Below are 140,754 nucleotides of genomic sequence, written 5' to 3'. Positions count from 1 at the left end.
GTGCCCCGCGTTCCCACTGCTCCCACTGAGACAACAGGGCTGCTTCCTCCCGCTCCAAAGCCTCATAACCGCCCGAGCCGGTGTGATCTCTTGCCACTGCCCCACATCTCTGAACACGGTTCAGTCTCTCTCTTCCTCGCTGCTTAGAGTCAAGCAGCTCCTGGAAAACAAATAAGCAATGAAACTTTTTTAAAAAGAGGAAACTTCCCCCATCCTTTCATCAGCAATATTACCACATTCAGAGACTACAGCTGAAATGGGAGAGGCCCATGGTTTACCATGAAGTCACAAACAACATTTTACTGAAGAAGTGCATTTAGATTTTTCTTACCTGTACTTTGGAGAGTTTCCTTTTAATGTTGACTGAATCTCCTGACAAGTCAGACCAGCGCTGGAGTTCCTCTTTTGCAGAAATGAGCCAGTCGTTGAAGTCTCTCACAGCATCAAGGTACTGTTCATGTTCTGATACAATGTTTTGCATGGACTGCACTTTACCCTTTAGAAAAGAAAGACAGTGCCTTTATGACATAACATCATTAACATACTGCATCAGTTTCATAATCCAAATAGTCTGTATTGATTTGCAGAAGAATTTGTCTTTTCAAACCACTGTATAGGAAAACTATCCCATTCTGCTAACAGTGCTGTGGAAGATCTATTTGATCTACTCATGTAATGTATTTACATCTGTCCTAATTTCCCCATATGAATCATATATAATTTAGACTCTGCAAGTACAACACCTTGTATGTCTGAATTCAAATTACCTTGACAACAGCTGAGATATCAGCAAAGTGTGCATTGAGTTCTCCCCTTGACTCCGGTCCAAATGTTTGATCACCGGTTTTTTCATGCATTTCCACTGCTTTGTCCATTAGGCGTGACAGAGCTGTTGCATGAGCGTCCACATCTGCCTGGATGGCCCTTAGTCGCTCAAGCAAAGCAGATTTTTCTTTAAGCCCTGGTTGCTGAGGCAGAGTCATCCCCATCTCTTGTTCCACTGAGTCCATCCACTGCTGGAGATGGTTCTTATTTTCCTGAAAGCTGGTCCACTGAGCCACTGTCCATTCCAGACGGCTGTAAATTATAGCAAAATATGAATATGTTCTATTGAATTAGGCATGATTTAACAAGTACAGTTTATTCCAACAAGTTCCTACCTGTGACAACTCATAGCAGCCATTAGCATATTAGCCCATGCATCCTTCAGGCTCTGGAGTTGTGAACAAATTGCCTCCTGTCCCTCCATTCTGTTGTGCTTTAGTACCTGCTCTCCTTTTCCCACCGCCATGTTGAGCTTTACCTCACCCTCTCCCTTCATCAGCAGAATATCCTTTAGGATAACATAGAAAAAGAACTATGAACCACTAGACATTCCTCAATGTTATTCAATATGTCTACAGGAAACAAAACAACCCCCACAAACACGGGCATTATTAACTGACCTGTACAAGACCTAGTCTTTTCTCCAGAGTTTCTTTATTGCCAACCGTGCTGTTGAGTGAGGCCAGGCGCTCCTGCACACCATTAAGCCAGCCCCAGGTAGTCTGCAGTGTCTCTTCAAAGGCTTGCTGCTCTTGTAAAGTGAGCTGGCAGCTGCGTAGCCTTTCCCTCACACGCCTTAGCAAGGCTTGGTGCTGTGACTGCAGCTGAGCTGAAACTCTTGTCTCACTTCCATCTCCTCGCCCACCCTCATTTAGGGCCTGGCCCTCCTGGCAGAGACGCTCAAAAGAATCCCTGCAAGCCAAGATGAACGACAAGTAAGTTTGGTAATTGTTGAAACTCCCTAGGAGTCTTTGAAACCGATCTATAAACATTTAAAAGGAATAAAAAATATCTGAGCACCAGTTTCCTTTTTAATTAAAACACAGATTAAGTACCTTTCTTTGAGAACTTCCTGCTGGTATTCCTCCACTTGCTCAAGTGCAGCTTTTTCAGGGCCGCGCTGCTTGGCTTCAAGCAGATCTGCAGTCAGTCTATTTTCCATATGTTCCAACCACCATCTGAGCTTCTTAAGGCGACCCTCAAACCTACAGGTGATTTATAAAGCCTTTCTTACAAATGGTGAGTCTACAAAAAGTGTTATACAGCTAGTTCATGCGAGTCTCTTACCCCTTCATGAGGGAAGCGCTATCCTCCAGAATCTGTTGGTTCTGCCTGCAATGCTCCACAAAGCTGTCCCAGTCTTGCTGGATGGAGGAAAGGTGCTGCTGGACCTGCCCTGCACTGGCTTTTGGAAGATGAAGCAGGAGTTTTCCTCCTTCCTCACAGACCTGAGTAAGACGAACTTCACCCTCTTCCACACGATCCATGGCACCCTGATAAATAATTCACATCACTTTTACTTTTGCAAAAGTGCAAACTCCTGCAAATTACAGAATATACTTCTCCTCCCATCAAAGTCTAAGTTATGTTTAAAACCAGAATTGTCTATATGCAGACATCATCACCTTCAGTTTCTGTAGTTTACGTTCCACAATTTGAGTGTCTCCTGATCGGTCAGAGCATTCTTTCACTATCTCCCTTTGTTCTGAAAGCCAGCGATGAAACTCCTGGACTAGATCTAAAGATCCAGATAAAACAGAAATAATCAATATCAACACTTAATTTAGACATAGTCAAACTTAACAGAACACTTTTTCTTTTTCAACATTATGACATATATTCTCATTTAAAAAGTGATTTCATTACATTCTTATTTATTTATTCATTTACTATTTATTTTATTACATTCTTTTAATAAAACTTTTTACCATTGAACTGCTGCTGAAGGCAGTTCTGCAGTGAGATCAGTGTCCTTGCAGAAAGCTGGTTCACAGACTCGTAAGTCTTGATGAGGTCAGTAAGAGATGAGCCCAAACCAGACAGCTCTTCAGAGGGATATTTTCTACACAGGTTGTTGAGGCTTTCTCTGGTTGAATCAATACTTCCCTGTTGATTTTGAAGCTCTTTTTGAAGGTCCTACCAAACAGGTTCAGAAACACAGTTTAGTTTATCAGCATATGAAGTCATCTGTTTCTAAGAAAAGGAGTCCCCGTCTTCCTGACTGCAGGAGCAAAAAACTTATCGACCACTGACAGCATCATTTCTGTTCTCCCACAGACTTTCTGCAGCAAACTAATTTTTAATCTGATTTCATGCACATGCTTCAACTTATTTCTGGTCATTTTATGGGCTGCACCTTCACTCTGCAGATGTCCTCAGGATCTGATCCCGTTGGAGAAGACACCAAAGAATCTTCCATACTTTTTAGCCATGCAGACATCTGTGAGATGTAGTCCTCCAGCTGTTTTCTTTGGGAACTGAAGTCTATGAGGCTTCCTCTGGCTTGCCCGTGTAGCTTCTGAACACTACTGATTTTCTTCTGTAAATCGTTCTCCAACACCTGATATGAGTAAAACATGTTGTTGAACACTTTGTGCGTATGTGTTTTTGTAAATTGTTTTTGTAAAACAATGAGACTATAATCATTAAAAGTACCTGTAATTTAGCAGGAATCTCTTGACTTTGACTGCACTTCTTCAGCTCTGACACTTTGCTTTGCAGGGTTTGAAGTGTCTGTTCCTTCTCGCTCATCTCAGCCTGTAGTAGTATCAAATAAGAAAAGCATGTATTACATCCTCTCTGGAACTTCCTTCTGATCAGTTTTAGGATTCTGTCAGACACAAAACTATAAGTAGGGTTTTGTTTAAGCTGTAGGAATAAGCATCTTTGTTAAGTGATTGATAAGGTATGTTTGCTTACGCACATATCTAGTTTTGCTCTAAGTGAGAGCAAAACAAACCACAACCAACACTGTCCATAACATCAGAAGTCTTACTGTACCTGTAACACTGAAAGCCTTGCTGACACCTTCTGACTGTTGTTGAAATTGCTCAAGCTTTCATTCAGTTCAGTCACACAGCTGTTTGTCCAGCTTTCAATGTCCTCATTTATTTTCCGCACATCATCCCACAGTCCCAAACTCTGGTTCAGGCGCTCCATGTTGTCATCTATCCTCTCGGACAACTGAGGATGGATTATATGAGTCACTACACATCACCTTCAAGTGTACATTTCATGATTAACATTGGGCTGTAATACTGGTGCCAATAATACAGACTTATATTTGTTGTACAGAAGTGAACCAAAAACCATATTTGTTCTAATTTTCACTGTTGCTGCTTAAGGAAAACATTGAATCTTTTTTCTCTCTTTTAATTTACAAACCCAAACTAAATCTCTTGCTCTAAATGCCTGTGAGATATTTCATCATTATTCAAAACATTAGCAAAACATCACATTGATAATAATTATATAATAAACTCTTCAAATGAAACTTACATCAAGCCACTGATCGACAACTGTGTCCATTTCCTTCTTTATCATTTCACTGTCACACTCAGGGATCTTCTTCAGTTCAATCATCAGCTGTTTCCCTTTGTCAGAAAACTGATCCAATTCATGTTGTTTTCCATCCATCTCTGCCTTCACTGATTCATGCTACAAAAAGGTCACAGAAAGCAAAACCTTTTCAGAATTTGGGTATTAAGAAACAAACAGGTAACAAACAGTTTACTGACAAGAAAGTGAGACAGGGCACAACCCCAAAAAGAGCAACACAATAACTCTTTTCAGACCTTGGTTAGTGACCTCTTAGTTTCCTCGTGATCCTTCAAAACAGAGTTTATCTCAGCCAAAGGTTCAGCGCTCTCAATGATGCTGCTGATGGAGGTTTTCAGGATTTGGTATTCTCTCATAAGCTCAGCGAGGACATTACAATGTTCCTGTCTGATAGAGAAAGCAAGAAGTAAATTATCCAAACATGTCTAAGTTTAGTATTTTTATGCTAAATGAATTTCATGAGAGAAAAATTTATTGAAAAACAATTCAACATGGCCTGCAGTACCTCTCTGTAATGAGCCTCTTAGTGTCCTCCCACGTTGTCTCTAACAAGCTAATTTCCCTCAACACCTCCCCAGCTAGCTCTGCATCTCTCTGGGCCAGCTGGTTGCCCTTATCCCTCAGCCACTGCTCTTCATGCTGGTGTGACTGCAGCTCATCCTCCAGCTGATTAAAGAACCGAAGTCTGGCAAACAGAGGGATAAAAGTTGCAGCAGGCGTTAGAACATACAGATAACAACTTAGATAACGCTCATTTTAGATTCTAACCGATTGTTTCTCTAAGTAAATTCAAATAAAAGTTTTGGTGCACGCTACCGGAGCTGGAGAGTATGAAGACTGGCCTCTTTAAAAGTCTGGTGGTCAGCTTTTTCCTCAATGTCCTCCACTGCTTTGAGCAGCTGTTCTTTTCGCTGTCGAAATGAAGTCCAAAGAGCCCCCAGAGCCTCTGCTTCGCTTTGCTTGGAACCAAGTAGGTTCCTCACTGTGTCCAACTCACCACTGAGAGAATCGGCAAGCATGCGGCAGGACTTTCGAGAGCCCTCATCGGCGCCAATGTGGAGGTGACTTTTGCAGAGACTGCTGTCCAGATTGATGGCGAGAGTTTCGAGCTGGCTTATGTCTGGAACGATGGTGGCTAGCTCTTGCTGAAGCTCTTCAACCCTTCCACGGTCCCAACTCCCAGCGCTCTCCACCGTCTGTCTCAGACCTCGTAACACTCCTGCTGCCACATTGTGGGTCTGTAGAAAAGCTTCAAACCTTTCTAGGCACTCGAGCTGAAGCTCAGCTAAATGCTGGGCCTCCAGGTAAGGCTGAAGGCAGCTGTCTGCTCTGTTGCGGAGGAGCTGAGCATCAGCAGGCTCACAGAACTGACAGAGCTTCTCAGTCTGCTCCTCCAAGTTCTGTTTAACACTGGACTGCTTCTGAAGGGAAACCTGGGCCTCCTGTTAAAGACAAGTTAGGAAGGATTTATAATTTAAAGCTGCTGAGTCTGAGTGGTCATATAGAAAAAGAGGTAATATAGATAGACAAGTTAAAAGTCTGCCTGGCTCTTACCTTTACATGTGTTGTAGAAGACTGAACGTTGTTAATGTTGATTTGAGAAACCGAGTGCAAATTCGAGAGCATGTTCTCACTCCACTGGGAGAATTTAAGGAGTGCCTGGTCAAACTGGTCCACCAGTGTAAGGTGGCTCTGGAGCTCCATGATTCTGGGGGAGAAGGTGGCTCCTTTACAATTCAGTCAATGCAAAAGCATTTTATTTTATACCTGAAGAATCTTCAAATCTGTATTTCATTAAGGCAATCTGGTGTGTGTATCAGACTCAACAAATAAATAAATAATAAATAATTTAATGAAAACTAATTATAGTTCTTATCCAGTTTTTGTCTTTTGTTTATTTCTCCCTCTTTGCTGGAGTTTGACAAATGTGTGCAATACTGTAGCTCTGCCAAATGTTTTACATAAACAGTTTAATAATGCAATTAAAAAAGACTAAACACTTTTATACTATGTTTATGCAATTTCTATGCATATATGCATAATTTTTCTAGCATTGATTTTTGTTGCTTCAGGATTCGTGCTGTAGTTTGAAGTTAAACCCGACTGCGTTCCCTAAAGCATTTAACTATGATTCTAAATAATTCAACAATAAATAATTCAACAAAACAACGGTCATTTAAATGTTGGAGGACAAAACAAATCTAGAACTTCAAAACAACTAAAGGTTTTACTGAATTATAATTTAACTCTTTTTTTTACCTCAGTGTCGAGGGAGCTCTCCATTCTTTTACAATTCAGGTATTTTATATTTATAAGTGTAGTTATATTTGAAAAGCACACTGACTTCATTTAGACAGATGGTCAGACAGACTAATGTTGTTTGACTGGTTCAAAGAATGGATTTTTTTGCTAATACTATACCTTTGAGGAAGAACCTCATGTTGGACAAGAAGTCTTTCTTGCAGAGTCTGCAGCTCATCTTTTAGCTGAACGACTCTCTCCTCAGGTGCTGTGGGATACAACAATGTTCCCAGAGACACTAACTCAGCATAAGACCTCTCAAGTGACTGGACATCAGGTTGCAGGGCCTGAAAGAAAAAACCAAGAGTCATGTGTATTCATTTATAATATAAATCAACATACTGTTTATTTTAGGGTTTATAACTGCTTCATAATGTTGTACCTGCAGATCGTGAATCTCAGTTCGTAGCTTGGCTTTATCAGCTGACAGGCACTGACTCTCAGGTCTGGATGCAGATTCACATCTTTCCAGGCAGGAGGCAAAGTTTGATATCTGTTTCTCATACCTGAGAAACATAAAAAAAATGGTGTCTCAAGCTGAAATTCTACTGCCTGTTCAGGTTAAATGTAATGTCAAGATGAACAAGAAGCTTTTTTTCACTTTACACAGTATCAAAATCCAAACAATTCATATTAAATTTAGCATAAAAAAAATCTTACTTTTGCCAGAGAGAAAGCAGTTTTTCTAAAGTGCTCTGCTTTTCCTTTGCTCCATGAATGGTCTGTTCATAGCTGACATTTAGCGCCGTCACAGTCCGCACTGCTTGCTCCTTATCACTGAGTCGTCTGGCGCTGGCTGACAGCGACAGCAAGGTTCCCTTCAGTTGCTCCAGACACTGACAGGCATCCTGGGCAAGAATAATACATGACGGTGATGTGACCCACAAGCACCACCTGAACAACCGCCACTCCATTATAATTTTTTTTCCTTTGCAGTTTTCTCATAAGATCAACAATAAAAATTCAGAAAATATGTTAACTGAATACCATGTGGCTTTGAAGGGCTTTGTAGGTCTCTGATGATGAAGTGCATGACTTAATAGGATGCTCCAGCTTTGTATGAAATTCATTGAGAGTTGCTTGTACCTGAAAGACAATGAGAATCAAAACAATCTATATGTCCACGTACACCTTAAATGTTACATTGTAGCAGTACCAGTTGCTGGATTTACCTCCTCCAAGCTCATTTTAAACTTCTGCTGGTGAGAGCAGCGTTCCTCAAGCTGCCCATCAAGCTGCTGAACACTTTCCTTCAGTTCCTCCCAGTACCTGCCGATTTGGGTCAGACGAGCCTTGATGCGAGCCGCCTCACCTGAAGACACAAACTGAGCCAGCGCCTGCGAGTCTGTCTCTAGCTGAGACAAGACCTCAGCTTGATTTTGAAGTTCTGACCCAACAGCCTGGAAATGCAAAAACCATAAACAAGCAAGCCAATCATTATTGCTGAGCCTTCAGTAACCATTAAGACAAACTCTAAATTTGTTGAACAAATATGGTGATGTACAATAAATAGTTCCTTTAACAATATAGCTTCATACTTCATTGACATAACATTAGCAAGCTATCTTGCACTGTAACATACAACAACGCCTGCAAAACATCAGACTGTACAGAACAATAATAACTGCTATAAGCCCATTAATCATGCATGAGTTATAAGTGTAGAATCTTGCATATGGCCAGTCATCCTTACAACACTTCTGCTTTCTCCTGAGCTACTGCCACCGATAAATGATTAAAGACTTTTCAAGCCTTTTTCACACATGCAGCAGAAACCCACCAGACTTGCATGTGTTGCAATTATTGTCAAACATGCCTGAGTTCTTTGCTTTTAAGTTTCACTTCCTACTTTTAATAAACTGCGACTGCTTAAGTGTGTAAATGATAAAACTGTTCAACAAAACCACAGATTTTTATAAAAACTTCCTCCTCCACACTTGTGTTGAAGACAGATGATGATGTCCAAACAGAGATAGCTTGTGAGTGCTCGGGGGAAGCACATTTAAAGCCTTATTGATTTTATGTGTGGCGATCTGGTTTTGTGGTTGATACCTACTGGTATCAAGCGGACTGTAGTTTCATTATGAAACAAACTGTACCTTCACTTTTTGGATCTGTTCTTCAAGAGGCAAGGTGCAAGATTTAATTTCATCCAACTCCTTTTCCTTTTCAGATATCCACAAAGAGAAGGCTTCAAATCCAGCACCAAACAGGTCCCACTGATCCTTCATGTTTTCCAGAATCTTGACACTTGAGTAAAGCAGGAAAATAATAAATGATCAAAGGAATCATTACTACATTACATGTGGGTGTTTGAGACTTTGTGAGGTAATTTTACCAACCAAAAACTACTCCTGAATATGAAATCTGCCTGTGTTATGATGTCAATGTTCAATCTGTAGTCAGTTTATTTTAAAATGCTGGATGAGTTTTCCTCTGTGGTATTTTGTAGAGTAAATTAAATGTAATCCATGATCTTACTCTTTTTTCAGTCCAGTTTCCACTTTATCCACTTGTTCACTGAGAGAACGAGCTTGTTTAGTGAGAAGAGTTCTGTTTTTTGGACCAAGCTGGATTTCTGTTGCTCTCTTCAGTAAGGTATTCATATGTATTGCTTCTGCTTCACACTGTTTCAACAGCACCTGTTTGCACAAAGGTACAAGTTTTATTTATTTATTTATTACATATTTATCTAATATGCATTAATAGTGTAAGTGTAAAGCACAAGTCACAGAATATTCCTGTAACATTTTTTTCCACTATTAAAAAGTTCACTTACTCTTGCCTGGTCCAGTTCAACAGCCAGGCTCTCTGGGCTGCTGAAGTTCAGGTCTCTCTCTAATGTGGTGCTGGCTTTGTTGACAAACTCGTGCACCGCCTCCTGCTGGCTGTCAAATTCCTGCCAGGCTGCCAGCGTGACCTGCAGGTAACCACAATCCAAAATCAACTCCATTTCATAAACCATTTACTAGTTCATAAAACCAACTTGACGGTGAGGCACCAGCAGTCTTGTGTGCTCTTCATCAAACAGCCAAACTATTTATTGCTGCTATTAAAACTTTTCATTAGTAGTACTTTAATTTGGCGTAAATATAAAATAATTATAAAACACCAGAAATGCCAAATAATGCCAGCTTTTTAAAAATAAAATGACATAAGCCAGTACTGCCAACTCGCTGATATCACCCCACCATGGATGAAGAACAGATCACAGTCATTGTTGGCGCTTCAGCAGGGAACATGAGTCAGCATTTTAGAGGAGGTGGCACGGGTACTATATCCTGTAAGCACTTCAACCCACTAGGCCCAAGAATCTGAGTGTGTCATAGACCATAAATGAAATTATATACAGTCTATGGAGTGTGTGTCTGTACACTTCATTAGGATCTTTAACCTGGAGTGCAACTAAAATCAGTTCCATAACGTTTCCATTTGAGGACCACTACATCTGTCTAGTTAACCTCTTAAAGCACTTCTGAAGTAGGATGAATCATTTGTTGCATGTTAAATTCTTTTAGTACTGTCATGCCAAAGAAACCAAGTCCATGGATATGGAAACCCTACTAATCATATATCATCTATTCAGAACATTTATGCAAATCCAGCTTTTACAAAACAACAGTTTTACTTCCTCCTCTTAACTTTATTTAAAGTGGAACTATTATGTGCATTATGAGACCAGAAGGGCTGGGATTGATCGAGTTATTGTCACAAATCGCTTTATTTACTTCAGACCGACCCTGTCCGTAGGCTGTCAGATCAGCCTGTGGGCAAAACGAGTGGATTGAGACTCCCCATAAGCCCCGCCTTCCGCCACTGCACATCGATAGCGCGCACCGCAACTGCTTTCCCCGTCATTGTAACATCTCATAAACAGAAGGATTAGGCTAATATGAACTCAATAAAAAAAACAAAATACAATGTCAACACGTAGCATACAGCCCTACATGTTGGAACCTGAATCAGAGCCTGAAAACGAAGTGGAAAACAGCAACCCACAGCAACGAATGCAGCAGGATGTCTCTCTTTGGTAAACTCACCAGCCATCGTTGGAAATAACTTTATCCCACGTTTTCCACCCGCCTGATGTATTTGTACACGCCCTTGTTAACCAGTAGAAGGTAACCAATCACCGAACCGTATCCCCCGGGATGTCTCAAGGATTTCGAAGTAGAAAAAACTCTCTAAAACGACGCGTTTTTCGTCGCCATGGAAACCGAACGGAGAGCATGCTGGAACTCAAACTCAAGCTCAAACATGCGTTTAGGTGATAAAAAAAAACACTGTAGAAAGCTCAGAAAACTCCAAATACCATAATAGCAGCCCTTTAAATATTTTTATGGACCAACGCACCAACATGTTCTAAAATTGCTAAAGATTTCTGAGGGACATCTGCAGACAGATCTGTGTCAAAGATATAAACTATACAGACAAAGAAATCTCAAATCAAGTAGGATGAGATTCAGCGTACATGTCAGGAATAAACACAAAAATTTGATGACAGTTTTTTTTACAAAGGTCACAACACCAATACAAACCAAGGATAGCATATTTAAGAGAAATTAAATAAAAATGTCTCAGATAATGTCAGAACTCATCTGAATCTATTACTGAAATGTTTGCTGTTCACTGTTTGCCCCATAATTTAATCACTAAACTGGTCATGAGAAGAAGTGTCTCGGGATTAAACCCGGATCCTGAAAGCAATTTTGACATCATATGCTCATTCAAGAGGATTTAATCATGAAACTATGTCACAAAAAGTAACAACAGGAAAACTGAAGACCAAAAATGTGCAATTTGGTCTTGGCTAATCTTTCAGAGAGCTGATTCTTTGTGAAATTTCCTTGGCTCCCAGTGTATTGTATGTTTCTACAATCGTATTTGTAACATTTCTCACCTCCAGACTTTGTTCCTGCGAATCCATATTCTGTTCCATCTTGCTGACTGTGTTCTCTAAACTCTGCAGATCCTGCTGCAGAGTCTCTCCCAGTCCCTCCTCTGTCTGGAGTTGTTGGCCTCTGGTGATAAGCTGCTGGACATCCTTTCTCTTCAACTTAAGGCGTTTTAAGTGTTGCTTCGAGGAAGAAAGACAATTTTACTTAAATCGTTTGAACTTTACCTAAACAGGATGGAAATCAGTACCTTCATCATTCATTTTGTGCTGTTCAATACCTGGTGAACAAGTAGCAGTTGTTGGGCCTCTCTGGCTGTTGAACAGTCCAGTATCTTGGAAACCTCAGCCTGTGCTTCTTTCTGCCCCTGAACCAGGTCATCTAAAGTAGTTTGTACCTCTTCTCTGAATTGTACACAGTCTCCCACAGCTAGTACCATCTTTTCAGCCTTATGTCAGGTAATACAAGAAAAGAAAAACAAATAAACAATAAATATACAATATCACAGAATTGGAAATATATATATACATATATACATATACATATATACATATACATATATATATATATATATATATATATATATATATATATATATATATATATATATATATATATATATATATATATATATATATTTATTATGTTTATTTAAATGTTTTGTGTTTCAAAGTTGATGATAGATGTTCATGCTCATGTCCTTTTTAAATGGGACCAAAGTCCATTAGCAGCCTGCACATCGTTGTCTGACATCTTACTCAAACGTCATAACATCACCTACCTCTAAGAGAGAAGCAAGAAGACCTTTAAAGTCAGAAGAGAGCTTGCTCAATGCACTTCCCTGCCTCTGGGCATCACTGTCAGCAGAGATTTCAATCAGTACGGCCATACGAGCTTTCAGCCAACCAAGATTGCCCTCCTGCAGCTCGGCATCGTTTCTCAGTTCCTGGAGACAACAACAAAAAGTGATTCACCTCATCTGGACAAAACCGTCATCTAACATAGTATTTCCAGCAGTCTCCTCTCATCAGAAGAAGCAGGAAGGAGAATAATACTGGGAAGTTCACTTATGCGTGTTAAGTCAGAAACAAACTTACTGTGATGGTAGTCTTCACCTGACTGTACTTTCTGGGGTCATTGGCTCGGTTTCTCAGCAGCCTTAGTTGGCTTTCTTTAGAGATAAGCCAACAGGAGAGTTCAGCGTACCTGTTTAAAAACCATGAAATTTAAATTAAAAAAAAGGATATCAGGAATAATATCATTAACAGCTACACATGTTTTAACATAATAAAAAAATGACATGACTTTATGATAATATTTTAAGCCATCAAGATTCAAAAACAACAGGAGGACTTGAAATTATTGCACCTTGTGTTGTACTCCTTCCATTTATCAGGGTGCTGCATTAGCTTCTGATGGGTGTTCTCGATTTCCTCCAGAACTTCAGCAAAGTCCTTTCTTGAAGTTTCCAAGATCCTTTGAGCTGGGTCACCCTCAGGGAGTTTTTGACAAAGTTCCTCGATTAGCTGCAGCCTTTTCTCACAGATGGACTGGGGTCCTTTTTCCCTAAAAAATGCCTGATGGGCAAAGAAAATTTATAGAAAACTATGTTATATTAAAAATATATGCATTTTTTGTTTATTTTTTATATTTTGATAGATGATCAAAGTCTCTGACATTGTTCCAAAAGGTAATGAAATGTGTCTGAATTATTCAACAGTTAGTTAAGTGATGGATGAAACTTTAACTGCAACACTATGCTTACTCTATGCTCCTTAATGAGCCTCTCGCTTCCCATGCCAGCCAGGTGGCGGTTTTCCCTGGTCAGCTCTGACTGGCAGTCCTGCAGCGACACCATCAGCTTGCTCCTCTCCACCTCCACCTTCAGATGCAGCAGGTGAAAGGGAGCATCGGTCTGTATATCCTGATGAGGGAAAAAAAGCAGTAGCTATAAGCTCAAATTCAAGGCAACACACTTTTTTCCCATCGGCTTTTAGAAAATGTTATTGATAGAGTTAAAATGACTTAACATTAATAGACTGATTTTTGGTCCATTTAATCTAATAATCACACCAACCTTCCAGTGTTTATGCAACTTCCTGACTGTTTCCTGCAACGAGTGCTGCTCCTGCTCTGGCAAAATATCAGTCAACTCATCGCAAGCTTTGAGGAATGCATTCAAGACTCGCTGGTCGAGTTGTCCAAAGAATTCCTGTAACAACACATGAACTGCTCATCATGTTTCACACTTGGTGCAGGAGAGGCCGTGTTACATTAACATGCTATCCTACTGCACTTAATATCTGGTTTGGTATTATACCCACTTTTGATTAGTACTTTGTTCCAAAAGACAATAAGAAATCCATACAATTTGGACCTCAACAGCGCCTCTTTGAGCATACATGTAATTAAAAAAAACAAAAAAAAAACACCCTTACTGTGTGTTTCTTAAGCAGCTCTTCTGGGTTGCCTCTTTCTGTCAGACAGCTCTGTGCCATTTTAAGGACCTTCTCCAGCTCTACCCGTGACTCATCAAACCTCTTCATAAGGCTGCTGTTTGCCTCTACATGCTTTCGCCACTCTGTCGAGTCTTTAATCATGTTCTAAAAATACAAAACAATTCTCAAAATGCTAAAAATCCTTTTTTGGTTTATGCATAGAACAGCAGTAGACCATGACGATTACCTGTGAGGCGGTCTGCAGGTCTGATACTCGCTTCTGCAGAAGACTCATATCCATGTGCTGCAGGGTTTTACCCGTGTTCATTATTTTTTGGATGGTCTGGTGATTTCGCTCTATTACTGTTAGGCACTTCTTACAGCTATGAGTGAAGGTTGCCAGCTCCTGTAGGATTGATTGTTATACACATGTTGGTCATTTATTGATTCCTTCAGATTTAAAGTGAAAATGTTGTGTAGTTCATCTACATTTATCTCAGTGATGTATTAAATGTATATATACAGTAGCTTAAACTGGTTACCTGGCATTTCTGTTTAAAGTCTACTGATCCTTCAGAGTCAGAGGTGCTGGTGATATTACTGGCCTTTTCCAAAGCTTGATAAAAGCCAGTGATGTTTTTCTCCATTTCCTCCAAGGGTGGTAAGAGGGACTGAGACTCCCTAAGCAGAGGCAAACATCTCTCCCTCACCTGCTTAGACAATGACAGGTTGACAAAAGTGAACAGGGAACATGTTATTTTGATTTAATAATATTTCCTGGTAGGTCAATCCTTTATATCCAGGAAATTTCAATGTTTTACTACTGTAAAGTACTGCATTTTTGGACATAGTAAATGTTTACATTTTCATATCAAATAATGACAGTTTATTTTTTAAATAAGCTAAAATTGAAATTATTCATACACTCCCATAAAGATGAAAAAACAGCTGTTATCATAATAGGTTCAAACTGACAGAAGAATTAATAAATCAAAATTTTATGAAAATCGCGACTTTGCTTTTGAATTGCTGTTTGATAAGAAATATAACTAATACTTCTTTAAACAATTCTTTGAGGCAGTCACTGCAATCAAACTTTTTTTTTGACAGGTATTGTGGCCCACTGCTCATGATCCAAGTGCTTATGTATATATAAATAAATATCTATCTATCTATCTATCTATCTATCTATCTATCTATCTATCTATCTATCTATCTATCTATCTATATCTATATCTATATATATATATATATATATATATATATATACATATATATATCTATATATATATATATATATATATTTATATATATATATATATATATATATATATATATACACATATATATACATATATATATATATATATATATATATGTGTGTGTGTGTGTGTGTATGTACTGTATGTACTGTATGTACTGTATAACAGACATAAGTGAAAGGTAGCCTCTAAGTAAAGAGCAGGAGAGTACTAAAGTACAAAAGTTAGTTCAAAATCCCACTTGGTCTGTATAGTTAAGACAATAGAAAACAATCTTTACTTCCAAAGACCATAGTAAAAGCTTAAACCCTAATTTTAGTATCTTTAATTATCTTTTTTCTCTTTTAACAACTTTTTTTTTTTTTTTTTAAGAAAGGAACAAAACATTAACTTTTTGGACCTTTTAAAGGTTGTTTAAGCTTGTTGGGGCAATAATTTGTTCAGTCTCACTGAACAAATTTTTAAGGCTAAATCTTGAAAATGTCAGCACCTCACCAATACTTTCTAGAAATATTCACTAGAAATTCAAACGACTACTCCAAAATGGAAGAAGGCAGAAAGAGAGAGAAACTTTATTAGTTTTATGTAGTTTGTAGCTATCATAGGAAATGTAAAGACAAACAATCTAAAAGATTTACTACATCATTGTAATTTCCTTCTGGGATTAATAAAATATTTTTTATGATTGTGACCAGACTACAAAAGACATATGCAGAGAAGTCATTCAAAGAAGAAATGCTATGTTCCCGGTAAAAAAATTCAGTGTCAGAAATTTGCAAATGAACATCTAGAACCCTGGGCCTCTGTCCAGCAAGTTTTCCATGTTTCCATATGCCCCAACACGCCTGATTCAGACTGAAACCTGTAAGGGCCAGGGTTTCCAACCACTCATCTAAACATTGATCATGTATTTTATAAATAACCCCAGTGATCTAAAGACGTTAATGTAAAAAAAATACAAATCCTACATAATCAATTTTTCCATTAAACCACAGAAAATTCTGAAGGCATAATTCAAGGCTTCTGCCAAATACCTAAAGATGAGCGTGGCTTGTCCAACAAGATCCGAGACAAACCTCTTAATCCACAATTTAGTGTCTAAAGAAATAAAAAAAACTGAGCCAAAGAGTAATTATGGACTAAACAGATTTTAAAATTTAACTTCAGACACTTTCGGTTTTTTCAAAACTATGATAGACAAAAACACAAAAAGTAATCTTGATTAAAATACAAAGCTGACAGTGTAGACATCATGCTTTTTGGAAATAGGTCACCTTTTTATTCCACTTAGTCAGTCACAGTCACATAAATTTTGCGTGCACTCTGTATACATACACACCTTACTCAGCTGCTCTTTGATTGAAGCCATCACAGTCATCATCTGGGAAATCTCCTCTTGTGGAGTGTCTTTGGTCAACAGCTGGGCTGTACGGCTTGCTGCCTTGCAAGCTGCTTCCATTGCTGGCACTTTGTGCTTGATTTCCTAAAGAAAGTTAAAAATATAAAATAAGATGATACAGAAGAGAGAAAGACAAGCAGATGAGCAGTCAAAGCTGAGTAAGAGGATAGGCTGGTTACCTCAACATCTTGAACAAAAGCTCTGACGTTCAGGAAAGATACTTGAACAGGAGCATCCATCTTCTTATTAGTTGCATCCATGAACATTTTCAAGGTATTAATCCCATCTTGGTAGTCTTGCCTCAACTTGTCCACCTCATCTGCTCTTGCATACTGCCAATGAAATGGAATAAAAGTATGGCTCATTTTTTCAGAAACTGAAACTGTTGACTGAGGTTATAATCAAACATGTTTTGGTGCAACCTATACTGTTCAACAGCTTACATATTTGACTTTGACAAACAATTCTCTCCATCGCCCATTCAGCAAAAGAAGCTGCTGCTTCAGATCTCGTGACACAGTTTCATCACATGTCTCGATAAGGAAATTCCCAGCATCATTCATGTCCATGTGCTGCTGGATCCAGTAAGAAAGGTTTCTGAAAAAATCCTAAAACAAAAGAGAAAACAACAACAACAGGGGCTTAACTTCATATGCTGTGATCAGTCTGGAAATGACTGAAACATCCACCCCCACACTTTACCTTCACAAATAAAGATTATGCATTATTGATATCATTAGTGTTTCCCATCACATGTATTTTTGATGTACTTACACGTTTGGCATTCTCTGACTGGTTGAGCATCTGCTCAGCATCCTCCAGCCAGGCCTGCAGAGCTGCCACTGTGCTACTATACTTCTCCCAGTTACAGATCACCTCTTCCAGCATACTGCGAACACTTCGAACCTCCAAAGCCAGGTTCTTCCATTGAACCGTTGTGTCATTGAGGAACTTGCTTACTCCCTCTGCTTCATCGACTGAAAAGATATTATGAAAGCACTTCAGTTTGGCAGTGTGGGTACATACAGTATGAAAAGAGCAGATGACTCTGTCTGTTCAGCCATTGGTCCAGTGGTAGTGTGTTAGATCAGTATACTCATGCTAAAATAGCATTCCCATCTATTATTACTCCTTCATGCAGAATGCAGAATAAATGTTTAGTTCAAGGGTGTCCAAAGTCAGTCCTCAAGGGCTGCTGTTCTACAGGTTTGCGACGTGTCCCTGGCTTTCATTAAATCAATCAGTCAAAGTTTATTTATAAAGCGCTTTTCCTGTCGAAGGCAACACAAAGTGCTTTACATGATAAAAACAATTCATACTACAAAACAGGTTTCCACACAACAAAGTAAACAACAATAGGAAAAAAGAAACTCTCATTCCTCACTCATTATCATTGTCTCTCACATATGTCCACATACATGCCAATACAGAGCACCCCCCCCCCCCCCCCCCATGCCCACCCATTCCACAAATGATCTAAGCCATGTATATTTTGTATCCTTTTATAAACGAAAAAAAATTATAGACATAATACAAATGATAAAAATGAATAAGCCTCTGGCTTGACACTGCTGGGTAAGATCCTGGGGATCCAAGCACATCAGAATTTAAACCACCCATGTCCTTGTCCCTCAACTACCCCGAATCTAGCCCATACCCCAACCACAATGCTTCAGTGCAGGACCACAGCCGCCCCAACAAGGGAAATTACCCAGGCAGCAGCCCCCAGACTGAGCAGGCACAGATCCATCCATATATCCATACTTATGAAAAACTGTCAGTCTGTGAGGTTAGAATAAAACCACTGTAAAACAGTACCTGAGAGAGACCAACCAGACTCCCCAGTCTGCAATAAAATCCGGTAATCTATTGCATCAAAATGGCTATGGATCCAATAGTCTATTAAATTCTGTATAATGACTGATTCATATTGAGTCAGGAACAGGGATACATGACAAATCTGCAGGACCGTGGCCCTACAGGACCAGAGTTGGACACTGCTGGTTTAGTTCAAGGAATTCAAAGAATATTAAGGAGGAAAAAAGCAACCCCAAGATTTATAGAAAGGAACATGTCAAGAAATATGCAAATTTAGGGTTTGAAAGATTATCAGGCTGTTTTTAGACTTACCTTTGTTACAGGTCTTAGACCCTGTAACATGAAATCAATAGTAAAACTGTTTACTAAGAGCCCAAACAAAGATTTTATGCATAAATAGACTGGAAGAAGAAAGAAGCCTTACTTGAACTGTCAGACTTAACATAAACCTCTGCAGCTTGCTTAAGGCCTGTGAATATGATCTCATACTGCTCAAAGAACCTGTGGCCTTCGATGAAAGTCTGGAATAGAGAAACAATCATGAGATGGTTTCAGAGTCTCTATGTCTTTTAGGTACTTTAATTACAAAGTAAGGATATTAACTCACAAGGTAGCTTTGCAACAGAAGTTCAACTGAATCCCGTCTGCCATATTTTATGATCCAGGACTTGAGTTTTGACTCAGCCAAAACAAGAAAGGCCATTAGTCGATACTTCATTTCCCAGAATTCCAGTTTTATCAAATGAGCATATGATGATGTAGACACAAAGTTGAACCTGAAAATTAAGTGAGTGTTCAAATATTATTCCGTTTGGTTGTGATTTTTATGAAAAACTACAAAAGACCCAATGCATATACCTTTCTGCCATGTCTTGGAGCTGTTCAGATGGCACAGGTACACCATTGACTGATCTGTCCCTGTGGATCTGATGGAAGGTCTGCCTGTGTGATTCCAGATTTTTTAACACTTCCTGCAACATAACATCAAAGACAAACTCATACTCACATTGGCTGTTACGTACATTGCACTTATATAAACAATATGACAGACAGCCAAATAAACTAGAATCCTCACCTTATGCTGGTCTAATTTTCTGTGAAGAATGTTAGCTGTCTCTTCATGAGCATGTTGGAAGGGAATGTCCTCTCTCAGAGCTATCTCTGCTCTGTGAAGCCAGGCTCCAATCACTCCCAGAGGTCCAGGCAAAGACTTGTCCAGATGGATGTGCCAGTCCAACAGCTGCAATTGACACAATTAAAAATGCTGCTCAACCAAAAGAAGTACCAACCATACTGGAGTCTATGTAGATCCACTCAGCTCTATATGCTCACCAGCAATCAGCCAACAAAAGAGTTTTATGCCAGTCTAGACAGGCCATGGATGTTTGGAGGAGTGCACTGCCTGTTCAACAAAACCGTCTCTGTTCCCCATCCCCTCCCCCCTCTGAACAAGTTGATTCAACTGCTTGCACCCTACTGACCCTTCACTGCCATGAGCAAACAGTTTCCATAGATTTCATTGTGCTCAGCTTTTAGATCAAAATGGTATTTTTTTAATCAAAGAAATGCACAGTTTAAAAAAAAGATTGAACGTAATGTGGTATGATTAATCATCATAACTGATATTGAACATGTTGTGAAAATAATAATGATATCCAGAAAAAGCAGTGTAATTACCCTGGCGGATACACGATCCCAGGCCTGTTTAACCAGAGCTTGATCCACTGACAGCTTGCCATCTTTGTGGACTGGCTGTAATAAAGGGTCTGTCTGCTTTTTCTTCATTTCATACTGTACATGGAAGCTTTTGAATGCCTGCAAAACAAAATGAGACATATTTGTGCTCTGCATCCCTTTTCAAAGGAGAATATTTTGTCTTTGCAAGCCTCACTCACCTGGTATTTGTCTGTGAGATTTCCCTCTGCTCCCTGGGCTCGCAGCACATCTCTCTCCAGCTGATCTAAAAACACCTTCAGCTCTCTCAGCATCTTTCGCTCCTCTCTCTGTCACAATCAGGGGACATGAAGTTTATATAGGGAAGGAGCAAACCCAATCATAAACCTGGGTTTTTGCTCCAATAAGCATGCCATTGGGAAGATTACAGTAAAACGTTGGTTAAAAGACAACCTGCCAAGATATTAAAAGATTCACACAGAAAAACAATCTCAACATCATCAATCAAATTAGTTTAAGAAATTGAGGCAGGAGAAAAACAAGGCATGAGGGGTATTTGGTTATAAGTTTTGCTTTGTGTCTTTGTGTGTGTTTTTGTTATCTGTTTTTTTTATTTTTTTTATTTAGTCCTTGGATTTAATTTAGTTAAGCTGAACATACCTCAAGCATTTGCTCTATATCTTGGGGACCAAACTATCCAGGAAAGCAACAAGGCACACAGAGAAATGAAAGCATGTCATAAAGGCATTAGAATAACAGGAGAAGAACAAGCAGAGTTTAGGTGGGAAATGAGATGAAAAAGAGGTAGTGATCGGATCCAAACAGAAAGCATGCAGCACTTTATCCTGAACTCTCACCTGATACACTGGTGCTGACAAAGCAAAGGTTGGAATAGAGCCAACAAGCAGCTTAATGTGCATAAAACAAAAAAGTAGATGGGGAAAGTAAATGAGTCTGTGATGATATAAAATAAAACAATGATTATAATGTTGATCATTCTGTTCATGCAAGTGCATTTATACTTCTGGGGCTAATTTCATAAAAACTTCTGCTGCTAAGAGTTGCTTTAACATCTTAAGAACTGAATTTTCACCCTAAATGTTTAAGAGTACACATCCTGGTTCGAATAAATTTTATTTAAACAGTATCTTAACCTTTTAAAACCCTTTTCAGATAAAGAAAACTGTTTTTTATTAGGCATGTGGGAAAATGCCTAAAAGACAACTAGGGAGAAGAGATATGCAACGCACTAAAGATTAAGTAATGTAGGGTTCATGTTTGTGACTTATTAGAGACATTCTAAAAATATGTCTGTGGAACGATAATGATAGAAGTGCCATGACTTTCTAAGGTTAGCAGAGTGCTCACATAGACAATTACATCTATTTCAGAACACTTTCCATCCTCTCTAAAGTAGGAGTTTTATTTCTTTTCCTTGCACAGTGATGCTCTGAGATCAGTCTTGAATCCCTTGAAAGTTGACACTTCTAGCAAGAAGCTGGAAAACTATGATTGAAGCTCTCTGAGAGGATTCCTTTAAGCTTTATGAAAACAGCCCCATCACTAAATGCGGTAAACTGACAGGTATACAGATTTGCTGTCAAAAACCTACTAAGCAAACAGCGGGTAAAGCAGTTTTATTTAGCATATAATCTTGGTATAACCTATGCATAAGATCAGCATCTCTAATTGATGATAAACTAGGTTATTTTTGGAAAATATGGATGACACAAACTTATAACATTAAATATAAAAACACATAAGCAAAAGCATTAATTGTAATCCAATATTTAATAGCAATTTAAAAAATTTCACCGTCTTCAACTTTTAAAGTATCATAAATCCAAACAAAATACCTCATCCTGCTGTCCATCAGCCTCAGAGTGGTGGGGGTTTGGATAATGCTTGAGAAACTGAGCCACATATGTCATGATGGATTTCTCATCTGGCTTGTCAACATCCACATCTACAGAGCAACACAAACATTGCCCAGATCAGTATTAAACTTTAAACAAGTCCAATTTCTGCTGAAACAAGAGTAATATGCTGTATGTAAAATGCAGTCAAGTATTAAGTGATATAAAAATATTTTGTCCTCCAGAGGGTAAATCTGTCAAGGCTGAGAGCTAATTATACATGCCTTTTTTTCAGCTACACCATTGGCCTTATGTTTCTAGAAATCAGGGTCAAGCTTCTGTAAGAGCAGACTTTTCTGTGCAGCTCTTTCAGTAATAAAGCATCACGACTCTGCCAGTGAGGATAGGACTGCATAGTCACTGCAGACTGCCTCGTTTCCACAAACTGAAAGTCTCATCTGCAATGTTTAGAAGAATAGGAACTTTCTAAAAGGTTATGTTGGTATTCAAAGAACAGATTTTCTCAAACAAAAAAAACCTCATAAAAACGTTAAATTTACCAGTCAGATTAACTCTGATTAACACTGCTGGTCCTATGCTACAACACTGGCAAACATTTAATCATGTCAAAATAGTATATTTAGTGCAAAAAGCGGAGAAGAAGCAAGAAAAACCTTCTGGATCCAAGAGACGTGGAATGCCCAACTCATTTTCTGCAAGTGCAAAAGCATCTTCTAAATTCTCCCTGTTGCTTCTCTGTCGCACCACATCCATGTCCACCAGGTCTGGCCTAATGGCATGCACCACCGTCTGGAATGCAACACCATCCCGCCAGCTGGGACCAAAGTCCTTCACCTCAATTCCATGATACCTGAAAAACATACCAAAATGACTTTCTGCTTTACAGAAGCAGCATAATGATATAAGTATTTTTGTACATTAAACTATGCTGAACGCAAGTAATCAGTTGAAATATGAAGGCCGAAATCGTTTCATCATTCAGATATCCATATTTGTATCTATGACGTTATCCATGATGGTAATTTGAAATGGTTATCTTAAAGTGACATACTTGGCAGCTGTGCACTGCACCCATCTGAGCAGGGCCTTCTTGGCATTGCCCTGAAATTTGTTAACCACCTTCCTCTTCATTGGAGGGCTTCCTGTTTCAGAGCTGGCTATACTCTCCACAGAAGAGTTGCTGTTTGATAGAGCCTGGAGGGCTGGCAGGTTACTGGTTAACTCCTCAATCTAGTAAACACACAAAGAAAACATTAAAACAAGAATGCTTCCTGTCATCCACCTACTTGCTGATATAAGCTTTAAATAAAAAGTGGAATTTTGTAAACTTTTGAAAGAAAAAAAAAGTCAGGATAGTCTATTCTTGGGGTAGTAAGTCACCCCAGGATGATGAAACTGTCAGGATTTTGAGATATCAAATAAATCATTACCTGGAAGTAGAGGATAATGGTCCATATCAACCCAAGGACAATTGATGGTCGTCCATCTGCGATATCCGTGGCATGAATGTTAACAAGTTTAATCTGAAAAAGCCAAAGAAACAAACAAACTCACATATAGATAGCTATAAAGTCCCATAGACATATCAATCCATACTGTGTCATACAGTCCAAAATAACTCTGCAAGCTTTTGTCTTCTCAAAGTCATCAAAGTTCGGTCTTTGATGCAGTTACTACAAGTATTATTAGTAAAACACACAAGCAGCCACAGTGAAAAGTCAATCAGAAATAAAAAATAATAAAGAGTGCTACATTAAGCAATGAAGGAGCAGCAGATGCACTAAAACATTTGCAAACATTGCAGGGCTGCTACATTTTTGCCATGTTCACATCTTTGCTTCTAAGCAGCTCAGCTTTTGCAAGCCAGACTCATCAGTACCCAGTGTTCTCAAAATGCATAAAAATGCAGCTCAGTAGGAAAGTGTCATGACTAAATGTATAAACAGAATAGCTGTGCCCAAGCATTGCATAGTATCGTGCATCAAATAAAAGAATTTATACAGCATGACCACACAGGCGACTGACCGGAGATCCTCGATACACAGACTGAAGCCACACATGATGGAAGAGAGATCACAACAATGTAAGTCTTAGTCCTTGGGGAACCCAGAAGAAAGTAGGGCACAGGCTTCATAGAGCCAAGGGATTTAGAGATGGGTTATGTAATCAAGAAGTCCTGTCCTCTGCCTCTCTGAACAAAGTGCATGTTTTACACAGAGAGACACTTTAGGCTCACTAACAAATATCCAATCAACAGTGTTTTCTCATGAGCTTCTAAGCATACTTCTTCAACAATGTCACTATAGGAGCAACTTAAAAAATAAATAATAAACAATAAGAAGAAGAAAAATCCCATATGTTTGAAAGTTTGGCCAATATTTGCACCTTTTTAAAAACATGTGATCCACAACATAAGAATTAAGTGAAACGCAGGGTTGACACAGTAAGCAAAGGAAAGAGAAGCAATCTCAGGCAACATTGGAGAAAACTGTCAGACCACCGTTACAGCTGTCAGAACCCAGATTCAGTCAGACCACACATAGAATTACATCATGAACAAAGATGTGACAATAACGCTGCTGAACCTCATCATGTATAAATTAGCCTATTATGTCAATATTGAACCTTTTAATATGAAATCATTGTGAACGTGAGACCTGTTTGATCAAATATTCTAGCTGACTCTGGGGAAGATGTAAGAGCAAAGTTTATCTCAAATCTAATCACCCATATCATCCCATTTCAACAACACATACTTCGTGCAATCAGGATAATATTGAGACATTGGAAACACGTAAATCTGCAGACTCAGATATGATAATAAGATCTTATGACTTTATGCTGAGGTGATTGAACAGAAACATAGTGGGGTGCCAGGTAGCTCAATTGGTTTAGCAGGTGACCCATATACAAAGACTGAAGCTCCAGCCTGTGTTCCCAAAATGTCATAAAAAAACATATGAAAAGGAAAAAATTTTGTACAAAAGCTTGAACTATTTTCTTTTTAATATTTTTTATGGCTATTAAACTTTTTTTTAATAAGAACAGGTGCAATGTTCTGTATGTATCATCACATCCAATAATAACAGTATATACATATATGTGGATGTGTGTGCGTGTGCGTGTATGTATAAAAATCCCAATAGGTTATGTTTAATATTTCAGTATTAACTTCTTCCATGCCTACCTTTCTGCCTTCGAGGAATTTAAGTGCAGTGCCAATGTTGGAAACCCAATGGATCCTCTTCAGCTGACGGCCTTGCTCACACGGCTTAGAAAAAGAGGACAAAATTAAAATGTGGGTAGCCCATTAAGTCTTATTGTCCAAAAACAAAATAAGGACATCTTCATTCAGCCATTACCTTAACATGGTACTTTAATTGTTTTGTTTTTTTGTTTGTTTGTTTTTAACTGCCTATTGTGCCAACTATGCAGGTAAAATAAATTTAAAAAATATTGTTTGTGAAAAGTTTCTGGTTTTATTAGCATGGCCATTTTCACTTGAATTAAGGGGAAAGAATATATTATAGATTGGTTTCTGTACAGTGTTATTACAGAAACCAGTTCTAAATCCAGTTTCTTTGGCAAACCCAATCGATTAACCAGATATGACAAAATACTTAATTTTTCCAAATACATTAAATTATTAAAGGAAATTGTTCAAAATTCCATAGCAAGCACAGTCCACAGATTACTGTTGCTCCAATGCGATAAGAGAAAGCAGACTGAAGTACTGCATGCCACAAACATGTTTACTTCATGACTCAAATTGTAAAACTTTGATAACATGTCATCAAACTTACCTCTTAACATTGGAAAAGAAAGTAATATTTATCAAGCTGCTCGAATATTAATTTGTAAAAACTCTCATGAAGTCACACATTTTAACTTAGGACAGCAGCTGGAACTGCAGTGTTAACTTGGACCGCTATGTTTATATCAAGATATATATTACTATAAAGTCTTCTAAATTAAATTTTGTCTGAAGGGGAACTGTGAGATTCTGACAGTATTCCGACCAATCAACAGTTTTAGATGACTTGAACAGTTGGCGTTACTTGTGTTAATTGTTAGATCATCAAGTAGAACTTGTGAACATGATCTCATGACTCCAGGAAGAATATCTGTATTGCAATAGCTAATGGAGATCAAAATAAACACAAATACAAATACAAAACTTCATTTAAAGAACACTTTCAAAATTTCATTCGGAAATTTTGTCTCTTTACATTTCCCACATGTCCATTTTAATACTTCAAATCATGAAGCATTTTCTCATTGATCTCTTTACAGAGTTAGCAAGAATTTATAAACAATGAAAATTCTCATGTATGAAGGTAGTTTATGATAATTCTATGATTTTCATCGCTTATGGTGCCTGTAACCTGCAATGTTTGAAATATAAAACAAGACCTGAACCCAATTATGATGTTTATTGATCAGATTTTTTAATCTTAACATTTTAGCTGATTTAAACCATAAAATCAACAAATGAAAGGATCAGGACATGTTATTCATAAAATGCATTTGTCTTATTTACCAACAGCTTTACAGATGGCAGTTTGTACTAAATTATGTTAAATTAACAAAAACTTTTCTGAATCTTGGTCACTGTGTGCATTTGTGCATGTCCATTAGTGTGTGTAAGTGTCCAGGAGGAAGACTGAGACACAGACATTGATGTGGTTACAGCTTCTCACAGTGGCAACACTCCCATATAAACTGTAAACCAACACTTGTATCATATCTGGATATTTCTAAACAACAGAAAATTTTTTTAGTGATGTTTCAAAGCATCCTGATTTAATACTATTCTCACAATCAGTCTTATTGTGGGAAATCTTACCCATCTTTATCGTTACACTAATAGTATTTAAATAAACAAGATGGGCATTTGCCTTAATTATTATGTGAATTAACTCGCTCAAGTTTGTCCAAATGAAAAAATCAGATTTGCAAATATTTAAGTCAAAAACCTTGTTACAAATAAACTTCAACTTAAATTTCATGTTACACCATGGAATATTGACTTCCTGTAATATGAGGTCTAATATTCTTGGAGTTACATATTCATTATTATTCAAGTGGATATTTGTATTTCCTTGAATGGACACGTAAACTACAGTACCAATCCAGAAAGCAAATCCTGATCATAGTATCCTGAATATCAAAAAATCAGTCCAACACTGATTCAATTTATGCTTATATTCTTTGGCTAAAAACAAGCACTACTTACAAGTCTTTGGCCAGACAGGACCTCCAACAGAGCCAACAGCTTCACCCCATCTTTGATGTCCTCGAAAAGGTCATTAACCTCCAGCGGTGGTTTATGCTGGAGCAGACAAGATAAAATTTGAAATGCAGAGACCAAATGTAATGAAATGGATTTGTCTTAAGAAATAAATCATTATCATATCATAAAACTAATGAGAAATAAGGTATATGCTGTTAGGTCTACATTGTAAGAGAATAGTGGTATCCTTGCACATTAGAGGGGATGAGGAGAAACCAAATGTTGTTTGTTAGATACAGGCTTGTTAGCAACAACCACAGAGCCTCCCTGCAGCTTAAAAGATGGTGCTTTTTCTCTCAGAAGTGGCTTGTTGCCCAGTCCTGAAGCGATGCTACTCATTTAACCCTAACAGGGTTAGGCCTCCTGTTGTCTTATACACACATTTAAAGAACTGGACTCAATCAAAGATTAATGACAACATGATAATGTACAGTCTTAAATAAAATAGATATTGTTTATTGAGCACAGAAAGAAAAGCACCCTTTGGGGGTTCTTTCTTTTGTGCACCATGTGCGGGCCATTTCACAACTCACCATATTCCATGATAGGATTATAGATGGCTGACTGTTTGGGTAAAAGCAGCAGGAAGTGGCAAATACCTGTCCTGTGTTTTCTTGCAGTGACACAATAATTTTCTAAAGATATCCAACCTTTAATTCTGCTGTCTCTGTGCAAACAATTAATAGGATCTGATTCCGGAGGTGCAATCAAAACAAAGGAATCGTTTCCAACAAATGCACAGAAAACCTTTGTTCGTTACAAGTTATGCCCATCCTGTTATGGAAATTTAATTTTCTCAGTCACATGAAGTACTATCATCAGTGGAAAAACTGTGAAATTCAGTGGAAACAGACACGGCTGACAGGAAGGCGTTACAGCTGCAGGAAGTTTTAGCTAAGATAATATTCACTTTAACTCTTAAAAAAAGGTTAAAACAATATTTAATACTTGAATAAACAAACACATGACAAACAAGAATACATAAGAATAGTTACTTAGGTAACTATATTGGAAAATAATAAGAAATAGTAACTAGCTTGCTAAATTATATGGTTATTTAAAAGCTGTCTGCAGTATGAATGTGACTATATAAAACTGCTTTCATGATGTGGCTTATGCTACATTAGCCCAATTGGTATGCACAGTGAGTGAGCTTGTGCACATGCATGAATAATGAAGAATAGACCAACAGAGCGTCCCAACATGGGCCCACCACATAACTTAGATTCTTCCAAAGTTTCAGAGGCCGAGCTTTGAACTGCAGTGGGCAGATCAAGCTCAACAAAAGACTCCTCTAAACCAAATCTTGTTGACAGTGCTGAGACTTAAGCACTGTTGTGGTATCAGAGTTGCACACTCTGCTGTGTCAGCTGTGATTACTGTTCTGTAATCACAGAAAACTGCTAATTATTCTGACAATTTTCACAATTCTATCAGTATTTCTGATTATTTGTTTCTTAGAACTTCACTGCAGTGCATTTTTGCAAACAATGTAATGCAGTTTCTATTGTCTCAACGTTATGGAACTGACATGTAAAACAACATGTGATCGTGTGTTATTGTTGTGCACTCAGTGCCTTGTAATTTAGAAATTTAGAAGCAGACGACAGCCTGCAGGAAACTGTCCTCACCCTGTTGCTCTCCATCTGCACACTGCACCTCTTTCCCTGCCAATCCTCTCCATGAATAGACATATTTCAACACACAAATATGGTGCATGAATACCCAAACAGCAATGCACATGTTTACCAACTTATACACATCACAGACACACAAATATTAAAGAAACAACAAATATATATAGATATATACAACAACCAACTCTATGCATAATTTTTTTAAACACCCCATATGGCTTCACAACCACAGCCCACTCTTGGTATATAAGCATATCCAAGTTTAAATTCCCCAAGTGAGACAAGTGAGAAAACCAAACAATTAAGCTTTCTTATGTCATTTCGGCAGTGTCTGCCTACATCCATGAATTTATCTTTTTAACACAAAAGATAAGCCAAACGCACTGCAGGAGAATTGTACAGGAAGACTGCTCCTTCAACACCAATAGATGCAGCAAACTTTGATGACAAACAAGCTGTGTTCCATTAAACATGATTTGATTTTCAAGGCTGAAGAGTCAGGGGTAAATTATGTCATTATTTACAGTTAACTGGATAAATCCAGTTATTTTGCTCAGTGTTATAAGAAGCCATTACTGGTGCAGGCAAATCCCTTGTTGCCAGTTCCTTCTACAGGCGTGACAGGTCAGTAGCCTGAAGTATCACTGGCCAAAGAGTAGTTTCCTGAATGTGATGAGGAGTTAAACATCACGAGGCTCTTGGATAACACAGTACACTGTGAACAAAGCACAGCTTCCAACTTACAAAATGAAATCATTTGAGAATTTTCCCGGTAGTCCTGCTGAACTTATAAATTCTGCAATTTACAAGCCCTGGGAAGTAATTACTAAAGAAGCATAGACAACAATTCTCACTTACCTTGGCTAGATGAGAATTAATCCATTTTGTGAATGTTCTCTTCTGTACTGCTTCTTGTTCATCTGAAAATAAAAACCAAAAAGTGTTTATAAGTAAATAACAGCATGCTCTAATGTTGACTATGAATCATGAGATCTAAAGAACCTGGAGATTTTCATAGTAAACATCCAACAAAATGCAAACTATAGCTTCATTCAGGTATAACCTCTGTAAAACTTCCCTATCTAGAGAATTGCTTGATATAAAATCACTAAATATGTTCTTATTGTATGCTTACAGTTGTCAAGAAGCATTGCAGCAGCCCTGCACCATCCTTGTTTCAATATATGACTTCAAAAATGGATACATTTGTTTAGAATGACCAACATGGGCTTTGCACTTCTAGTATATTAGGCATTCCTGATAAGTTCTCTCTAAAAGAGGTCATACAAGGAGATTAGCGAATGAGTTGAGAGAAGATTTCTGCCAACACATCTCTCAAACCCCCTCTGTGCTTAATAATGATATGCGTTATTGTTTAGATCACCCCCAACCTCTCTGTGGTCTATTAATACATTCGTCCACAATGCCTCATGCATTATGCAGGATGTATAACAAAGCGACGGATTTCTTTGCTTTACTAGCGTTGTTGTGATGTTGAGGAGGGATTTCTAACACCTTGTCATGCGTGCCGGTTGGCTACTGCTGCACACGAGCGAGAGAGTAGCCATTTTTAAACATCTGTCCTCAGAAATATAGACAGAAGTCACGTGTGTAAGCCAGCAATGCTAACATATACAAGGAGCAAGAAATCATTAACCCACAGGCAACTGCTTCATCACCAATGTACAGGCTAAGCCCACTGAAGCACAGTACGTACATGCAGATGCACACATATACATGCAAACACACACGCACACACACACACAATCGCGTCTGTGCAGCATCATAACTACTCACAGAGCAGGGATTCACCTACTAACCATTAACATATGTTAAATCCCACATTATCAACACAAATGAGTGATCAAGGGTGCTGCTGCCCTACTTACCACGCAGATACTGAAAAAATCCAGTTACTAGGTTTAAAGAAGTCTTCCTGACAGATACATCCTTATAGTGAGCCATTCTACTCCCCACTCTCCAGCTCTTGTCCTTTGCGTTTCATGAGTTCCACGGTACATATATGTGTTTCTTTGAAAATTAGATCCACAGTGGAAAAACTGACACAGAAGAACACAGCTGTCCTTTTTCCAGCAGGAAACAAAACAGATCTGGCTGCCTGGTTTCCCTGGTGAAAGCAAAAAGAGCGGCTGGAGGCTGTGATGAAAATGTCCCCTCCTCCCTGACCCTCTCACAGTGACAGACACACACACACACACGCACACTCTCCCACACACACGCACACACACACACACACACACACACACACACACACACAGATGACAATGCAGAAAACTCTAACAGGGAGAGTAATTTACTATCCTATCCTTCCTTCTTCCTGTGTTTTTCCAATCCAGAGGAGCCATGCCTGTGAGGATGAGTACAGCCCTCACTGCACTGCCTCGCTGTATCATCGTACCATCTGAGGCTAAAGAGAGCTCAGCTAGGAGCGTGGCTCAACCAATCAGCATGCGGGAGATGGTGATGTCACTGCCTCGGCTGCATTATCCTGATTTAAGCTTGGTTTGTGTGTGCATGTGTGTGTGCTTTTGTGTGTGTGTGTGTGTGTGTGTGTGTGTGTGTGTGTGTGTGTGTGTGTGTGTGTGTGTGTTGGCCTGTGTTTCCAATAAGATTTGTCTAATCCTCTATGAGACAGACACATTTAATGACATGATAATATCCAAGATAAAACAGAAAAATATAAACTCTGAAACAAACAAGTTGATATTTGGGGTGGGGGGGGGTCTTTACAGATCAAGTCTCAACAGTTACATTGATTAAACTGACCAGAACAAAAATTCAAAGACTGCAGCACAAATGGTCCCCTGCTGCAAGTCATTTTAATAATTAATTCTGAGGCTGGTGAAAGACATCTACCACCTGCTCCCTTAGTGTCAATGCAACCGTGACGACAAAGGAGACACACCCACACTGGGATTCCCTTGTAAACAGATGATCATGTAAAAGCTCTAGGACAGATCCACATTTGTCATTTAACACCCAGCAATACCACCTCACTTTGGACAAGCATGCTTTTCTGTTTTATTATTATTATCCTCATGTTCGATGGCAAGTTTAGTACTTGATGCCTTATCATCTATTACAGAAATATCCTTTTATTCTTTCAAGACCACCAGCACATTGAAAGCCTCTCAGAAAAGCTAAAAATAGGCCTGAGGTTGTCATTCTATTATTACTGCTCTATAGACTGCTGGTGTAACTGGCCCAGAAAAGCTATCTGGTTGGAAATGTGTTCTCTTTTAAATAAAAAAGGCAGAAAAGAAAACCATCAGTAGTCCCATTAAAATCATCCTAAGCAACCTTCAGAAATGTAGCAATTAATATTTAGTTATCTAGCTAAGCCTGAAGAAAATTGGTAAATGGTCAGTCAATTCAGAAAAATAATCATGGTTTTAATCTTTTAATTAACAGTAATTCAATCGTTTTTCATTTGTTTAATCTCAAGCCTTGTTTTTATCCTTAACAACCATGTAAATAATACATCTATATTGGCCAACTACAACATTAAGGGAAATGATGGGGGGGGTTGTGACATGACCACATTGTTACAATGCAATGCACTGCAGAAAAAGCCTAGGATTCATGGTGCTTACATATTGCATCTATGTTGCTAGCACCCTACTGTGACAAAGTGGGTGAGACTGTAATTGTTCACCACCTGTCCTTTACATGTGTCATATTTGTCCCTTTAATGTTATTCTGTTGCCATGTAACCATGCTGCACTTACTATACCGGGTTTTACCGTTTGTAATGTGTGGCATATTTCATTGTTTTAATATTATTATTGTATAATATTATTCTTTGTTTAAATTCACCTTGCAGGATAAGGCCAACCCAGAACATCATCACTGCAGGTGTGAGTGACTTCACAGATTAGTTCATTGGGAGAAACCAAGTGGAGATTTCCTCTTTTTGCAGTTTCTTTATTTAAGTGTGGGCTTATTTTGAAATAGGGTATTAGAACTGGTATTCTTTTTGTCTAATTTGTTTGTTTGGGAATTTGGTTTATCTATTAATGTTGGTGTAGAATAAGGTTGCTGGGGATAGTGATATGGGGAAATGGTTTAGGCTAAATCAAATCAGGTGTGTTTCTAATGGGGTATATCTGTAGCCAGTTTTGGGAGCGAGAGAGAGAGAGAGAGAGCGAGAGAGAGGGGGAAAAAAGATGTGAAACTGGTGACGGATTTCCAGCTGAACTTTGAGATTGTATCATGTACAACTGATGGAGAATTAAATGTTCATCTTTCAGGAAATTCCAGGATTGCTGATTTGTCTGCTTCTGATCTTCTTTGATCCTTGGACCCACTACTTCACACCTACACAGAATGAAAGATGATAAGTTTTCAACCAGTGTATTTAAGCTTGCTTGCGGTCCTTCAATAAGCCTAATTGAGGATGCAAATCATCAACCCGTTTAAAGCGGATGAGTTTGAAGTTCACTAAAAGTGTATAAGGGCACTATCACAACAGCTTTTATCACAAAAGGGAACAAGAACAAGTGAGAAGCACAACAAAGCCTGCATTGGACAATCCTAATTATATATTATATATATATACATATGTATGTATATTCCTCCCACCATCCAAACACATGCGTGATAGGTTAACTGGTCACTCTAAATTGCCCCTAGGAATGAGTGTGAGCGTGCGTGGTTGTTCGTCTCTCTGTGTTCGTCTCTGTGGCCCTGCGATGGACTGGCGAGCTGTCCAGGGTGTACCCTGCCTGTCGCCCAAAGCCAGCTGGGATAGGCTCCAGCTTCCCCGCGACCCTGAATTGGAATAAGCAGTTTGGAAAATGAATGAATGAATGAATATATATATATATATATATATATATATATATATATATATATATATATATATATATATATATATATATATATATATATATATATATATATATATATATATATTCAAAAGTAAATTACTTCAAAAGTAAAGAGAACTTGGTTTCCACTACACTAATAATTTTGACATATTGCATGGCAATAACTGACAAACATCCCCAAAATATTGTTAACTTTTTCATTCGTTCATTTATTTTCTACACAGCTTAGTCCAATTCAAAGTCATGGGGAAGCTGTTTGCAGACAAGAAGGAGGGCACACTGAATAGGTCACCAGTTCATCACACAATTTTTCATTTTTTGTGTTATAATTTTTTTAAAGGGACATATAAAGACCTCATATTGAAAAAAAAATGGACTTTTCGTACAATTTTTTGATGGGTCTTGCCTTAAAGGGTTAAACAAGGGTCCATATTGTTCTTCTTCTCATTTTCTTTGCCTGGTATGTTGTTTTCCAGGTTCTTGCATAGTGTGATGCACTAACGTTAGACTACATAACTGAGTAAAAAAAAAGAAAAAAGTCAATATGGAAAACTGAGCTCATCTTTTGATAAACTCAAAAGACCATTAAAAAAAAATCCCACAAATATTTCTTGGAAATGGGCAACAGAGTTAGATAATAAATCTAGATTTTAATAATATAAAATACTTACTAAATAATATTAATATATACTAAATAAATAAATCCAAATTTCTACATTTTTAATTTCCCTGAGGGAGTCATCCCAAAGGGATCAATAAAGTCTAGTCTAAGTCTAAATGGCCAATAGAACATTTACATTTATCTAAAAGGCTGAATTGTCTAAACACAATAATTACTTAATTACTATTTCATTTTTGCTTAGGATGAGGAAATCTATGTCCATCTATTATTGTAAACATGGCTGTAAATGTGTACAGGCAAACACAACAATAACAAATACAACAATAAGAGCCCTTGAGGAACCCCATAACTAAGTAGGAAGATAGTTGAAAAATATCGGTCTACATGAGCAGAGAAGCTCTTATGTAACAGATAATCATGGAACCAATTAAGGGTTGTAACTTTAATGCATAAAGTGACTCCATTTTGCACATTTCAGTCTAATTTATCTTAATATGCAAGTCCAGAAGGGCAAGAAATAATCAAGCATTTTTCACAAACCCCTTCATTAATTTTGTATTGATCCTCTCAAATCAGTCTCAGCCAGAAACAAGCAAACAGAGAAAGCTCCGCCCTATGTCCAGCTTGTGGACTGCGTCTGATTGGTCAACTGCTAGAAGTAGTTATACTAAGAAGTGAAGGTGGGTGCGGGTTTCTTCTCATGAATATGTACAACCTAGAGAAGATGACAAATCACTGAGTCCCTCCCTTGGGATGTCACTAAAATTTCAAAGTAGAAAAAAACTCTCTGAAGCCAATCATTTCCATTGCCATAGAAACCAAACTTATGGACATGTTTAATTTTACACAGCACATTTCTGGACCTACACATCAAAAAGGCCATTCGTTAGATTTGGTTTTTTCTTATGGATTAAAGATTGATGAACTAAGTATTGAGGATTTTCAAATAAGTGACCACTGCTGTATCCTTTTTAACCTGTATTTTTCATTGGTGCCAAATGACTCTAATGTAAACATCCAGAGACGCGTTCTTAATGAAGCAGCCATTAGTCATTTCTCTGCTTCTTTTGATTTTTCTTCATTTGCAATGTGTGACGATGTGGAAACTTATGTGACAAATTTCAATAGTCACTGCTTAACTGTTTTGGACACTGTTGCCCCCTCTAAAAGCACTCTTGCGCATAAAAAGCCCTGTCCATGGATGAGTGAGGCTATTTGTAACTTTAAAAGAAGCTGTCGGAAAGTGGAGCGTTTGTGGAAAGCCACAAAATTAGAGGTGCATAGACTCAATCTTAAAGAAATGATGTCGGAGCTAAATGAAATGATAAAAGTAGCTCGGTCAACTTACTTCTCAAATCTAGTGTCATGTAATAAGAAAAACCCTAAAGTCCTGTTTGATACTATTGAAAACCTTCTTGTGCCTTCATCTCCACATGTTCCAGTGTATACACAGGAGGATTGCAATAATTTTTTAAACTTCTTTGTGTCCAAAGTGAAAGACATTAGGGCCAGCATCAGTCCTTCTTTAAATAACTTATGCCCTGTGTCAAATAGTGTTCGGATATGGTCCTCGTTCACTCCTGTCAGCCTGCAGAATGTGAAGGCTTTAGTGGACAAGATGAAACCTTCCTCAAGTCTGGCAGACATTCTACCGACATCTTTGTTTGTGAAGGTTCTTGATGTAGTTGGTCCTTGGGTTGTTAAATTGATCAATCTCTCATTGGAATCTGGCTCAGTCCCCAACTACTTCAAACATGCAGTGGTAAATCCCATCCTTAAAAAAACAAATCTAGATCCTGCGGAACCAAGAAATTATAGGCCCATATCAAAACTTCCTTTCCTTTCTAAGATCTTAGAGAAAGTAGTGGCTGAACAGCTAACTACATTTTTGGAAGAAAATGATTTTTACGACAAATTTCAGTCAGGTTTCCGCAAAAAGCACTCTACTGAAACTGCCTTATTGAGAGTTTCAAATGATGTGATGATGGCCGCTGACTCTGGTCGCTACACAGTTTTGGTTTTACTAGATTTAACGTCTGCCTTTGACACAGTAGACCATGACTTATTGATTGATCGACTTAAATCAGAGATGGGTTTTTCTGGGACTGTTCTTCAGTGGTTCTCCTCATACATAAAAGGTAGAACCTTTAATGTTGCGGTAAACAATATAATATCTCATGTGTCTAAACTGTCGTGTGGAGTGGCCCAAGGTTCTGTCCTGGGACCTGTTTTGTTTCTTTTGTACTTATTGCCTCTTGGCCGACTTATTTGTGGTTTTGAAAATGTATCTTATCACTTTTACGCTGATGATATTCAGTTGTACTGTTCCTTCAATGATTCAGAGTTTTATTTTTTATATATGTTGTTAGAATGTGTGTCCTGCATTAAAAACTGGCTCTCCTCAAATTACCTTCAGATAAATTCTAACAAAACAGAAACTCTGATCATTGCCCCTGATAAAAAGATACCTATGATCAAAAACTATCTTGGTGCTCTGGGACCGTCTGTGAAAACCAGTCTCAGAAACCTTGGGGTTGTGTTTGATCAGGCCATGTCTTTGGAGAGTCACACCCGACAACTGACCAAAAACAGTTTCTATCATCTAAGAAACATCTCTAAAGTAAGGAGGTTGTTGTCAAAATCAGATCTTGAAATGATCATCCATGCTTTCATCTCGAGTCGCATTGATTACTGTAACTCTGTTTTCACTTACATAAATAAGACGACTCTAAATAAGCTTCAAATTGTGCAGAACTCTGCTGCCAGACTTTTGACAGGTGCAGCCAGAACAGCCCACATCACCCCTGTTTTGACACGTCTTCATTGGCTTCCTGTTAAATTTCGCATAGATTTTAAAATTTTAGTATTGACCTTTCAGGCGTTACATGGTCAGGCCCCTCAGTATATCACCGACTTACTATGTCCATACTCTTCTGGACACTCTCTTCGGTCTTCTGGCCAGAACCTCCTGAAGGTTCCAAAAACTCGTTTTAAAACTCGTGGTGACCTGTCTTTCCAGTCTGTTGCTCCCAGACTCTGGAATGAGCTGCCTCTGTCCCTTCGTGTGCTTGACTCTGTGGACTCTTTTAAAATGCAGCTAAAGACTCTACTGTTTAGAAGAGCTTTTGGTTGATTCTTGGATGATTTTAATTTTTGCTGATTGTTGCTGATTGTGTTATTGTACCCATTTTTATGTACAGCACTTTGTGATTTTTATCTGTGAAAAGCGCTTTATAAATAAACTTTACTTACTTACTTACTTACTTACAAACTTAGAGTGTGGTAAACTCAAACATGTGTTTATGTGATTAAAAAAACAGCACTGCTCATATGTCTTATGAGTATTCAACACTATACCACTGTGGAAAGCTCAGAAAACTAGAAATAGCATAATAGAGCCGCTTTAAACACAAGTCAGGACAAAGAAAACCAGAAATAACACAGGAAGCTACCAAAGTTCAAACCAGGAGCCTCCTTGTTGTTAAGTGACAGTACTAACCCCTGCACCATCATACTGCTTGAGACCGATCAATCAATACACTCATTTCATATTCATAAAAGGTGTCAGAGTCTTTAGAAAGTCCTATAGGAATAACAAGACTATCAAACGTTTGCTTTGCTCCTCCGTTCAGAATTTTAAAATGAAAAACTTTATTATCTTTTCTTTAAACTTCCAATTCCAGTTAACCTCAACCCAGGAAAAGTCCTCTACTGGAAAGGAAATTATGTGTTTTGGTTTCCATCAGAGGAAACTGGAGTAGTGATGTACTGGCAACCTATCCTATCCATAACATATCCAAACACTGGCGACCTATTCTGTCGTTCACCTGCTAATTGCTGGGATAGGCTCCAGCTTCCCTGCGACCCAGCACAGAGAATAAAATTACATAAATAAAGTAAATATGATTGCAATATAATTTTTAATGATAAGCAAGCAAGGAGCTGTCCAAAGTCCTGAACTTACTCCAGTGTTTTTTTTTCTCTGTAATAACATTTACATGACAGTCAGAATATTCTAACTGGCTGTACTTACTTTGACATGAGAGGAATCCTTATGAAAAGCACTTCACCATTACCGAATCATTACGTTTCAGTCAACTAATTTAATTAAGCCTAATGTGGTACTAGTAGCTAAGTGGCAATTAGAAGTAGGAAACCCCAGCAACAAACAACATACAGCACATCAAACCACTAAAGCATCTGCAATTCACATAAGTGAAGAAGTACTTATGGTGATCTTAGGGCAGATGATACTTTAGGCAGTACTGTACAGTAGATGCATGGCTTCATTGGCTTGGGATGGACACCTGGGAGCACTGTAAAAGCCCACTCACTCATTTTTTTCCATTCAGTAAAAGCAGCCATAGTTTAGCTCTTACAGGCCGGCAACAACAGACTAAAGTAGGAAAAGATTTTATTGTAGGACCCAAGCCAGCTAATTCAGAGGTGTTTGACACTGTGGATTTATTGCATGCTAAATGAACAACACTGCCTCTAATATTCGAGAGCAGCAACAACAGAATGAAGATGGGATAACATAAAGCGAAGGGTTCTATTAATCAACTGCAATAATCAATAATATAATAACAATATTAATAACAATCTAACTGTAAAGTTATACCATTCATGTTTCCAGCAGCAGTTTGTAATATGTAAAACCATAATGTTGACAAAACACATGATTTTTTTTTACCCTTAACTCATTGTAACACCCTTAACCTCTATGTAACAATCCCACCCCCGTGACAAATGAAATGTGTGTAATGCTCCTGTGATTTTCAGTTTTTTACTGAAGGACCCGTTAACAAAAAAATTCTTGCTCCAAGAAGTGTTTACCAAAAGTATATTTTTTTAAAAGCTAAAGCAAATCTATCTGAAGATTTAAAGAAAATTAAAGCCACATTTTTAGAATAGATAGACTGAAAACAATATCAGAACTTTTACATGTTCCAATTATTTAAGTGTGAGAATTTTATTAGGTAATAGATGCACTTCTAATTGATTTATTTGGTTAACTTAGTTAATAGGGGTGGGAAAATCGAATAAAAAAATCAAAGATCAGGATTTTTTTTGTTTCACAATTTTAAAATAAATTTTTTTGTTAAAAATCGATTATGTCTTTTAATTAAATAAAATGAATCCACTATAAAAAAATTTGTCATTTTTATTGTTTTTTCTTGACCTTTTCACTTGGCTTCTTGCGCATTATAGAAGCAGAATGATGGCCTGGCTGCTGTGTTGTCTTTTTCCTCATTGAAATCAAGAAAAATTACAAACACAAAAAAGTTTTATAATGTTTTTGTTTTTAAACTACAAAACTTAGCAATATCGAACAATTTTGAGAATTGCAATTCAAATCGAATCGGCACCCAAAAAACCGGACTCGAATCGAATCAGGAGAAAAGCATGTCGTCACAGCCCTATTAGTTAAACAATCCTTTTTTTTCAGCCCCACGTAATTTCCCTTTTGTTCAATTATTCAATGACCTTACGTTAAACAAAAAGTAAAACTTTGCCAAATAAGCTGTGCTATTTCTGCTCAAGATTGGGTCATTAATAGGAGAAAACAAAAGGTGAAATGAAATGACCTTTCAGCTTCAGTGACACCATTTATTCTATTCAGGATTCAAAATGAGGCATTTCTTATACATAACTATTGGAAATAAGAGGGAAAAAAAACTCAAAACGATCTTATGTTAGGAGTACAAAACATCACAAACCCTTCGGCAGTTATGTTTCACCATATCCTGTTTCATAAAGTACCAAAAGTAAGTGAAACTTACAAAAACAGTAAGCTTATAAAAGGGAAATGCCTGTATCAAGCACTTCGACCTCGACAGACAGACATTGCAGGTACCCTGAGGGAGTTGATGCTCCAAAGTGTTGCTACGCTGAAATACAACAAATAGATCTGGCAGAAACAAGTGAGAACAAATTTCAAATGAGGAAGAATGTTTATAGGTTTTAGATGCCTATGCACAAATCTACATAAACCCACTTATGAATATTGTGTAATAGCAACATTAGACATGTTGCTGTTAGTCTGCTGGTGTTCAGCACCCAATATGGACTGTTGCTTAAGTCAAAGTAAATTCACAGTAACCCTCTCTACAGGATGCCTTTAATGACAGGAAGCTGCATTTCATTACCAGAGAAAAAGCCCAGAAAACCTTGCAGCTTATCATCTGCAGACTACCTAAATCCACTGTAACAATAATGATCTCCAGATGTGACCTAAAAGCAAATTCAACTTCCTGACATTAAACACAACAGTGACACTTTCCAAAGTGATCAGGTCATTCGTGCACTATTCAAGTTTTTTTTAAGACTTTTTTTTTTTTTTTTTATCTCTGTTCATTAGTGAGATAACAATCAGTATTAATTTAATTGTGGGGGAGCTTTTTCTGACTTCATTACAGAGAATTTCTGAGCCAACATGTAGATTTTAAAATAATTGCACATCTTTTCAACTTTATCATGCAAGCATGCACACAATAAAATAATCTGTACTTGTACAGGAAAAACCTCTACAGCAGGATATGGGTAGAGCTGGCACAACCACAGACAAATGTTTCACAACAGTAGCTATGGTTACATGCCACCAAGTGTTAACTGCCCATGTAATCTGAAAATCTAAAAATATATTTAATTGATCAGAGGATGTCTGAATGAACAAGCATTGTGTGGGGATGGTGTGGCCTAATGCCCTTGTAATAAAAGGGGGACACCAACAAAAAGGGACTCCTGCTATCGATCGTTTCCCTTGCCAAGGGCACAAATGGTGTCAGGTTTTGGTCTCGTTCAGTGAATTGTCTGTGCATTCATAATGCCACAGTTTAAGTGACTCTTGTGTCAAGACTCAGTGCAGATTAAATGTTCCTCATGATCAGTGGTCAACTCACAGAGTAAATTAGTTTAAAGTTCTAAAGATAAAGGCCTTATTATGTGAAAGTCCATGCCTTTTTGCTTAAAAATCTACTTTTGAATCATGTGCTGAAATCAGGAGTTTCACAATAGTCACTGAATAAATCAACTGTTTTTCTGAATTACATCTCAGTAAGCCAGTCTAGCCACCAAACAATTGAGTATGTCTTTTTGTACTTTGGTCACAAGATATTTAAGGACAGCAAAAATTTTCTTGTTATGGGAAAATTAGATTATGTGCTATCTTGGAAGAAAATGCACCTGGTGACAAACGGGACATTGGGTGTTCACATGAAATCTAATTACCCAAATATGTGATTCTATCACGCCTCTTATTGCTAAAATAGTTTTAAGAACAGCCCTTTTACAGTGTAAAACAGCTTTTTATTACAAGTTAAGCATTCATCAGCTGAAAGAGAGTGTGGCATTAGAGTCTGCAAGTCAGCTTGTGTCTTTGGGTGCATGTATGCGAAAGCATCCTGTCTCCTAAATGTTGGCAAAGTTTAAGTGGGCTTGCAGCCAAACATTGAATCAGCAGAATGTTACTATGCAGCAGCCCAGGAGGAGAGGATGGTTTTCTTGTAGGCCAACAGAGGAAAAGAGGGACACTCACCCTGCAGTTTTTGCATCACATTAGCTATGTCCACAGATGTTCGACCAAAGAGTCTTGGAGAAGCCATGTTGCCTCGTTGCAGCTGTATGACAAGGTGGGTTCACTGATGCCGGCAGCTAGAGATTCTTCACAACTGTCCCGAATGGGACATCCCCTCTGCCACTCCCTCTCTCTGTCTCTTTCTAGTTTCACTGCAAGAACAGGTCCAATTGAATCTCAGGTTTCATGCAGGTACAAGCAGGTTTACTATCCAATAGAGGCACTTCTTCCATTCATATACTGCCATAGAAAAAGGATGTCAGTGCATGTCCTTGTTGTTATTTTAAATCACAGTTTAGTTTTACAGTTCATTCATTTAATTAAGTTAATTCATTTAAAGCTAACATTTCAGGTTAAATTCTTTTAGAAAACTTGTCCAAGCAAAGTCGGAGACATTAGAGACATATAAAACGTTGTAATTACTCAAAATACCTGAAATTATTAAACAAGTTTTAAAAAATGTTATTATTCAAGCCATAAATCATTTGTTTGTAGATGGATATTCTTGCTAAATTTGGCTATATTTTGTGCTGTTTTATATAATTTTCTACCTATAAATCCAAGGCTATCACAGCAAAGAAAATGCAGGTGGAAATCATGTATATGACAGTCAGACTATAATGACTCAGAACAAAAAACAGTATAAATAAATGTCATTACTGACACCTGTGATGTCATAACTGTCAACCAAATACTATATAAGGATAAGAAAATAATAGCCAATTTAAACTTGCTTATTAATTAGTTTTAGTTATGAAATAAGTCAACTTGCCCGCCCAGTGTTGTCATCTATGGTTTTTGACTGAATTTGCTGCAGGATAGAAACTGACTAACAGGAAGTCTCACATATAAATATAGGCATACAGCGACACTAAGATAATCAAACTGATATATAAACACCATATTGCCTGGGTAACAAACACACTGTTTAAACAAACAGTTTAGGCAGTAAATAAATACATCCAACATAGTAAACTACAAGTACATTTCTTACTTGAAGGAAAATCATGTAGGAAGTAACATTTTAGACTTATATGCACGATTATCTGCATTAATGTGGACGTAAATGTTATCTTTGTGCCAATTTGTTATTAGCTGTTGTCTTTCTGCTTATTATAACATTAGTATATTATTTTATAGTCCAGTATAATTCAGCAAACAAAGCTGGACACCTGCAGAGTTATTTCTAGGGCAGTGTGGTGTCACTAAAACCGAGAGTGAGTTACAACTCCCCCCAAAAAACTAGCATAAACGCATCCACTCCCACACACTTATATCTCCTCTAAATCTTAACATGAAGCATGCAAACAAATACATTTAAATCTATAGTTGTACGTTGTAATTTCACCTTACCTCTTTGCGATATGAAGAGCATGATAACTTCACAGAGGAAGTGTGTAAGTGTGTGTTTCCTTGTTGCCAATGGTAACACTAAAAACGAAACATGGCGTGCAGCAGCGGCCGAGAGGTTTCTTTTTTTTTTTAACCACAAGAGGCAGAGCAGTGGCATGCTTCTGGCAGGAGGAGCGGTCGGAAATGTGTGCTCTAGTTCCTGTTCTCTTCATTTATTTGGACAAAAAAAAGAATTCTTTTTTCGAACAGATGAATCTCTGTATCTCCCCCACAACTACATGGTAATGATCAGGGCCGGATTTAAAGTGCACAGGTCCCTGGATCAAGAGTGTTCCACGGGCCCCATTTCACAGCATAACATTGTAAAAATTGTGAATGATACACTGTGAAACGACATTTCTAATATCTCTCAGCCAGTGGTGCCAGTAGTAATACACTAGACACTGTGGTGTAACTATCTGGCTTTTACGTTCGTCTTCTTTTAACTGTTATAGGGGCTAATAGGGCACGGGTGAGGGTGGTTGTGGGTGGGTGTAAGGGGACTGTGGATGTATGTGTGTGTGTGTGTGTGTTTTATCTATTTCTTGTAAATTGTTTTATTATGTGAAGCACTTTGTATTGTTTTAAGCACAAAAAGTGCTATAGAAATAAAGTTTAATTTGATTTGATTTGATATACATTTAGTTTAATTTCCAAACTGCTGGTGTATACCCTATGTGGGCCCCACATGGGCCCTCAATGGGTGTAGGCCCCTGGGCCCCGTGTCCATAATGCCCATTGGATTATCCGGCCTTGATAATGACGGATGCACCCAGGGAGTTCATTTGTTTTCATGCATTTTATGTTTTCTTGTTTTGTTGTTTCATATTTTACAAATATGTAAAATTCATTTTGAGGGATTAACTTTAATTCACACATTTATTTTGGCTGTTGAAATTCTTTGCCCATTTTATCAAAATGGCAAAGCGAAACTGGACTTTTGGAATGTGATACCATTTGGATACAAAGACTATTTAAATATTTCAATATTACTCTAATTTCAGCCCCGGGTCATCTGACCTCTAACTATGGTTCTTGAGTTTAGCTATTTGACTGGAGTGCTTTGTTCCTAATTGAATTTTCAAGACTTAATAAAGAAGGCATGCATGTCTGGAAAATGTCAAACTATTAATGGTATATGCACCAAAGTACACTGGCCTCAATCATTCCCAGCTAGTTAAAAGTTTGAAAGTTTTAAGGTTAGAACAGAAGCCCTGTGCTAGCCAAACTGAATAGCCAGGAATGAATGACATTGGTCTCTCAGACAACCTGAATGAACTGTCTGAACTGTTACACTGAATGAGACCCAGACCCCTTTTGTGGAGATGGAAACCCTTAAAGGAGAGCCATTCATACCACTGCACTAACAAGAAGAGACTAAATGAATGAGAGGGATTCTTATGATAGATCAGAAACTATTTCCAATTAACACAACTGGTTAGACAAAGTAGTTTAAGATGGAGAGTAGTCAGAATTGCAGGAGAATATTTGCTGTCTTGTATTTTCAATAAATGTATGAAACACTGGAAAACACATGTCTAAAACAAACCAGTAATGCCACATCAACTGCACCAGTTGCTCTACATTATGCACATGAAATGCAACGCATCTGCACAGAAAAAATGTTTTGTCTCTTTTTTTTTTTTTTTTATCTTAACTATTTCTGTGATGACACTGCATAAATTACAGATAAACATCTTCTCATTTTCCTAATGTGGCTTCTCTTAATCTACATTTAAATCTTGCATGAAAATCGGATTACATTTCAGGCCAAACTGATTGCATCATACTATTTGTCTTTCTTTCACACAGACTTGAACTGAGCCTAACTATCGCCACTTTTCTGCTCAATAAATAACTTATTATCATTGTTGTTTTAAGTTTTTGAAATTATCATTTCAAAGTGCGAGATAGGAGATTTAAACAGCTTAAACAGAGGTGAATTCACATTATACAACGAGTCTTGCATAATTTTTCAGGGGGCCCTAAAGATTATTTTGAGAAGCTTAAGAAGGCTGGGAGGGCTTCCGAATCTCTGTTTTATTATAGGTACTTCATCACCACCTGCTGGAATAATCTGTTACAAGACCGCTTTGACATTAAAGTTATTTTTTAAGTCTCTTGAATCTGAAAAAGTGTGTATGCTTTGATTGAGGCCCTGCTTTGTTAGAAAATATAAAACGTGTAAATAAGCACAGTAAATGAAAGGTAATAGCTTTGTGTTATAGCAGTTGTTGAGCAATGGAGAGTTGATATGTGGTGTTGCCAGCCTGAGAGCAGAACAGAAGTAGGAACACTGCAACAATTGAAGGAAATCCCCACAGAGACTCAGAGCTTGATACCCTGCAGACTCTTGAGTGGATAGTCAGAGTTTTATGGCTTTGCTTATTCAGATTGTTTACACTTGAAAACTTTCCAAGACTTTTATATCAGAACGAAAGCCTTTCTGTTAACATGTTTATAACAAGTTTAGCAAATATTCCACTAAGAACTTGTGCATTCAGTCTTGAACTCATAATTTTGTTGTATGAAAACCCATATAACATGTCCTGGTTTATGAAAATATTGCCTTTGTTAAAATGGTATTGATCCTACGGAAATGATGTAAAAGGGAAACAGCCCCTATTTCCCAGTGTTATGTCCCACGCAGATAAGCAGTCCATTTGCTAATTTTAAAGCCAGAGAGGGAAGGAAGCATGACAGCAAGTTTTCCGCAATAGCAAACATTGTAGGGACAGAAAAGCAGAAAGCCTGTCTTGGAAAAAGCTCAGTGTTTGTAGGTCTGTGTGAGCCAGTGTGGTGGTACCCGACACCAGCTTGTGGTGGGAAAATGGCACAAAATGAGACACATCCCATTCTGGAAATCTTAAATTCATTCAATCTTGGTAAGTGTATTTTCATTTGTTTAATGATCATGGTGAAGTGTTTTTTAGGAGGTACTAGAGTGAAGTATTGTAAAAGATTTGCCAGTTTTTATTATGGTTTACCAAGCACAGTTTTACATAAAGATATACGTTCAGCAAACATACGTTCTGAAATTAAACTACTTAAGACAACAGAAATGCACATATTCAGACTTCAATTAAGGAAACAACTTATCAAATGCAGTTTCCTGGATTTACACATTTCATGCACATCACAAACTATATTAGAAACAATTCCAAGAAAAATCTTAAGTTAAATCAAAACCTGACATTTTTATATTTGGAAGTGGCTTTAATTACATTCAGGTTGGTGCTTTTCCACTGTCAAATATAAAAATGTCCACTATCACATTTCCATTACCAGCTTTGCAGTATTCTTGCAGCTGCAACTTCCTCTGAGCCACTCTTCTTGAGAAGCAATGAAACTTGTTTTATGTTGTGTGTCTCACATTGACACTGAAGTCAGTTTGTTCTTCAACACAGCGGCTCAACCCACACACCAGGTGTGATGTAACATTTTATGTAACATTGTATACAGTGAAGCAGTTTGCCGCAAATAATAAATCAATACAGCAGAGCCGTGTGCTTTCCATAAATACATCTGGCATCACTTGTGTTTATCTGTGTTGTCTATCCCACTGAAAATTTGCTTCTGTCCTAAAATGCAGATTAAACCAAATTTTGAGAACAAGTTGTCCATTTTCAGAGCAACACAAACCTCCACCCTCCCACTCTACAAAACATTTCCATTTGTTCCATTTGCACTTCCTTCTCTCAGACTCCACATTTATTTCCTTTTTCCAGATGACATGATCCTAGCCTTCTGTTTATCTGTGCTTGTGGGTCTGCTGTTGGGTGCTTTGGTCTACATTGTGTTAACCTGGGCATCCAGACGTCGGGCTACAGCGAGGATCACCAGGCGTTCCAAAAAGAAACGTGGTCTTTCACAAACACGCGACCCCATGAACAGTCAGCTGGGCCTTTACAGAAGCACTTTTCTGAGTGTATACAGACAACCTTCCTTGGAGCCAGTGGGTCCACTGGGGAGTAAACCCTGCCCAGAGACATCAACCTTTCGCCCATTGCCCAAGAAGAGCCGACCTGAGCTGGATATGGGAGATGACACTCAGATAACCATGTCAGAGGACACTGTGGGTTCTAGCACGTCTGATTCAGCATCTCTTGTACCAAGTAAGAGACATTCCTTCTGGTTGGGCAGCAACGGCCTTAAAGGATTTCTCCCTTCACAGACTCCACCTCCTGCATACGACAGTGTCATCCATGCCTTTGAGGAGACTTGCACATGAAACATTCGACGCGAGTACAAGGACTGAAACAAACTTGTGGGATTACAGAGGACTTTCTGGCTTCATACCAGCCAAGATTAGCCTCTGAGTCATGGCGAGCAGATGCTTTTTGACATGTTCCAGCTTGAAGCACAAACATGAAGCAGCACCTCAGATTTATCCAATGAGATACGAAAGATGGCTGCAATTATCATAATCAATACAATTTTATATAACTTTCTTGATTAATCTCTGAGTTACTTTATTGTGGAAAAAATGTCTGAAAATAACAGTAACACAGTCTTTCAGAGCCCTTTCTGTTAATACCTTGACTTTTTGGAAAATACTGGACTGGTGTGTGAAAGGATTTAATTCTGATGTGTGCATGGAAACTTTCTAAACTTCTCCACTGACTGAAAATAGCTTAAAGACTAGTACAACTAAAATATATTTTTTGAAAATATAAATAGCCATTTTTAATTTGCTGCTATTAGATATTTAAGGTGACACAGGCCATTAAAAGTTTGGAAAAGTTGTCGGGATGCTTCATATAGCTACCTACTAGAAGACCTGCTATGGTTTCAGTTTGTAGACCAAAGAAACCATTTACTGTGGACTTTATCTTCCTTGATATATAGTAACTACTCAGCTGTTTGCTGATGCCTTTATTACAGTTTTTGCTTTATAATGCATAAAACATCTTTAGATTGGGAAAAAGGTCCGAGCTGATGGTGTCCCAGTGCAGAATCTTTTACTGTTGAGGCATGTTGGGTGAGCATGTAGTTTGGGAAAATCTTGCTGAAATAAGAAAATGCTTCTCTGAAAAAGACATCAACTTAATACTAATAGGCTAAATCACTCCTGTCTAGCTCATTCAGAAATACACAGAATGTATCATTTAGCCCCATTGTTAATTTCTTCTCAGTTCAGGTTAAATTGAGGCCCATAGACATCAGCATCATCTTTTCCTTGCATGTCATCATTTGCAAACAGTTTAGGATCCCAACTTTTGTTTTGCAGTCACATACAGATAGGTTGTATGAGGCTCCATTTATGCCTAAATTATTTTCACATGAACTGTTTATGTCCACAAACCACAGAAAGGTTTTCTTGTGATTGTGACTTACTTGCATGGTATGTCTGTGAATTCTCTGCAACATTTGGACAAATTTATGGTGTGAAATGTAATTTCTTCATAGTTTAACTGCTCATCTTTACTTTGAAAGACTGATTTTTTTCTGGGAATAGGACACTGTTTTGTTTGATCATGTCCCTGACCCACTGCAAATTAAAAACACCAGGTGTTTGTTTTCACATTTCACAACGCTGTTGTTATTTATATGTTTCATATAATAATTTAATCTTGAACAAACCTTAAAAAGACATCTTGTGACAATGTTGTTTAAAATTAGGAAATCTATTCTGCAAACTAAATCAGCTAATAAAATATTTCATTTTTAGCTTTTGAGAAACTTTTCATCAGACCATTTTCAATCAAATGTCAGATATAAAAAATTCTCAGTTCATTGCACTCTGCTTTAATTAATATTTTATTATGTGTTTGAACTTTTTTGGGAACAGGGTTGTAATTAAAAACGTACAGACACAAACTATCACACTGAAGTGGAAAAGAAAAATCGATCAAGCTAATTTTACTTTAGCTTGCAGATGCTTAACCTATTAGTCTGCTCTACAAATAATCTCCAAATAAGCATTTGTTTGTCCATTTTGTTCTATTTCTAATGTAAAATTTGTATCAACAACAGAGCTTCTCATAACTTATGTCCCCATGGTCACCAAGGACCACGATACTAAAAGAGATTCTGTTAGCAACACATTACATTAACTAATAACACTAGATAGGAAATGAAAATAAACTGAAAGTGCTTATGATTTGTTTGCAGACTATATAAGTAAATTCCATTTTATTAATTTACAATGAGAAAATCTGTAGTTGTGTCAAAATGTACCCGGAAATTAAGCAGAGATACAAACAAATGAATAATAATGCTGCACGATGTTGCAGGAAAAGTAGCCTAAGTTACAGGACCCTGGGTGACCAGTTTCATTACATCAAGGTCTTTTGTCAAGAATGTCAATTCAACTTAACATTACAAAGATGAGGCGCGTCGTCCAGGGTTGCCATTCTGGTGAAAAACACCCGTTTGAGATTCAGCAGTAAATCTGCTATTGAGAGGCTCCAACGAGACTAAATTGTATAATTATCTTAAAAAAGACTAAATCACCCACGCTAACATCTAATTAGCTCTTGATATGGCTTATCGCGCATTTTTTCTGTGCTCGGTCTATTTTGCGTGCTATCATCCTCATGGCAACCCGCTTTAAAGCCACAACCCCAAAGTGCGCCAAAGGAGAAGCGCCTGGCAACACTACGGCACTGACAGAGCGCCGACCGACACCTCTGGATTGATACGTGATACGGTGTCAGGTACGTACAGCCGTTCATTGTTTGACAATTTCTTTTCTTTTCTTTTTTTTAAATTAATATTGTCTACACTTCTTTGTTTTCCTGGCATGTCTGTGCATCTCGTGATCACTGTCTTATTCAGGCTGCTGGATGCGGTCACATAGAAGACGCCTGAATAAGAAAGCATTTGATGTGGGAGACCTTTCTGAAGGAGAAGGTTTGTCTTTTACTTAGACTTAAATCTTAGACCCTGCAGGCGTCAAACAGATAGACAAATGATCGTTTCCAAGAGCCATTTTACAGTCTGATACTGACATCTGTTCAAAGGTTGATGTTTTTTTTTTTTTTTTGTTTTTTTGTTTTTTTGTTTTTTTTTTAAAGAAATTGAATATCTGAGTTCACATCACTGTGTGGTTTCTGCGGTGGTGGTGAAGAGCGGACAGCATCAGTACCCATGGAGACTGCAAGTGCCCTGCTCTCCAATGCAGTGTTGCTGTTGCATAGAGACTGAGAAACACTGTGAATATCAACGCCGATGCACTGAATGACACAGCTGCTATTTCAAGGAAGAAAGGGGGGAAAAAAATTCTCCTTCCTAACTCAAGATTGTCTGACTTGTTGAATGGATGTAATTCATTCATTCATACGCCCTTTTCTCCACTGCAACAGGACTGCACAACTCCCATCAGGAAGGCATGGGATGGGTCAGTGTCATCAAAGGAGCTTCACATCATCTCAAGGCAAAACGCTGAAGTGCAGAACTGCTCCATTTGGATGAATGAAAACCTGGACACCATCTGTGGCTGTACGATGCATTTTACCTCCCCGTAGATTATATTGGAAACGCAAAGAGCAGAGCAACCATCACCCTTCAGTGTATCATCTGCATGGAAATATGGACACCTTCAAAGGAGGCATTTTGACTCAACATGTCCAGGAACTATGAGGTATTTTATATTTGCTGTCAAACTATCAATGCTGCAGGCTATTTAGCTATTTTATTTTTTTATATAAAATATTACATAATATAATTTCAGTGAGCAAATGAGTCAGTCGGTATAAAGACTATGCAGCCATATTTAGTTGTGGAGAATGTCATCCAGTTTCTTAAAAAAGGCTATCATGTTTCTTTTATCAAAAGATGAAGGATTATTTAAAAAACTTTACAATTTAAACAATCATATTTTCTTTAAACCAAGTGGGAAAAGAAAGTCTAATATAACCTGAAACACACATTTAAATCCAGCACCCATCCTGAGATCTGCCTTTACGTAAAGATGAATGTTTCTCACTCCACATATTTAGTTTGTGAATGTGGCAAAACAAGACAGACTGTAGTGATTATGTAAACCAGAGAAAATCCTGGAGTTGCTCCATGGACAGTGAATAATACCAAAACAGCCAGTACATGGTGATTGTGCTGGTGTCATATTTAGTGATTCATTGTACTTGTTAAAGTCTGTTCTTTCAGATAAATCTCTTGGGATGGAATTTTCTCAAACAAAGCGCAGGCTTTCAGTCATAAATCCATCACCTGTGTGTTAGCACAGAGGTTGTAAAGATTAAATAATCCCTAAAACAAAATCATTTTAACAATGCAGCTGCTCACTTTTAGACATCAGAGTTCATTTTAAGCCCTTTTGACATTTTATAACAGAAAAATCTCAACACAAGGTCCAAGTTGCTGCTGTTCCTTTTTTATTTTGCCCAGTTTTCATTGAAGTGGTTTTATCTCTCTGTTGGTTCATTAGTTTATTCTTGATGGCTGTTCTGAGGTATCTGATTGGCTCACATGAACAGGTCACAGGTCATCTCAATGTTCAGAAGTTCAGAAGGAAATTTGAGCCATTTGCTCATGAAGATTGTGCCAATTGACTAAAAAGCATCAGTTTTACTGGCCATTTGTGCTGAGATGGTTCTGTCAGCACTGGTTTTGCTGCAACCATGACAATAGCAACATCACAGACCAAAATATCCAGAGCTTCACTGAGAAGGCTCCTTTAAGTAAACGTGAAGTCACACACCATCATTAGCTGAAAATGTGCATTATCCAGCTTTATAATAAGGTCAACAGCAGAGTTGTTCCAGATTCAGCTTCTTTGTTTCCCTCAGCAGCCTGGTCAGTCAGTAGGGATGTTGGCTGCCGTGGAACATGGTCCCATCCTCTGCAGCGATTCCAACATCCTCTGCCTCTCGTGGAAAGGCCGGGTGCCGAAGAGCGAGAAGGACAAGCCGGTGTGCCGGAGACGGTACTACGAGGAGGGCTGGCTCGCCACGGGGAACGGGAGGGGAGTCGTTGGAGTGACGTTTACATCGAGTCACTGCAAGAGGGATAGAAGCACACCTCAGAGAATCAATTTTAACTTGCGAGGACACAACAGCGAGGTGCGGCCTTTGCTTCAACAGCATCAACTGCCCTCATTATCCAAACAACTTTCATACAAAGATCCATAAGAACAACTCACACATATTTACTCGAAAAAATCCGATGTTACAAGCTTCTTGTTTGCCTTACTTATCTTTTAAGTGCCTCACTGTGTCCATATTGTTGTCTGCGGCTGTTATTATTAGAACATATTTATTGCTGTTGTCACTTTTTTGTGCTTGCATACTGACTTTCCTTCCAACTGCACTGGCTCTTGAAAGCACTTTCTGCCTGAAAGGCTTTTTTAAGCTTTGTGTTCATGCAGGGTATTATTCACGAATGTTCCCTTTTTGCAGACAGCCACCTGTGCTTGTGAAAAATGATGGCACTGTTTTGGGCTTTTGCAGGTTGTCTTGGTGCGCTGGAATGAACCCTTTCAGAAGCTCGCCACCTGCGATATGGAAGGAGGTATTTTTGTATGGATCCAGTATGAAGGAAGATGGTCTGTGGAGTTGGTGAATGACAGAGGAGCCCAGGTAGGTACTTTTTTTGTGTGTTTATCTTTAAAATGACCAAAAATGTGCACCATATATTAACTTGAAAGAAGATTTAGTAGGGCTCAGACGATATGCTTTTCTCTCGATTTGATTCGATTCCAATTTTTTTGGGTGCCGATTTGATTTAAATTGCGATTCTCACAATTCTTCGATATTGCTGATTTTCGTAGATTAAAAACAAAATAAATGTAAAAAACTTTTGTTTTTGCTCATCATTTTTCTTGATTTCATTGAGGAAAAAAACAACACAGTAGCCAGACCATCATTCTGCTGCTATAATGTCCAAGAAGAAAAGTAAAAAAATTAATAAAAACAATCAAAATTTAAAAAAAAAAAAAAAAAGATAAAAAGATAATGGATTAATTTTATCTAGTTGAAAAAATAAATTGTTTCTTTGCTAAAAAAAAAAAAAAAAAAAAAAAAAATCGATTTTAAAATTGTGAAGCAAAAAAAATCCCGATTTTTGATTTTTCGATTAGATTTTCCCACCCCTAATATTAAGCTTTATGATATTAACAAAAAGTATTGAGGCTTCCTTTTATGTCTTTCCTCCAGGTGAGTGACTTCACTTGGTCACATGACGGCACTCAGGCTCTAATCGCATACAGGGATGGCTTTGTGTTGGTTGGCTCAGTCAGCGGTCAAAGACACTGGTCCTCTGAGATCAACTTAGAGAGTCAAATCACTTGTGGGATCTGGACTCCGGATGATCAGCAGGTAAACTACAATTGGCTCAGTTTGTGCAGCTTAAACCAATTATTTATGATGAATAAAAAGTGGAATTATACACTCACCGAGTATTTTCACTAAGCTTTCAAGCCGAGTTATTGAAGAGGCATTTTAATTTAGAAAACAATTAAAATTGAACACACTCCACCCCTTCAGGTCTTGTTTGGCACAGCAGATGGACAGGTGATAGTGATGGACTGCCACGGACGGATGCTGGCTCATGTCTTGTTGCATGAGTCTGATGGGATCGTGAGCATGTCTTGGAACTGTCCTGATTTCCTTGTGGAGGACAGCACAGAAAGTGACACAGACTCTGATGACAATATTCTGCCTTTAGGTGCAAACCTGCTATTCCTCTCTAATGTTGGCCATACAAATATGCTGCCAGGGGAAAACTAACATATCTGTACTTTCCTTTGTTCATGCAAGTGCGGAGAGTCAAGCCTCTGTTGACGGTCACCTTCTTATCAGGCGATATCAGCCTGATGAACAACTATGACGACCTCTCTCCTGCTATAATTCGCTCGGGGCTGAAAGGTATGAACTTGGAGTAAAAGTATGACAAAAAGTTACCATGACAGGTTTGCGGATAAGTGCTGTTAGACATATTAACCATTCATGTATTTTAGATGTGGAGGCCCAGTGGTGCTCCCAGGGGGATCTCCTGGCTGTGGCTGGCATGGAGAGACACGGGCTCCCTGGTGATTCTGCCTGCGCATCCATCGTGAGGAACGCCCTTGTTAAATTCTATAATGTGCAAGGCGAACACATTTACACTCTGGAAACACCTGCTCAGGTTAGTCCCCTTTAAATATACAGTTATAAGTCTTTATATTAACATTTTTTATGTTTTGGTTTTTTTTCATAGAGAAGCAGTCTTTTATGATATGATCATTGCTAAACTTAACATATTTTGCACCTTTGAAAACAAAAATGCCTCAACACATTGACAAATATTGACAATCATAGAAATTCTTTGTTGTTTTTCAGAGGCCCATCACCACCATCTGTTGGGGTCACAGAGACTCTCGCCTGTTCCTTGCATGTGGACCGGCGCTCTATGTGGTGCGTGTGGAGCACAGAGTGGCCAGCCTCCAACTTTTGTGCCAGCAAGGCATCGCCAGCGCCTTGCGCGAGGAGAAAGACGTGGGGAAACTGAACATGCCCTCACTGCTCTGCTCTTACGTTACCTCTGCTTTCATACCCACCATCAAGGTATTAAAGTTTAATGTGCAGTAACCTCTCAGATCTTTTTTTGGATGTCAGATGGTCAGGTGATACTGATGGGGGTGCTTTCACTGCTTTCATATCTACCAGAGCCGTGTTGCATTTATTCCTATTTAACAAACAAGCAAAGACAATCACAGCGTAGCAAATCCACTGACTATGGCATGTTGTTCTACGGTTCTTTCCTTTCTTTGTTCTAGCCCCCAATTCCTGACCCCAACAACATCCGGGACTTTGTCAGCTACCCAACAGCTGGTAATGAGCGTCTCCACTGCACCATGAAGCGAGCAGAGGACAGTCCAGAGGCAGGCGGACCCTGCTACACTCTGTATCTTGAATATTTAGGAGGACTGGTGCCTATTCTCAAAGGAAGGCGCATCAGTAAACTTAGGCCCGAGTTTGTTATTATGGATCCAAAAAATGATGGGAAAGCAGGTGGGTTTTAGTAACAATCCACTTTAGCTGAATGTTTCCATGTCTGGAGGAATCACCATAACAACTAGACACCATTAGAACATTTTTCTGTGCATGTTTGTCATATATCCACTGTTCACCTTGAAAAATAAAACACAAAGTCTGTCACGAGGAGTCCTCTATGATGTAACATGGTCTGAGGCATATTCTGATTCAAGAACAGCTTGTGTCACGACCTCACTGCACGGTTTAGCCTGTTAAATAATGTTCTCCACACAAGGTTTGTTTGTACTGCAGGTATTCTGCTCATTCCCATCTGTATTATTTATTTGTCTTTCAGAGGAGGTGTGTGTGAATCCCATGATCTCTTATGCTGACAGCTGTAACTGCTCTGACTCCAGTGACATTGATTTAAGTGATGAGTGGGTTGGGAAGAAGTCACCAAAGTTATCCCGGGGAAACAGGTTACCTAACGCTGCACCACACATGTTTTCTGACTGACATGTTTTTCTTTTCTTTCTTTCTTTCTTTTCTGTTTAATAAACATTGAATGGAGTTTTTGCAAAGATCTTTATATTAAGCTTATAAGTCTGTCAAGTGTTATATAAAGGCAATTGAAAAAAAAAAACAACTTTTTTTTTTTTTTTTGTTTAAAGGCTGAACATGGAAACAAGAAAATCTCCCAAACTTTCACGTGCCAATCAGGAAGGCCAACGGTCACCACGGCTACCATCAAAGAAGCCTCCAGTTCGATCACCTAGTCTTACACGGCGAGAGTTCACTATGGATGGAATAACAGAGGTAATGATGAAAATTGCTCAAAGTTTTATTCCCAAAGGGCTGGAGCCTACACGAGCAGCATGTGCTACCTGGACAGGTCATCAGTCCATCGCAGGGGAAGCACAGAAATATAAACAATCACTCGTGCTTGCACCAACCCAAAAGGAAGAATTTAGAGACACCTATTACACTAACAGATGTGTTTTATGGCTGCTGGAAGAAAAATCCTAAACATTTACACAGAAATCAGGGGCTGAAAAAGCAAGGTGTTAAGGTTCCAGTTCAGTTGAACGTGAACCTGGTTTTCTCCCAACAGAGGAGTTCCATGAGCTCCAGATACCTGTGTCCAGGCGGCTCAGCCGAGAGACTGAGAAACTTTTGTTGCCTTCAGGCTGTATAATGCAGCCACTTCAGAGAGGAGCAGGGGAGGAGGAACGTTTTAGATCTTCTAAGAGTGGAGTCTTAACTCATTTTAACTCTTGCACTTTTTTCAAATGAATTTTAATGCCCATACTTTTAATTGTATCTTTTTTCTTTTTTTTTTTTTACAACAAAATGTCAAAATGAAAACAAATTACAAAAATATATTTAATGTGTTTTGCAGGAATATTTTTTTCTTTCCTTAAATCCTTGTTTCTTTGTGTCTGCTCTCCACTAACAGCACAACTACCTTGCACAAGTCACGTCTAACATTTGGGGAACAAAATTTAAAATAGTTGGACTTGCCTCTTTCCTCCCAACCAATCTGGGTGCAGGTAACTTTCCCAAAAAATGACATGTCTATAATTTTTTTTTTTTTAACCTAAACAGCTAAAAAAAAAATTTCTTTTCTTTTTTTTTATTTCTCTGCTTCAGTCATCTATAAGACCAGTTTGCTTCATTTGCAACCAAGACAGATGACAATCTACCTTCCAGAAGTGCGAAAGATTTCTCATGACTTCATGAGCCTGCCTGTGTTCAACCCTAATGTGTTCAGTGAGGATGAGGATGACTTACCGGGTAAAAAGTCAAATGGTTATTAGTGTTTCTGAGTGTTTCGGGCAACTTGTGACTGAAGGCTACTTTTTGTTTTTCTAAAGTGATGGGCCCATCTGGAGTGACGGGAGACAACCCACCCTGCACAGTCAACATTCCCATTGCTCCCATCCACAGCCCAGCTCAAGCCATGTCTCCAACTCAGAGCATCGGCCTTGTTCAGTCTCTTCTGGCCAATCAAAATATTCAGCTTGATGTCCTGACCAATCCGACGGCCACCGCTGCTGCAGCAGCCGCAGCAGCAGCTGCCTCTGTCCCTGTCCCTGTCACTGATCACAGCCAGGATGCTGTTGCAACACCGTACCCCGTTCCAGCTCGATATTCAAACCCTGGTCAGGCAATCTTCAATGGGTTAGACATTGGTCCTCTTCTCCCTGGTACTTTACCTCCCCCACCACCACCTCATCATCTCCCACCACAGCCTCACTCACAGAGGTCTCATTCACAGCCGCCTTGCCAGCCGCCACCCAAACAATCCCAACAAATTCAAGCACAACAGCAGCAGCAGCAGCAGAAGATGCACCATCCTCAACAGCAGCAACAGCAACAACACCACCATCAGTCCCAGTCCCAACAGCAGCAACAACAACAGCTGCAGCACCTGCACCACCAGCACACGCTACATCATCAGCAGCAATCAAGCCAACAACATCAGGTCCAGCCACACCAACAAATTCAACAAACCCAGCATCAAGCGGCAAACCAACAACTTCAGCAACAGCATCAAATCCAACAGCAGCAGCAGCAGATGCAGCTGCAGCATGAGCAGATGCAGCAACAGCAGCAGCAGATGCAACAGCAGCAGCAGCAAATCCGGCAACAGATCCAGGAGATGAGGCAGCAGCAACAGCAACTCCAACAGCAGCATCAACAGATTCAGCAGCAACATCAGCAGATGCAGAGGCAGCACCAACAAATGCAGCAGCAACTGAAGATGCAGATGTCACTGCCTCCCCCTCCATCTGGTTATCCAACAATTTCCTTGCAGCAGCTTCATCTTCTGCCTCAAATTGCTCCTCCTGCAACTGAGCCGGGGCTCGACAGAGGGGACCATGGGCATACGCTGAAGCCAAGTCTTCCAAGGACTTTACCGCCCTCCTTCAGTGACGCAGACGTGTCTGTGGAGATCCAGATGAGAAAGGTGAATCCTCCTCCTCCATACCCGGGGACCGTAGTGTCTGCTGCAGCAGCTACAGCGGCTGCTCCTCCTCAAACACTTGTCACAAACTGCGACAGCCCAAGCGTCCTGGCTCCTGACCCCTGTCTGAAGAAGGATGAATTTTTGCTTCATCCTATCACTTTACAATACCCAACACCACTGGGGTATGAAAGGATCACAACCTTTGACAGCAGTGGCAATGTGGAGGAGGTTTGTCGACCTCGCAGGCGCCTCATTCGCAATCAGAATGCATATTCCGTCCATGGCATCGGGGGCTCCGCCACACTCAAAGTTACTTCCTCAGACAGTAAGAAGATTCAGCTTCCGTACAGCTCGGCAACTTTAAGTCGTTTATCTGTCCCTCGATATTCTATACCAAGCGGGGACCCTCCTCCTTACCCTGATCCAGCCAATCAAGTAACTGCTACACTTCCTCTTCCTCCTCCTCAGAGAGTGGACAGCAGCCTGATTCACGCCACTCTTCGGCGTGATCGCAGAGACGTGGGACTCAAAGTGCCACAGATGATGGAAAGTTCAAGAACCCTTCCCACTAAAGCTAAAATGAACAGCGCATTATCACTTTCCTACCAGCAGAGGATGCCCACTGCATTGTACACATGCACACAGTGCAGCAGTAACAGCAGCAGCACCAGCGTCAGCGTCAGTGGCGGTGGAACAACAAGCAGCGGTATTGCAGGTGGCACAGTGGTGAGGCAGGACTTCCCGCCTGGGAAAGCGGCGCACCACAGCACCATTATAGTGCACTCCAAAAGTGCCTCACCCATGGCTTCTCAGTCGTCTTACAGTCTGCTGGGTGCTGGGGATAACAGCCGGGACAGAACAGTGTACATTAACTCTGCCTTCACTGAAGATGAGACCTTAAATCAGCAGCAGTGTCACCTTGAAAAATCCGTACGTCAGCTGACTTTAGGGGATGTCAGCTTAACAGTTAAACGGCCTCCCCCTTACCAGTGGGATACCTCCACCACAGAGGACTTCTGGCTTACTCCAGAGCAAACAATGTTAGCTCCCCCACCAGGACCTCATAAACCACCTCCGCTTATCATCAGTCAAGCTCAGCACCTGGACATGGCTCGACTTCCTTTTGTCCTCACAACAAAACCTCCAACTAGTCCAAGCACGAGCACTCTTACCTTTCCATCGGGCTACCAGATATCCCTGTCACCTTTTCCCCCTAATGTTGGTCATAGTGGAGCTCCACTTCCAACTTTACAGAACCCTCCGCCGCAGTGTTCCCCAAATGAAGTGGTTGCTCCGGCACCTTTTGCTCAGCAGGACCCCAGTTTGGTTTTGCCGCCTGGCTACCCTCCAAATTTGGCCAACTTAGCCTGTTGCCCTCTCCCTCCCCTGTATCCAGGAGCTAGCTCATGTGCTGGACTCCAGCTGCATCCTGTCAGCCTACATCCTTGGAACCCGTACCCTTGCCCACCACCCATGCAAGATCCCCCAGCACCGCCCTTGCCTGCCAAAACACATCAAATTCTAGAGAAACCAATTCTCTCTCCACCTCCTCCCACAGCTCCACCTCCACCACCTCCTCTGCCACCTCCTCCACCACCTACTGAGTTGCCACCATCCAAAAGTGCCGCCGAAGATCTTGCAGAATCTTCCAATAATTTTCCAGAGCCATCGTCCCTGAATGATAGTCCTGTTCCACAGGAGTCAGAGCGTTTCAATAAGAAAAGCCGCAAAAGACTAGACAGCAGGGCAGAGGAGGTCAACATGCCCACCGTCTCCGAGGGTAGATCAAGAAAGGACGGGCGAGCGCTCTCAGACTTCAACACCCTCATTTCCAGCCCAAGGTTAGGCAGCAGAGAGAAGAAGAAGCCCAAGGGGCAGAGGGAACAACTCAATAAAACCAAGAAAATGAGCCGGACCACAAATGAGTTCCAGGATAGCTCAGAAAGTGAACCGGAGCTCTTTATTAGTGGCGATGAGCTCATGAACCAGAATCAGAGTAGTAAGAAGAGCTGGAAGAACAAGCGAAGCCTGCGTATGGCGAGCGAGCTTGAGGAGATAAAATGTCGCAAAGCAAATGAAAGAGAGGATCGCAGTTTAGGCAGCCAAGGATTTGTCTACGTCATGGCCAACAAGCAGCCGTTGTGGAACGAGGCTACCCAGGTCTACCAGCTTGACTTTGGAGGACGAGTCACACAGGAGTCGGCAAAGAATTTTCAAATAGAGCTGGATGGTCGACAGGTAACACCATGACATGAGTTTTTTCATTAGTTTATAAAGAAAACTGGTTCTTCCTTCTCTGTTGTGTTTACCTGCTGTGCATCTCAATCCTTTATCATAGTATTCTACATATCTGTGGTGCTCAGACAAAAAGAGCCACTGAAAAGTCTTAACTTGTATATTTTTATTAACATTTTTCACATCCTCATTAGAAATAAGCCACTTAATTGGATATGTATGAAACAGTAAGACATGTTTCTCATTTCATGCCTCCTAAAATGTCTTCTATTTTCCTTTAGGTGATGCAGTTTGGACGAATAGATGGGAATGCGTACATCTTGGATTTCCAGTATCCTTTCTCAGCAGTGCAGGCGTTTGCTGTTGCCCTGGCCAATGTGACTCAAAGGCTGAAGTAGAAAAGGTTGCTTTACAATCTGCTTACCTGAGTGATTTTCTTTGTTTATTTACAAAAAAAATTAAAGGCAAGTTTATTGTTGACATAAAAGTAATCTACAATTAGTCTGCTGAGGGCAAAATCAGCCAGTCCATATTTGCAGTTTATTTCAGTGCTCCATTATTCTTATTTTTCATGGTGTATTGTATTTTAAAAGTGACCTGGAGGTTATTTTATATGTCTAGTGCCAAAGACATATTCCAGTTGTATTAGAAATAAATAGCTATTTGCATTTAATATATTTATCTATAAAAATATCATTACAACTATATTAAAATAAAGTAACATCCAAAACTGACAGCATAGTGTCAATAAGCCATATCGTATATCAGAGACAAACGCTACACTTTATAAAATAAGTTTTAAATTACTAAGTGAATAGATTAGTTTCATGATGAGTAATTATTTTACTACCTTTGTTCATTTGATCTCAGTTTATTTGGTACAATCATTCAAATTTTAAAAAAAATATTCGGTCCACTGTTGCTTCAATCAATTCCATAATTGCAGGATTAAGATTTGAGGCATAAATGTTTAGTCTATTTTTTATCCATGCTACTTCTATGAAGTGGTAGAACGAGTATAGCGCATTCAATTCTTCGTGCCAAAACATTGCAAATTAACACAGTGAGCCATTAATATCCCACAGTGTGTTTATTTTCCATTTTTAACTTCACTTGTTTCTCTGTTTCAAAAAAACTCTCTCTGCTACTGGAACTTGTCATTTATGGTATACAGTAAGTCTATGAGTGCCAAATGTAGGCTGATGTTGTTGGCTGAAAGTGAGTAATGGAGTCCTTTTTTTTATAAAGTCAAAACTGCAATCGGTCTCATTTATTCGGCTCTGTTTTGTTTTTCTTGGGTGTTTATTATGCTACTTGAATTCTGCATTTGAATGTGAAGTACTGTAGTTTGCCAATTTGGTAATTGGTGCTGCTTTAGATAGATAGAGCTTTGTGCAATAATGCTACCTACTGATGTTGTACCTGCAAAACAATAAAAATAAAGCTGCTTGCACTGTGTATTTAGCAAGTGACCTAACATCATGTGTTGTTTTTGTTTTTTTTTGCTTTGTTTTTGCTGATTACAGTCTTTTTTTTATTCTAACCCTTTTGCTTTGCCATAGTAGTAAAGGGTTTGTGACATTGCACATGCAGAGAAAAGAGTAACAAAGATATATCACATTCACAAAATATGGAGATGAACTGTTTTTAAGGAATGAAATATATGTTTGGTGCTACTGTATAAAGATAAACGTGATATAATGTCCAAACATTTATCATCTGTTGTCAGAAGATTGTTTTTTTTTGGGAAATATTTGAAGAGAAGTGACAGGAAGTGACAAAAATTAAATTTACTTTGAAGTCATATTTCATTCAGTGCAACTCCAGTGACATAATGTAAGATATCAGCATTACTGCCTAATGAATCATTTGCTGCCAGATTTTATTTCTCTGATTTTGTGATGGAAACTAAAATGATATGACCATAGATTTGCAAAGATCTATGGGTTGACAGAAGTATAATAAAAAAAATCTAAAGTTCTGTGTGGTTTGTGCTTATTTGTCCATTTTTAAGGAGAGCTCTTTTATAAAGATTTTGTAAAAGTAATTCTGTGTGCAGAAATGGGGATCAGATCCTTCACTGCAACTAAACACTTTCTAAACTATATATTTATAAATTTGAGAAATTTTATCTAAAAATCAAAACAAGTTATGCCAATATTCAGCCTAATTGTAATTGCACTGCAAGTTTAGTTTAACTATATTTGGTGTAAATTTGTGAAAGTTGCCCATTTTTTGCTTTTAAAAAGAGATTATCACTTTTAAAATTTTAGATCAAACTGGGAATTATGATACAATATGTGTGTCTACTCTGCACTGACAAATGTTTACTCTGCATGACTGCCTGTTTCTTTTTCCCCCATTGACAAACTACTTTTACCTTGAGTCTTGAGAACTATCAGACACCATTAAATAAATTTTCCTGATTTTATTTAAATAAAATGAGAACAAGTCAAGTTGTAAGGTGTGTGACAAGCAATAACAAACACAGAATGGCTTCCTAATAATCCCCCTGCAATAGAAACCATATCTAATGCAGATAAGTTTGCTGAATACCCACATGCATCTACCAGGTCTTTTTTAGATTTTTTCTGTTTGATGTCAGTCACATGGCAGCAAATGAATGCATTTATGCATGTAGACACGGTCAAGCTGACTTACTGCAGTTCAATCTGAGCATCAGATTGGAAAAAAAAAAGCATTTAAGTAATACTGGAAAAAGCTCGTCTATTGGTATCAGATGGCCTGAGTATTTCAGAAAATGTTGATATTCTGGGATTTTCATGCACAACAATAAAAATAAATAAATAAATAAATAAATGGAGATGACAGAAAATGGTGGTATAATGATTTATGAGATATTTTCTTGGCAGATTTCGGGCATTTCAGCAACTTCTGAGTAACATTTAAACACACAATGCATCATGACAAAAAACTCAAATCAACTCAAACTGGTTTCTTAAACATGACAATAAGTTCACTGTACTCCAATGGTCTCCTCAGTCAGCAGATATCAGCCCAATACATCACTTCTGGGATGTGGTGAAATGGGAGATTCTCATCATGGATGTGCAGCCAACAAATCTGCAGCAACTATGTGATGCTGTAATGTCACTAGGGAACCAAATCTCAGAGGAATGTTTCAAAACACCTTGTTGCATCTATACTACAAAGAAAGATACAAATATACTCACAAAAGGTGATGGATATTCAACTATCAGATAATATTTAAACAAAATGTAATTAGTTTTATTTATCCATTATTTATTTTAATATTTGAGAAGACTCATCCAAAGGTAATGTCTTCATCTCAAACTATTTAATAAAGATGGCTGGTCAGTATTTTGAGTTTTTGAAGATTATTTCTAGATTAAAGACAAGAATATATTGCTAAGTGGCATGGACCAGGCCTAATGCTGTAAAAACATATTTCGCAGAGGAAAAGTGTAATAGTAATACACTGTTAAATTAGTCTGGTAATAAGCTAAATAAGTCTAAATGTAGAACTTTTTTATTATAGTGGCCCTGTAGTGGGCACCTATTAATAAGCTTTTTTTCTTGCATATTCATGAATGAGGAAGGTATTTTTGTAAATAAACCACTTCTGTGATTTTTATTTTATTTTTTTTTATTTTTTTTACAAAAATGTGAAAAATGTTACATTGTTTTTATTATTAATTCATGCATGAAAGGGTTAATAAACTTTAAGTTTATGTATTTACTTTTCAGTGTTATTTTTAATGTCCATGCAATGAGGCTTGAAGTTCATGAAAGTGTCTCCATGGCACTTTGAATTTGGCAAATGTGGATTTGATTTAGAACTTGCTGTTTATTTTTTGTCATTTCTGTGCTATAAAACTATTAATCTACATATCAATTTATAGATCTATATGTAAGAATCAGCCATCTTTGTGTCCCATATTTGCATGACAAACTGACAGCAAGTGGTGGGAATACCACCACTTATTTTGTTCCACTTAAAGCACTGACTAAAATGGGTTTTTTTGTTTGTTTTTTTTACATTTTTCTTAGAATGATACAAATGCGTTATATTCCACAGATGGATTCAGACAGATCCACTAACTGGTGGGTCTACATTTAACCTTCCCTGAACAAACAAACAAACAAACAAACAGCGCCTGGGTTCAGCTTTGCTTACCGGAAGTTGCCTGACTGGACTTTTATCTTGAAGGCGATGAACTTTGTCCCCTCCTCTCTCTCTCTTTCTCTCTCTCTCGCTTTCTGTCTGTCTTGATCCTGTGGTTGATCCTCATTTTCATGTAGGAAATACTCACAGTCCACTTGGTTTTCTGTGGTGGGCCTGGCGCCCCTATTCTCTCAGCCTCCACACCAGCTGTTTGACGCGCGTGCTGTCGGTGTTTCCACTGTGCAGCCGTGTCCTTACGTCACCGATCGGAATATCAATTTAGATATTAAAAATGGACGCGCCCATTAATAACGAAGCAGCAGGTTAGTAACTTTTGTGACGACGCATTAATACACCTGAGTAGCAGGGACTGACTTACTAAATCAGTTTATGGGGAAACAAGGAAATTACAATGTTCGTTAGAGTGAACATAGGCAAATCTAATCTGTTTCTGTTCCCTTTTCCTTCAGAAAACAGAAATTCAGATGAATCAACAGACTCTCCATCAAGAATGACTAAAAGACAGATTCTCACATTAATATCAATGGCATCTGTCAACTTCAGTTCAATGATGTGCTATTCAATATTAGGCCCATTTTTCCCTAATGAGGTAAGTAATGCAGTAGTAAGGACTATATAAAAGACCAATGGTGAAATAAAAGTTGTTTGTGAGAGTTGAACTGTATTTTAGTTGAATACAGAAAAAGTTTTTCCTGTCTTAGTCAGAAATTTGTCCACCTTACACCCGACTCTTTTCCACTTGAGTTTGGTCTGAGCACACAAAGTTGAAATTTATAATTTTTATGTGGCAGACATTGTTTTATTTGCTGTTACATTGGCTTGCTATTATAGTTAATTAGTAATGGTTAATGAGAAAATAATAATTCAGTCTTCAGTTCCAGGCAGTTTTTATCTTTTTGGTGCACAAAGTTTGAATGAGCAAATTTTCAATGTTTTTTCCTGTTTTCCATGTTTAACTCTGTGTGTGCATTTTTTTATTTTTATATATCATCTGTATATATAGAAGGGATTGTGGATGGTAGTTGCAAAAATAAATCCAAATATGTTATGCACTCTGTATTTTCTGTAATGTTGCCAAACAGTCAAACTGAGAATCTAGTGTGTGCATGTCTCCTGTCCACCTTCTGCCTGTCAAAATCACACACATATTTATTTACATAAAAAAACATTCGTGTTTCAGATAGGTTAAAGCATTTGTTGCAACTCTACATAAAAAGGATTCTTAGTATGTTAGAAGGAGGTAACTAAGTGCTTCCTCCATATTATGTGATTATCATTTGTGTACTACAGTCATTGTGCAACTCAGATGAAACAACCATCATGTGTTCCAATTAAAAAAACTCAGTAGTAGTGTCATCTTCTGTCAGGGAAAGAGTAATCATGTGCCAGTTTGGAAAATCCTACCTGAAGGCCAGTGACTGGTATCATCCAGTCTGTATCAAAGCTTTTCCGTAACGCATGCTAATGAATAAAATTATAAATGCAGAGCAGATTTTGGGGGGGGGGGGGGGGGGGGGGGGTATTGATGGTGGTGTAACAAGTATAAAAGATTATTTATAATTTGAAACTGTTGTGGAAAAAAAGTTATGAAAGGAGAGCTTTGATCATTCTCTTGACATGGTGTGTGTATAACGGTGATGTAGCTGTGACATGCATGATTCTCAGCCCTTTAAACACATTGTATGGACATTCATACACAGGCCGTCAAGAAAGGAGCCAGTCAGACTGTCGTTGGTCTCATATTTGGATGTTATGCTGTCTGCAATTTAATTGGTTCTTTGATTATGGGAAGATATGTAAGTATATGGCATTATTTCTTCAGTATACACAGTGTGATTTGCTGATCAGTTCTGCCTGACTCTCACTCTTTTTTGTGCCAGATTGTTCAAATTGGTGCAAAGTTCATGCTAATAGCGGGACTGTTTGTCTCATCAGGTTGCACCATACTGTTTGGGTAAGTGATAATCCTGTGTGATATTTTCAATAATAACACGAGAAAGAACCTGGAAGGCCGTTTGTTGCCAAATACAGCAAGAATAGCTAATGTAAAAGTTTGCTTGTCATAAAAATGTAATGAATTAAGTGTTATGTAATGATTATGCACACCATTTTATTTTCTAAAATTTCCTATATGACTGATCCTGCTGCTAAAATATTCACCAAAAAAAGTTTGTAGTACTTTGTGGCTTAAAATACTCCATAATTATAGTTTTAATGATGTTTGGTGAAGTTTAGCAGCAGTTTTAGGAAATGAAATTATGCTGTTGTGGCCTATTTGCAACATTAGCAGGGAAAAATGAACTTAGAACAACTTTTGACAGAAGGAGGTTGGTAATTGTCAAGATTAAGAATGATGGAGTTTAGGTTATAATGTAGAGAAGTAAGAATTTAAAATTTGATCAGACATACACGCTATGTTTCTGATTCTTAAGATGTTAAGTTACTTTTCTGTGCCAGTGCTTTAGATTTCTTTGTTTCTCGTCATTTTCAGGTTACTCGATCGGGCTCCTGAAGGAACCATCTTCATTTCACTCTGCTTTGTAGTGAGGTCTGTGGACGCTGTGGGCTTTGCTGCTGCTATGACCTCCACCTTTGCTATGACAGCAAAAATATTCCCAAACAATGTGGCAACTGTTTTGGTGAGAGCAGACAAGCCTTGTCTGACTGGCATGCTGTTTAGACATTAGAATCACGAGAAAACGTAGAAAAAAAAACACTATAGTGCGAGCTGTTACACATATCCTGATCCCATGGAAAAATAATCTGCGCATTGTTTACAGTCAGTTGTACTCAGGTTTAAAGTTTTTTATTACATCATGCATGGTAATCCACATCTTTCTATGCAATCCTTAGGGTAGTTTGGAAATTTTCACCGGACTCGGGCTCATAATGGGGCCACCGTTGGGAGGGTGGTTCTACCACTCCTTTGGATATGAAGTCCCTTTCTTGCTTCTTGGAGGTCTTCTGTTGGTTATGGTTCCTTTCAACATTTTTGTTTTGCCATCCATTGGTAAGATTTCCAGCACATTATTCGCTGAATCCCAATTTGTTTTTTTTGTGTTTTGTTTGTCCCTCTCTAAGTTGTATTTTGTGCTTTCCCCCATTAGAGGCAAATCCATCCAAATATTCATTCTTTGGACTTCTCTCTCATATGAAAATCGTCCTGATTTGCTTCGTAATATTCACGCTCAGTTCAGGTCTAGGCTTCTTTGATGCCACCTTGTCGCTGTTTGCAATGAAAACGGTAACGTTACATTTCATAATAAAATCTGTTTATTCTTGCCGTAATATTTTTGTGGATAATGTGAATAACTTGCTTTTACTTTCTGCATTGTATCTAGTTTAATCTTTCTTCCGGCTATGTGGGACTCATCATGCTCGGCCTGTCTTTACCATATTGTCTGGCATCACCACTAATAGGTTATTTCACAGATAAATATCCTGTAAGTATTAATATTAAAAACAATTAAAAGTGGATTATAAGTCTGTTCTTATAACTTGAAGTAAATCTTGATGCTCACCAGAATTCGAGGATGGGATTCATAGTGATGGGAGGCGTCGTCACAGCTTTTGGGTTCTGTCTGCTTGGTCCTGCCCCTTTCCTTCCCATCCCCAGGTGGGTACTTTCTTCAGAGACAAATCATTTCAGATTTATATGTATTTATAAATATGGTGTTGATGTCTTCAGAATGTGCTCATTGACTTCGTTGCCAAGTTAAGAGTTGAAGAGTGATGGTGCTCACATCTATTCAGATGCTGGTTGTCCAAGTATCAAGCCAGAATTCCAGTATTTCAATCCTGTCTTTGTTTTTAGGGTTTCAGGGTTACTGTATTTGTGAGTTTGTCCGTTATGAAACTTGAACGCTAGAATAGTAGGATGGGACATCAAAGGGTAATTATTCACCCCAAACGTGCACAGTTATATCAAATTCTGTGTGAACTGTGGTGCATCATTTTGTTGCTACAAATCTGAAATCTACAAGCACAAAATCATTTGAAAAGATCTTTTTAACAAAGTGTATTTTATGCAGGGCTGTAGCTGCTCTGCACTTAGCCACACTGTTGCTGTGGTGACATATTCGCATATTTATTCAGCTTTGCCTGACTCCATGATCAAGGTTAGACTGACTTTATTTACAGTTCATAAAGTCTTTATTTACATAAAAAATGGTTTGCAGCCTCATCTGGAGGATTGTGCAATTGCTGTCTCAGCGTCTTGACTGTGAGCCAATAATTGAATTATTCCTGCATAAATGAATTACAGCTTGACATTTATGGCTCTTATCATTATTATTTAGCATAATGTTTGAAGTTATATGATTGTACAACCCCAGTTCCCAAATAAAGTGCTGTGTGAAATGTAAATTAAAACATAAGGCACTAATTTGCTAATCTCATAAGCTCATATTTTGTTGCTTGTAAAACATAAACAAGAAATAAGAAGTTATAAGAGTTATAAGTGCAGAGCAGATGGTGGGGGCGGGGGGTATAACAAGTATGAAAGGTTATCATTTAAGACCAAATCATGAAAGGAGAGCTTTCTTCATTTCAACTAACCACCTTTTATGTTCTTTACTTAACATGATGTGTCTATAATTGTGATATAGCTGTGACATGCATGTTTCCCGGGCTCTTTAGTTCAACTAGCAACAGGTCAGTATCATGAGTCTGAAGCTTTCAGATGTGAAGGTGAGCAGAGGTTCACAAATCTGCAACGAAATGCATCTAAAAATTGTGAAACAATTTCAGAAGAAATGCTCCTCAATGCAAAAACTCAAAGACTTTAAAGATGCCACCAATAGTGGTGTAGAATATCAAAAGTTTCGAAGAATCAGGAGGAATCTCTGTGCACGTGCAATAAAATAAATGCAAAAGTCGAAACTGGATGTGCATCATCTTGGGGCCCTTATGTAGCACTGGAAATCACTGCATGAGTCTGGCAGCCCACACAGAAATGAAGGCTCCGTCAGTGCTGAAAGGTACATGGAGTTTTTAGAGCAATATTTGCTGAACATCTCCTTCACGGAAGGCGTTGCAGATTTCAGCAAAATAATGCTAATCCCAGTCCATGCCTTTCACCAGTAGAAAAAGTCTGGTGCATCATGAAACAAAAAGTCTGCCAACAAAGATCCAGGACTGATGTTCTGTGCGAATCCTGCGTCAGACATGAATGAGAAAGCATTCCTCTCTTAACTGATCTCCTGACGACCCAGACATTTACAGACAGTCAGTAAAAGATGGGTAGATGCTACACAATGATAAACATTGCCCTGTTCCAGTTTATTAAGATACATTGCTTCCCATCAAACAGTTAAACGTCTTGTTTTCAACATCTGATATATTAAATGTGTTTTAATGGGAATAAAATAAAAGTTCATAAGATGTGCTAATCATTGTAATCTGGTTTTTACAGGTTCTATGCAGCATCCCATCTTTCTGGTATTTGAGTGGTTATTTTTGCAACTGAGTAATGATGGTAAAAGTAGTACACTCATACTGTTCCAGCACTGTAGTTGGTTAATGTATGCCATTAAAACATATCTGAAAATATTCAAATAGAGAAAATGAAGAAAAAAAAAAAACTTTTGAAGTTGTGAAATCACGCCACATCAATCACATGTGTACACCCTAATTCAGCTTAGTAGTCAGCTTTAAGTGCTCACTGATTCATAAACTCATTTTAAAAAAGCATGTGCTGGGGATAGAAAAATTAAGGGACATTTTTCTACAGGTTCATATTAGCTAAAAAAAAGTGCAAACAGATTTAATTCACTGTGCTAAGGGAAGTTTTTGTCACATGCTCCTGAGTTCATGACTTACACAAGTCCAACCTACAAGTCAGTGTTACCCTTATGGCCTTTAAGTTAGGTCTCATTGATGCTCTTCTTTTATTGTTTGGCTTTTGAGGGACTTGAAACAAAATCACAAGTTGCAAATCTGTGTACTTACTCTAAAAATAGTGGCTGGCAAGCAACCAGCTATTTCAACGTTTAGAGATTGCCAACAAGTGGGGATGTTTAACACTCAAAAGTGTTAAACTTGCACATTGAACCTAGTTAAGCCTTGAATTGTTGTGTATGATCACAAATACGTGTCTTGCAGAACATATTTTATTAGCTTTGCTAAACTTAGATCTTTTTTTTTTTTTCATTGTAATTTTATTTCCATAACAGTACCAAAAATAAATCCTATTTTTGTAGTGCTTGTTTGAGAGAACTGAAGGGGACAGTGTGTTGTAATGCTAATACTAACAGGATTTATCCATCTAATTGATTACTCATCCACTTAAATACCTTTGTTTCCATAACACGCGCTACTTCTGAACCGTTTCCAGCATTAAATCCTGTGGGTAATATTCTGCATTTTGTCTTCTTTGTGGTGGTTTTGTACGGGAAGTCGTCTGTGGTTGCTGATCCTCATGCTCGGTCTAATTGGGTTTTCTCTGGGTATGACTGCCATCCCCACATTCCCTGAGATCATCACATGTGCATAGTGAGTGCTTTCACATGTTTCTCTACATCGATGACATAAAGCTTTTAATAAATGTTAACTGAAACAAATACTTAATATTCTTTTCTAATTTGCAGTGAAGAAGGATTTGAAGAGGGATTAAGCACTTTAGGAATGGTGTCTGGATTGTTTGGTGCATTTTGGTCTACGGGGTGAGAACAAAAGTACATTAATTCCCAGTTTGCCCCGAGGTTTTACTCCTTTGATGTAACCTGTAGTGATGGAAAATTTGTTTTTTTTAAGGATGTTTTATGGTCCAACAATTGGTGGTCTTATCACGCAACATCTCAACTTTGAATGGGCAGCTACAGTCCAGGGCGCCATAGGATTTCTGGCTGTAAGTAAAATTTATCACACTGTCTAAATGGAAAGATTAAAGTTCAAATGATTAGGAGTAAACGAAAGCATTGTGTTACAGTGTAGTCGTGGCTGATTTTCAAGCTTAAAAAAAGAAGTGAAAAAAAAAAATCTAAACGTGTTTCTTGAGTAGCATGCAATTCCGTTTGAAATGCATGATTTCATGGAGTGAACACATGAAGACTAAAAGAACAGCATGTGATTTATCTGGCTCAGATCTAACACATACAAACTGTCCACAGGCTTTTCTCCTTGGGGTGCACTCGCTCTGTCAACAAAGACACCAGAGGTAATCATGACATTACATATAACATAAGCCATATAGTATATAATGTATACCATGCAGGCTTTATTTTAACACTACCTTTGGTTTGAATTTAAGAGTGCGAGAAGATAGTCCTCAAACAGATGAAAACACTCCTCTCCTGAACGGATCAGGACCTCGGCTACACGTGGAAGAGGATTGTAGTGATCTGACTTGACTCAACAGAAACATTTTATTGCTCATTTTCCTGTAACTCTAATGATTTAATCAGGAAAAAAAAAATCATATCCGGTGCCGTTTACCAGCATAAAAATGAAATAGTACATTTGTGTACTACATGGTGGTGAAAGTTTAAATTGTAAACGGTGGCGATTTTTGCACATACACAAAGAAAATGTGCCTTTTGTTCTGAGATCTTACTTTTCTACAGCACATGACTTGGATTTCATGCTGAAGTGACCCGGTCGGACACATTCCTGGAAGTGTGAAAGAAAGAAGTTATGTCATGTAAACTTAATGAACAATGTATTATACAGGTCGTACCCATAATGAAGCCAACATCTATAATATGTTGTAACAACAAGAATAATGCAGATTTTACTGCACTGTTGTGAATAATGTGCCTTGCTGTCTGGCTGTGGGAATTTACATGTTTAAATAAAACAAAATGAATAAATAAAACATGCTGCCAAGCCTGTTTGAGCAACGTTTGTTGCATTGCTTCCTCTTTTACATATTAGTTGTATGACACTTCCATGTGCTGCACTAAAACAACATGGACTTCACATGCCAATGCTAATCAGTCACTTTACAGCATGTTTGAATTTGTTTTGATCTAAGTAGCATTTCCTGCAAATGTTGTAAAGGAATAAATGACACAGTTAAAAGGAATATTTTATTGCATTGTTGCTTTGAAAAACTCCTTTACAAACTTGTACAAAAGTTGAGCTACAATATCTTAGAGACCTTGTGTTTCATACATTATTTAAACATACAGTTACTATTCTGCAGCTCTCTGATTAATAAAAAAATTATAATAACTACATTATAATAACTACAAGTATTCTGTATTTGATGCAGTGCAGAATATAAGCATACTTACTGTTAAAAAATAAAAATACATAAACTAAAAAAATTGAGATCCAAAATATATACTGTACAAAAAAAGAAAAAATGAGCCTGAAGAACAGATAGTAATGCAGCAACATCTGTATTTGTCCATGGTTTTAGGCATCATGTTTCGGGCTCAAAGGCACTGTTAGACTGACCCGTCGGCCTCTTTGGGAGAGGTCTGTCTGCTGATCTGCCTCTCCTCCTGCTTCTGGTTGACCCCGAAGCATCTGCATCTGAATATATGGCCTGGGATGAGGCTGAGGGGACCCCTGGCTTTCTCACCTTCTTTTTCCTTCGACTTCTGTGGGAAGATCATATTTCTAAATCAGCTGTCAAGATCTCTTAACCAAAATATGTCTGCCTTAATTTTGTGCTGTTTTACTTTGTTTCTTTAAAAAGAGCAAAACTTTATGTCAGGCATGGTGTGAAACATCCACGCCCCATCTTGTGAGGAGTATTTTCATAAAATAAGCCTTACTTGGTGTCAGTCAGCTCTGGTTCTGTGTCTGTCAGAGTCGGCTCAGAGAGAAACCGAAGTTCTCCAGAAGAACTAACAGCAGCAGATACCTTCAAAAGATGAGTGTAAAAAAATTAATATTCAGGAGGATAAGAAAAGATATGACAACTCCATACAGACCCCTAAACTACCAGGCAAATCCACTCTATGCATTTTTGAGAGAAATTCTTCGAACCAACTCTTTCAAATCCAAAATGCAAAGAAACAAAACATCAGACGTGATTACATTCTTATCATTTTGAGTTATTCTGATCTTTGTGAGCAAGAAATCTTTGGTTTCTCTGCTTCCACAATGAATGACTCGGTTGACGACAGACAGGTAAAACATTTTGCTGAGCAAAAATAGCATGTTCAAATAGTTTAATAATGTTAAAAACCAAATAACAACTATACACATCCTTAAAATATCAAAAAAAGATGTTAATCTGGTGTGGGAGATATATCTACTTAAGAAATGTAAAAACACCATTTCTCAATTTAACCCTAAATTAATTCAAATAAAACATCATGCTAATTTCAGGACAGTTTTGTTACAAAGTGTTCTTACCCTGGTCGGTGTTGACCTCTCAATAGTCCCCTCAGAGAAAGCTGCATGTGTCTCTGCCGACTCCTCAGTGAAGTTGTCTATTACAAAACAAACCAAAAGCACAGATTTAGAGTTCACATGCAAGTAATTCAAACAGAATTAATTTACCACAAGGAAATAAAGTTCACTTACTTTGATCTACTACATAAGAAGCAAGAAAATACCCCTGCAACCCGCTGGGCAGGCGCCCATACCACCAAGTGTCATTGTCTTTGTACAGCACTTGGATGACATCACCCCGACGAATGGTCAGTTCATCTGACCGCATTGCTCTGTAGTCACAGAGGGACATGACCTAGGACAGGAAGACAAAAGTAGGACACTTAGAAAGGACACATAGAGAGCTGGGACAAAACTTTGTTTTACAATGGATCCTTACTACTTGCTGAACAGGTATGGAATCAGTTTCCACATGAAAGCCCGAAGAGATGTGGTCAGAAGGCGTCTGATGCAGAAAACATTACTTCAATCTTTCAGATAATATATGGTGTTTGGCAGACAGGAGTTGACTGAGGTCAGCAAAGAAAGCAGAATGAAGCATTACCGTTTGTAGCCTAAAAGAAGAAGCTCCTTTCAGTCGTTGTCCAACTGGACTGAAGGCCCCTATCATTAAAAGATAAAAACAAGACAGCAAAGTTACACAATTAAATTACTTTAATCGCTTGCAGACAAAGTAAGAAGCTGTGCTGTGTCTCTGTGTACATCCTTTAGAAGTCTACAAACCACAATGCTGGAAGCATTCCCTCTACATTAACTTGTGCAGTTCATTCTCCAAATATAGTTTTTCAAAACATATGATCTTAAATGTCACAAAGCCACAGTAAAGCCAATCAATGATTCAACACAAATTTTTAAAAATTTAATTGACTCACGGTTTTGTGTGTTGAGAGCAGCTTGGGGGATAAGTTGTTCCGCCAAAGAACCAGAGAGCTGCAGCTTGGAGTGTGGCGACAGAAGAGATGGAGGTGGGAGTGAGGCATCTAATCCCATCTGGAAAAAAAATGTTGGACTCATGTTGCATTTAAGAAAACACAGCTCTATACTGATGCCTGAATCCAACTCAAATGAAAACTTTTCATTTTAATAATTTTTTTTTTCCTTTCACTAAAATGAGATAAGTGTAAGCAAGCTTCACAGAAATATAAACCTTGGACGGTAAAGATTTGAACTGATCATTAAAACTAAACATTCAGTCACTTTATACATCAGTGTGAAGTTTTCTTTCTCAAAACAACAAAAATGATTAAAGCCGTTTTTAAAGGAAGAGCTGCTCAAGGTAATGAAACACTCACTGAGCCTGAATCTGATGTGAAGCTCTTTCCTGTGTGACTGACACCCATTTTGTCTGCAAATGATAACCACAGGAAGTTATTCTCCATGGAAACGAAAACAGAACACAAACTTAAGAGAAACTAAAAGTTAAATTAAGGTGATATTCTAAAACACTTATTTTGCCAACATACCTTGATAAGTGAATCCAGATGCTGTAGCCATTTGGTGTTGCTCCTGAAAATGTCATGAAAATACAGTATGCGTTTTTATTTACCTAATTGTTGTATTTAACAACAACATTTTAAATGGACTGGAAATTATTTCAAGTTATATTCATAATTTCTAGAGAATGAGCATTTACCGGTACAAGAACTGAATCCAGACGTTCTTTAACAACCTGCATCCTCATGGCAAGTCTTGCTGTTTGGGCGAACTGATCCAAAGCTGAAGAAGCAGATGGCTCCTGCAGCGCCATGGCGTCGGGAGTGTTTCTGACTGTTCTGGGATCTAAGGAGGCTGATCTGCTTGCTGCTTTGATACTGAGCATCTCCAGCTGGGACACTGTTTAGAACAGAAAGAAAGACGTAGTTATCAGGGTTTTTTTTTTTTTTAATTTCACCAACTGATTAAAATGATTTACAGGTTAATGAGTGATGCTGAAGCTATAGGCAGAGAAAACAAAGATGGCACTTGCTATTTCTTTTAAAATTTTTGTTAAGAATAACAAACCTTTGCGATCATACAAATACACATGCACAGGCTGGCTCTGACCGAAGGCACAGAACGCTACCATGTTCTCGTGAGTGTGGAAAGAGACACCGCTGAGAGCTGTGGGGTAACAGAGCTCAGAGTAGACTGCAACTTGATCACCTGAAAGGAAATTTTTTTTTTTTTAAAAATAAACCAAAAACCTACTGGTTTCATTATTACAACAGAAAAGATTATAAAAGATTATTACAACAGAAAAGATCCTCACCTGTGTCAGTATTCCAGACATATGCCATGCCATCTTCACTGCCGGAAAAAATGAAAGTCCCACATGGGGTGAAAGTGCTATAAATCCTCTCTCTGTAGTTCGTGGCTCCAGTGTATTTCTTCACAGCCAGACTGAAAAAGGGGAATATTTTACACCAAAACATGATATAGCTATTATATGCAACATGGAATGACTCTTTGAAAAAAATAGTTTTTGCCATACTTATTATTTTAGATGCCATTTCTTTACTTACATCCTGAGATCCATCATCCTCAGGACACTGTCTTTGGCATGTATGAGCAGGCATCGCCCATTTGGATGGAGCTGCAGCATGTTGATGGGAACACCACTGAGGTCTTTCTCGTCAATTTTCTGCCACGAGTCAAAAAGAGCATTCTGATTTACAATATATCACTACTCCCCTATATAAATTTCATTTGACAAATCTAAACCATATCATGCTGTCTCATATAATAAAGTGATCTCTTGAACCTTCTCGATACACCAGTGATGACATGGGTGTCGTCGCTGCCTGCTGCCAATTACTGAAGTTTTCCACACAATGATGAGGCCCATGTTGTCTGCAGAGAACATCCTTGTTCCTTTTAACAACAAATATAACAAAAAACCAGTTATAAACACAATATAATTCACTAAACCTTATATGAGAGCCATTATTCTGCATTCATTCTTGTCTCGTGAGTAGCTGTATCTGTGGGTATTCTTCAGGCACTTATGGGGCTAGTCTAAAGGTTTATATTGACATTCTGAACCAGATTAAAACAATGTACTGTACCTTCAGAGTCAAAACAAATTGTGTTGACAAAGCTTTGGTGGCCCTCAAACTCCTGCAGCAACTGGCCATTCAAATCCTCCACATCAAGTCTCCACACTCTTATCAGAGAGTCAAAGCTCCCAGTAACCACCAGGTTTTGGGAGCTGGGATGGTACCGTGTACAGTACACAAAGGACGGATGAGTGAGCACCTTCTGGGCTGTTCCAAGAAGCCTTTCCACATTCCACTCTCTGAGGGATCAGATGGAGCAAATGTTAAAATGGTTTTATAAAGCAGAAAGATATGCTCTAATTTGCGAGTCCAAAGCAAAATCAGAGCAACTAAAAACAGCAACTTGGTGACTGGAATACTTTAAGAGTGATACTTCACACCCCTTGAGGTGCTACAAAAAGCACAAATAAATTCAGTCACCAATAGCTGGAGTCCCCCCTTAGTCACTTGTATGTTATTATAGTTTTCCTTTTATTTTAAATGCAGAAATTTACCTCACAGTTCCATCTGAGGAGGCAGACAACAAGCTACGATCATCTCTGGACCAGCAGAGATCATACACTATTTTTAGATGGCCACTGAAAGCTGCTAACACCTTGCCAGAGGGAATCTCATAAACTGTAAAAAAAAAAAAAAAAATTAACAGGTTAGGATTGTTCTTTATAAATAATGTATTCTTGCATTTCTCCGACATGCAAAGAAGTTGCAGAATGCAGATGCTGTCACAGAACTGTGAATCATTCTGATATACTACACAATGAGTACATTAATTGGCCTGAGATTTCTGCTGAGCATTCAAAGCAGCGTCAGGAGTTTTGCACAGATGAGGCATTGCTTACCTACAACAGGGAAAGCATCCCTGTCAGCACAAGCAGCAGCCAGAATGGTTCCAGCATGAGAAAACAGCACAGTGAAACAGCCCATCTGACCACCACGGAACGCCAAAATGTGCTTGTTAGGTATTCGACAAACCTGCAACAGAGAAGGAAACACAAGCTATTTATTTGGGTAGTACATCTTTAATCAGGACATCCTACACACAAAAATATTTCAAGTTCATTTTTGCTTGCTGCCACGTACAGTTACCCAGATTATACAAAAGTACATGAAAGAAAAAAGATAATTTCAGGGAAATCCATAAAATAAATTCACTTTTATTTTCCACTTCAAAACAAATCATTCCATTCTGACAGTTATGTGCAACTACATTGTTTTATGAGGTATTTTAAATCTTATGCAGGCTTACAGAGGCTAAAATCAAAAAGTTAAAAAAACTGAGGTTTAAACCAGCTTCTTACACTCATAAAATAACCTACAACATGGGTGACATCTACTGACCTGACCAGGCAATCTGCTCCATCTCAACATTGGCTGCTTATTGTCAGGAGGTTGCGTGAGGCTTCTCCTGGTGACCTCGTTCTGCAGCTCACTGTAGGAGGTGCTGCCTCTTTCCTCCTGTAATGCCATCATAGAGCGGATACTGGGGTCCACCTGAGGGGCAAAAAAAAAAGGTTTTACTTCACCACAGAAGCACAAATAAGAGATTTATAAAAAGAGATAAATTCCACTTTTAAGTTGCAATAGAACAGCAACAAACTTACATGTTCAGGAAGTTTAATCCCTTTTACTGTAACAAAAAGGGTAGAGGCGTATTTGGCTCTCGGGTACTTCCGCCACCATTCAAACACTTCCACTGTTTTAGGTTGTCGCTTTGCCCGATGCGGAGGGAAAAATAGCTGGAGACGAAGTTTGCTATCAATATTCAGAACATCATTTGTACCAACAAGCTGAAAAAGAGAGGAAAATGTGAAGTAAGTATTACTGTTGGTGAATGATACAAATACAGACTGCGGTTTTATTTCTAAATGACAACAAAGAAAACTTTACCTTAAGAAACGCCCATGCAATCTTTCTAAACCCCCGTTCATGCTCGTCAACATCTATGTTTGCTCTGGCCTCTTCCATAGACACAAAATCCAGGATCTTTATGAAAACACACAGAAACATTTATTGGAAGGTAAGTTCAATTATGATTAAAGACTTGTTTATGAAAAATGTCTTACTTCAAAGAAGAGTATGACTTTGGGGCTTTCATCCTTTTGTTGAACAAAATAACCAAAACGCTCATTGAAGATGATCTGCTCCTGCCACTCAGGTACGATGGATTTGTTCTTCTTAAAGTCAAAAGGCTGGGTCATGATGGGAAGAATGTGGTCAACTTTCTCTTCTTCATAAAATGAAGAGACATGTCGATGGCTTTAAAACAAAGAAAAGGCATTTCAGTGTCTGATAAAATGAAATATAAACACCAGAAGCATCCACTTAAATCTTAAAATCTTCAGAGACAGCATCTTAATTATTGAGCATTTTAATTTATAAAAGGTTTTAATAGTTTAATTATTTTAGGATACAGGTATCCGAAGAAAAAACTGTCAGGCGCTTAGGGAAGTTATTCTCACCAATCCTCTTTCTTCACATATTGTCCTGTGTTTTCATCAACAACATGGATCTTCACCATGGGATGTGATATCATTAGATGTGTCTTCAGAGGATCTGTTCTATGGATGAAGACTCCCAACACAAGGTTGTCATCAAATGCTGGTTTCTCTGGTGTTTCTGGCTCTGTCTTACTTTCCTCTTTGACCACTAAATTAAAGAATAAAAAATATAAATGTCATCAATACACACTTTTTAAAATCTTTGAATTAATACTCTATAATAAACAAGACTTTAAAACTCAATCACCGTGCTTCTTCTTTTTCTTTTTCTTTTTCCCCCTGGACTCTGTTTCATTTTCTACATCAGCCTCCAGGGCTACGTCTTCATCGTGATCCCTGACATCATTGAGAAAAGAAAAAGAAATTATTTCAAGATACTGTGAACTTATATTGAAACATTGTTTAAAACAAATTTAATATTATAGAAACAACAATACGCACCCTGCATCTGACTCTGTGGTTACAGATTTGAGCTTCTTCTTTTTCTTCTTCCCTATGTCATTATTTAAGGTAACATTTTGTGAAATTACACTTTCATCTTCCTCCTTGGCCCTTGTTTTCTTTAGAGTCCTCTCTTCTTCCTGCGCTATCTGCTGTTGGTATTCATGCAGGAGCTTATCTTCTGAATCTTCAATCTGGCTCTCAGCTGTAGCCTCTGTGTTTCCTTTGCTTTTTCCTTTCTTGCTTCTCCGTTTTGGCTCCTTTACACTACCAGAATCATCTTGATACAAAACAATTTCAGATTTAGAAGAATCTGCATTGTCTTGGCAGTACCCTGAAATACCCTCAGGTACAGAGAGCGAGGGAAGATCTCTTTTGCTTTTCCTCTTAGATTTTGATGATTTGATTTCCTCTTCATTTTTGCTGTTGTTGTTATTAACCTTTTCTGCTACCTCCCTCTCTCTCCTTTGATTCTTGGTGTAACGGGGGCTGCCTTGCTCAGGGTCATATGTGTTCTGCAGGATGGTCTCATCATCTTCTGTGTCCTTCTCAAGGTTGAAATTCTTCTTCAGATTTTGAAGCTAAAAAGAAAGAAAGAGAGCACAGAGATGACAACAGACACTGTATCTTGTCCACTAAAAAAGATTTAACATACTTGGTTTGGTTTCAATCTACTATAAGTATATTTTACAGAAGGGGAATGAAAGACTAATATGCTGTTCTGACTAGCTACAGAATGCAAGTTTAACATCTGAAAAACACATTTAAGACATTTTCTGTGTGTTTTTGCCAGCATCGTCCAGCATTTTTCATTTCATTTTCATTTCATTACATGTACAACTTTTAGATCTCATACCCACCCATTAATTATGAACAGTACATAAACACATACCACAATAGTTTCCTTTGTTTCTTTATTTTTCTTCTTGGACTTTTTCTTATCCGATTCAGTGTATTTCTTGAAAACCTCATTAAATCTTTCCCGAGTGCTTGCCCGCTCTTCACTCTGACCTGGAAAAGATCACATCAATGCTATTTGTTGAGATGGTGGTGACATCAGCTGATGACAGTCGTGACCCTGGGGCCACCAACTCTGGCCTTTGAGAGCTACCATCCTGCAAGTTTTAGTGTTTCCTTAGTACAATAAATTTGATCCAAACTGAGATGTTTCCCAACAACTTGTCATCTTCTGCACCTGTCTGTTAATGAGCCATTGATTTTGACGAGATTTTAACATTTGACATTGACAAGACGTCCTCTAGTTAATTATTATTGTTTACTTCAATGTTGAATTTCCCTTTGAGGATTAATAAAGTATTTCTCATTTAATTTCATTTAATTTTTCATTTCATTTCATTCATGTCATTTGGGTCAGGTGTGTTGCAGCAGGGAAACACAATAAAACCTGCAGGATGGTAGCTCTTGGGGATTGGAGTTGGTGACCCCTGGTGTGACCACTTTTGCAAACAAAGTAAATGCTCCACCATTAATGAAGTGAAAGACGGCTGGGAACTCACCTGTTGGCATTTTCAGGCACCGTAATGTTTCCCATCCTTAGTAGAAAAGAAGAATAATCCACAGAGAAGGACTCTCATTCTAAAAGTACATAACAAAAGTTATGTTTCTCTTTGACATTGTATTTTCTACCGAACACTAAAACACCGAAAGAAAGACGCTTCATGTTTCATATTAAAGCTACTCCAATAATTCATAAATGGTGGATGAAAACGTAATATTGTAAAGCTAACACATAACCACAGTCGTAAGCTGCTTCAACAGCTAGTTTGCTAAGTGCTAAGAGTAGCTAACTGGCTTTGGTAACTTAATGTCCTTATGCAGAAATATTTGGGTTATTCAGCAAATACTCTGAGCTTTAAAATAAACTCAACTTCAGAAACAACTATTTTTTAAAAAACAATTTAGCTCTGGGTAACTGATTTATTTACCCGGCAGAGTCCGTATTGTCCTCCAATAACACTCACGACGCTTTCGATGGTTTCCAAGTCAACAAGGGTGAAAAATGAGGGCGGAGCGTGACGACCTATTAGTGACGTAGATAAACAAACAGCACATTACCAATGAAATACTAGGAGAAGAATACGTAATTACGCAATGTACGTGTTTACGCAAAGTGCGTAACTATCTAAAATGGCGCTGCGTTTAAAAACAAACGAGTAATCGGATTTTTTGTGTCCCATTAAAATGAAAAATAAAATCAAAGATAACACGAGAAAAGAAATAATGCACTCGAAATAGCAAGCAAGGGGACGAAATATCAGTTTGCCAGTCAGCTCATGTATGAATTTAGACAAAATGAAGTAAAAGTTCTGCTGTCAAATGTGCAATATTTGAGTATTAAAACGATGTTAAAACGAATAAAAAAATAATAATTTTCACAAAATTGGCAACCAGGCAGGTTAACCTTTTTTGCTTAGTCTTCCCTTCTTTTATTAATATCGTTCATCTGTAACTGTCTTATGTGGATATTTCATCAAGCTGCAAAGATGATTATTTTCCATTACTGTAGAGAAGACCAATTCATACATCAATTTCCATAAACAGGGGAATCGCCTTTGTGAACTAAGAAATATGGACCAAATGCACAGTGGATACTCAGCAGTGTATCAATCTAACTCTCTATCTATAGCCTATCTATATATCTATCTTTTAAGCTGAATATCTAATAACTTGTTACAACTTCCAGTATGAATAATTTACATATTATATCCAAGACCGGATTATCTAATGGGCATTATGGGCAAAGGCCCAGGGGCCCACACCCACTTGGGGCCCATGTTTAGCCCATGTAGGGCAAACACCAGCAGTTTGGACATGAAACCAAATGTACATAAATAGTTACACCACAATGTCTAGTGCATTATTATTGGTACCATCGGCTGAGAGATGTTAGAAATGTCATTTCATAGAGAATCATTCACAATTTTCATAATGTTGTAGTGGGGAAGGGACCCACAGGAACACTGTGGACACAAGGGCCTGTGCACTTTTAATCCGGCTCTGATTATATCTATATTATGAATTTGTGCTGCGGAGCTGTTGGTGCGGAGCAGTACGTCCTGTACGTCACGTGACTTACCTTCAGGCGTGTCCTTTGCAGGTTGCGTGAAACAAGCAAGTGTCATAAACTCTTGTGTAAGATGCAGTTATGGCTTCGGGTTTTTGCGACAATTGCTCTCGATTGCTCAGAGAGTTTGCCGCTCGTTTGAGGAGATTTTGGGGAGAGTTAGAGCTTAAAGTAAGAGAAATTTTTAGAGAAATTATAGGGTGCAACTGTTTTACACCTGAGAGGATGACGGCTCGCGATTTGTCGTCATTATATCGCGTATATGGTAGGAATTTAGATGTTATAAATTTCCCCCTTTTTACAGCATCAATAGTTGAAAAACTATTTGTGTTGATTGAAAAACAGAATATGTAGTATTTCATAAATAAATTTTGCTCCTTTTACAGACGATGAAACTCAGCTTCTCAGTCAAGGAGGCCTCCAAGCACTCCGCAGACTCTCAGCTTCACAAAACACTGATATGCAGATGGCTGCAGCCATGTATTATTTACACATCAGTCATCACCGTGAGTAAAGGACTATGTGTGTTTAATAATCTTTATATGAACAACAACATTTAAGAGGAGCGGCACATAAAATGGGAATGTTTGCGCTTTACTCACTGAGGAGCGATAAGTGACCTAACGGGTAAAACCAGTAGACAATCATGCAAATTCCCAACCGTTTTTTTCTGCTTTCACAGCTAAAACACTAATAAAAATATTCATATGTCAATAGAAGTATACCTTTATATTATTTAAGTATAGACAGAGGTCGATTTTGATTTGCCTAGTTGCTAAACTTGATGGGGAAAAACAAGCAGTCTCATGTGTAGTTCAATATTTCCACATTATTCAAATCAATATAATGATCAGCTCAGTGCAGATCATGCAGTGGTATCTAAAATACTTCATAGGAACAGATGAAAGCTTGCTTGCTTAGCTGTTGTTAGGGCACAGGACATATATTTCTTTTCCTCATAACTCAATACATTATGTAGATCTATTGCATATTATCTTTGGCCTCATTGGTACTTTTTTTAAAAACCACGTTCAGTCATTAATTTACCCACCTCCCCCCTTTTTTCCTATTTTGATTGTATGTTACAGTGAAATCTTCCTTACCATGTGCCTTTATGGAACCAGTGATGGCCTTGCTTTTATCCGGTGACCTGGATGTACAAAAGACTATTTCTCTTGCCCTGGTCAATATGCTAGTAAAGAATAATGGTAAGATGCAAGTATGTTGTGGTATCTAGAATACAAAAACCTGTTTATTCTCATATCAGGAACCTTTTCAGGCTTTCACTTGTTTTACTTTGAGTAATAAAGGACCATAATTACTGTCTTTGAAATATAATTTTCAGTCTGTAAAGAGCTGATGATTGAAATGGGGATGCTGGTGCCCATTCTGGAGATGTTCAAGTCTGGAGATTCTACAGCTCAGTGTCATTCTTGTGCCTGTGTTGCCATGTTGGCATCCTCAGGTTAGGAGAGCTTTAATGTTTTCAAGTGCTCAAAATAAATGTATTCTTTACAGAACTATGTGCACACAGAAAATCAAACAATGTTATGTTATCATGCATACTGTCACTCAAACATGATGGTGTTAAAAAAAAAAAGGGAAGGTCTGCATGCAGTTCAGTCCAGTTGATAATGTCTTTATTTGTTTATTTGTTTTTGGGGGTTTTTTTCAGAATCAAATACAGATGCTCTCTTGATGGATGGAATCATACCACTTTTGGCTTTGGCAAAAAACTACGATCCAAAAGTACAACAGAATGCAACGTGGGCTCTGTTGCATCTCACACAGTCAGGTAAGGACACATTTTAAAAAAGCTGCTTTCTCAGATTTCCTTTCATTGCTCCCTGAATAAAGTTTCTGTTCTTCTCTTAGACTGGTCAGCGAGGATTCTTTGTCAAGCAGGAGCCATTCCTGTTTTTGTTCTGCTGCTGCAGTCTGCAGATTCAGAGGTTCAGTTTTACAGCTGCACTGCATTGTGCAAGATTGCTGCTCTCCAGGAGCATCACCAGAAGTTGCTCAGCATTGGGGCTCAGTACTTATCAAAGTCTCTTTTGACCCTCATGTCTTCTCCAGTGCAGAAGGTGAATGTGAATTTAAATGCGTAATAACTGAGTTTGAATGTAACTTTGCGGCTCTTCTGTGATTATTATTCTTTTTTCAGAATTCAGCCCAAGCCTGCAGATGCCTGCAAACTCTTTTAAAGAATGGTAATTTAAACAACAATAATTAAATAAAACAAGAAGATCTTCATACAACACATGTTGTGGATGCTATTTTTTCATTTGTACATGTAGTTCTCATCCATGAACAGCTGATGGAGCTCAACTGTGTGTTGCCTCTTAAGGCACTGCTGAAAACTGCCACTCCTGTGTGGATAGAGTCCGCCCTAACCCTGTTGTCATCGCTGACGACACAACCTTCCAACAAGGTATGAGTCCCTACTCACAAGAATCGTTATGATGACAAAGCTGAGAACTATCTCTGATGCGTTATCACTACAAAATGGTTTAATCAAATTTCTGGTTTTTCTTATAGCAGTAATTATTAAACATGATCATGCTGACTGTGTAGACTCCACTGATTTGATTCTAGGATATTCTAGTGAGTGAAGGATTTCTGGAAGAAATCAGTCAGCTGCTTCATCGTCCAAGATCCAGCTCTGTTACTATCAAACACAGCTGCATGATAATCACAGACCTCTGTGGTTCCCGCGTGGGTGAGCAGGTACACAGATTCTGCAATCAGATCCGTTGGGGTCAAATATCTGATTTATGTGTGCATCATGTCTGTTATTGATACAATCCATCGACGTTATCTGTAGGCCATGGTGGACAGTCTGTGCTTATTGGGACTTCTCGGGGCGTTTCTGTCTCCATCCCTGTCAGATGAGACATTGTTGTGTCTGACATCATGCTTGCATCACCTGATGAGCTATGGTAGGTGACCTGGACTTTTTTACTTTTTTATTGGTTTTTTTTTTTGTTTAAAGTTTCTTTTTTCTCTTTGCTATTTCAGATCTTCTTAGGACAAAGATCTCCACATCAGTAACCCCAGAACATGTCTATAAACTGGTGGAGCTGTCTGAACAGACTAGAAGTTCCCAGTTGTCGTACAACTGTGCATCTATCATTGGCAAACTTGAAATGAGCGGTAAATTTCTTTGATGTTAAAATAAGGAACAGCTTTTTTGTTTTTGTTTTATTCAGTGTTTTTTGGTTTTATCGGGCTATTTAACTATGATGGTTTGTTCTTACTCTGCACAGAGACGCTCACCCAGTTGCTGAAGCCTCACTTTAAAACTATGTCGAGGTATTTGTTGCTATTCCTCAAAAACAGGGATGTTAAATTCCAGCAGCTTGGCGTGGCTACCATCGCCGTGCTAAAGAAGGGTTTGTATTTGATATTGATTCATATATGTGGAAACTTAAGTACTATAAGCACTGTATGAATTGTATTATACATTAGCAACCCCTAGGAATTTTCTAAAATTAATCAGGCCATGTAATGCAGGGGTATTAATCTCTGTTTTGTTCCCTTTTCACTGTAGATGGAGACTTTTCATCACTGCTGAGAAACAGCGAACTGGAAGCTGAGATCTGGAAGGTGCATTCACAGACAGAAGAAACCAGACAGCTGCTGGAAATGATTCAGCCTCCCTCTTCATCTTCACCTAACCCCTAACTTACTCAGCACTTAGTAGTGCTTATATTCAATCATTGTTTGACAAAAAACATTTTTTTTAACCATTTATCTTATTTTTTCTTTTGCTTTTATATAGCTATTGTTTTATACTTCCATGTGACAATTAACTGAAAGACATCAAAAATGTGGCATTGTATCAATTTTAATCAGATATGGCACATATATTAACCCCTGTAACATGCTAACATGTGATAGTCGTAAGCAGTACTTAAGCTAGAAGATCAAATCTTAAATATCAGTCACATTTTTTTAAATGTTTTCTATTATAATAAACCTGCATAAACTACAGACCTAAGACTTTGCCTTGTGAAATGATTGCACAATATCAAAGCAACAGTCAGTGCAAGAAATGCTTTGTACTTTGTATCCTCTAAAACCACACACACGCAAAAATCAAAGCAAAAGTCTTTGGAAGCTATATTCCTGCAGCAGCTTTGATCAAGTACTTGATTGCTATAGTTTCCAAGATTAAGATCAGAATGCAGCGAGTCTTATCCCACTAGCACGCTGAGCTCTGCTCTTGGCGAAAAAAATGCAACTTGGACCTATTCTATTTCCACAGTGGCAAAAATGTGAGGAAGAAAAAGTGCATGGGGAGCAGAAGATCTCAGCAACAAGCAGAAAGCACTGGACATGATGTGATAGAATGGCTATTTCTAGTACTTCACAGAGGCAACAATCTCCATAACAAAGCACTAACTAGGTCTACAGCACTTTCGGATAGACAAGATTAGATCAGAACCCTGATGTACTAAGGAGATTAATATGTAGCTTCTACTATTTGTGCCAGTCATTCTACACAGAAAAGTGATGCTGACGTCCTCACTGGGAGGCAAGGCATTAGTTTTACATGCTCTTACAAGGTGCTGAGGGGCAGCAAAAAGAGTGTGCTGCAGTAATTCCTGTTTCAGAGAAATGGCAGCTCTCCAGCGCAGTCTTTGAATGGAGGACCACTCCGCAGTTGCTCAGATGACTTCTAAACAATGCAACACAGAGAGTCAAAACACATGAACAATTTTCAGGGCTAGAGGCAGGAAGACAGGAACAGAACATGCACAAGCATAGCTGCATCCTCTGTTTAAGGGTTGGCACCCATATCACCAAATTGAGAAACTAATTCACTGACTACAAAACAAGATTTTCAAACTGCCTTATGGAAATTAGCTTATCTTCATTATCATGGGTTGGTTTCCAGGCTGATGGCACAATTATATTCATAATGAATGAATGAATGAGTCTGATTGTGTGCAGATTGACATAATCATTATTGCCACATAAATGGGTCACTAGGTTAATTACATGCTTTCCAAACCCAAAATATTGCAGAATTAGACTGTTGGAGTTCTACCCCGAGGACATGCTTCCTTCAGAGACGTTTCTCACCTGCTCGTTGGTGGGTTTGGATTTCCTCCAGACCAGTCAGTGCTCTGAGAGACTTGCGTTCTTTAAAGGCCACAACAGGTACCACGTCCTCGTCGTTTTTCAGCCCCAGCTGTGTGGTTTTACTCCCCGATGGCAGCTTGACAGCGTCTCCTATCGTCCCATTGAGCACAGGCAGTGTGTTTTCTTTTGGTCCTCCTTCATTTGGGAGCATCCTTGCTGGTACAGTGTTCTTTGGATCAAAAAGATTAATCATTTTAGTCAAGGACAATCTCTGTGCCTTTTATTAGCTGATACTGACTGTGAGTCATAAGAGACCCGAGGCGGTGTACTGTTTTCAAAAACTAAGCACTAAAACTCACCGTATCTGGAGAATCTGTCCTTCTGGTCCTCCGCATGATCTCCTCAAGTCGCTGGAAAAGAGGACTGCTTTGTGAAAACAGTCTTTCAAAGAACAGGACAGAACTTTTGATGTTAATGCTCTTCATGCATTTAGATGGACACAAATCTTACAAACCTTTTTTCTCGCCTGACGCGCTGCCTCCTCTTTCTGTGCAACTATCTCTCGCTCTTGCTTCAGTTGCTCTGCTTGTGCCCTTTCTTTGGCTAATTCCTCCTCTCTCTGCATAAAACATGGACAAAGATTGCTTAGAGAGAATCTTAACACAGCTGTGCAAGAAAAACATTTTTACAATATCAATGCATTATAGACATGTGTAGTGTTCACCTGTTTCTGCAGAAGGGCGGCTTCCCTCATAGCCTGAGCTCTCTCTTCTTCGGCTCGTCTTTGCTCCTCTTCCTCTCGTTTCATCTTCTCCTCTATGAGGCGCTGAGCCTCGGCCTCCTGTCGAGCACGCTCCTCTGCCCTCCTGCGCTCCAGTTCCTCACGGCTTCGCCTGGAAACAAATTGTAAGACAAAAGTCTTTTAATAAGCCTGCTGCTGCAGCGTTTCTGCCTTGTAGGTGGATGTTGTACCTTTCAGCCTCCTCCCTTTGCAAGCGCTCCTGCTCCTCTTTCTCTCGTTGCAGTCGAGCCTCTCTCCGCTTTTCAGCAAGAAGACGCAAGGCCTCCCCTGGGTCTGAAGTCCCGGCTGAGGGCCGGAGTATGATCTCAGCAGGCTGGGGGGCTGAATAAGGATGCGTTTTGGAAGGGCCTTAAAAGAGAAAACGTGTGCATCAGTAAATAATTAAAACAGAGTTTTGTGTTATAAGCATTTTGCTTGCTTACTTCCATCTCCTTCTGTCCTGATTAAAGCCCTTCTTTGTGCAAGTCTCTCAGGCAGGTTCGAACATGGAGTCTCTGGTGGATTTTCTGTTTTCATTTTCTCCTGTTCATCTTTATTGGGTCTCTTAACAGGCCTTGTGTTACCAGGAGAGAGAGCAGCGCCGCAAACGGCAGCGTCTTCCTCGGGAAGAGATGGGAGTTCAAGCAGCATGGGGGTTGGATGTTTGCTGACTGATCTTCGGGGACTCCTTCAAGATCCAGCAGAGGAGAACAGATGCCCTACTTCCTTTACATCATTGTCATTGTGTATGAATGAATCCACATTGTCGGCATTTTACCTACCGTTCGGGTGAAGAGGAGGCGGTTTTGCTTTGTGTGCCTGTGGCCGGTTTAACACTGGCGTTAAGAGAAGATGATCTCTTGTCTGAGCTGCTGTATGACTTCTTCTGACTTGTATTTTGTTGTCTTGCTGCTCTGATCTAAATAAAAAATGAAAACGTTTATTTAGCAATATTAACATTTTTAACAGGAAAAGATAATCCCAAACAAACAAAAACATTTACCTGAGCCGCACTGACGCTTCTCTGCTGGCTGTTTCTGGAATATGGGGATGCAGATGATACCCTGTGGTGGACTAAACCAGAGAGGTGCTGGGGTTTGTGATTGGTGGTATTCATGCAATGGTATGAAACTGCACGGCGGCATATGTGGACAACTGAGGCCGTGTTTTGTATCATGATCATGGTACAAAAAGGGTGATAATGAAAATTGATGGGAACATGACACAGTATGCAGGAGAGGGAAAGTAGTTATTAGAAAGCTTGGAAAAAAGAGTTGCTGTAGCAAAGTAAACCAGTGAGCTCTTTCTGCTGTTAGAGAGGTGAGTACCTTCTCCTCCTGACTGACAACCAGCACTCTTGCTCCTGGCCAGATAAGAGCATGTGGGGGTAAGGAGGCGACTGACCAGATTCTTCTCCCATGTTGTCAGAGGCAAGCGACGTGGAGCTAACGTATTGATCAGTGTAAAGTTTTAAGTGCAGCAAAAGCAAAAGATAAGGCATGCCAAGAATCATTGTGTTACATGATATTTTACAAAGAACAGATATTGGACGTGGATTGTTAAGACAGACTTGTGTTAAAAGAGAGGAAGAAAAAGAAAGCACGTGTAGTCTCACCGTATTTGGTGGGCTTCCTTCCTCTTGGGTTTTGGTTGAGGTGCTGTTGGGCTTTTTGGCTTTTCTCCAGCGTCCTGCGCACTACAGATTCATACCGCTCCTTTGTTCAAAGAAAACACACCGCTGAGTTTTTATTGCTCGGTCCAAATGCAGGGATTGAGAAGTTACATAATCCACCATCAGAACTCACCTTCTCTTCTCTCAACCTCTGCTTGCGTTTCTCCTCCACAGCTGCACGCCTCCTCTCCTCTTTGAGCCTTTGCTCCAGAAGTTTTTTCTTGCGATCCTGAAGTTGTTGTTCGTAGTAACGCTTGGCCCGCTGTTCCCTCTCCAACCTGCTCAGTTCCCGAGAGACTATGGGCGAAAGAAGCAGTGCAATTAGATGAGTATACTATTATGTTCTTATCATTAGAATGGGAGGACAGTGTACTACGGGGTCACCACCATTGAAGTTAACTTACCAAGTAGCCTCTGTTGCTCCTCTCTCCTTTCCCGTGCTGCTTTCAGCCTTTCATCAACATTTAGTCCATTACTTGCTTCAATAAGAAAGTACAGTAGAAAATTTTAATGAAGATAAATAAAAAAATGATGGCAGTTTTTTTTTAAGAGACTGTCAGAAGTCCTGCTAATGTGAAAGCTGTTTAAAAACAAGCATGGTCCCAAATCCACTAACCTGCAGTGACCCGTGGAGTAACCGAGTTGCAGATTGTGACAAACTTGTTGACAGAACAGGCTGATTTCTTTGTTTGTAAATTTGATTTGATATGAGAGCCATTTTCTGTAAGTGAAGAAAAAAAATCTTGCTTCAGTGAAACCAGTGGAGAGAAAAAAAAGTCTTTACAAGCTTCCCCGTACAGTGGATGTTTTGGACAAGTTGGCCTTAGGGCCGTTTCTAAATGAAAGGGCCATTAATAAACTGGCTGCGTAGAAGTGACTAGCACCTGACAAGTTGCCATGGACATGACAGAAACAAGCAAAAGGCAAAAGTCCTGCTATGGATGACCCACATTAAGAAATAAATCACACAAATAGGTAACTTTAAGGTTAAACAGTATCACAATGCTGTTTATTCTATATATGTTATATAATTTGTGTTGAATATCGCATGATTTCTTATGTTTGTGATATAAGTGTGCAATCACAAAAGCTTCCTCAAAATGAATATTTGCAGTATGAGCTAATCCTGCTTCATATTGATAAAATGATCCCACATTTGTCTGTATTTCTGTTCAATCTAGATTGTCTTGAAAGGCTTGTTTTCATCACAATCTATACTAATGCCTTGTTTAAGAAAATAACAGATTAAATGTACCAACCTCCTGCTCTCTGAGATCTGTTTCCGACTCTTTGGCTGGCAATGGTACGTGTAGAAAGTGGTCCCTGTGATGGAGGGATGACACTCTGTTTCTTCTGCACGGCCATGCTAGGTATTAAGCCTGGCATACCAATGCTCTCTCTGAAACCCCCCTCTCGCTTTTCTCTCCTCCTCCTCTTTTGAATTTCTATTTCAAGATGCCGTCAGGTCCTCGCTGGGGTGGGCTGTGCAGGAAACTGCCTCCTTCATCAGCTGTTTGTCCATCTGTGCCTCTCAAATAAATGGAAAGAAAGGCAGGATGATGCGCATCATGTCATGCCCCTTTAGCAGGGTTGGAATGTTTTCTTTTTCTTAGCTAGTGCTGCCTACATAGGAAATTTCCTCTGTCTCTTTTAGGATTGTCAAGGTCTGGAGAGATACTGAACCTCACTTAGTCTTATCTATAAAAAGGCTACTCCCTCTTTAAAGATTTTACCCTTGTGAGCTGCTCTGCTTTACTTTCACATAATGTAGCTGTGTCACTTTAATTCCCCCACCACACTGCCTGCCTCCGAATGCTGGATGGAAGCAGGCAGGGGGATCCAGCATTTCCTGGAGACAGACAAAAAAAATAAAAGAAAAGGAAGCTGAGCCCAGTGGCTGTCCGCATTAATTATTACCATGACAACAGTGGTATAATGTTCAGTGGCATACATTACTTGGACATTTACTCACCGTGATACAGTGCTGAGTATACTGTGGATGAGGCAAGAATATTTTACCCACAATTCTCTTTTAATGAGTGTAATGCATGGACCACTAGATGGAGGTCTTTCTTTACATAGAGGAAACCTAAGTCAGATTTTTATTCTCAGCCATATTAAACTTCAGTGTTGTCACTTGGCACACAAATGGAGTCATTAGACAGTGGCAATAATGACCTTGAAGATCTTTAAAGATGAAAATTCATCATCCATTTTTTTTATTTTAATCATGAAAGGCTGATGTCATGTTAAAAATTTCCTCTTAATTCCAAAATATTCATAGTTGGTGTTGATATTTGAAATTTTCTTTCTTAAATTATGTTTTCTTATTAATGCTGCAAGTTTCCCTTTATTGCTTTTGTAAGTTTGAGATTAACAATGCGAGAATATAATTTCACTGTTATACAAGACTTATTTTAACTTTTTGTTATGTTTAAGCTGTTTATAAACTACATACTTTTTGCATATTTATATAATAGAAAGTCAGTATATAATTAACATTATTTCAGTAAGTCAAAGTCGAAGTCACCCAATGTGTCACAAAAGCAGTGGAGATGTGGACCCAATTGCAGAGATGAGGGAAGCCAGTATGCAGAACTCAGACAGATTTATTCTGGGACAAGATCAGGGCAAAACTAACAAAACGAACAAATGAACCAACAAACACAACTGAAACAGAGGGGTATAAATACACTGGAACAAAACGAGACACAGGTGAAACCAATGAACAGGAAATCAATGAAGCTAAACAAGAACCAAGAGAACTAAACTACAAAAAAAAAACTACAAAATAAAACAGGAAACCAGAAACTAAGGCACTGAACAAAACCACATCATGACACAATGTGACACATTTACAGATTCTATTAATAACTTGCATCTATTGAGAGGATTTTTCTTGAACATGATTAAAGATTTAGGTCAAACTGCAGTGACTCACAACATTTCTACAACATGCACATTGTTTTCATTTTGCGGCAATAGATTTGCACACGACAGTGGATGCTAGATGTGTGTGTGTGTGTGTGTGTGTGTGTGTGTGTGTGTGTGTGTGTGTGTGTGTGTGTGTGTGTGTGTGTGTATTGGACTATCCAATACCTTGCTCTGCAACATGTATTTAACTTATATCAAACTGCATTGCTTTAGTCTAACTGAACACATAACTTAATTACAGGCTTGAAACAAAAAGTTCTCACTATACACACACATATTTACTAATTCACTGGCATCAATGGCAGAGCTACGGGAATGGTACGCGGGAACAACGGCAACCCCTTATAATTTGACAGCATCCCACCCCAAGTACCATCCCAACAACTGACAATGAAATTGTAATAAATATTTAGTGCAAACTGACCTTTAGCTCAGATGCCTGAGTGTAAATAAAGCATTTAATGAACTTTTATATGATATTCTACATCAATCCTGCCATGTTCTTGGTTATAATGTAGCATTTATACAGCATTATCTTACAAACTGCCTGGGTGATAATGTTTGTCCATCTAAACTGCAAATAAAGAGGACGAAAAAGATTTAAAACCACCAGATGTGATGACTGCAATGTTAAACTGCCAATAATGCTGAAGAAAACACTGATAAGATTGGCCTAAAAATGAGTTTTTCTTGTTAATAATGAAGTATAAGTATATGTGCAACAGTGATAAAAAGCAATACAGTGTAGGATCATCCTAAATAAACAAATGTAGTTCACAAAAAAATCATTAGTTTGTTACTTTTACAAATCTGGCTTTACTTTTTGCACCACAGGACCAATTTGTTTTAATAATCAGTTACTTATTTTCTGAAACTTTAACATGTTTATTAAAGAAAAGGTCTCTTTTACATATGCCACACTTTTCCTGGTCTGATTATTTACAGAAGGTTTCTAGACCTCCCTGAGTGGCATCAGGTTATAGAGGTGGGCAGATTTCTGGATAAAGAGGTTTGATGTTTCCCCATGAATCTTTTGGAGGAAGTTCACCAGAGTGGAGGACAGCACCCCTAGTGCTCTGATTAACACAGGCACTACTGTTGCCTTCGTCTTTCAGGCTTTCTTCAGCTTTTTCTTGCTCTCTTGGTATTTCTCCAGTTCATTGTGCTCCTTTTGCCTGATATTACTAATGTTTCGGATGACTTCATCAATCTCATCTGCCTGCCTTTGCTGTTCACCTGTAATCACAGTGAGCAACCCTTTGTCACACAAAATCCTACAGGATCTTTGCTCTATCAAGCTCCTCCATCTTGGGAGATGTTTCCCATTTTGACCCAGTTTTCTTCAGTCCATATACATACTCTGCACAGATCTTTCTGTACACTATGCCAGCTACTTGGATATGGGGTTCCATGTATTACTTTGCTTCCAGTATTTTACATCCTGCTGTTTGGTGCAAGTCTGGTGTGGTACATTTGGACCTCTTTGGCTCTGGGGTTTAAGATGTGGTGTCATGATTAGTACCACTGTGCTGTTCTTCACCCCCGCCCTCTGAAGCAATTGGTGGCTGTCAAAAACAATGGTCCATCCCAAAACCTTTTTTGAAGAATGAAAGCTAAGGAGATCCCTATCTATTCATCAGTTTTTTTTCTGTTGGTAAAGTTGCAGAAATGCTTATATTTTGTATAACATTACGAAACAATTCAAAGAAATCTCTGTAAAACTGGATGGAAACCATCTTTAAAAGGCCTTTGATCGTTGGGCCCTCAAGCAACAAAGCAATAAAAACAAGAACACTCTGTTATCGAACACAGTTGCTGCCACCACAAATGTAAGTTGTTGCTGTACAATACACACACAAAGAAAAGACATCTAAATCATATCTGGAAACTCGTCAGTCGTCTTTGAACACAAGTTTTGTTTAGATTGTGTTAAGTAGAACATTGAATTTCTAAAATGTTTTTTTCCTGAATGATATTTTGCTTTCTGAGCAGCAAATGCTGACATGGCGAGTATGTATTTTTCAGGGAAAGCTTTACTTGTCTCAGCAACAAAACACCAAAACACATCTTGCTTGTTTCATAACAGCATGACTGAAGTAAAACAAGTCCAGTTCCTGAACAGCTCAGACCTGTCAGCAACTGAAAAACATTCGGTTAAATCATCCAGTGAATCATAGGATGCACCAAAACTAAATGGGAATACAGCTTACCCTGAAATCTTCACAAGCACTGTGAAAAGAGCTTTTATTCAGATAATTATTCTGAGAGGTTATTTGTAAGTTTCTGAGGTCACTTCAGGTTAAATCTGCCTGGTTCCTACGTGCTTTAACACCCTTCCCACACCAGCAACGATGACGCCCTCTGGCTGTGTTTCACTGGTGAGCCTTGCCAAACCCCCAGCCGAAATGTGCCATAAAGACACACTACACCACAGTCAGGTGCTGTGCCTATAGAGTCACTGGAGCACAAATAAGATGTTGATAGCCGGCCTACAACTAACTAACAAAAAAAAAAAAAAAAAAAAAAAAAAAAAATAGAAAAGAAGAACAAATAAAAAAAGGCCTGTGGACACTGGAGCCTTCACAGGATAAGATTGCATGGTTGGTATCAAGTCATTCTGTGGTTCACCTTAGACGCTATTATCAAAGGTGTCAGTTTAAAGGCTTGGTTGCTTGCTCATGCATATTCATAAGTCTTACCTAAATATCATCATGCATCTATGCATTAATGATTCACTGAACAGCTCCTTTTTATGGCCAACATATTGGATGTTTTGTCTCTGAGATACTCTAATGAAAAGAAGTATTATACCTCATTGTTTTCATCCTTTATCAAACCAGAGAAGAAAGATGTGATGTTTGGTGGCTGATGTCAACTTTAGTGTTTCAAGCTGAGTGTGATGACAAGGCCTCTCAGACGATGAGGAGCAAGTACACTGCCCTGTGTGGCAGCTGGTAACTTTGCACGATTGTTGACATGGTTACCGGCTGTCCTGGAGGAAGTATGGCATCTCCTAACCCCTCTGAGCCGCGACCGAATCATGTAATTAAGGGCAGAATCCCTCAACACAGCAGGCAGGTTGATGTCATTGAGACTATTGGTGCTTCCTGTAAAGCAGAGATGGAAATTATTTATTTGTTGCAGTTCAGGGTAAAAAAAAGGAAATAAAATAAAGTTAAGCTCAGTTTTCTGTTAGACACAGGTATATAGGTTCTGAACTCATGCAGACATGTATCCATGGATCTAGTCTGTTTTAACTTCTACACTAAGTGTATAATATGAAGATTTTTCTAAATTTTTAAAACAATTATAACTTCTTCTCTTGTTATTACAACTTGCAAAACCATTTTTTTTTTGTTGTGAACATTGATACCTTCTCTTAATGAGGGTGTCACATGCAACAGTGACTAGGTCGCATAAATCATTTACAGCCTTGTCTCATCGGATACCAGCAACTTTAGACTTTGACGTATGGCTTACAGACTAGGCTGGATGTGTAATTGATGAGATGATGAGAGGCTGCTTTGAATAGAATTTGACAAACCATACATGACTTTATAGATGTTTTTAACTAAAGTCATTTACCTTTTTTCTCTCAGTTTGTTTTTCCTATACAGACGCATCTCACTCTGGTCTTCTTATTGGATGCTCATTCTTTAAAGTAAACAATTTAATCAGAAAATATAAATAATACTTGAATGACTCAAAATGAGGTCAGTTTATGACCTCAGTTTATGACCAAATCTAATTGGATTAGATTTGAAACTCAAAGCATTGCTTTCATTCTGAGATAAAAGACAGTGTGTTTGTCTCAAGATGGAGTTGGAAGCAAAACCCTGTTAATGATTAAAAGGAAGCATTCTTCCAACTTGGCTGGGCCAACATTTTGTTTACTTCCATGAAATCCTATCACTGGTAACATGGCAACATATTGACTACTTCATTTTGAAGCTTTTCCAGAAGTTTTGTTTTATACAACATATAAACCCTGTTTAAGGGTGTCAAAAACCTCATTTGGTTGTCATAATCAATGATAATTAGACTATTTTCATTCTGAATAATGTAAAATGACAAATAATAGTCACATTAAATTTGATTTTCACATTATTGGTTTCATGTAGTTTGTAGGATTTAGGGCTTCTGAGGATTGCTAGACTCTGTTCAGAGTGACGTGCCTAGTTATAGTTACCAGTCTCGGGTTCAACACTCATGCACTATTCATTGGCATATCACATCACTCCTGCCCAACTTCAGACTTGGACAAACCCAATTCTTTTCTGACCAACATAACTTTGAAGTCTTATTCTCTGTGAAGCGTAAATGTAAAAAATGTTCATGTAGCGTCTGTCACGTTTTCAGCAGGATCAAGCTAAGCTCAGGGTGTGTTTTCTTCAAAGGAAATATCTTGGAGCTGTTTTGAGAGAGGAGACAAAAGAATCCCTTTCTTGTATGGTATGTATCAGGAGATCATTTTAATTTACTTCTGAAAAGTAAAGATCAGATGTTATGTCCAACTTTGGCATGTAGGCCGCAACGTTTTGCAGTGTACATGAAAGACTTTCTTTGAGGAGGGACTTTTTGATGACTAATATTGGTTTTGTTGTGTTGTCAGGCAGAAATTTTTCTGTCTTGGATACTGAGAGAAAATCTAGTATTGTGCATTATCTCCGTTTGTAATAGCATGTACTTTGATTACTCTAAGAATTATCAGAAAGGTTTATATTTGTGCAACATGCAGCCAATTTGGTGTGTCATTATTTCTTCATAGAAGATATGCTTTGATTTGCTTTATATTCTGGGTTTTTTTTCCCTTCTTTTTAGTAATAAGAATATTACTGTGTTGATGCTAGAAATGTTAATCAGACCTGATCATATCCAAAGAAATATTAACTTGATGCATTAAGACTGAAGAAAAAGCACTTTGTTGATTAGTTTCTGCAGATTATCTGATCCAAGTGTATTATTTTTCCCATTGTATGTGAAATCTATCCTCACCAATTGATGTATTAAGGTCAGGTGATTTAAATAATTGAAAGACCTGTTCAAAGGCTACACTGAGGTGTGGTAGCACGCTGCCAACTCTCATAAGCAGAATTTTTATATCTTAATTTTGTGATGATACATGTACTTTGGCACTGAATAGGTTTGCACTGAATGTTTTAAATGCTGTTTGGGATCAGTGGTTGCTTTTGAGCAAAAATGTCTTTTTACATTGAAGAAAAGAGTTTCTGGAAATGACAGTAATGTGCAAAAATGATTAGTTACTTGCTTTAGCTTTTGATTAGTAAACATCAGTTGGTACAGTCTTATTGAATGTCAGGTTTGTATCTGTTCCCTATAAAACACTTTGAATTTCTCTCACAGAGCACACAAAGGATTGTTTTAAACCATGAAGCGTAGTAAGCACCGCGGACCGAAGGAGGACAGAAATGGAGGTATCTGCTTAGATTGATTCCATTCAGGTCAAAGGAGTAAAAAGGTCGGGGCTATTGCATGACACCTTTTGATTAATCCCAGTCAGGCAGCTTTCGCCATCTGAAAACATTGTTTTTTACCAAACAAGCTGAAAATGTTCTCTTAAAAATTTAATGCAGCCATATATTTGTGTAACTTTCTACACTCCCACTGACTTATCCAGCTGTAGATCCTGATCCATTCACTGAAAGAATCATATAAGTGTTTGTGTGTTTACATGACTCATGTCATGCACTCCCAACTGTGTTGGATTAAATTTTCACATGGTGAATTTGAGAATAATTTTGTCTCATAAAAGACACTGTTGTCCTGGACTTGTTGCTGGTTAAGTACGTGTTAACTCTGAAGTGTCACCATTGATAGTTTTATATTTACCAGAATTTTTCCACATAGTTAGTCTTCTATATAATCTTTAGATGAACCAGCCATTTTGGAGACAGAGAACTTGGATCGCCAAGCCATGTTCATGGGAGGAGGCCCAGATCCCGATACCATCTCCCTGGCTTCAGTCACAGCTGTCACCACCAATGTATCCAATAAGAGGCGAGTTCACCTTCTTTTTTTAAAAAATAAATATTTCTGACATTTTCTGTGTGGTTTTTTTTTATTTTTCTCACATTTTTTAAATTTTTTCACATTTTTTTGTATAGATCAAAGCCAGACATCAAAATGGAGCCCAGCTCTGGGAGACCAGTAGATTACCAGGTAAAGCAACATCATTGTAGAGAATATTAGAAGCATTAAGGTTGATTTAATGAAGCCAATCAACTCTTAAATTACTTTCAGGTCAGCGTGACTGTGATTGAAGCCAGACAGCTGGTGGGACTGAACATGGATCCAATGGTCTGCGTGGAGATCGGAGAAGATAAAAAGTACACCTCGATGAAGGAATCAACCAACTGCCCTTACTACAATGAAGTCAGTCATCAACACATTAATGCTAAATTTGGAAGAATTGAACATTTATATGCTAAAAATAACATTTCAACATTTCTTTTTCCCAGTATTTTGTATTTGACTTTCACGTTCCTCCAGATGTGATGTTTGACAAAATCTTGAAACTATCTGTAAGTAATTCATTTCTTTTCCCAACAATCTTAATTAAGCAAATTGCTCATTTTTCCACAAGGCCAGTGCATTTAAAGTAGCTTGTCGTGCTAAACTTTCCTTTAGGTAATTCACTCCAAAAATCTCCTGCGTAGTGGAACGCTGGTTGGAAGTTTCAAACTGGACGTTGGCACAATCTACTCCCAGCCAGGTAAGCTAACAAGAAACATCAACTTTGCTGTTCTTACTTTACATCAGCTACTTTTATATAAAATGATTCTTCCATATGTTGCAGATCATCAGTTTTACCACAAATGGGCTCTGTTGTCGGATCCCGACGACATCACAGCTGGGGGAAAAGGTTATGTCAAATGTGATGTTGCAGTTGTGGCTAAAGGCGACACAATAAAAACTCCACACAAGTCCAGTGAATCTGATGAAGATGATATAGAAGGGTATATTAACTTCCTTCGGCACATACGGCACTGCCATATGTTGATTCACAGGAATTTCATTTAAACATTTTTTCTGGCAAGTGATTGAAAAACTAAATATTTTTTTTGTGCTAGCAATCTTTTGCTGCCAGAAGGCGTGCCTGCAGAGCGACAGTGGGCTCGCTATTACCTGAAGATCTACAGAGCAGAAGGGCTCCCCAGGATGAACACCAGCATCATGGCGAATGTCAAAAAGGCCTTCATAGGGGAAAACAAGGACCTGGTCGATCCTTATGTACAAGTCCAATTTGCTGGGCAGAAAGTGAGTGTGTTTAAGTACCGTGTTCATCTTTGATGAGGATTCATGACACTCACATTTGATTGTTATTGTGCCATTTTAGGGGAAAACATCAGTTCAGAAGAGCTGCTATGAGCCCATCTGGAATGAGCAGATCGTTTTCACTGAGATGTTTCCACCACTGTGCAAACGCATGAAGATCCAGATCCGTGACTCCGATAAAGTGAATGATGTTGCAATAGGAACACACTTCTTGGATCTCAGGAAAATTTCCAATGATGGGGACAAAGGTGATCCATCATTTAGTGTTTAATAAAACTGTGTCTTCAGAGTTATATAGCTCACAGATAGTTAAGTGGGTGAGATAGACATGTGATGTGAATCCATTTACAACCATCTTTTCTGCTCAGACTGACCCCATTATGTAAAAACAAAATTTGAGGCAGGTTTCTGTCTTTAATATCCACATTTATTCCTCATTCTTCAGGCTTCCTTCCCACGCTGGGACCAGCCTGGGTGAACATGTACGGCTCCACTCGCACCTACACCCTAATGGATGAGTACCAAGAGCTGAACGAAGGTCTTGGAGAGGGGGTGTCATTCAGAGCCCGTCTGCTCATCAGCCTGGGTGTAGAGATCCTGGACACCTCCTCACCTGAAATTACCTGCTCCACAGAGGTGCAGCTGGAGGGAGTGCCCAACATCTCAGAGGTGGGTCCCTGCCCAGATGGGCAGCCATGTGGAACAAATCAGTCATTCTTCTTCTGAAAGGTCATTGTGCTGGGATTATAGTAAATTATTAATAGTCCTTATTTAGCCTACCTGGTGCATTATTGAAAGCTGTTTACAGAGATGTGGCTTCTTTTTGTTAGCGGTCAATGTAAGGCTCCCCAGTCATGACATGTTCTCAAAGTTGGTTAATATTTTAAAAATCAGGCTGATTTAAATAGTTTTTTAAGCTTTTATACTGGGAAGAAAAGAAGGATGTCCTTTTATGTAACACTTGTTTTTTCAACAGAGTGCTACTGGGAAGGTTGAGGAGTTTTTTCTCTTTGGCTCTTTCCTGGAAGCCACGATGATTGACAGAAAAATTGGTGACAAGCCAATCAACTTTGAAGTCACCATAGGTATGAGCAGGATTTTATAAGATAATAAAAATGTACAGTTCTAAGTCAGTAATAACCATGCTGATGTTACTAGGTTACTATGGAAATGAGATTGATGGGGTTATCCAACCAAAAACAAAGGGGAAGAAGGGCGGAGGTGATGGTGACGAAGAGGAAACCGAACTGATCCACAACTCCAGTGAGGAGGAGATGGATGATGATGGAGACCTGACTTCAGTGGCAACTACTCCACCCATGAAACCTGTCATCACCGACCGGTCAGGGCACTAATATCATCCTACACTCATAAAGTGTCGACAAAGTACAAACTCACTTTTTACAAACTGATATGATGCTAATTGTCGTTTTTACTTTGAACAACCAAGCGAACATGTTAACCAAGATAGCAACTGAAAAGCACAACTTTCTACAAAGATAGCTGTCATAAAGTATTCTTACATGATCAATACAATATATATGCCATACTTTAACAATCATTGAAAAATTGAATCCACAGAAACTACTTCCACTTGCCTTATTTTGAGAGGAAGCCATGCATTTACATCAAGAGCTGGTGGCAGGATCAGAGAAGAAGGCTGTACAATGCCAACATTATTGACAACATTGCTGATAAACTGGCAAGTCAAGTACTTTATCAGAAGCTTACTGAATCCCAGTCAATACGAGTACAGTAACAGAGATGAGCTGAGCCAGATGTTCATCTGCTCCCACAGGAAGATGGACTCAATGACGTGCAGGAGATCATCAAAACAGAGAAAACCTACCCTGAACGCAGACTAAGAGGTGTTCTTGAGGAACTCAGCCAAGGTTGCAGGTCTGATGTAACCCTGGTTACAACCATTACATGTGGAAAAAAAGACAAGATACACACACACACACACACATGAAATCTAATCGGTTAATTAAAAAGTTTCCACTGACCAAGCTCCTGTCCTTTCAGTCAGTTTCTATCACTGGCAAATAAGGACCAAAATCAGTCTGGCAGAACCAAACTTGACAGAGAGAGACTGAAGCTGTGTTTGGCAGAAGTGGTAGGTTATCTAAAGCCAGAAATGTTGCATTCTTTTGCTCAATCACATGTATTTCACCCTCTTTCTGAGTGCTGAACTTCTTTCTGGCTGTAGGAGAACATAGGTCAACAAGCCAAGGCCATGAGGTCGCAGGTGAAAAAAAGCACAGTGAGGGACAAACTCAAGCTGTCTCAGAACTTCCTCTCCAAGTTGCGTTTCCTGGCTGATGAAGTAAGAACAACAACATATGTTCATCAAATGTAATATAGTAGCAACTGCAGCTGTCTGTTTCATATGTGGATCATTTTCTCAACCCAGCCTCAGCACAGCGTCCCAGATGTTTTCTTGTGGATGATAAGTAACGGGAAGCGTATTGCTTATGCGCGTGTTCCTTCCAAAGACATCCTTTACTCCAATACAGATGAGGAGAGAGGAAAGGACTGTGGCAAAGTAAAAACAATCTTCCTGAGGGTGAGTTTACATGGGACATAGTCAAACAGTCAGAATGTAATTCATTCTGATCATCCACACTCATATTTGTCATGAAAAATATTTTATTCCATTTGGTCCAACATAGATCCCTGGAAAGAAAGGTTTTGGGCCTGCTGGCTGGACTGTCCAGTCCAAGATAGAGATCTACCTGTGGTTAGGTCTGAACAGGCAACGCAAAGACTACCTGAGCGGCCTGCCCAATGGATTTGAGGAAAACAAGTTGTCCAAAGGACCTGGCCTGCCGTCTTCACCTCCCATCAGCCTCACCTACATGAGTAAGATGTCCTTTCTTGCTTGCTAACTTGGAACATGTTTTCCTTTTGAGAAATCAGATACCTATTGCAGCAATATGTGATGTTTTAGGTATTTATAACATTTTTTTTTTTGCACAAGATAATGTGATACAGTGAATGTTTCTCTGCAGTGAAACAAATCTTCCAGCTGAGGGTTCACATGTACCAGGCCCGGAGCCTGTTTGCTGCAGACAGCACAGGTTTGTCTGATCCATTTGCAAGAGTCTTTTTCTCAACACAAAGCCAAGTTACTGAGGTGAGTTTTTTTTTTTAGGAACTCTTGCAACATTATTCATTTTACAGTTCCTGCATGTTTTAGATTAGGGGTGTCAAACTGCAGTCCTGGAGGGCCGGGATCCTGCAGGTTTTTGTTGTCTCCGTGCTCCAACACACACCTGACCGACACTCAAACAGGTTGACAAGAAGCTGCTGGATCCATTGATTTGAATCAGCTGTTTTGGTGGAGGGAAACAACAAAAACCTGCCGGATTCTGGCCCTCGAGGACTGGGTTCTGACACCCCTGTAATTTAGATGTTTCCTTGCATTACTGTGTCTGATTCAAATTAGCGTATTATTAATGATGAGTTGGGGCAGTGAAACCTGTAAAACCTGCAGGATAGTGGCCCTTGGGGACTGGAAACAGACATCCTTGGCATAGCAGCTTCCAGATCATGTTAAATACTTTGCATTTCTTGCAGGTGCTGGCTGAGACCCTCTGCCCTACATGGGACCAGCTGCTAGTTTTTGAGAACGTGGAGTTGTTTGGAGAAGCCACCGAACTGCGAGATGACCCTCCTATTATAGTGATTGAAATCTATGACCAAGACACAGTGGTGAGGGTTGTTTTCAAATAAAAGTGACTCTTCTCCAGTATTTATTAATGAAAGCAAACACTCTGCCTTATACAGCTCCAAGTTCCAAATAGCAGCTATTTTATGACGCTCCTTCGTCTTCATCGACCTCATTATTAAATAATCTGTCTTGCTTAAAATATGCGATGCATATTCAATATTATGTCATATAGTTGCTTCATTATCATTTATTTTCGAAAGAATGTGTTTTCTGACTGACTATTTTATATTTGCTTCTGACAATAACTCCTTTGTTTTGGATGACCCTTTGGATAAGTAGAGTGTGGATTGGTTTGACGTATGGTAGCAAAACTGTAACGTGTGCAGAGTAGACTGTATTAAAAGGCATGCAAGAGGATAAAGATATGTGCATAAGGACTCTCCACAAACATCTTATCCCTGTTGCATTCCTTTAAAAGAAATTTTGTGTTTTTGTATGTGGCCAATGGGAATTTTGACTTTTTAAAACATATATGCATTTATATATAACCACTAACTGCAAGAAAGATTTAGTGGAATATTTTTCAGAGGCTTTATGTGTAGAGATCTGTTTTGCAGTTCACTGGTTATCATAGGGATCTTGCTTTTGTTTGTTTTGTTTTGTTTTATCTTAATTTCTTTTATTTATTCTGTCTAAGAAACATGTGCATCTTAAGCCATGTTTCTTGCTGTTGATGATTACAATACAATCATAATCTGTAACTTCTTTTGTAATAAAACCATTGTAGAGCATTCTTTTCATCATTTTGTCCAGATTTTATGCTCATTTGTGTGCCAAACTCTTTCAGGGTAAAGCGGACTTCATGGGGAGAACCTTTGCTAAGCCTGTGGTGAAGATGGCTGATGAGCACTACGGCCCCCCACGCTTTCCTCCGCAGCTGGAGTACTATCAGATCTACCGTGGGAACTGTGCTGCAGGAGAAATGCTGGCTGCCTTTGAGCTGCTGCAGGTTAGCTCTCTCTATATACACATGTGAGCGTACATTTCCATCACAGCAATGGTTTCACATCGCTTTGAATCATCTCTTAGATCGGCCCCAATGGAAAAGCTGACCTTCCTCCCATAGATGGTCCTTCAGATATTGACCGTGGTCCAATACTGCCAGTACCACTGGGGATCAGGCCAGTGCTCAGCAAGTACAGGATTGAGGTGAAAACGTCAGACTGATAGAAGAAAATAAGCAATTCTCTTAAGTGAATAAAGTACGTCACAACTAAAAGCTGCTTCGACCCATGTTGTTTCAGGTTTTGTTTTGGGGCTTGAGGGACTTGAAGAGGGTGAATCTTGCCCAAGTGGATCGGCCTCGTGTGGACATTGAATGTGCAGGAAAGGGGGTCCAGTCGGCCCTCATTCCCAACTACAAGAAAAACCCCAACTTCAGCACTCTGGTCAAGTGGTTTGAAGTGGTACTGTCTTACATCTTTGCATTTACGCCACATCCTCATGCAAAGTTGGGCAAATGTTTTTAAAACTTTTAGATAATCATGCTAATAAGCAGACAGACAAACAGGCTTTACCAACCTGAAGGCAAAATTATACCACCCACGCATATTGGAAAACGATCGGAGTAATTCCTGTGAATGAGCAGCATAATTGTCAGAAACTAACTGAACTTTGTGTGTCAGGATTTACCTGAGAACGAGTTGCTCCACCCGCCACTGAACATTAGAGTTGTGGACTGCAGAGCTTTTGGCCGCTACACGTTGGTTGGCTCTACTGCAGTCACCACCCTGCGGAAGTTCATCTACAGAGGACAAGATAAGCAGGCCAACAACTGCTCCACCACAGGTATGACCTCAAACCTGGAGTTATGTTACAAATGAGATGTGTTCAGTCATTTAACTGGAAAGGATTATGTCCAAGTGAAATGTTATGGTTTTCATTATTATTGTGATCAAAGTCACATGTTTGATATATTTGTTTGTCTCTCAGAGGAAATTATTGTTGTCAACATGGAACCGGAACCTGGTTATAAGAAGATGGAAACTGTGGTCAAACTGGACTCTGTAAGTTTCATCATTTAAATAGAATAAAACTCATTTAAATGGTCATTTTCCACCAAAGTCATGGTTTAACTGCACATCCCTGGACAAAAAGCTTTGCATATTACTGAATTAAGATATAAATTATATTTTCTGATTCCTCTCATGTTGTAACTGTCATTCTTCCCCAGTGCTCTGAAGCAGTGGTGAAAGTTGAGGTAAGCAAAGTAGCTGTGGTTGCCTTTCATCTTATTTGTCAAATTCAAGATTTTTCTGAGCCTTACTGATAAAATCTGTGGTAAATGAAAAAGGATGATGACAAAGATGGAAAAGGGAAAAAGAAAAAACGGAAGAAGGGAGACGAGCCTGAAGAGGAGGAACTTGACGAGAGCATGCTGGACTGGTGGTCCAAATATTTTGCCTCCATTGAAACTCTGACTGAGGTGAGTAACAGGAATAAGGATGCAATATGATGGTAGATTAAATTAAACTTTTTATTTATTTTAAACTTCATCCACTCAGATAGCTTTACATTTCTGAGGAAAATAAGTTTTGTTTGGATCTTGATGAGTACAGATGACATATTAACTTCTACTCATCAGGCACTCAAAGCTCAAGAGGCAACTCTCTCAGACTCAGAGGAGAAAGATGACATAGACATCACAGATGGCAGAGGTAAAACCAGATTCAAAATAAGATCTTTTTCTTTAGTTTGAAAGCTTTATATTCATCATTACAACTCCCACTTACTGTCTGACAAAACTAGTCTTCAGCTCTCACTTCTTTTCTCGAAATAACCTCAGACTAGCACACTATGAAATAAAAGATACTTTATTCATCCATATGACATGCAATATTTTGGTTGATGTTAAATCCTGTTGCACTTAACATTCATAAACACACTAACTGTGTCATTATCTTCTGCAGTGCAGTAGTGAACCTTGTGGACTTCTTCGAGCAAGAATGCGTCCATGTAGATGTTGACATGAATCCAGTTTTCCATTTGCAGGATAAAAGCTTTTCCATTCATATATTTGCATATTAGCTGTATGCAAGCCATGAAAGTTGTCAATAAGAGTGCAGCAAATGAAGGCAATACTATAGCTCATTCCAGTCACTTTATAGGCATTCATTTCAACGGTATCATCATAGGACAAATTTAATTTATATTTATTGTCTACTACGATTTCCAAAAAGAGTTCTTTTAAGCAGATGCAGAATATGATTGTTTTTTGGGTTTTTTTTTGGAATTTGTACCGCTTTGCTAAGAAGAAATGGCTTGACTTTTAGTTATAATGGGATACAAGTGAAATTGTTCAATTTCAGTGAGATTCACAAAGATCACACAGCTTCCTGCCCAGAAGATCCTGCATCACCATGTATACACACTCTACTGCATACCTCAGTTGTATACAGTTCAGTGGTATGCTTGCTGTATGACTGTAAAATCTGGTTTTGGCAACTTTCATGGGGAATTCATGTCGTGAGCGCTCTGCTTCTGTGCCCCCTTCCACTTTGTCCTCACTGCTGACCTGCACTCAGATATCAAACCTGATGACTTTCCTGTAAAAGGCACCAAGAAAGGAAAAGGAAAGAAGAAGAAGCAGTCGGTCGATCCGTTTGAGAGGAAAAAGCCAAAGCTGGATGAGCTGAAGGTAACTGATGACTACATATGTTGGTTACACACAGTCATTCATGTGGTTGTGTGAGCAGAGATCCACATTCATAGAAAAAACACACAAGACGTTGAAGAAAAACTCTTTTGTGTTCATGATCAAGGTGTATCCAAAGGAACTGGAGAGTGAATTTGACAACTTTGAAGACTGGCTGCATACTTTTTTTCTATTCAGAGGAAAGGGTGGGGATGATGATGACCAAAATGTAACAGATGAAGACAGGATTGTTGGAAAGTTCAAAGTGAGAAATTTGCCAAACAGTCCTTTTCATCCTTTTAGGTAAAATTTTTCTTAAGCATTTTTTTTCACTTTACTCTTTCTTTTGTTTACTTGTATAAATGTAGGGCTCGCTGTGCATGTACAAAGTGTCGGACGATATGCCCAGAGACATGACCTTTGACTCCAACTTGGGAATGTTTCAGAACATTCCACACAATGATCCCATCAATGTACTTGTTCGCATCTATGTCATCAGGGTAAGCCATGTGCTCTGCATATTGTAGCATCTCAATGTGATTTCTTTCTCAGTTAAGGGGATTTTTTGGTGTGATTGTCATAAGTATATTCTGTTTTTGTTTATTTTGGTGTATTTTTTGTAGGCAACTGATCTGCATCCTGCAGACATAAACGGCAAAGCTGACCCTTACATTGCAATCAAACTAGGAAAAACAGAGATCAAAGACAAGGAGAACTACATTTCAAAGCAGCTCAACCCTTTGTTTGGCAAGTAAGTGACCCAAAGGCCGTGTTTCTGCTTAAAGTTTCAATATTATCTGTTCACTTTTACTGTATTCAGTACATTTTACATGAATAAAAGCATATTTCTCTCCTCATCTCAGATCTTTCGACGTGGAGGCCACATTCCCAATGGATTCCACATTAACAGTGTCAATTTATGACTGGGATCTGGTGGGAACCGATGATCTGATTGGAGAAACCAAGCTTGACCTGGAGAACCGCTTCTACAGCAAACACAGAGCCACATGTGGCATCACGTGTAACTACACCATGTAAGAATCAAACCAGAGCTCCTTGCAGCATCGTGGTGGAGACTGTAGGCAAACTGTTGTCAATGATATGATGTGGAATATTTTGTGGTTAAAATTTAAATGTGAACATCATCATATTTGTTTAGTTTTTCCAAAAGGCAGCCAAAATGTGTCAGGTAGACTCTTTTTACAGGATATCAGTGTTAGATGACTGTTTTGGCTGTGTTCGTTCTGTAGCCACGGTTACAATGTGTGGCGGGACCCGATGAAGCCCACACAGATCCTGGCAAAGCTGTGTAAGGATGGCAAACTGGACGGGCCACACTACGGCCCTGGAGGAAGAGTGAAGGTGGAGAACCGTGTCTTCATGGCACCCACTGAGATTGAGGATGAAAATGGTAGTTATTCTTTGATCATGATTACTTACTAGGAGACAAATAGCATTTCTACAAGAAAAAAAGGTTCACAATGGCTGTTTTACTTGCTGTGAAGCAGACTGCCTGCATGTTAAAACTCTGCTAGAGTCGGGCCTTAAAGTAAATCACACATATGCTTGATGGTATTTGTCAGGTTTAAAGAAGAAGACCGATGAGCACCTTGCTCTCAGTGTCCTTACGCACTGGGAGGAAATCCCCAAAGTTGGATGCAAACTGGTCCCGGAGCATGTGGAGACCAGACCATTGCTCCATCCTGACAAACCAGGAATTGAGCAAGTATGTTAAATGCACAAATGTCTTCATTACTTTTATTGTTCATTGGAATCGTAGATTATAGAAATTGATATTCATTTTCTAATATTCATCTGTGTTTAGGGAAGAATTGAGATGTGGGTGGACATGTTCCCCAAAGACATGACAGCACCTGGTCCTGCACTTGATATTGCACCAAGGAAACCAAAGAAGTGTGGCTCTAATCTTTCACTTGGACAATCCTAAGTTTCTTAACGGAGAACCTTGAGAGTTTTTTAAAAGAATGATCAGCTTTACTCACCATGTTTACCAGTATTTGATTCAAACTATGTCCCAACACTTGTTTCTGTGCAGGTTCGAGCTGAGGGTGATCATTTGGAACACAGATGAAGTCGTTCTAGAGGATGACGATATTTTCACTGGCGAGAAGTCCAGCGACATATTTGTGCGAGGGTAATTACATGCTGAAGGTTTCGATTTCTTGATTCTCTATCTCTCTTTTTCTTTTGCCACTTATTTAGACACACAACCAGACCATGGTAAGTTCACAGCAAAAACGAAATCAAGGATCTATTTCTCTCTTTTCCTTCACAGTTGGCTGAAAGGGCAGCAGGAGGACAAACAGGACACTGATGTCCACTATCACTCCATCACTGGAGAGGGCAACTTCAACTGGCGCTTCGTCTACCCTTTTGACTACCTCATGGCTGAGGAGAAGATCGTCATCTCAAAAAAAGAGTCCATGTTTGCCTGGGATGAGACAGAGTACAAGATTCCTGCTCGGCTGAATTTGCAAGTGTGGGATGCAGATCACTTCTCAGCAGATGATTTTCTGGGTATAATAGTCAAACATTAATAACATTCTGGATTATAAGGTTAGATTCTGACAGAGTAGATTCTCTACATTACAGAGAGACTCAGCAAGTGTGATTGTGATATCATCAAGAAAATCAACATCAGGATCAGTACTGTGTAAACAATGTTTTGATGGGTTTTTCATCGACTTCAGTGATTAACGTTTGCTGTCTGTAAACTAGATTTTAAAAAAATGTCTTTGCAGGTGCAATCGAGCTCGACTTGAACCGTTTCCCACGCGGTGCAAAGACTGCCAAGCAATGCACCATCGAAATGGTTACAAATGAAGCAGAGATGCCCATGGTTTCCATCTTCAAACAGAAGCGGATCAAAGGCTGGTGGCCTTTTGTTGCTAGGAATGAGGAAGATGAGTTTGAGCTCACGGTGGGTCACAATAAAGAGTAAACTGAAATGATGGTTAAAAAAAAGGTGGCATAATGCTAATACTAATACTGTAATTTAGTTAATGTAAAAGCTTCTTTGATTGTTTAAAAAAAAATTTTTAAAAGCTCTGATATCAAGGTTTGGAAAGTTTTGGAAATTTCTGACGGATTTAATTTAATTTCTTAAATTAAGATCCCAAATCTTTCAAATTATTTTCAACCCTCTCGCCCCCCTTTAATTTAGTTTAATGTTTAGACATTAGAGAACTCCGAATGGGGGTCCTGAAAGTTTGGCATACCTATAGAGTAGACTGAACTAACAGATTAGGCTACACTATGTTATTCTTACAAGGTATGTCAAACCATCAGCATATCTGACAGAGTTGCAGAGTTTGTACGATGTAAACAAAATGTTAAACATTGCCGTTAGAGAGGAGCTTAACATTTGGTCGATCTTGACATTGGAGCAGAAAAAACCTGCACCAGCATCCCATAAGACACATAAACCCATCACACCATCTCATGCCTTCGAAACTTTCTATTTTTTTTTCTTTTTACTGCTGTTGAAATCTGGTCAAATTGGTCTCTAAACTACCCCATAACCGTTACGAGCTCATCACATGAGCACATGAAGTGTTCATTTCTGCAGACGTGTACAAATGATGCTTCAAGCAAGTACAAAATAAGCAAGGAAGCCACAATAAACACACATACACCTTTTTAAAAACAAGTATATTCTAATCAAAACAAAAAGTGGGAGCTACTTGTGTCTGTACAACAACTCCCACATGTTAATTTGCTTTCAGGTAAAACATGCATGAAGACAGAGCACAAGCTGATTAATATTGACATTATACATTATCCTAGTTGAACAAAAATTATGAAATTTGATCTGTTTTCTGAGATCTTCAGCTGCTTTTGTCCCTACAGGGTAAAGTGGAGGCTGAGCTGCATCTTCTGACAGGGGAGGAGGCTGAGAAAAGCCCGGCTGGAGAGGGTCGCAATGAGCCAGAGCCACTGGAGAAACCCAAGTATGAAAGATGTTTTCCTGTTACCCCAATATCTCTCTGCGGTATTGTCAAGTTTGGGTTTTCTTTTAATTTTTATGGCTTCTGTTTTTACCCTCCTACCTGCACACCACAACTATGTGCATGTATGCAAACACAAGTTTAACAAAAAGTCCAGCTTGATATAAATGTATTAATACTTATTTAAAAAAAAAAAAAAAACGTTCATAAATGAAATACTAAATTTTTTTTAAATCACTTCTAAAAACAGAACATGAACAAGCATAAAAAGTATTTAAAAAATTCTAAATTTGCATAAAAAAACATAATCAGATGCAATTTCATGAACTGAAGAAAGACATTTGTACGAGTGTATTTCAACCAAGCTTTGGACTTAAACCTAGGATCCTCTGTCTTTACATGGTAAGTTGCTGTTTCTTTAAATATTCACGTATCTAGAATCACATTCAGCTTCTCATAATACTGTAAACTTTTCCTGTCTTTGTTTATTGCTCCCTCATTGAAACAGTCATGTCATCTGCATGTACATTTAAATTAGATGATGAAAAAGAGTAATAATAGAATGGCACACAGCGCTTGAAGTGAAGTGTTTTTGAACTTGCACATTTCTGTCCCTCCAGCCGTCCAGACAACAGCCTTCTGTGGTTCCTCACTCCCTTCAAAGCCATAAAACATTTGGTCTGCAACCAGTACAAGTGGCTGACCATCAAGATTGTCACTGCTCTCCTGCTCCTGGCTATGCTGGCTCTTTTCCTCTACAGCATGCCTGGTTACATGGTCAAGAAAATGCTGGGAGCTTGAGATGGTGCTCAGACACTTCTGCAGAAGGTTCCAGCACTTTCACTATAACCAGATGACATCTTCTCTCTTCCGTACTGTCCATCTTCTCTTCCTCTGTAGGCATTACATCTGAATAAAAGCACAAACATAATGAAAACGGCACAGTTAGAGCAACACAAACTCAGCTATTAGATCTTTGGATAAAAGAAATGTTCCGGCAAGTTTAAGACGTGCAACTGAGATTAAACTGAAGAGCAAAAATATGACGCTTGCAGAAATATGAGACAAAATGGGGAAAAAAAGTGATGCAAGGTAAAAAAGAGAGAAAGAAAAGAACTAAGATACTTCTTCATCAGTGCAGTTCTTTGTGGTGTGATTTTAAGGTTGAAAACAGTAAAAAAAAAAAAGCTTATATTAAGATAATTAACCAAAACTGATGAATCCAAAGTCATGTATGATGTAAGAGGACATCAAAAGTCAATGGGATAGTTGTAACCAAAAGCTCTTGAAGAGGGGTAATGATAGTTTCCTGATCAAATCTGAGTGCGTTTCAAGTACTTAGTCTTGTTTCTGTGCCTCTCTGAAAACAAATGTAAAGTAAAGCGGCAATAGAATAGTTAAAAAGTATAAATCTTATTTACGAAAAAAATTATAGGAAAAAAATGTTGCAGATGCTGATTACAAACCACTCACACTTTAAAATCCAACACAACATTCAAAATCGCAAAGTCTCAGATGGAGCATTCATTCATTCATTCATTCATTCATTCATTTGTTCGTTCATTTATTGATTAACTATTTCATTTATTCATTCATTCAGTCCATAAATGACGGGAAAACTCATTATCTTATAAACTTTTGTATTTGGGTGTTATTTATTATGTATATTGTTTACTTTTTTTCTGTTTTCACAAACACACACACACAGCCTTAACTATATATATATATATATATATATATATATATATATATATATATATATATATATATATATATATATATATATGCATCTTTATATCATTGGCAGTTATCAGCAGAATTTTCTCCTAAAAGTGACTCTTTGACTTGAAAAATTATTATTTGACCTAAAATTATATATGTTATAGTTTGAAATGAAGGGTCTGCAGTATTTGGTTTTCCCTTTTATGTGCATGGTCTACAAGCCACCACAACACTAACATGAATATGCCTGTGGAGGTAAGCAGGTGTCCAGGTTGTGTCACTATCGGACTGCTTCCTTCGTAAAGATGACTTTAATTATCTGATTTATTGGCTTCTTTAACGCCTCTCCACATTTCTGTACTCCACCAGCCGTCCAGATGTTGCACTCCTCTGGTTCCTTATCCCTCTCAAAGCTGCAAAACACCTGGTGTGTGACCAGTACAGGTGGCTCACCATCAAGATTTTCACTGCTCTTCTGCTACTGGCCATCTTGGCTCTTTTCCTCTACAACATGCCAGGATACATGGTGAAGAAAATGCTGGGAGCTTGAAAAAGAAAGAAATGAAAGAAAACAGCCAGTTTTGACTTCTCCAATCAGTGTGTGTCAGTAACAATATCTGTTGTTTGTGAATGTTGTAGCAATTACAATTTGATATGATAATATAACTAATGCATTAATAAATGAGTTGTGTAGCAACAGAAGTGCTAATAATGTGGGTGAATCCACTCCTGGTTATTAATGTGTATAAATCTCAGATTTCTAATGATGTAGTGCTAACTTTGCAGTTGTTTCCTGAGGTGCTTTCATTCTTTACATCAAAATCAAAGTCCACTTTTTAAGAATTGAATTAACACCATGACATGTGAGGTTTTACTGACAAAGACTTCAGGATTTTTAGCAGAGTTTGCTTGTGTTGTAATTCCGATTGTCTTGCTTCTGTCTTTGTTTATGATAGGTGAAATTTGTGAATAAAATTACTTATGATCCACTGAGACTTTTTGCTGTTACTTAATTTATATTCATAGATGGCTATATACAAGGCCATGTTGGAAGCTTACCAGTCTTTCAGTACTCTAGACTTGAGTTGTCGATTGTACATCGGATTTTCCTCATCCGAATGGCTAGCAGCGAAGTGTAAGGATATACTCTCTTATCAGTTATCCTAATCTGTCAACCAGCAAAACCTAATCCAGTCTTCCTTACAGAATGAGCTTACCAAGGTACCATGTAACAGCTTAAATAATGCTGAGATTCTTGGAGATTTCAACATCCATGAGGTGACTCTCTGTCATGCATCTGCAGAATCTTTACAGCTCCTTCATTGTCTTGATTTTAAACAACATGTTAATGCTCCTACACACACCAGGAGGGATGTCCTTGATTTGGTTATCCTGGACTGTGACACGACTGAAAATGTCTAGATGTTTGACATGGGTTTGATGGTTTAATTTGAAGTGTCATTGCAAGGACTGTACATCAAGCCACAGCAGCAAATACAGTTTAGGAATCGGAAAAAAAATTTACCCTGATAGCCTGACCACTGACAGAAAAAATCTTTAATCTTAATCTGTTGAGTATTATAACAGTAATGTCCAACAGAGAGACAGGCCCTTCTTAAGAAAAGGTCTGTCTTCATATCCTCTGCTCCACGGTGTACAGAAGAACAATGGAAAATGAAAAGAGCAGGATGTACTCTGAAGTGCAAGTTTTTGGCTTCAGACCTTACAGTCTGCTAATTAGCTTACCAGCTGTGTGTGAATTTTGATCATTACACCCAACAACTCTGTAAACATACATTTTTTCATCCTAAAAATATTGCCAAACTAGCCGGTGAATACCTTTGTCTCCTCCAGGCTGGATCAGTGGAATAGTCTCCTTGTCAGGATTCCTGGCAGGAGCCTCCATTCTCCAGTATATCCAGTCTGTTAGGAAACTTTCAAAAACTTTAAGAGTAGAACATGAGGCTACAGACATCCTAGTGATTTTATTGCTTTTTATATAATTATTTCTTTCAGTGCAGTGGTTTTAAAGTAATTGTTCTGTTTAAAACTTTGTTTGCTTTTATTTTTGTGCAGCATCCTGTTTTACAAATGTAGATTGGTTTGTAACAATAATACAGTTTCTAATAATACGTCTTTTGTAAAAGTTGTTTTTCACCTTGAATGATCTAATTGAAAACACTCCCTGCCAGTTATTCTTTGAAATATTAAATGTGAAGGTTTTCTTTTCTAACAGTTCATATCTTTGTTCCCTTCCAGTCGTCCAGATATTGCACTCCTCTGGTTCCTTATCCCTTTCAAAGCTGCAAAGCACCTGGTGTGTGACCAGTACAGATGGCTGACCATCAAGATTTTGACTGTTCTCCTGCTGCTGGCTATTGTGGCCCTTTTCCTCTATAACATGCCAGGATACATGGTGAAGAAAATGCTGGGAGCTTAAACGATGTGGTGGATTTAACTGTTTTACGCTGTAACACAATCATTTCAGAGTTTTTTGCCACTTGAAAAGACACATACTCAACCTGTGGATTTTTGTTCAACATATATAAATAGTCAAGCTTATTAAAGTTATTGAAGTCCATTACCCTAGTGTAATCACAGTAATTTTTCAATTATTTGACGATGATGACATTGGTAGTTAGTTAATGTAACTGAGTTTATTCTTATTGGTGTGATTGATTGCTGTGAAGCTCCTGCATTGTAAGACTCATAATAAACACAAATATTTATTATTTGTGTGAAGTAATTGGGAAACAAATAAAAAAAATGCTTGTTAACAAAAACCATCATCTACATTTTGTGCAGACTTTAAACATTGATTAAAAAAAAAAAAAAAAAAAAAAAGGAAAGAAGCGGAAAAAAACAGATTTGGAGGATGCGGGCATCGATCCCGCTACCTCTCGCATGCTAAGCGAGCGCTCTACCATTTGAGCTAATCCCCCTGCATGCAGAAGAGGAAGACCTGCACACTTGAGTCTTCAATTGACAGACCATGACACGATTATTTGTTGTGTTCTGCTGACATCTGCTGGTTTTAGTTTAAAATAACGCCCTGCTTCTCCGGCAGATATTTTCCTGAGTCATGTTCAGGCCGCGGTTCTGTCTGAATTAAAGTCCACTTAAAAACTTCGATGCTACAATAAATAAAAGAAAAATGGCTTTGAATTTTTGTTCATACTCATTATTATACACAGAAAAAGTTTTTTTCATCGAGTATTGTTACTGACAAAAAAAAAAATCTAGGTAAAGATATAATTGTTAAAGATGACGATTTATACTTTGTTTACACAAATGGAGAGCAATACATCATGATTAAAAAGTCAATTTCTGATGGAAGAAAACAATCTCTGGAGGATGCGGGCATCGATCCCGCTACCTCTCGCATGCTAAGCGAGCGCTCTACCATTTGAGCTAATCCCCCAATACGTGCGAGCTTTGCAATCTTTTTAATCATGAACTATACCTTTCTGGGTGTTTTTTTTTCTGATACTGACATTTCAGTTTTCTCCAACTCTTAACATTAATCTTTTACGAATTCTCAAAGAAAATACACCATGAGAATTTGTTTCACAACTGTTTATTATTGAAAACTCAAAAGATGAGTGTTTTGTAGACATGATCAATGATTGTATGTTCCAGAGAGCAGACAACAGCCAGTTTGCAAAGTATAAAATTGTTAGGGAAGGACAAGATTTGATACCATTGATGACCAGCTAACTGGCCTCAAATAAGTGACTTTCTCTCAGACAACTCATGAACTTTGAACAACCGTTCACAGCAAATTATAGGCATAAACACAGTATATTTAGCAGTAAAACATGACAAACGCTGTCATGTGTATAAGTGTCTGTACTGATTGTGTCAGACCTTGTAGTGAAACATTACAGCTGCTACTAACCATGTTGTCAATCTGCAGGTGGCATTTTTTCCATCTGTCAAGTTTAAACTTGAAGGCTGCTTGCTATGTGTCAGCCTCAAAGATACAGTGGCAACAAACCAGGATCGTGCGACAACAGACAAAAATTTCCACACAAAATACATTTACAAAATATCACTCATTCACAGTCAATGTGTAACATTCTCATGCTCAGATATGTTGCTCATCAATAAGGAATAATTGCAAAGCACGAAGCACGAAGAATTTCCTTCAGTGCATCTACATGCTTTAAACCCACCACAACAAACAACAAATGCTTGATGCCAACTCAAGCACAAACCATAACGCACATATCCTTGTATCTCAGTTCATGTACAGTAGGTTTGCATCAGTTTTGCTACAGAAAGTTTATCTAAATGAAATATAAGTTAAATAAATAAGAAATAGCTATTAAAAAGTCACTTTTGTTACAGTTTTAGTAGCTCAGGGAGTGTCCTGGTGGCACATTGGAGCTGTGTTGTTCTGTGCTCTAATAGTAGTATTAACAGCACACAAAAGGCAAATAAATAACTATATAAGCAAAGACATTAATCTTTTAGAAATCAAAATGTTGGTAATATTTACAGACTTAAACTCATTGTTAGCCATAACAACCATTTCATTCTAGTTTCGGTTTATTTTTCTGCATTACTCATGCTGATATGACCAGAATATGCCACACATTACTGTTATTGTTACTGTGTAAGTGGAAGTGGAGCAGCGAATGATGATACAAAGCAGTTGTGTATAGATGGTCTGAGGGCAGAGTGGGGGGTGGGTTAAGGTACTAACATATACACATGAGAAAGAAAGGAAAAGACAGACAGAGAGCAGGGATAAGGTGGAGTATTTATAGAAAGCGTGCAGAGAGTATAAAATAAATTAGGGCAAAAAGAAAAGAAAGGAGTGATGGGGATGCTGGAGGAGGAAGATGATGGGTTCAGTATTCATCCTGGTCCAGGTGAGCTTGTTCATCAAGGTCATCATCATCTGGAGGTGCAAAACCTTCCTAAAATACAGAAAATAATGGATAATATTTAGGCCTCCTGCTTTATTTTATATGCTTTAAATGCCACACAGACAGAGTGGAAGCAACATTGTTGACAGGTACCTCTGTTGCGTAGAGAATGTCAATTATCTTGCTGAGGATGGGGTTGTTTTCACTCTCATGCTCCTGGCAGATCAGCTCAATATCCCGTAGTTTACTGAAGTAGAAGTCTCTCTCCTTCTCTAGGCCGTCTACAGTCAACTTCAACTCCATCAACTTAAGATGAAAAGGTAATACAATCAATTTACAGGTCAAAATGCTTGTGAACTTTGTCATCAGGACAAATAACCCCAAGTCTTTCACACTATGTTTTAACTTGAGTTTATGGATGATGAAAAGTGGACAATGTTGATGTAGTAGTCCTCCTGTGGCTGTGCAACAATTAGCATTTAATGATGTCTTGTTAAAGTAGAGCAGTCAGATTGCCTGCAGGTCATAGTCCTGCAATGTTAGTTTTCAATTTTCCTCTTTTTAATGATAATATGTACCACAAATGATGAGCAGTTTTTTTTTTGTTTTTTTTTTGCAGTTTTACATAGAGAAATGTTTTTCCTATGTTGTAAAAAAAAAAAAAAAAAAAAAAAGTTGCTCAACTGAATGCTTTATTTTTATTAAAAATATTACATATTTTATCTAATGGTTTCATTTTCCAACATTTGCCCATGTGCTCCTTGGTTCAGTTAAACTAACAGACCTGAACTGTGGTTGATCAGCCAGTCAACTTAAGGCCATCTTGGTATATATTAACTCCTCTGTGTTTAAAGTGGAACTATTATGTGCACTTCAGGCTAATTTATTTTTATTTCTGAGACTAGAAGGGCTGGGATTGATCGAGTTATTGTCACAAATCGCTTTATTTACTTCAGACTGACCCTGTCCGTAGGCTGTCAGCCTGCGGGCAAAACGAGTGGATTGAGACTCCCCATAAGCCCCGCCTCCCGCCACTGCACATCGGTAGCGCGCACCGCAACTGCTTTCCCCGTCATTGTAACATCTCATAAACAGAAGGATTAGGCCAATATGAACTCAATAAAAAAAAATAAAAAAAAACAATGTCAACACGTAGCATACAGCCCTACATGTTGGAACCTGAATCAGACCCTGAAAACGAAGTGGAAAACAGCAACCCACAGCAACGAATGCAGCAGGATGTCTCTCTTTGGTAAACTCACCAGCCATCGTTGGAAATAACTTTATCCCACGTTTTCCACCCGCCTGATGTATTTGTACATGCCCTTGTTAACCAGTAGAAGGTAACCAATCACCGAACCTTATCCCCCGGGACGTCACAAGGATTTCCAAGTAGAAAAAACTCTCTAAAACAACGCGTCTTTCGTCGCCATGGAAACCGAACGGAGAGTGTGCTGGAACTCAAACTCAAGCTCAAACATGCGTTTAGGTGATAAAAAACAGTGTCGTTCACATGTCTGATGAGGATTCAACACTGTAACACTGTAGAAAGCTCAGAAAACTTGAAATACCATAATAGCACCCCTTTAATATACTTTTGCAATGTTAGCTTGACAAGTTTTCAATGATTTAGTGTCTTTTTTCCCATTTACTGAAAATGAACCTACTTGTCTTTGAATCTAAGCTTTTTTAGCCTTATGGTATTATTGCTCTTGATTATATGAACACTTGTTTAGATGACAGTTTTTTGGTCATTTTTTTCTCCAATAAACACAATTTTTTCTGAGATCTTCCACAAAGGTTCCAGCATTTTGTTGGCTATGTCCAAACGTCTTTAAAAAAAAAAAAGTATATATATATATGCAAAAAAAAAAAAAAAAAAAAATATCTTCAGAAAAATAGTATATAACGTATATGCAATTTGGCATTATGTTTGATCAGAAAAATTGTTTCTTCCCTTTAAAAATACCAGTTCTTACTGGGTTTTTTTTTTATAGTGCATTGTTGGAAAGCCTGATTAATCATCTTTACAACAAGGTATAACTTGTAAGGCTCCGGTGGAATTAGCATCACAGCTAAATGTGTGGATTGCTCCCCACCCCCCACAATCCTAAATTGTGATCATGTTGATCCAGCATCAGAAGGAGATGTCAAGCTGTTGCTATGGACAGAACTTCCATGCACTACTGAGATTCAATGTAAAATGAAGAATTTGTAACAACAGCCAGTATGTGTTGTTTTTTCCTTATTACTGTGGAGGAGTGTAATCATCCAATTTTCAAAAAAATAGGTTGTCTAGTGAGAGGAGGCGCAGGTAAGTGAGAGAGGCGCAGGTAAGTGATGTGGCAGTGACGTAAATTTTGCGAGATTTAGTCAAGGCGCGTGAAAACAAATATTCATTCTACATCATATTCTTGCCAATATAATCTTAAAACTGTTTCTGGAAGCAAATAATTAAAAAGTCTTATTCAAGGTAAACTCTGGAGCAAAGCGAGGAGGATCTCACCAGCTTGTCGGAGTTTATTGACGAGTGTTTCAACCGCATCGTCATGGGCAAGACAAGCCAAACACCGACTCCGTCTGCGCCCAGATCCGCTTCAACCTCCAAGAGAAGCCGGAAAGAAGACTCACCCGGAGCGACGTCCTCTAACGGGGACGACACCTCGGACATCCTGATGTCCATTGACAAAAATCTCTCCAGCTTCGACGCTCGTCTGGGCCTGTTGGAAGTTCTCCACCGGGAGTTTCAGTCGCTGCGGGAGTCGCTGGAATTCAGCCAAAAGCAGGTGGAGTCTCTGGCCGCAGAGAACGCCAGCCTCAGGGAGACGGTGACTTCTCTCAACGAGGGGATGACTCGACTCACAGAGGAAAATAAAAAAATAAAGGAAACTGTGATCGATCTCCAGGCGCGCAGCATGAGGGACAACCTGGTCTTCGCAGGAATCCCAGAGCAACAAGAAGAGGATCCAGAGCAAACAATCAGATCCTTTATCCAAACCAAGCTGAAGCTACCCGAAGACGCGGTGAGGAACATCTCATTTCACCGAGTTCATCGCTTAGGTGGGAAAAGACCGGACAGCCGCAGACCCAGACCGATTGTAGCCAAGTTCGTGAGCTACAAGCAGAAAGAGCAGGTGAGGGATCGAGGTCCGGAACTCCGCGGGACCGATTTTAGTGTAAATAATCAGTTTCCCAAAGAGATTCTGGAGAGACGCAGGGTCCTGTTTCCCATCCGGAAGAAGCTCAGAGACGAAGGATCCCGTGCAGTCATCGCGGTGGACAAATTGTTCGTCAATGGACAGCTTTACCGTGACAAAAATACCACCCCCTGGCTCTACTAACCTCAGGTAATATCTATCACTCATACAGCTAATTATTGTTCAATTTACATGTTAATCTGCTATAAGCACATTAATTATGGTAATTCAGAACTGTACATTTACTGCCAGTCTTTGTAAATTTGCTGTTGTTGTTGCTTTCGTTTTGTTCTGTTTTTGTTTTTTGGCCTTTTTTTTCTTTCCCCCCCCCCCTTTAGGGCTTTTGTTTTTGCTCTTTTGTTTGTGCTATTTCTTTTTATGTGTAGTTGTAGTTGTTTGCTTTTCTCACTCCTTTCCTTTCTAGCTGCTCTTTCATTCTATTATGCCATACCAACAATAATAGGTAGGGTACACACGTACATCCACATGACACAGACACTAAATGTCATGCACATAACACACCTACAACACAGAGCACGTTTAATCACATCAACACTCACCCCCAACTCTCACACACACTCTAAGCATGTGGACAGACATATAGGAACATTGTACACACAGATGAATTTATATACGCACACAATCTACACGCAGCATGCATGCATTAATGTGGGCTTGCACACACACAAACACACACATACTTTTATAGAAACACTTCAGTAGCTTGAGCATGACCACCCTGAGGTTTGTTACGTGGAATATACGGGGAGCTGGTTCCAGGGAGAAGAGGTTGAAGGTGTTTAGCAGATTGAATGATCTACAGGCAGACATTGTCCTGCTACAGGAGACTCATTTATTAAAAACAACAGCTAACGTACTCTCTACAGTACAGTTCCCTCACGTGTACTCGGCCTGCTTCAACTCAAGACAAAGAGGAGTAGCCATTCTGATAAACAGGAAAATTCATTTTACTGCTAATAATATAATTTTAGACCCAGGTGGAAGATTCATAATAATGACATTATCTATCCTAAACATGAAGTTATGCATTGCAAATATTTATGGCCCAAACACTGATGACCCCTCCTTTTTTCATTCCTTCTTCTCCTTACTATATGATCACCTTGATAATACACTTATCATTGGGGGCGACCTCAACATGACCTTAAACTCTGGGATGGACAAGGGGGCGGAGCAGGGAAACATAGGGTCTGGCAGTCAGCAAGAGTTGTTAAACAATATATGGAGGATTTTGGTCTTTGTGATGTCTGGCGCTCACAACACCTCACTGCTAGAGAGTACACTTACTTTTCATCTGTCCACCACTCATACTCCAGAATAGACTACTTCCTCACTAACAGCTCTATGATGAACAGTATCTCAGAAACTAAAATCCATTCCATCACTATCAGTGATCACGCACCAGTATCATTTACCCTAATGAATAAGAAAACTAAACCATCTTATAGCAAATGGAGACTTAATACATCATTACTTAAAGATCCTGATTTTATCAGTTACTTCAAACGGGAGTGGTCTTTGTATATAGAAAACAATGACATACCAGGAACATCAGCTTGTGTTCTTTGGGAGGCAGGAAAAGCAGTAATGAGAGGGAAAATAATTTCATTTTCATCACATAAGAAAAAGAAGGAGAGTTCAAAAATATCTGAACTAGAGCTTAAAATAAAATCACTAGAAGATGCCTACAAGGCTTCTCCAGAAGAGCAAGTGCTGAATCACATAAGAAAGGCTAAACTAGAGCTGAATGAAATAATTAACCAAAAAACCCAGTTTTTGCTACAAAGACTTCGCTTAGAGAATTTTGAACATAGCAACAAATCTGGAAGATTTCTCGCAAATCAATTAAAAGCAAACAAGGAAAAAACAACCATCTCCTCTGTTAAAGATTCAAGAGGAAATATCCTCCATGATCTTGATGGAATAAATGACACATTTAGGGATTTCTATAAAACATTATATTCCTCAGAAACAGATCCATCAGACAACAGCATTGAGGAATTTCTCAGCTACCTCAATCTTCCAAAGTTACAACAGGATCAGGAAATGGTTTTGGACGCACCCATTTCAGTAGGGGAACTACATGAAGCTTTAAAACACATGCCCAGCAATAAAGCTCCAGGACCAGACGGTTTTCCAGTTGAATATTATAAAGAATTTTGGTCTATACTAGCACCCACTTTTTATAAAATGGCTTCAGAAATTAAGGAAAAAGGTAGAATATCTCAAAACATGAATTTGGCTAGTATTACAGTAATACTAAAACCAGGAAAAGACCCCAAACTCCCATCTAGTTATCGTCCAATATCACTAATGAACGTAGATCTTAAAATAATCAGTAAAGTGCTTGCTACAAGACTAGAAAAAATAACTCCACTTATCATACATCCTGATCAAACAGGATTTATCAAGGGACGACATTCCACCACTAATACGCGCAGACTAATAAATCTAATTGATTATGCCACCATACATAACCTGGAAACTACAATAATCTCTCTAGATGCTGAAAAAGCATTTGACAGGGTGAACTGGAAATTCTTATTTGCAACATTAAGAAAATTCGGGTTTGGCTCATCGTTTATCGACTGGATAAAGATACTGTATAGCAATCCAAATGCATGCGTCAGGACAAATGATCAAACTTCTCACAGCTTCAGATTGCAGAGAGGCACCAGACAAGGCTGTCCACTCTCCCCCTCACTTTTTGCAATCTTTATTGAACCCTTAGCAGCTAGCATTAGACAAAACAAAGACATTAAAGGCATTAACTGTAGAAATATGGAGCATAAGACCAGTCTTTATGCTGATGATGTATTACTTTTCCTTCAAAATTCACAATCATCCATCAGTCAGACAATCGCACTCATCAATAAATTCTCATCAATTTCTGAATATTCCATTAATTGGTCTAAAACCACCGTTCTACCCATCAACTGTTCCTTCCATAATACTCCTGACACTGCTTTACAGTCAGGAGATATTAGATACTTGGGAATAAACATCTCACCCAGACTGTCAGACCTTATAAAGCTAAATTATGTCCCTCTACTAAAAACAGTTGAGGACGATCTCACACGGTGGAAATCTTTACCCATATCACTAATGGGAAGAGTTGCAACTATAAAAATGATGATTCTACCTAAAATCAATTATCTGTTTTCAATGATCCCCATTAAACCTCCCTCCACCTGGTTTAAATCGCTGGACTCTAATGTTACTAGATTTCTCTGGAAAGACAAACCACCACGGATTAGTCTAAAAACACTCCAGAAGACTAAAGATAGCGGTGGCTTAGACTTGCCTAATTTCCAAAATTACTTTATAAGCAATAGACTACAATACATCTCTAAATGGCTTAAACCTAGCTATCTAGATGAACCATGGCTTAATATAGAAGAAGCTATGTGTGAGGATATGGCAATTTCAGACCTGCCATTTATCAGCACAGCTGTCAAACGCCAAAAATGCTTTAAAAGCATTAATATCAGCTCCTCACTAATGGCCTGGTGAGAATTTCTTAAACTAACCAAATCCTTGCTTATTCCATGCAAACTTACACCTATTTGGAACAATCCCGACATCCAGCAAAACCGGAAAATGATAAACTTCCCTCAGTGGAAGAATAAAGGAATAAAACAGTTAGAACATTTAATAGAAAATGGGAACTTTCTCCCTTTTGATACAATTACTTCACGATATGAAATCAGCAGCACAAAATTCTTAGAATACCACCAACTTAAATCTATTATAGGTAAGAAATACACCCCTGATCAATTAAACTTGCAGCTACCTATCAGGGCTGCAGAATTCTTAAATCTCAATGCCCCGAAACTGTTATCCAAAATATATAGATTACTATCAAAGCTAGACGATTCCATATGTCTCCCAACTTCTAAATGGGAAGCAGACTTATCCAGTAACTTTGACCAAAATGAATGGTCACAAATCTGTTCAAATACATTTACAATGACTAAGAATTCAAACATGCAACTAATACAATTTATAATTCTGCATAGAACTCATTATACAGGACACAGGATGTTCAGGATGGGTCTGTCACAATCAAACATCTGTCCACACTGCACTGGCAACACGACTGACAGCTACTACCATGCTTTGTGGTCTTGCCCACCTGTCCAGGAATTCTGGTTTCAGGTATGTAAAGATCTGTCAAATTGCTTCAAATGTAACATCCCTACAAACCCCAAACTGGGCCTACTGGGTTACTTGGGTGAAATTAACATAGAATTTAATTCTGCAAACTTAATCCTCACCAGTTTATGTATCGCAAAGAAAACTATCCTTCTAAACTGGAAAAGCAAACAAAGTCTGTGTATCCAGCAGTTCAGAAATCTCTTATTAGATCACATCAGTGTCGAGATGATGTCTGCCTCCTCAAGAGATCAGTCAGCTGAACTTTATTCCCTCTGGTCCCCTGTGATCAGCTCCATCACTTAGTATGGGGGGGAGAATGTGACCTTATTGCGCTCGGGGTTGGTGGCCGGTTGGGGTTCTCTGGGGGCTGTGGGTCTGTGGTGGGCTCCTGGGGGGGGGGATTTTGACTGCTCCATTTCTGGAGTGGCTAGGTTTCTAGCCCTACTGTGGACCTGGATGGGCCAGCGGCTGGAGTTGCCGCGCAGCGGCGGGGCGAGGTCGCTGGCGGGGGATGGGTTGGCGGGCGTGACTCCGTAACGGGCGCCTGTGCCGCCGTGGGGTGGGCTGGGCGGGGTCCCGGGCTCCGGTGCCCGGGGTTGTCCCCTGTCTCTTGGGGGTGGGGGGTCGGCTTGTGCCGGGGGGGGACTGGGCTGACCTGGACCTGCCGCTGTGGCGGCGGGCAGGTACGTGCTCTGGTGCCTGGTTGCGACCCTGGGACTTGTTGAGTGGGGGGTGTTTGATAGTGTGGATGGGATGTGAGTGTGTATGGAGGGATGTGTGTAGGGGGTGTGCGTTGAGGACTGGTGGCGGTACATAGGTATGTGGATGTGTGTGGGTGGGGAAGTGTGATGATGCGTGTGTGGGGGGGGTGTCGTGGTGTCTGTGGGGGGGGGTAGTGCCGTGTGTGTAGGGGAGTGGGGTGATGCGTGTATGTGGGGAGTGGCGGTGGTGCATGTATACGGGTGTGTGTGTGGGGGGGGAGGAGGGGGGAGGGGGGAGGGGGGGCGTGCTGTCTGTGTGTGTGTGTGGGGGGGGGGCAGGGGTGTATGTATGGGGGAGTGGGTGGTGCATGTGTGTGGTAGGTTGGTGGATAAGTGTAGATATGATGGATGGGAGTGGGGGAGATTTGGATGTGACGTGGGGGTCAGGAGGATGGTTTTAAGGGTGGGCTGAACGGGTGGCTGGGTGGACCTGAATGTGTCCGGAAGTGTGTGTGTGTGTGGCTGTAGGTGTGTGCTGAGACAGTGTGAAGTGCCGATGTGTGGACAAGGGGGGACTTCATGTCCCCAGGTGGGGGTGTCCTCTGTGAGTGAGGGGGCGGTGGACAATCGGTCTGGGATTCCCCTTCTGCCGCCCCGCCTCCTCTTTGTCCTCGTGCCCCCCTTCTGCATGTGGTGAGTTGGTCCCCTCTTGGGTCGGTGATGACTCTCTGGTTAGAGTCGCCGAAGGCTCTGGTTACGGGGATGGCTGTCCCCGGCTTGTCCTGGTCCTTGGGGGGCCCTGGGAGTAGGGGGCATGCCCAGTGCCGCGGGCGGCTCACCTTCTGGAGGAAAGCTCACTTTCCTCCAGACTTAAATCCCTCAACCCCTCTTCCTCCCCGCTCCCCATCACACACAGGCAGGGTATTGGGAGGTGTGCACGTGGCGCTGGGTGGTGAGAAAGGCCATCAAGGTGGTTTTGATCGCTGCACCCAGCCTCGGCTCACCTCCCAGTTTTAATTACACTTAGACACCAAACACCAAAACACTGACGACTCACATGATTAGGGGGAAGAGCATGCGGTGTATGGTGGGCGGGGCTGCTTAGGTGGTCCCTCTCCCAACACCGCGTGGCACTTCCCTCAGTTTTAATTGCAACTAATACATACTTCACAATCAGTCATAAGCGGGGGGGAGGCAGGGACGATAGGGTCTTCTCATGCCCCTGCTCTCGGGGCTTTACTGGGGGGGGGGTACGGGTGGGGGAAGAGTGCCGTCCATTAGGCCTAAGTCTGGGCTGGCCTGGCTGTAGGAGGGTTGTCGCCGGCCCTGGGGGGGTGCTGGGTCGGCTGCATCTGTGGGGTGCTGGGGGCGACGCTGGGAGTGGTGGGCGGTAATTATGGGGGCCCTGATCGGGGCCATCCTGTCCTCTGCCCCCTCTGAGGTATCTCACATGGGACATGATGGAGGGGTGAGGTGAGGATGTGTGGGAGTGGGTGTATGGGGTTACAGATGGATGGTGGGATGGCTGGGGGGGGATTAGGGTTGGGGATATAGGTGGGTAGGGGATAGGGATGTGTGAGGATGAGTAGATGTGTGTGTGGAGGGGTATGTTGTCGCGTGGGTTGTATTGGGGTGTGCCTGTGTTGGAGGAGTGAGGGTGTGTGTGTGTGTGTGTGTGTGTGTGTGTGTGTGTGTGTGTGTGTGTGTAGGGGGGGGTGTATATGCGGAATGGGATGTGTGAGTGAGGGTGAAGTTTGGAGGGGGGCTATGGGTGGTGGAGGGGTGTTTGGTGGGGCATGTGTGGTTGGGTAGAAGTAGAGGGATGGGGTGGCGGGGTGTGAGCGTGTGTGTGTGGGGGGGGGGGGGGGGGGGGGGGGGGGGGGGGGTGAGCGTGTGTGGGGGCGGGGGCGATTGGGGTTCGTGTGACTTGGTATGGGTGAGTGAGTAGAGGTGGGGTGGGGTTGTATATGTGATGGATGATGTGCATGGATTGCAGAGGGTTGTGTGGATGGGGGTTGAGAGGGGAGTGCGTGTTTGGGGGGGGGGGCATGCATGTATATGTGTGAGGGGAGTGCGTGTTGGGGGGGGGGGGGGGGGGGGGGGGTATGCATGTATATGTGTGTGTGGTTTGGTGGTGGGGGGGTGGTGTCCTGTACCCGGGGGCGCAGCTGGTGCGCTGGGGTGCGACCTGGCTGCCGCTGGGTGGCGGTCTGGGGATCCTGGTCCTCCGTCGGTGTGGGCTGTGCCCTCTGCCTGCGGGGGCGGGGGGCTGCTCACGGGCTCTTGGGGCCCTGGGGCCTGCGCTCTGTCTGCCCTAGGTGGCCGGTGCCCGGCGGGATCGGCCCTTGCCGGCCTGGGCCTGCTGGGGCCTGTTCCCCCTGACTGCGGGGGACTCTGGTTGGACACCTCCTTCGCCACCACCTGGGCAGATGCATGGCTGGCTCTGGAGTGGGGGGGTTGGGATCTGTACCTGGGGGTGACTGTCGGTTACCCGGGTCTCTGGGTTCTCCTGCCTTCCTCTAGCTGTAGGCGGGCGGGGTCACATTGGCATGATCACTATTCTCTAAACACGTTCCACTCTGAATGTTCTGCATGAATGTTCTGCATGTGTCACAGTCACTGAGTCATCCAGCAAGTTTATTCACTAACAGCAGGTAGCTCTCTTTCTGTCTTTTTGACTTAACTTGCTAGTTTCTGGTCCTCATGATTGTCAACGGTTTTGTTCTCCACGAATCTAGAGTTGGCTTGTGTGGGTGTATATATTTATGTGTGTGGGTGGGTATGTGTGTGTACTTATGTGTATGTGTATGTGTATGTATGTATGTGTATGGATATGTATATATGTATGCATATGTGTGAGTGTATGTGTATGTATGTGTATGTGTGTGTATGTGTATATGTATGTGTATGTATGTGAGTATGTATATGTGTATATATGTATATATATATATATATATATATATATATGTGTGTGTATGTATGTGTATATGTATGTATGTATATCTATCTTTATGTATGCATGTATGTGTACATGTGTGTGTATGCATGTGTATGTATGTGTATATGTATGTATGTATGTATATATGTATATATATAATGTATGTGCGAGTGTATATACATATATATGTAGGTGGGTATGTATGTGCATATACATGTATGCATTGATCTCTTTCTTTTGTTTTTTTTTTGTTTTTTTCTGTTCTCTTTTCTGTTCTCTTTCTGCCCCTTTCCTGTCCTTTCCGGTCGGGTCCAGCAGCATAAACTCTGTAATACAAGCTATTATCCAAAACAAATTGAAAAATAAAATAAGAATCAAGAAATACAAGGGGATCATTACATCTACAAAAGTTCCCCTTGGCAAAATAAATTTGCTCAGCAGAACACAGCATCCAGAACATCAGTCTGCTTGCTTAAATGCTGGACAAGACAAAAAAAAAAAAAAAAAAGGAACTCAAACTCAAACATGCGTTTAGGTGATAAAAAACAGTGTCGTTCACATGTCTGATGAGGATTCAACACTGTAACACTGTAGAAAGCTCAGAAAACTTGAAATACCATAATAGCACCCCTTTAATATACTTTTGCAATGTTAGCTTGACAAGTTTTCAATGATTTAGTGTCTTTTTTCCCATTTACTGAAAATGAACCTACTTGTCTTTGAATCTAAGCTTTTTTAGCCTTATGGTATTATTGCTCTTGATTATATGAACACTTGTTTAGATGACAGTTTTTTGGTCATTTTTTTCTCCAATAAACACAATTTTTTCTGAGATCTTCCACAAAGGTTCCAGCATTTTGTTGGCTATGTCCAAACGTCTTTAAAAAAAAAAAAGTATATATATATATATGCAAAAAAAAAAAAAAAAAAAAAATATCTTCAGAAAAATAGTATATAACGTATATGCAATTTGGCATTATGTTTGATCAGAAAAATTGTTTCTTCGCTTTAAAAATACCAGTTCTTACTGGGTTTTTTTTTTTATAGTGCATTGTTGGAAAGCCTGATTAATCATCTTTACAACAAGGTATAACTTGTAAGGCTCCGGTGGAATTAGCATCACAGCTAAATGTGTGGATTGCTCCCCACCCCCCATAATCCTAAATTGTGATCATGTTGATCCAGCATCAGAAGGAGATGTCAAGCTGTTGCTATGGACAGAACTTCCATGCACTACTGAGATTCAATGTAAAATGAAGAATTTGTAACAACAGCCAGTATGTGTTGTTTTTTCCTTATTACTGTGGAGGAGTGTAATCATCCAACCCACCAAGCGTCTCAAAACAAGAAAGAATACCAACATGAGAACATTGCAGAAGATTTGGACACATATAAATTATGATTCATCATCTTTACAACTAGGTAAAAATGATAAATCAAGGTTTCCTTTGATATATAAAACACCAATGGGTATTTTTAAGGGGAGAAATAAGCGACCAAGAACGCATTCATTACTTTTTGTGCTAAAAGACCTGAGGGATGATTCAATTAGCAAGTGACTAACTTTTTTTGTTTTTGTATGGCTTGTGTCATTAATAATAAGCATTCACATGCATTATTTAAAACATGAGATGAAAATGTCTACTATAAATTAAGGACAAATTAATACTAAACATTATTCAAGAGAAAATCTGTTACAGAAAGCAGAAATGCCATGGAACTGTACCTGCTGATTTAGCTCCATGATCTCAGCATCACTGCCCCCGTTTCTAGACAAAGAAGGATTCTTCCTCATTGCAGGAGTGTTGTGTTGGACCCTCTGTGGTGTTGGCATGTTTTTGGGAACTGTTGGAGATGTCCGCTGTGGTCCTGGAGTGGTCAGAAATGGTAAAGGTTTACTGAACTATTCATGAATTAAGAGTCACTACACTTTTACTTTGGAGCAGTTGAGGCGATGGACAGAGCACATTATAAAGCACTGATGCTTTCAGCTTGTAGCATGATGTGCCTTTGATATCTGGTTTAGGGAACGGATTTTAAATTGTGTTTCTATTCAAAAAGATTCACATGAATTGACGTTAAGGTGCCAGATTTAAAATGAAATCAAATGTAACTGTGAAACAGCTGGAAGTTGACCTTATTTGTAAGAAAATCTTAGAAAGTAAAAAAAAACCCAAACAAACTTCTAGAAGTGATTTAACAAAGGTGTCTCAAAGACAAAACATGCCAACACACAATGTCATCGTTTTTAATAAAAAATGCCATCATTCTGCCCATTCCCACCCACACCGCGTACACCTGACAGTCACAAAGCCGGCTTATGACACACTACAAGTCTAATTAGATTTTTCGGCATGAATCTCAAGCAACAGAGCAAGGCTGACGTTATTCATGTTAGTAAATGATGGGTTTTTTTACTGAACAAACCAGCTTTTAAAGTGATAAAGCTGCCTCAGTGTTGCATCAGCTGTGCAATGCAGGGCACTGGGGGACTTAGCTGAATTCAGTATTTATGCAGATGTTTTGGCCATTCCTGATCATAATAAATTCAAACTAGAGGTAAAGGGATTACTTGCGGTTGCATGATGTAGATTTTCTGCCTCACTTATGCTGCATCCCACTATGCACTGTGGTGAAACCCAAAATCCTACAGGCATACCTCCAGTGTCATAGTTGTGTGGATGCTGGGCAGCGAGATGGATCAGAAGACAGCAGTCATTCTGTGAATCGTGCTGCTCACACCAGTTGCTTGCAGGGAGCGCTTTTGAGCCATTCAAAGCTCAGCAAGACCGTGCAGCAAAGGCAAATTGGTTGGTTTACCTTGGTTTCTCTTTGGTTTGTGGATAAAGTGATCACCTGGATTGGGGGGAGGGGCTACGTCCTGCCCCTGTCTGGCTAGTAAAGGGTCATACTCCTTCCCATCATAGTTGGCATCAAAGAACTTCTTGAACCACTGCACGAATTCAAAGTTGTCCTGGAATTTCCCTTTTACGAGCTTTTCTACAGGAATAATCTAGCCAGTGGAAACAGGAAACACTTGTCAGGCAGGAAATGCTTGTTGAGGTAGAAAATGAAATGCAAAATTTGTGTAAAAAAGGCTCCTTACTTTGTCGACACTCATCCTTTTAAACGCTGCTTGAAGAACTTTGAAGTTGTGTATATATTCATGCTCCAGTTTGGCTTGAAATTTGACCTTTTTCAGAAGAATGCACCCTGGAAACAACATGTCCATGAACTGGCAATACGCCGCTCCTGGAAAAGACAAAGATTCATTCGTGTGGTTTTTTGTTTTGTTGTTTCCATTTGAGTCCATCGCTCTCAAAGCAGCTTCAGCTGAGAAGTCTTGCAGAAGTTTGCGGAGCTTACCTGAACAGAGCTGTTCGATCTTGGTGTAAGTGAGATGCAAGGAATCGTTGACCCATGCCAGCATGTCATGTCTGCTGAGGTTGTCAATGGACACAGATGTGGCGTACACATTCACTGCCATCCCCACGCTGAGACAAACAACATAACTCATTCAGATTAAATGCTTCACTTTAACAGAGAAAAGATATGAAAACAACTGACAATGATTATTTCACCGACTGTTGACTGGCCTCAGTGTGTAAATCAAGATGTACAGAAGTTCAATAATCCCAGTTCTTCTAACTTGAACAAGTTGGAATTGAAAGAAAACTGAACTGATGTTGGAAGCTAATAGTTATATTTTCTCAATAAATCTACCTCAGGTGCAGTTTTCAAACTCTTTGTATCAACCATTTAAAACCTGGAATTATTGATCAAAGAGGAATCCACGCATTTTAAGAGTTAAAAATGTTTGTATTTTCTGCATCACACCTGCACCCCCATGCATCTGTTGGTTATTACAACTGTCTATAATTTCCTTAGATAATGATGCGTATTTTATATCTTCTCAGATGATTGCTGGGTTAATGTTTCTTTTGTGGGCCTGTAAAACGTATTTTGACCTTTGATAATGGCCTTTGGGGGGGGGGGGGGGGGGGGGGGGTGCACTTGAAGCTACACATGTGTAGAGAGCATAATCCTGCCTAGATTAAAGAGAAAGACCTTGGTGTTTGTGAGCAGCTTAACACATCTGGCAGCTCCAGCCTGTGCTCACTTCGCTCGCCTGATAATTCCTTCCAGCGGTGTCATGTCAGAATGAACCAGTGACACCTCCCTGCACTGAAAAGCACATTTTCACGTTTGCATGTCAGCCCCTGACAAACAAACAGAAACTAACATTTCAGCCTTTTAAAAAAAAAAAAAAAAAAAATTAATTAGCTTAATTATATTTATACCTGCAATTTCAACAATAGTTATTTCTAAGCATCTGCTGTGAATGCACCTTCGGCTGTGCGCAAGCAGTCTTCAGGGGGACTTGGCCTCTCTACAATTATAGGTGATTATTACTAATAATGACTCTCTTAACAATTAAAACCCTCTTTAAACCACATAGTTGCACCAGTGTGGCTACATAATCGGACGTAGCTCTTGCAACAGTGCTTGCAATAAATAAGGATAAGCGGCACAAGAGAGGGAAGTCAACCTATTCTCCTAAAAACATGCCGGGCCTTGGAAAAAGCTGCTATTTCGGACTGCAGCAATATCCTGAAATGAAACTGCTGAAACCCCTTTACGCCAAATGGGCGGGGGTCTCACATGTCGAGCCGGGGCTGAGAACAATAAATGCCCCCGTTAGCTGGGAGCACAGTAGTTAAAAAGCCGCAACGATGGTGCTGCTATCCTAGCGGCCCCCTCTGCAGGCCTCCCAGAATACCTCAGGACCGTCAGCGCACGGGAAATATCCTCGCAGCGTGGGAATAAAGCGCAGTTCCACTCGCGCAAACATTTACGCACACAAAAACAGGAGGAATTAAAAGGTCTCAGCGGGTTGCTGACACGTAAATGTGCTCATACCCACCGTATTCTGGAGAGTCTGTGTTGTTATCACGCTGGCAGTATTCCTTATGGCAATGCTCGCTGCTGTCGTCGTTGTCAGACCCTGCGCGGTGCGGCGCTTGGTAACGGGCCGCCCTGTCTGAGGCTGCAACAATCCAGCGACCACAGCGCATGCGCCCGACTCCATGCTGTTAAAAGTTCATTATAAATAGGACTTTGGCCTGAGACACATCATGTGTTGGTTAAGATTTTAAGCCTACTAGTGACTGGGGGTTTGGGGAGGTCAGGTTAAAATAAAATAAAATATGCATTAAAAATGTACTAAAACTGCCCAGAAGGAAACCTGCTCTTTGTTTTAGAAGTGAAGTAGGAATATACTAGTATGTCTGTCTCTTCGGTACTTCTCCGGACTTCAAATGAAAATGTTTAAATGGGAATCTTTTTGGAGCATCTGAACAGGGACTCCCAGGAAAACAGAGATCTTATATCTTAATGAAATCCTTCCTGGTAAAATAAAGGAATTAAGAGTCCTTCATCTTGAATCCTGCTTACGTGAAAGTACAAACATTGCATGATCTAATGGTTTGAACTAAATATACTTTAATTAGGTGTGTCACTAAATCCCCACGTGAAGTAACGTAAAGTGTTGTACCTATTGCATACAATATTAACTGGTAAGAAAGAAGAAGACAAAAAAGTAATCCTGCTTTTATCCACTTTTGAAGAGATTACTAACAGGTTTGTCCCATCTATTTTCAAAAATGTAAATAAACCATTGGAACTAAGATGAAAAACTTGTCATGTTTAATCTTTCTAAGAAATTCATAATTATATTTGTCTAGTTATAGACAGAATACTTGTGTCTGGAGTGATGAGATAACAGTGTAATAGATGTTGTAATGGTGTTAAGCAAGACTTCTCAGCCTGAGTGGTCCACTTTGGAAAGGTGCAGGACTAGTTTTCTTTTAAGGATCAAGAAGCCCGCTTTGTTCATTAGAAAGACCATTACTTCTTGCCCCTCATTAGAAAAGGGACATCTTACCTCTGCAAAATGTGGCATCCATTGTTCAAAAAAATTTTTAAAAAATAATCTACTCAAGTGAAGAACAGCTGCCTAAAATTTACTTTCCACCACATGACATGATTTCATTGTGGTTTATTTGCACTCAAATCATGTGATAAAGAGCTGCAAGAAAAAAAAAAAAAAACACAGATAAGAGAGAGGAATTCAATGTGATCACACATTGTTCAGCACCAGTGTACATTTGGGAGGGAAGAAGCCAAAAGTGAAATCTGTCCAAAAACCAAACAGTAACAAACTGTGTGCTTCTTGGCTCAACAGAAAAAAAAAATACAATCAGGTACTAAAATGTTTGCATGGTCATTTAAGGGAATAAAAACCACAAAATACAAAGAAACGGAGAGCTTATGTAAGTATCAGTGCATTTTTGTAGTTGCTAAACAAACATAGAAACTTTCGGTGGCATAAAAGAAGGCATTAGATTCCATGTGGACACTTGGCATTAACTGACTGACAATCTAAAGAGGATTCTTCATCTTCTCTATGCTTCACAGTGTTATGCTACATTGGAAGTGTTGGTCAGAGGGACATTTATACATTTATAATCGGAGCTGTAATAAACAGAAATGACAGTGATCAACATGTCATGATCTGCACTGGTGGTGTGGGGAAAAAAAAACATTTCAAGGGTGTCATTGTTCTCAGGTGTGAAAAGGCAATCTGGGTGAGAGTTTTTTCTCTCTGTGGAAATGAATTAGATTACAAAGAATGCTGCTTAACCTTATTACTAGTTGTGCTTGATGTAGTTCTAGCAATGCTAACATGCACAGGAGTCACAGCAGAGACTCATTCACATTGTGGTGGAGGTGGAACAGAAGTCCATTCTGCTAAACGCTGTAAACACGATCTGAAATGCTAATATGACAATGTTGAATCATTGAACAAAAATCTCATAATTCTTTCTGAATTAATTCGAACTAAAACCAACAACAACCCAAATAATGTTATGTAAAAATAAAACAATTACAAAGGAAAGCTTGACTTATTTTTGTTCATCACATGATCGGTAGCACTTATTGTCAGTCAACCTCATTCAAGTCAGCATCCTTGTAATAATTAACTACCTGTCATTCACCATGACTCGCAGTAAAAAGACATTTTGTGACATTAAATAATGTAAAAAGGCATCTAAATAGTACATGATACAAGTGCAAAATTGTATTTTACAGTGAGGTAACACAATCGCATCATAAAACCGAGACTCTCTTCCATTTTCTAGAACTGTTGGTAACATACACAGATCTTCCCTATCATGATCCAATAACCAAAGTAATTCAACTCCAACTCCGTTTGTTTTAAATCCAGTGTTTATATTTGGTCAACGTTTGACTAGAATTTGGTTGCCAGAACTTTGCAGCAAATATGTTCCCTGGCTCTTCTCCAATAATATTATCGCAAGTCACACAATTTTACCATTTAAAATGACAAAAAACAAAGTAAAAACATGACTCCAATATTCCACTCATATTGTAATATACCAGAGACAAAACAAAATTTTGCTTGGTCGTAGATTTTCCGCAGGCGATGCTCTTCGGTTTCACGTCACAGCTGTCTGATTGGTTACCAGATTCCACTGGATCTGCCTCCAGGAGGAGCCAAGATCCTGGCAGAGGATCTCTTTGGAATGTTGTCATCAATCTGAGCACCTGAAGTTGGAGCAAACAGGATCGCGTGAGTTCAGAACTGAAACACATTCATTCATTCATTCATTTTCCAAACGCTTGGTCCAATTCAGGGTTGCAGGAAACCTGCAGCCCATCCTAGCAGTTAGCATGCGAGAGGTGGGTACCCCCTGGACAGGTCATTAGCCCATCGCAAAGCCACAGAAACACCACAAACTAGTCATTCCTTGTGTCTGCGGCTCAATTGCATTTCCCAGTGGTTCTGCTAAGCAGCTTCTACACAGCTTATGCTAAGTTCTACACAGATTGGAGAACTGCAGGATGCTTAAAAAGATGAAAGAAATTCTTCACATTCCACTTCACAAAATACTTTTCTTCCCTTAAAAGTCACTGTTGATAATATTTAAAAAAAAAAACAAAAAAAACATGCTTCTTTTAGTATAAGACCACATCAGCATTATACTTGAATAAAGTATTTCTCTAATAAACAGAATGAATCTCATAACATGGAGACATTTCAGACTTGACATCTTATAAGGTTTTAAGCATTAATGTCTTCATTTGTTTTCTAAGTTGAAAATGGCTTGTAAAACTTCCTATATTAGGATTCAGCAGTTACAAAGTAGGCATTACTCTAAATATGATAAATATCTATGGATAATTGTAAATGTTTTATAATTACCTTATTCAATTGTCTATAATTTGTGCATGCATCTCCTATACTACCTCATCATTGTGGGGCTAACTGCACAATACTAGTCACAACAGCACCATCATCAGGCCAATTTTTAGCTTGTTCTTTAAATGCTATCAGTATTTTTTCAGTTTTTATAAGTGAAAAAAAACCTGAAAAAAATACAGTGTTTGCACAACTTATGTTCTGTGCAAAACACAAGCATTGTCTTGTGCATTAAGGGCTTCTTGGTCCTCACCAGAGAGACTAAAGCTGGACTCATGGAGGTCCCTCACTCCTCCATGCCGGGTGCAGGGGCGCGTTGGAGTGTCCAGATCCGGAGCGCCCAAGTCCCTCTTTCCAGAATTTGCCAGAGCAACAACTTCACCTGTGTAGGGCTCCCGTTCTACAGCTTTCACAGCCTGGCACTGTTGCAACAAGGTGTTAAGATGGAAATACAAGCTGATTAATGATGGTGAATAAACAAAAAAAAAAAAAGCATGTGGCTGTTGGCATCAAAATAAAAGAATGTCTCTGGATGTAAATAAACAGAGACTGCCCGCTCTAATAGTAAAGGATGTGACATATTCAAGCTAATCTTAATATATTTCTTAAGTAGAACTTAATCAGATTTAAAAACTAGGAGACAAAATGTTCAATTAAAAAATGAAGAATCCCAGCTGGTGTCCGTGTAAGCAGTGGTAAGCACCAGTCTGATACCTTTTCCCTCTGAACCATCTTCTTGTAGAGGTAATCTGGGAAAGTCCTCAATGGGCAAAACTTTCCAGAGCCTTCAGCACATGTAAACATGCCATTTTCATAGACCAGGCGTCCACGGCTGATGGTTACCAATGGGACCCCGTGACAACGGAGACCTTCATACAGATTTACATCACCTCCCTGGACCTGGTTTTCCACTGAGATGATCCTGCAGGAAGAGTTGGAGGGAAAAGGACAACTCAGTTTAGTTAAGCAAAAACTACATCAGCTTCAGACACAAGAGATAGAAGCTGCAGTGAGACAAGCTGGTCGATAAATGGATGGATTCAGTTTCATACTTGGATCCCTCGGGATCCCAGACCACCACATCAGCATCTGCTCCAGGGATGATCCTTCCTTTCCTGGGGTAGAGGTTGTAGATCTTGGCTGCATTTGAGCTTGTGACAGCAACAAAGCGATTCTCATCCATTTTACCTCCAATCTGAGAATTAAACCAGACAAAAACTTTAAAAGCAAGTTTCTGGGGTTTTTTTTGTCTGTGTTATATCACTTAATAGCTCACATCCATAACTACCAAACAAGTGCTATCTGTGGAAGGTTTCTGACAGCCAGAAGGCAAGAAAAGAGCAGCACTTACCACTCCTTTCTCCCAGATGACACTCATGCGGTCCTGAATGCCTGGAAGCCCATGTGGGATCTTCGTGAAGTCATCCTTGCCCATGGCTTTCTGTTTGAGGGTAAATGGACGGTGATCGGATGCCAAAACATTCAGAGTGTCACTGTGGCAGGAAAGAGGAGGTCACACTCAATCACGTTAGTGCATCAATAACAATGGCATCAGCTAATATCACTGAGGCATTTTATAGGCTCTTCCTCACTTTCCCAAGAGACTCATTAGGAAATTTGGAGTACTGGGGTCCAGGCGGAGAGGAGGAACAGTGACATGTGCCGCTGCATAAGACCAGTCCAGATGATAGTACTGCATGCCATTCAGGACAGCGTGGGCTGTGGATGTTTCTCCGTGGACCACCTTACCTGCGAACAGACAATATGGAGACACACCAAATCAAGGGATGGAAATGGAAAGCACAGAAACATTAACTTTACCTGAAATGCAAATGATCTGTGCGCAAACTTACTTAATTGCTAATAACACAAAAACATTACTCTGACCTTGCATCTTGGCTGTAGCCACGACATCTCCTGCAGACATACTGGACACATTCACCAGATAGATTGGGCAGTGGGCCTGACAGGAAGCAAACACGAGAGGTAAACAATCATTTTGTGCCATATTACTGTCATGCTAACACTTCTGTAAAGCTTCAAAGTGAGTCGTATTATTATAATGCAATTATTAGCATTAGCTTTTAATGCTAATATTTGCAAGGTAGCATTCATACACTGTCCGATGACAGCGCTAGCATGATTAGGTCTGCTTGTATTATGTTTAGAAATCCTAACCTGCATTCTTAGCTTTATAGTATTTGTTCATGATAAATGACATTTTCTCACTTAAATCAGACACACTCACCCTGTTGGCGATGGTAATGGCTCGGTGGGTGGCTTCTGCCTCCAGCTGCAAAACAAACCAAAGGCTGTGAGGAATCACATACTGACATTGGATTTGTTTAGTTATATGGACAATAATCACACTCTTTTCATTATCCCTGGAATAACCAAATATTAATTTTTAGGTTACCAGTCTGTGGCTGGTTAATTATTACCTCTTCAGGTCGACTGATTTCAATCCCTTCTGGGCCGCTGATGCCCAGGTCTAAGGCTTCCTTTGCACCCTGGAACAAGGAAGTTAAATAATCTGAAATCTGAATATGATCAAATCACATGAAAGATGTTTTTTTTTTAAAACTATGTGGTGTTGACAAAGTATAGTCATTAGTCCACCATCTGGCCCTTACCAGGTCT

At 39.1% G+C, this 140,754-nt stretch overlaps 10 protein-coding genes across 17 annotated transcripts in view; 5 read left to right on the top strand and 5 right to left on the bottom strand.

Annotated features, from left to right (window-relative positions):
• syne1b (spectrin repeat containing, nuclear envelope 1b) overlaps positions 1-42,053 on the bottom strand; it is a gene marked incomplete at its 5' end in the record, with an annotated part of 91,450 nt that extends 49,397 nt beyond the window's left edge. Inside the window, 57 exons of one of the 5 annotated variants that reach the window (XM_079261698.1) lie at positions 1-160; positions 332-496; positions 768-1,077; positions 1,161-1,333; positions 1,446-1,737; positions 1,881-2,030; positions 2,113-2,318; positions 2,451-2,563; positions 2,754-2,961; positions 3,182-3,385; positions 3,481-3,582; positions 3,826-4,008; positions 4,324-4,482; positions 4,620-4,770; positions 4,889-5,068; positions 5,200-5,825; positions 5,938-6,091; positions 6,805-6,971; positions 7,067-7,190; positions 7,345-7,532; positions 7,672-7,770; positions 7,857-8,084; positions 8,784-8,934; positions 9,166-9,326; positions 9,464-9,604; positions 11,585-11,761; positions 11,860-12,027; positions 12,361-12,525; positions 12,677-12,785; positions 12,948-13,156; positions 13,345-13,503; positions 13,657-13,791; positions 14,018-14,182; positions 14,265-14,423; positions 14,560-14,727; positions 16,619-16,762; positions 16,858-17,010; positions 17,122-17,286; positions 17,453-17,655; positions 18,809-18,829; positions 18,921-19,017; positions 19,104-19,272; positions 19,355-19,467; positions 19,572-19,736; positions 20,174-20,311; positions 20,392-20,499; positions 20,831-20,863; positions 21,028-21,078; positions 22,027-22,136; positions 22,701-22,897; positions 23,099-23,277; positions 23,478-23,570; positions 24,073-24,093; positions 25,235-25,318; positions 27,284-27,379; positions 29,836-29,897; positions 30,867-30,942. The exon at positions 1-160 is cut by the window's left edge and continues 197 nt beyond it. In XM_079261698.1, coding sequence (XP_079117824.1) covers positions 1-160; positions 332-496; positions 768-1,077; positions 1,161-1,333; positions 1,446-1,737; positions 1,881-2,030; positions 2,113-2,318; positions 2,451-2,563; positions 2,754-2,961; positions 3,182-3,385; positions 3,481-3,582; positions 3,826-4,008; positions 4,324-4,482; positions 4,620-4,770; positions 4,889-5,068; positions 5,200-5,825; positions 5,938-6,091; positions 6,805-6,971; positions 7,067-7,190; positions 7,345-7,532; positions 7,672-7,770; positions 7,857-8,084; positions 8,784-8,934; positions 9,166-9,326; positions 9,464-9,604; positions 11,585-11,761; positions 11,860-12,027; positions 12,361-12,525; positions 12,677-12,785; positions 12,948-13,156; positions 13,345-13,503; positions 13,657-13,791; positions 14,018-14,182; positions 14,265-14,423; positions 14,560-14,727; positions 16,619-16,762; positions 16,858-17,010; positions 17,122-17,286; positions 17,453-17,655; positions 18,809-18,829; positions 18,921-19,017; positions 19,104-19,272; positions 19,355-19,467; positions 19,572-19,736; positions 20,174-20,311; positions 20,392-20,499; positions 20,831-20,863; positions 21,028-21,078; positions 22,027-22,136; positions 22,701-22,897; positions 23,099-23,277; positions 23,478-23,570; positions 24,073-24,093; positions 25,235-25,318; positions 27,284-27,379; positions 29,836-29,897; positions 30,867-30,942 — 8,887 coding nt within the window. Of the gene's footprint in view, positions 161-331; positions 497-767; positions 1,078-1,160; positions 1,334-1,445; positions 1,738-1,880; positions 2,031-2,112; positions 2,319-2,450; positions 2,564-2,753; positions 2,962-3,181; positions 3,386-3,480; positions 3,583-3,825; positions 4,009-4,323; positions 4,483-4,619; positions 4,771-4,888; positions 5,069-5,199; positions 5,826-5,937; positions 6,092-6,804; positions 6,972-7,066; positions 7,191-7,344; positions 7,533-7,671; positions 7,771-7,856; positions 8,085-8,783; positions 8,935-9,165; positions 9,327-9,463; positions 9,605-11,584; positions 11,762-11,859; positions 12,028-12,360; positions 12,526-12,676; positions 12,786-12,947; positions 13,157-13,344; positions 13,504-13,656; positions 13,792-14,017; positions 14,183-14,264; positions 14,424-14,559; positions 14,728-16,618; positions 16,763-16,857; positions 17,011-17,121; positions 17,287-17,452; positions 17,656-18,808; positions 18,830-18,920; positions 19,018-19,103; positions 19,273-19,354; positions 19,468-19,571; positions 19,737-20,173; positions 20,312-20,391; positions 20,500-20,830; positions 20,864-21,027; positions 21,079-22,026; positions 22,137-22,700; positions 22,898-23,098; positions 23,278-23,477; positions 23,571-24,072; positions 24,094-25,234; positions 25,319-27,283; positions 27,380-29,835; positions 29,898-30,866; positions 30,943-41,986 lie in introns of those variants that run through there. The other 4 variants (XM_079261700.1, XM_079261699.1, XM_079261701.1 and 1 more) reach the window with 4 other exon arrangements.
• A 4,147-nt stretch (positions 42,054-46,200) lies between these two features.
• On the top strand, positions 46,201-47,742 carry myct1b (myc target 1b). The gene is made up of 2 exons (XM_079262303.1): positions 46,201-46,302; positions 47,146-47,742. Exons 1-2 carry the CDS (start codon positions 46,248-46,250, stop codon positions 47,646-47,648), a joined length of 558 nt encoding a protein of 185 aa, XP_079118429.1. The 5' UTR covers positions 46,201-46,247; the 3' UTR covers positions 47,649-47,742.
• A 3,242-nt stretch (positions 47,743-50,984) lies between these two features.
• tulp4b (TUB like protein 4b) lies at positions 50,985-60,936 on the top strand (the record flags this gene model as incomplete). Its single annotated transcript, XM_079261801.1, has 15 exons — positions 50,985-51,002; positions 52,171-52,440; positions 52,828-52,956; positions 53,533-53,694; positions 53,863-54,043; positions 54,136-54,243; positions 54,336-54,502; positions 54,697-54,921; positions 55,134-55,368; positions 55,688-55,811; positions 56,004-56,148; positions 56,789-56,882; positions 56,983-57,126; positions 57,207-60,541; positions 60,820-60,936. 15 exons carry the CDS (start codon positions 50,985-50,987, stop codon positions 60,934-60,936), a joined length of 5,454 nt encoding a protein of 1,817 aa, XP_079117927.1.
• Positions 60,937-64,875: 3,939 nt separating this feature from the next.
• On the top strand, positions 64,876-72,076 carry slc18b1 (solute carrier family 18 member B1). Its single transcript, XM_079262166.1, has 14 exons — positions 64,876-65,008; positions 65,156-65,295; positions 66,407-66,502; positions 66,587-66,660; positions 67,198-67,345; positions 67,560-67,716; positions 67,814-67,950; positions 68,048-68,149; positions 68,231-68,322; positions 71,103-71,198; positions 71,294-71,368; positions 71,460-71,553; positions 71,816-71,862; positions 71,956-72,076. Exons 1-14 carry the CDS (start codon positions 64,978-64,980, stop codon positions 72,053-72,055), a joined length of 1,389 nt encoding a protein of 462 aa, XP_079118292.1. The 5' UTR covers positions 64,876-64,977; the 3' UTR covers positions 72,056-72,076.
• A 995-nt stretch (positions 72,077-73,071) lies between these two features.
• ahi1 (Abelson helper integration site 1) lies at positions 73,072-82,023 on the bottom strand (the record flags this gene model as incomplete). Its single annotated transcript, XM_079261641.1, has 27 exons — positions 81,975-82,023; positions 81,546-81,624; positions 80,921-81,039; positions 80,029-80,609; positions 79,835-79,923; positions 79,549-79,735; positions 79,153-79,345; positions 78,977-79,072; positions 78,691-78,876; positions 78,428-78,580; positions 77,929-78,061; positions 77,584-77,707; positions 77,099-77,328; positions 76,795-76,904; positions 76,556-76,674; positions 76,303-76,433; positions 76,056-76,196; positions 75,688-75,887; positions 75,518-75,560; positions 75,347-75,399; positions 74,927-75,044; positions 74,599-74,657; positions 74,434-74,499; positions 74,187-74,349; positions 74,016-74,092; positions 73,430-73,518; positions 73,072-73,252 (listed from the first exon to the last, which is right to left on the bottom strand). Exons 2-27 carry the CDS (start codon positions 81,553-81,555, stop codon positions 73,072-73,074), a joined length of 3,651 nt encoding a protein of 1,216 aa, XP_079117767.1. The 5' UTR covers positions 81,556-81,624; positions 81,975-82,023.
• Positions 82,024-83,194: 1,171 nt separating this feature from the next.
• On the top strand, positions 83,195-86,797 carry LOC306772973 (uncharacterized protein; the record flags this gene model as incomplete). Its single annotated transcript, XM_079262645.1, has 13 exons — positions 83,195-83,378; positions 83,500-83,619; positions 84,202-84,321; positions 84,459-84,578; positions 84,789-84,908; positions 84,989-85,197; positions 85,278-85,323; positions 85,411-85,544; positions 85,709-85,840; positions 85,938-86,052; positions 86,132-86,266; positions 86,380-86,505; positions 86,664-86,797. The coding sequence occupies 13 exons, from the start codon at positions 83,195-83,197 to the stop codon at positions 86,795-86,797; spliced, it is 1,695 nt and encodes a 564-aa protein (XP_079118771.1).
• A 986-nt stretch (positions 86,798-87,783) lies between these two features.
• Positions 87,784-92,049, bottom strand: map7a (microtubule-associated protein 7a; the record flags this gene model as incomplete). Its single annotated transcript, XM_079261639.1, has 14 exons — positions 91,914-92,049; positions 91,059-91,133; positions 90,788-90,951; positions 90,598-90,697; positions 90,311-90,427; positions 89,986-90,137; positions 89,765-89,901; positions 89,426-89,670; positions 89,174-89,351; positions 88,926-89,094; positions 88,716-88,820; positions 88,561-88,611; positions 88,202-88,430; positions 87,784-87,794 (listed from the first exon to the last, which is right to left on the bottom strand). The coding sequence occupies exons 1-14, from the start codon at positions 92,038-92,040 to the stop codon at positions 87,784-87,786; spliced, it is 1,860 nt and encodes a 619-aa protein (XP_079117765.1). The 5' UTR covers positions 92,041-92,049.
• Positions 92,050-98,977: 6,928 nt separating this feature from the next.
• Positions 98,978-116,381, top strand: LOC306772326 (otoferlin-like; the record flags this gene model as incomplete). Of its 2 annotated transcripts, none has more annotated exons than XM_079261756.1 (41): positions 98,978-99,023; positions 99,480-99,606; positions 99,714-99,768; positions 99,850-99,981; positions 100,068-100,130; positions 100,237-100,321; positions 100,406-100,565; positions 100,680-100,866; positions 100,946-101,132; positions 101,330-101,553; positions 101,861-101,969; positions 102,043-102,226; positions 102,466-102,586; positions 102,683-102,783; positions 102,910-103,000; positions 103,094-103,210; positions 103,298-103,450; positions 103,557-103,746; positions 103,896-104,020; positions 104,464-104,598; positions 105,405-105,566; positions 105,647-105,766; positions 105,862-106,023; positions 106,243-106,405; positions 106,550-106,623; positions 106,791-106,817; positions 106,911-107,042; positions 107,202-107,274; positions 108,142-108,254; positions 108,379-108,516; positions 108,620-108,751; positions 108,875-109,002; positions 109,115-109,285; positions 109,502-109,662; positions 109,835-109,977; positions 110,077-110,165; positions 110,308-110,406; positions 110,548-110,789; positions 111,014-111,192; positions 112,122-112,222; positions 116,201-116,381. In XM_079261756.1, the coding sequence occupies 41 exons, from the start codon at positions 98,978-98,980 to the stop codon at positions 116,379-116,381; spliced, it is 5,382 nt and encodes a 1,793-aa protein (XP_079117882.1). The 2 variants fall into 2 exon arrangements, with proteins under 2 accessions (XP_079117882.1, XP_079117881.1); XM_079261755.1 differs by lacking the exon at positions 116,201-116,381 and adding an exon at positions 114,311-114,491.
• Positions 116,382-117,512: 1,131 nt separating this feature from the next.
• Positions 117,513-134,864, bottom strand: mapre3a (microtubule-associated protein, RP/EB family, member 3a). Of its 3 annotated transcripts, none has more exons than XM_079262469.1 (7): positions 134,755-134,864; positions 133,197-133,324; positions 132,937-133,082; positions 132,651-132,843; positions 131,557-131,699; positions 118,969-119,121; positions 117,513-118,866 (listed from the first exon to the last, which is right to left on the bottom strand). In XM_079262469.1, the coding sequence occupies exons 2-7, from the start codon at positions 133,315-133,317 to the stop codon at positions 118,798-118,800; spliced, it is 825 nt and encodes a 274-aa protein (XP_079118595.1). In that variant the 5' UTR covers positions 133,318-133,324; positions 134,755-134,864; the 3' UTR covers positions 117,513-118,797. The 3 variants fall into 3 exon arrangements, with proteins under 3 accessions (XP_079118595.1, XP_079118597.1, XP_079118596.1); XM_079262471.1 differs by having other exon boundaries at positions 132,687-132,843; XM_079262470.1 differs by lacking the exon at positions 134,755-134,864 and adding an exon at positions 133,899-134,008.
• Positions 134,865-137,373: 2,509 nt separating this feature from the next.
• dpysl5a (dihydropyrimidinase like 5a) overlaps positions 137,374-140,754 on the bottom strand; it is a gene marked incomplete at both ends in the record, with an annotated part of 6,408 nt that continues 3,027 nt past the window's right edge. Inside the window, 9 exons of the mRNA XM_079262279.1 lie at positions 137,374-137,459; positions 138,368-138,536; positions 138,829-139,036; positions 139,167-139,309; positions 139,466-139,607; positions 139,707-139,863; positions 140,002-140,077; positions 140,363-140,407; positions 140,556-140,624. Coding sequence (XP_079118405.1) covers positions 137,374-137,459; positions 138,368-138,536; positions 138,829-139,036; positions 139,167-139,309; positions 139,466-139,607; positions 139,707-139,863; positions 140,002-140,077; positions 140,363-140,407; positions 140,556-140,624 — 1,095 coding nt within the window. The remainder of the gene's footprint in view (positions 137,460-138,367; positions 138,537-138,828; positions 139,037-139,166; positions 139,310-139,465; positions 139,608-139,706; positions 139,864-140,001; positions 140,078-140,362; positions 140,408-140,555; positions 140,625-140,754) is intronic.

This window comes from Telmatherina bonti (assembly GCF_933228915.1).
Source record: "Telmatherina bonti genome assembly, chromosome: 22".
NCBI classification, from domain to species: Eukaryota; Metazoa; Chordata; class Actinopteri; order Atheriniformes; family Telmatherinidae; genus Telmatherina; species Telmatherina bonti.
The sequence above is the reverse complement of the archived record's forward strand: the minus strand, read 5'-3'. Positions and strand labels throughout refer to the sequence as shown.

What these genes read in the sequence shown, in the direction of transcription:
- slc18b1 (XM_079262166.1), top strand. Translation starts at nt 64,978, where the DNA reads ATGGACGCGCCCATTAATAACGAAGCAGCAG. An exon ending in ATTTCACAGATAAATATCCT is followed by an intron (nt 68,150 to 68,230) that starts GTAAGTATTAAT and finishes GATGCTCACCAG; the next exon opens with AATTCGAGGATGGGATTCAT. An exon ending in GCGCCATAGGATTTCTGGCT is followed by an intron (nt 71,554 to 71,815) that starts GTAAGTAAAATT and finishes AACTGTCCACAG; the next exon opens with GCTTTTCTCCTTGGGGTGCA.
- mapre3a (XM_079262469.1), bottom strand. Translation starts at nt 133,317, where the DNA reads ATGGCAGTGAATGTGTACGCCACATCTGTGTCCATTGACAACCTCAGC. An exon ending in CAAACCAAAGAGAAACCAAG is followed by an intron (nt 131,700 to 132,650) that starts GTAAACCAACCA and finishes TGACCACTCCAG; the next exon opens with GACCACAGCGGACATCTCCA. An exon ending in ACATTCTCTACGCAACAGAG is followed by an intron (nt 118,867 to 118,968) that starts GTACCTGTCAAC and finishes TCTGTATTTTAG; the next exon opens with GAAGGTTTTGCACCTCCAGA.
- myct1b (XM_079262303.1), top strand. Translation starts at nt 46,248, where the DNA reads ATGGCACAAAATGAGACACATCCCATTCTGGAAATCTTAAATTCATTC. An exon ending in CTTAAATTCATTCAATCTTG is followed by an intron (nt 46,303 to 47,145) that starts GTAAGTGTATTT and finishes TCCTTTTTCCAG; the next exon opens with ATGACATGATCCTAGCCTTC.